Here is a 104,421-nt window from a genome sequence, read left to right on the forward strand (position 1 = left end):
GAGGGAGTGAATGGGGAGGGTGTGGGGAGGGAGTGAATGGGGAGGGTGTGGGGAGGGAGGGAATGGGGAGGGTGTGGGGAGGGAGGGAATGGGGAGGGTGTGGGGAGGCAGGGAATGGGGAGGGTGTGGGGAGGGAGGGAGTGAATGGGGAGGGTGTGGGGAGGGAGTGAATGGGGAGGGTGTGGGGAGGGAGGGAATGGGGAGGGTGTGGGGAGGGAGTGAACGGAGTGTGAGGAACGAGGGAATGTGAGGGAAAGTGGGTATACATCGCTCCTCAAGCCCTCAGGATATCCCGGACTTCCTTCCGGCCAATGAAGTGTTGGTGAAGTCACTGATGTCGATGCAGGCTAAGGTGGTAGCCAATTCAGGCACAGTAAGATCCCACAAGCAGCAATGTAATAAAGACACAGATCAGCTGTTTTGGTGACACAGAATAAGGGATAAATATTGGCCCCTGGACACCAAAGGAGGACGCGCCCCCCCCGCCCCCTGAGTTCCCACCACTCCCCCACAACTTCCTGACCCCCCCTCCCCACTTGTTGCTCATTCTTCAAAATGGCGGCTGTGGCATCTTTTAGGGCTAGCATTGAGCCAAGGCAGAGGGGACTGCTGTGAGTGTGGAGTGCCGGCACTGGGAGATGAGCCTGGGTCAAAGGTGAGCGCAGCAATTATCCGCTCGCTTTGTTATCCATTTGTTCGTCTCCCTCGACAATTTCATCCCTCGGGGCGTAGGGAGGGCTGCAGTTCCTCGAAAGGCAATTGACTATTTGCATCTTTGTCAAGAATCCATTACTCACTGGCGATGACAGCGGGAGGAAATATCTTAACTCGACCGCAATGAGGCGCAAGTCAAACCAGACGCCATCCTACTCGCTCAGAGTACTGGTCCAGGGGAGCGCAGGAGAAAGGGTATAATTCTCGAAGGGGTGGAGGAGCAGAGGGAACGGGGGTTACCTGGCACGCACAGTGGACAGCCGTGTGTACCGTCTACAAGATGCACCGCAGCAACTCACCAAGGCTCCTTAGGCAGCACCTTCCAAACCCACGGCCTCTACCATCTAGAAGGACAAGGGCAGCAGATACCTGGGAACCCCACCCACCTGGAGGCTCCCCTCCCAGTCACTCCCCACCCCGACTGGGAAATATATCGGCCGTTCCTTCACTGTCGCTGGGGGCAAAATCCTGGAACTCCCTCCCTAACAGCACAGTGGGTCTATCTACACTGCGCGAACCGCAGCGGCTCAAGGCGGCTCACCCACCACCTTCCCGAGGGGCAATTAGGGATGGGCAATAAATGCTGGCGTTACCAGCGACGCCCACATCTCGGGAGAGAATTATAAAGAAAAGAATTAAAGATGCATAGGACGGGTTGAGAGAGAGATTTAAAAATATGGTCCTCGGAGTTCCCTTAAAAGAAAAGCAAGGAGTCTGTGCTGAACCTTTACAAACCGAGGTTTTGTGTCCAAATTGTGTGCACCACATTCTTGGAGAAGGGAAAGATTCACGAGAATGATAATAATAATAATCTGTATTAGTGTCACAAGTCGGCTGACATCAACACTGCAATGAAGTTACTGTGAAAATCCCCTCGTCGCCACATTCCGGCGCCTGTTCGGGTCACAGAGGGAGAATTCAGAATGTCCAATTCACCTGACAGCACGTCTTTCGGGACTTGTGGGACGAAGCCGGAGCCCCCGGTTTAAATGAAATGAAAATCGCTTATTGTCACGAGTAGGCTTCAATGAAGTTACTGTGAAAAGCCCCTAGTCGCCACATTCCGGCGCCTGTCCGGGGAGGCTGGTACGGGAATTGAACCGTGCTGCTGGCCTGCCTTGGTCTGCTTTCAAAGCCAGCGATTTAGCCCAGTGTGCTAAACCAGCTCCTAAACCCACGCAGACACGGGGAGAACGTGCAGACTCCGCACAGACAGTGACCCAGAGCCGGGAATCGAACCCGGGACCCTGGTGTTGTGAAGCAGCCGTGCGAACCACTGTGCCGCCATGATCCCGGGGATGAGGGACTGGATGGATCGGGGAATTTGGGAATGCTCTTATTCGGGAAGAGAAGGTTTGAGGGGAGGTATGACCCAAGGCGCGTTTACTGATGAGGTGGTGACGGCAGATTCGAGCGAGGCGTTCGAAAGAGAGTTGGATCGGCAGCGGAAGAGAAAAAAGACGTGCCAGGACAAGAGGGGGAAAGGCGAGGGGGCGACGGGGGATTGGGACTCGCAGAGGGGCAGCACAGAAGCAGTGGGCCAAATGGCCTCCGCCCGCCCTTAAACCTTTTGGCGATTTGACCTAAATTCACTGAGGCAGCAAACCACACATCCTGATCTGCTCAGACGGTGCAGTCAACTTTCAGATTGCCAGGAGATTCTGTGCTTCAAACATCACGCCTTGCAGAAGACTTAACCAACACAAAGAGAAGATGGGGAGATATGAGCGAGATGCACGCGATACACTGTTCTCTTTCCAAATTACCGGCCGCTTTCTGTAATTTGTACAGCTTTGCAGACACCAGAAGCATCAAAGGCCTTCTCAAACGGAAATCGCTCTATTATTCCCGACCTCTCTCTCTCTCTCGCTCCCTCTCGAAGTCTCCAAATCGCTCGCCTCCAACCAGGCTGAATAAACCTTCCCTGCTGTAAACATTCATCCCAGCAGAGAATGAGGCCAACCAGCCCATCAAAGCCATGCTTGTAGTGATCTCTATATGTGCGTGTACACAAGGGGTTAATGTGTAATCAGTAGCACCACATGACCACTAGAGGGCCGGACCAACAAGGGTATAAAAGGCAACCACATTGGGTCTCTCTCTCTTGGGTGAACTGTGACTAGGGCAATAGCAGAGTAGTTCAGATGGCTAGTGGAGTTACGTATAGTTACCGTAGTTAGATCTTGGTAACCTTATCACTAGTACCAAAGTTAAAGTAAAGAACTCATGTAAATATTGTTGTAGTTACTCAATAAACCTTTTGTTACTACTGGATGAGTTTGAGTCTTCTTCATCGAGATTCAGAAGACCTCTTTATTAGCCAAGGATTGAGTAGCACATGTTACCTACTAGACAGGTAACAGAACATGGTACCAGGAGTGTTGGCTTTAACAGAACTAGTTAGATAAGGTAAGACAAAAAGAGAAGACTGGACATTAGACCGTGGAAGACTTCGCAGCAAATGGATCCTCAACGACTAACTGGAATGAAATGAAAATGGCTTATTGTCACGAGTAGGCTTCAAATGAAGTTACTGTGAAAACCCCTAGTCGCCACATTCCGGCGCCTGTTCGGGGAGGCTGGTACGGGAATCGAACCCGCGCTGCTGGCCTGCCTCGGTCTGCTTTCAAAGCCAGCGATTTAGCCCAGTGTGCTAAACCAGCCCCAGAAACCCACGCAGACAGGGGGAGAATGCGCAAACTCCACATGGACAGTGACCCAGAGTCGGGATCGAACCTGGAACCTGTGAGGCAGCAGGGCTAACCACTGTGTCACCGTGCTGCCCGATAGGTAGGTTAACTGTGGCACTCATTGGACCTCTAGGGCAGCTGGAAACAACCGATAATTTAAGTTATGCCTGAAAAAGATTTGAACAGACATTCCAAATATTTATCGCAGCTAATGATTTAAGCACAGTCTCTGACGCAACAAAAATAGCTACTACTACTCTCAATAGGGGGGCATGAAGCTAGAAAAATCTATAATTGCTTTCATTACTTAGAAGGTGAAGACAACACCAAATTAGAAGTAATACTCAAAAAATTTGATGAACACTGTAAGAGTCAGTCTGGAGGGATGCTGGAAAGATTTAACACTTGTCATAAATGTCAGAGAAACGGAGGGCCCATCACTGATTTTATTACAAATCTCAAGTTAATATCACAAGGCTGTGATTATGCTGATTTCAGAGACATTATGATAATGGATCAATTAAATTATGGACTATCTGACAAAAATTTGAAGGCAGATCTTTCACATGATAAGTATCAAACTCTAGAAACTGCTGTACAAAGATGCCTTGCTTATGAACAAAAACAAAATCAATCCTGTGAGTCTTTACAAACACAGAAGCGGTATCTAGAAAACAAAATCGGTAAAAATGGCGCAAACACGTCACCACGAGGCAGAGACAGGATCTCACTCGATGCAACAGCGTTTTTGATTGGCAGCCATCTTGAGCGCCAGCGTTCCGGCCAGTACGCACATGCGCACTTCTCAAAAATACACTCGAGAAGCCTCGCATGCGCAGATGATTAAAGAGCGCACAGTAAAGGAAAGTCGGGTTGCACATGCGCAATCGATTCTTACGCATGATGTCACGAGCGTCATGACGTCAGACGACCCAGACCACGCCCACTTAAAAGGGAAATGCACGGAAATGAGCATGAAGACATTTAAAGCTGCAAAACCCAATTTTCTTACCTCAAAAGAAAGAACAATGCCCGGACTCACACCAGCAGTTGCAAATAACTTTCACAACCCCCTGGAACAAGCAGTTAGCACCACCCAAAGTGAAGAGCATGATGACAAATCCGAAACCCAAGAAGGTGATTTGTTCATTGAACATGAAGAGAACGATAGCAACTCCGAAACAAAAAGAGATGATTTGTCCATCGAACAATACACACGATACTGCTCAGACATGGCTGAGTTATTCGGATATGCTGATCACAGCATCAGCAACACCGTTGCAAAGCTCAACACGACTCTACTCATGGTAGATGATTCCAATACCGTGATGCCATGGCTGATCGTCGATACATTGGATGACAGCAATACCCAAGAAGAAGACTACGCCACACACAGAGCACAGAACGACTCGACAGCGAGAACACTGCACGACTCCACAGAGAGAGCGATGACAGACTCCACAGAGAGAGCGATGACAGACTCCACAGAGAGAGCGATGACAGACTCCACAGAGAGAACGATGACAGACTCCACAGAGAGAGCGATGAAGGACTCCACAGAGAGAGTGATGAAAGACTCCACAGAGAGAGCGATGAAGGACTACACAGAGAGAGCGATGAAAGACTCCACAGAGAGAGCGATGACAGACTCCACAGAGAGAGCGATGACAGACTCCACAGAGAGAGCAATGAAGGACTCCACAGAGAGACTGATGAAAGACTCCACACAGAGAGCGATGAAAGACTCCACAGAGAGAACGATGAAAGACTCCACAGAGAGAGCGACACAAGCCTCCACAAAGGGAGCGATGCAAGCCTCCACAGGCAGCTCGTTGACGGACTCAAAAATGGAAGCAAGCAAATACTCCATAGCGAACGCCATGCATGAACAAGACTATGAAAGTCTACCCAGCTCATTTAACCAACAAGAAGACACTGAATGTCTACCCACTGTATGTGAGACAAGTGATGAAGAAATCACAATTCCCATACAGGAGGTGCAGGATCACAGCGAGATTGACAGATCTCAGCTCGTCTGCACAGAAGCACTCAACAATCAGCGGACGGCTACCCATGGGTCCAGAGAGACCATGTCAATTGAAATCTTGAAGATTTTGACTCCAGAATAGGAGCACAAAGAAACCAAAGGTGATTCAAATGAACCAGAAATAACTCCAGAAGAGGAGTAGTAAGGAAGCAAAGAAGAGGAATCAAATCCACCACAAATGCAGCATCAGATCATTCTTACAACTCTCAAGAAGAAACGCTCAATGTAACAGATACCACAAAGGACGCTGACACCAATTACTGCCATAATGACTCACATCATCCACACGGAACACTCATTGAGCACAACAGGAACAACAAAAACCGCAGGAAGCACAGCTGAAACAAGAACAACAACAGCAACATCAAAAACTACAAGCACAACAACAAAAACTACAAGAACAACAACAAAACCAACAAGAAGCATAACAAAAACAGAAACAACAAGCACGACAAAAACAACAATAAGAACGACAACAACACGAACGACAACGAAAACGACCAAGACAGAAACGACAAAAACAACGACAGCAAAATCAACAAAGACAGACACGACAGAAACAACGACAATGAAACAACGACCTGTACAACATGGTACAACTCTGCACATGAAGGACAATGCCACAGCAAAACAATGACAAGACTACAAACATGCCAAGGCATGACAAAAAATCTGACGAATTCACATCTGCTCCAGAACAAGCAAGCACGCCAACTTTCAAGGCAGGTGACACACTAGATCAATACCGCAAGCACACAAAAAAGTCCAGGTCAGACGACAAAGATGACATACAGAATCAATACCGTAAGCACAGGAAAAAGTCCAGGTCAGACAACGGTGTAACACAGAATCGCTACCACAAGTATAGAAAAAAAAGAAAGTCTAAATCAGACAACAAAGTGACTCGACCATTCGAACACCTCATGATGACTTGATAGTCACTTAAACGCAAGAACACTGACGACGTTCACAAAGAAATAACGACATCAACATCACCACTTCAACAACAGAAGACAAAAGCAATTCAACCGAACAAATTCATAAAGTTTGGACTTACAAATGTTTTTATTAAGATTGGACTCATAAATATTAATTGGCTTTGTATAATCATCAAGATCATCACAACTTGTACAGAACATCATTTGTCTACCTATTTCATGCGAGCAAAAAGAAAACCTAAGAGACTAAATGTATTCACATTTGATGGACTAACTCATTGATTTTATGTAATGCATTTGCAAACTGCATCCATTATGTTTGTTCAATTTTCTTTACAACACACAGAAAATATGTAACACAAAAAAAAGGGGGATGTAGTGATCTCTGTATGTGCATATACACAAGGGGTTAATGTGTAATCGGTAGCACCACATGATCACTAGAGGGCCGGACCAACAAGGGTATAAAAGGCAACCACATCGGGTCTCTCTCTCTTTCTTGGGTGAACTGTGACCAGGGCAATAGCAGAGTAGTTCAGATGGTGAGTGGAGTTACGTATAGTTACCGTAGTTAGATCTTGTTAACCTTATCACTAATATCAAAGTTAAGTAAAGAAATTATGCAATTATTGTCATAGTTACTCAATAAACCTTTTGTTACTACTGGACAAGTTTGAGTCTTCTTCATCGAAGACCTCATCACTAACCAAGGTTTGAGTAGCACATGTTACCTACCACACAGGTAACAAAACAGGGGGATGTGGTAATTGTCCTTTGGGTATCACAGGAGAAGAGGGTCACCTAGCTTGGGGAACCGATTGTGACCGAGTACTGGGGTAATCTCCCCCGGGGCAGGAGACCCCTCTTCAGCAGGCGATATCTCTAACAAATGCCTGGGACACGCAGTGAGCTGCTGGAACCTGTACAGTTTTTCAAAATAGATACCTTTCGTGTTTCTAATGAAGTCTGTGAATGTGCATCATTACAGAGAGAGAAAGAGAGAGTGACACAGAGAGCAACAGAGCGAGGAGGAGAGAGAGAGAGAGAGACAGAAAGAAAGGGAAGGAGACACATAGAGAGCAAAAGAGAGAGTGGGGGAGCCACCGAGAGAGGGGAGAGAGAGAGGGAGACAGAAAGAAAGAGAAGGAGACACACAGAGAGCAACAGAGGGAGTGGGGGAGCCACCGAGAGAGGGGAGAGAGAGAGAGAGACAGAAATAAAGAGAAGGAGACACACAGAGAGCAACAGAGGGAGTGGGGGAGCCACCGAGAGAGGGGAAAGAGAGAGAGAGAGAGACAGTGAATGAAAGAAAAAAAGAGGAGATAGAGAGAGAAATAGAGAGAGAGGGAGAGGCACAGAGAGAGAGGGAGACAGAAAGAGAGGGAGACGGAGATAGGGAAGAGAGGAAAGGGAGAGAGGGAGAGAGAGAGAGACAATGAATGAAAGAAAAAAAGAGGAGATAGAGAGAGAAATAGAGAGAGAGGGAGAGACACAGAGAGAGAGGGAGACAGAAAGTGAGGGAGACGGAGAGATAGGGAAGAGAGGAAAAAGAGAGAGGGAGAGAGAGACAATGAAAGAAAGAAAAAAGAGGAGGCAGAGAGAGAAAAATAGAGAGAGAGGGAGAGACACAGAGAGTGAAAGGGGAGAGAGGGAAAGACTGGGCGCGACCCTACGGCCACGCTGCGCCGGAACAGGAGTTCACCGCGGTACAGCGTGCCCGTTGAAATCTTGGAGACCCCCCTCCCGGGATCTGCCCGGCTAGCGACGCCTTGCGGGATGTTGCGAGGTGAACGTCGTCCACAATGGGCGACCCTCTCATATTGTGTTTAGGCTGTGGGGGGGGGGGGGGGGGGGCGAGATTGGGATTCTTTTGGGGGCCTCGGAGATCGCCATTTTAAAATGGCGTCCCAATCCCTCGCGACAGTGGGGCTTCCGGCGAGCGGTCCTCCCCGTTGTACAAAACGGGGGTATTTGCAGCCGCGGCCGAGTGCCCCCCTTATTTAGGCCCCTTTATTCAAAGCGAGCCGCGTTGAATAGCCGTGGGGTTCTGAGCGCTGCCAGTGCCGGGGTACACGCGGCTAAGCGCGCTTGCTCAGGATTCCGTTCCCTTTTTGGAAGATTGTGCCCAGTGTTCGGAAAATAAAGGTGATTTAAAAAAAATAAATTTAAGAGTACCCAATCCATTTTTTTTTTCAATTAAGGGCCAATTTAGCACGGCCAATCCACCTACCCTGCACGTCTTTGGGTTGTGGCGGCGAGACCCACGCAGACACGGGGAGAATGTGCAAACTCCACACGGGCAGTGACCCAGAGCCGGGATCGAACCTGGGACCTCGGTGCCGTGAGGCAGCTGTGCTAACCCACTGCGCCACAGTACCGCCCCTAAACAAAGGCAGTTTTAAGGGATTTAGGTTTGTATTTGCAAACATTAGGAATAGATAGAGCTTTAGCTGGGTTTAATTCAATGTTTCTGTGCCTGAAAGGGACTTACAGTTAGCTACATGCTGGACTTAGGTGTTGATGTCTGTGTGGGTTGGTTTAATTTCCAACTGGGATTCAATTGTGATAGAGATGAAATGAAAATGAAAATCGCTTATTGTCACGAGTAGGCTTCAATGAAGTTACTGTGAAAAGCCCCTAGTCGCCACATTCCAGCGCCTGTCCAGGGAGGCTGGTACGGGAATCGAACCGTGCTGCTGGCCTGCTTGGTCTGCTTTCAAAGCCAGCGATTTAGCCTGGTGAGCTAAACCAGCTACGGTGTGAAGAATGAATATAGTCGCTTAGTAACTACAGGCTCTTGTAAGGGAAAAAATATGCCTTTTAACTGAAAGGCTAGGGTGTTGTAGATAATAATAATAATCTTTTATTGTCACATGTGTGAAGTTACTGTGAAAAGCCCCTAGTCGCCACATTCTGGTGCCTGTTCAGGTAAGCCGGTGCGGGAATTGAACCCGTGCTGCTGGCCTAGTTCTGCATCACAAACCAGCTGTCTATCCCACTGAGCTATACCGGCCCATAATGGACAGCTGGAGGGGGAACAGCGTCCACAGCTGTGCTTAGAGCAGTGGTCTGAGGGAAGGAAGATGGCTCTCAGCTTTGCTATAAGAAAAACCATACAATGGAGGTTTTGGGAGTGGAGTTGAGAAACTCTCATCTTACAATTGCCATGTGAGAGTACCTTTAAGAAATGGGCATTTAAGAAATGTACCTTTAAGAAATGGGTGTTTATCAGTGATGTCAGAGTGTGGGTGGAGCTGGGCTGTCTGTCAGCTTTTTACTTTCGTTTTTGGCTTTTTGCTGCAGGGTGTGTTTTAATTTTATTTTCAGAGCTGGATAGCTGCAGTCACAGCCAGAAGGGGTATGAATCTCTCTCTGTAATCTAAGGACTGTAAATCGATCCCTTGGTGATTTAAAAGTAATAACTGCTCTCAGTAGTGACTTTAACCTGATGTGCTTCTGTTAAAAGTTAATTTATAACTCTTCTGGATATTAAACGGAAAGCTTAAATGATTACTTAGTGTTGTATTCTTTGGGGGGTGTTGAATTAATGGTTGCTAAGATGTTCACTGTATGTTTTAAAAAGGTTAACTTGAGTTCATAGAATAAACATTGTTTTGCTTTAAAAAATACTTTTCCATTTCTGCTGTCCCACACCTGTAGAGTGGGCCGTGTGCTCCCCATACCACAATCGAGTAAACGTTGTGGGTCAGGGGAACTCCATGGTACACTTTGGGGTTCTCTAAACCCTGGCCCATAACAAATTGGGGGCTGGAGGGGGATAGAAGTCGATCACCGTCAAGGCCTTGAAAATGCAAATCCAAGAGAATGGTACAATCAGGAAGCGCAGACTTTGGACAAGTTCTGTGTGCGTTGGCCAGCCAGGTTTTATTCCGCACTTAAAATAATGTCAAATATTTTACAATGTGTCGCGTTAGAGTATTGTCAGTGAAAGGTGTGTTGGCATTTCCTGTTGACGGTCGGCCCTTGGTGGTCCCGGACGTTCAGAGCAGCCCTGCTTATGTTGGATCCAAATGTGCGTTGATGGGACTGGAGGATCTCCCCAGGAACCGCCTCTCAAAGTGGCTGCCTTCTTGACTTCTAGCTCAGCGATTCCTCATCAACCTGCTTCTTCCAGTTATGCTTGCCACAAGCTGAAAGGAAAACATCGCACGTCACGGCCAAGATTTTCCAGTTCCACCCGGAGACAGTGGCCTGGTCCGTCGAACCTTCCCTCCCGCCTGCGATGGCTCCCCGCGGTGAGCAAGTCCCGAAAATCCCGGCCTGGTTTTCGACCCCCCAATTTTATTGACCGAATTTAGCTTCCGTCGGTGGGATTTGAACCCATGACTCCAGAGCATTAGGCCGGGCATCCGGATTACTAGTCCAGTTCGAACCCCAGCAAATGGCGATGAGGACCACAATTGTGTGCTAAATGTGGAGTGCGAAACAGGTTTGTCTCGTTAGCACAGCACCCAATCCAAGCCCATCTTCACTTTCTGCCAAAATTAATGCTAATTTGTTATACACGAGTGATAATTACACTGGCTGGAAACAACATATATCCATACTCAGGGAGCTGTCTCCTACTGACAAAGGAAACATGTCCAGGTATTGCGTTGTTTTTTTTGTAAAATAAACAAACGCCTGGCGCATTCCCCATGGCAACGCTCTGACCAGTCAGAGTCGACTTGGCAACCAATCAGCACCTTTTTCTCACGCAGTATAAATTGCTGCGCACTTTGAAATTTGCCATTCTTCCATCTGCCCTGGTGAGTGCAAGTTGAAAAACTTTGACAGCTTGTCTCTTTTTCCAGGTTTACTCAGGTCCCGGGTAACCGAGCGACTGTGAGTTCTACCGAGCGACGTGAGTTTAATTTTAGCTCGGAAGATATTCGACAGAAACAGGCCATTCGGCCCGTCTGGCCTCACCTCTCAGGTGAACCCCCCCCCCCCCACTCCTCCCACCTTGCTGGCTCGCTAAAATCTCACCTTTTCGCGTCAAGGTCAAATAAAGAGAGACCGTCATCAGTGTGATCACCAGTGCCACGAAACACACGGCCACGATGGTGTTGGTCCTTCCGTTTGCTGGTGAGAATCCAGGTGGGCCTCCTTTCCCGTGCGTTGAGTTCCCCTGGGAGATTCCAGCAGCCTCCGAGTACTTCAGAGGGGCCGCCGCATCGATGCCTAGAAAATGCAGGAATCAGACTGTCAGAATCAAACTTCCTTTCCGGGAACGTGGTACCCCCACGTGCTGCCCTTCCCCCCCCCCCCCCCCCCCCCCCCCCCACACCCCCCACCCCCCGGCCCAACCAGATTCAGAGCCCGGGAGAGTATCCGCTGCTCTCTGGAATCCACCGGCCTTCAAAAGAAGGCTTCACCACCCGTGAGTCGAGTTCACCGCATCGCGGGACAGCACAGAGGCCATTCCGCCCATCGGCTCAGCGAATGTCGCCCACCACGCCTCCCCCCCCCCCACCCCCCCACCCCTACGCGTATTTTTCTGTTCCGTTTACTGCCCAATTCCCTTTTGAAAGCCTCTTATTGAATCTGTCTCAACCAGGCTTTCCATTCCGAGTCGCTGAGCGATAAAGGATTTGCCCCTGGTGTTACCCAATCGCCTTAAATCCGCGGTCCTCTGCTCTTTCACCCTTCCACCCCCCTCTCCCTATCCAGAACCCTCCTGGTTTAGAACACCTCGAGTACATCTCCTCTTAATCTTCAACCCAGCTCTCGTCGCCACTCTATAGGAAGGATGTGGTTGCGCTGGAGAGGGCGCGGAGGAGATTCACCAGGATGCTGCCTGGGTTGGAGCGTCTCAGCTATGGGGAGAGGCTGGTTAGGCCGGGGTTGTTTTCCTTGGAGCAGAGAAGGCCGAGGGGGGGCCTGATCGAGGTGGACAATATTATGAGGGACATGGATAGGGTGGATTAAACATAGAACATAGAACAGTACAGCACAGAACAGGCCCTTCGGCCCTCAATGTTGCGCCGAGCCATGATCACCCTACTCAAACCCACGTATCTACCCTATACCCGTAACACAACAACCCCCCCTTAACCTTACTTTTATTAGGACACTACGGACAATTTAGCATGGCCAATCCACCTAACCCGCACATCTTTGGACTGTGGGGGGAAACCGGAGCACCCGGAGGAAACCCACGCACACAGGGGGAGGACGTGCAGACTCCACACAGACAGTGACCCAACTGGGAATCGAACCTGGGACCCTGGAGCTGTGAAGCATTTATGCTAACCACCATGCTACCCTGCTGCTGAAAAGGAACTTTTCCCCTTTAGTAGAGGGTCAATAACCAGGGGGCAGAGATTGAAGGTCAGGGGCAGGAGATTTGGAGGAGATTTGAGGAAAAACCTTTTCCCCCAGAGGATGCTGGGAATCTGGAACTCGCTGCCTGAAAGGGTGGGAGAGGCGGGAACAACATTTAAGAAGCATTTAGATGAGCGATTGAAACTCCAGCAAACAAGGCTACGGCCCAAGCGCTGGGAAACGGGATTAGAGTAGAGAGGGGCTTGATGGCCGGCACACACACGATGGGCCGAATGGCCTCTTCCTGTGCTGTAAAACTCTCCGAGTCGAATTGGGGATAAGTGGGCGGACAGTCCAGGGTGCGGGGGGGGGGGGGGCAGCTTCATTTGTTTCTTGGTGGGATCTGGGTGTTTACAGGCGAGGCCCAGCATTTGTTGCCCACCCCTAATTGCCCTTGGAGTGAACGCCTCCCTCGGACATTTCAGAGAGGGGCCGTTAAGAATCAACCCCATCGTCGTGGGCTCTGGAGTCACATGTCGGCCAGACCCGGGTAAGGACGGCAGATTTCCTTCCCTGAAGGAGCGATGGGTTTTTACCACAATCGACGATAGTTGTCACAATTTATGGCCAGCAGCGCGGGTTCAATTCCCGTTACAGCTTCCCCGAACAGGCGCCGGAATGTGGTGACTAGGGGCTTTTCACAATAAGTGACAATAAAAGGGTATTATCATTATTAATTGCGTTTACGGTTCCCCAGCGACCCAGGTGGGATTCGAACCCATGTCCTCAGTGTATTCACCTCTGGAATACGACCCCAATGGCTCTACCTCAGTACCACAGTCTCTCCCACCTGCAGTGCAGTCAAAACCGATTATCCGCTTCAGCCTCCATCAATAAGGGCAGCGAACTCTGGTTTCTGATTGTGGAAGGCCCTGACCTTGTTGGTGATCAGCTGACTGGAGGGTGTGGGACGCACGTGACCAAAGGAATAATTCATTACCTGCTCGATCGATCTCGTCGGTTGCAACATCCTCGCTGTCCTTTACTGGGGGAAAGAAAGCAAAAGGAAAGAGTTTTCAGAACCGTAGACCCCCGCGGACAGGGCCGATATTGTGGTCCAACCCCACAAATCAGGAGGGAGGGAATCCCACCTGACGGTCCTGGGAGATCATCTCTGTCTCTCTCGGCAATCCCAGCCGGCTGCTCCACAGGCCGAGCGATCGCCACCTCCCCCTGCCAGGCTCCGTCCGAGCCCGACGCCGGCCGCTGACCCAGCATTGGAAAGGCGGTGGCTAGTGCAATTCAGCGGAGCCGTTTGTGACCTCTGGCAGGGGATTCGAACCCACAACCTTCAAGAACACACAGGAAATAGGAGCAGATGTGGATCAGGGTCAGGGTCAGGGTCAGGGCTGGGTTAGGTTTACGGTTAGGGTCAGGGTCAGGATCAAGGTCAGGGTTGGGTTAGGGTTATGGTTAGGGTCAGGGTCAGGATCAAGGTCAGGGTTGGGTTAGGGTTATGGTTAGGGTCAGGGTCAGGATCAAGGTCAGGGTTGGGTTAGGGTTACGGTTAGGGTCAGGGTCAGGATCAAGGTCAGGGTTGGGTTAGGGTTATGGTTAGGGTCAGGGTCAGGATCAAGGTCAGGGTTGGGTTAGGGTTACGGTTAGGGTCAGGATCAGGATCAAGGTCAGGGTCAGGGTTACGGTCAGGCTCAGGGTCAGGGTTGGGTTAGGGATACGGTCAGGGTCAGGATCAAGGTCAGAGTCAGGGTTAGGGTCAGGCTCAGGGTTGGGTTAGGGTTACAGTTAGGATCAGGGTCCGGGTCACGGTTAGGGTCAGGCTCAGGGTCAGGCTTGGGTTAGGGTTACGGTTAGGGTCAGGATCAAGGTCAGGGTCGGGTTACAGTTAGGGTCAGGATCAAGGTCAGGGTCAAGGTCAGGGTCAGGCTCCTTAAGCAGCCCTGTCCAACCCCGTGACCTCTACCATCTAGAAGGACAAGAGCAGCAGATACCTGGGAACCCCACCACCTGGAGGTTCCCCTCCCAGTCACTCCCCACCCCGACTGGGAAATATATCGGCCGTTCCTTCACTGTCGCTGGGTCAAAATCCTGGAAGTCCATCCCTAACAGCACAGTGGGTGTACCTACTCTTCAGGGACTGCAGCGGCTCAAGAAGACTGCTCGCCCACCACCTTCTCAAGGGGCAACTAGGGATGGGCAACAGACGCTGGGTCCAGCCGGCGACGCCCACACCCCGTAAATTAATGAAAGATGAAATCCACCTGTAAAGTATTAAACATCTCTAAGGCAGTTCTGCATCTTAAATGGGCTTAAATCAATGGGCCTGCATTTACATAGCATCTTTACCGTCCTGAGACGATTTACAGGAGGAGCCTCAGCGGGAAAAACTGACCGAAAGAAAGGAGGGAAAACTGGGATGGCGGGCCGGAGGTTTCTGGAAGTGCTTCGAAGGAGGAGAGAGTGAGAGAAAGAGAGAGAGAGAGAGCACGAGAGAGAGAGAGAGAGAGGAGCAGAGACAGAGGGCGGGATTCTCCGGGTCGAAATCGGGGGGGGGGGGGGGGGGGGGGCGGAGAATGGGGCGTCAGACCCGCGATCGGGTCTCCGCGGACCGGTGAATAGCCGCCGTTCACGGGCGTGCGGTGGACACACCGTCGGCCAGGGGGCCATTGAAAGAGGCCACAATGGGCGGGGCCACCTTTTAGCAAATCTGTATATTAGAGCACGGCGGAGAGTTTCACTCGAATGTGCAGATACCCGAGGTACCGGAGACTTCGGGATTCAATCCCTTCGCCTCAGTTACCTTGGGTGAGTGCTGTTCAGCACTGGGGAGAGGCTGTGGGGGAAACGAGATGGTCACCCACTCCTTGCGGAATGTGCCTTTGCACAGAAGGACTGGAGAGAGATGGGGTGGTACTTGTCCAGGTTCATCCTGAGCAGCTCTGTGAGTCTGGGCTCTGGGCTCTGGGCTCTGGGCTCTGGGCTCTGGGCTCTGGGCTCTGGGCTGCTCTGGGCTCTGGGCTGCTCTGGGCTCTGGGCTCTGGGCTCTGGGCTCTGGGCTCTGGCACACACACCGAGACAAACATCAACTGCTGCTGGAAGGCCATCAACTGGGGCAGCACGGTAGCATGGTGGATAGCACAATCGCTTCACAGTTCCAGGTTCAATTTCAACTTGGGTCACTGTCTGTGCGGAGTCTGCACATCCTCCCCGTGTGTGCGTGGGTTTCCTCCGGGTACTCCGGTTTCCTCCCACAGTCACAAAGATGTGCAGGGGCTGGTTTAGCTCATTTGGCTAAATCGCTGGCTTTTAAAGCAGGCCAGCAGCACGGTTCGATTCCCGTACCGGCCTCCCCGGACAGGTGCCGGAATGTGGCGACTAGGGGCTTTTCACAGTAACTTCATTTGAAGCCTACTCGTGACAATAAGCCATTTTCATTTCGTTAGGTGGATTGGCCGTGCTAAATTGCCCTTAGTGTCCAAAATTGCCCTTAGTGTTGGGTGGGGTTACTGGGTTACGGGGATAGGGTGGAGTTGTTGACCTTGGGTAGGGTGCTCTTTCCAAGAGCCGGTGCAGACTCGATGGGCCGAATGGCCTCCTTCTGCACTGTAAATTCTATGCAAAAAAATCTATGTTAAAAAAAAAACTCGGTGAAAGATGCTCTTTGGCCTGCCCGTAACTTGCTGATCTTCCAGTGCAAAGAATTGTCCTCGACCGAGTGTTGCGGACTGGCACATTCCAAGGTCCAGGACTAAATGAAATGAAAATCGCTTATTGTCACGAGTAGGCTTCAATGAAGTTACTGTGAAAAGCCCCTAGTCGCCACATTCCGGCGCCTGTCCGGGGAGGCTGGTACGGGAATCGAACCGTGCTGCTGGCCTGCTTGATCTGCTTTAAAAGCCAGCGATTTAGCCAAGTGAGCTAAACCAGCCCCAGACTACGTGCTGAGGGACGCACGCAAGCCTGGGGCAGCTGCCAAGGTGCAATGGGGAAAGGCCTCTGTGTCAGGTCTCACCAGCAAATGTACTCCGAGGGGTGGGTAACAGTGTAGAACCCCTCGGTCCGGGTCGTTAACACTCCGATGTATAAAAGAAACACGACAATGTCAATATTTAAGAAAGAATAGTAACGTAAAGAAGGATATGTGTGTAATATCATCCCAACGGAATGGAAGAAAGCCAAGGGAATGTGTAACTTTGATGGATATGTACAGTCAAGACAATTCGAAATGTTCTGTAATGTCTATTAGAGATTTTATGAATAAAGTATTTTTTTTGAAAAAAAAATCTGGTCCCCAGGAGCACGGACCAGACAGAATGACATTCATGGGGGGGGGGGCTCCAATGGGATCGGAGGCTCCCAGCTGCGGGTAGGGTGGTGTCCTGGCACTGCTGATGCCACCTGGATACCTTGGCAGTGCCACCTGGGTGCCAGCCTGGCATTTCCAAGGTGGCACTGCCAGGTTGGCGTTTCCATGCGGGCATGCAGTTGTGCCAGGGGTGCCTGGCATGGGTGTTGGAGGTGGGCAGGGACCCTCTCATATTGCATTGGAAAGGGGGAGGGAAGAAGGCTGGAGATAGTTTTGGGGGGCTCGTTGTAACGTTCCACAATATATGGACAATCAGACTAATTGTGCCAATGCCAAAACATCGCCCTGGGCTCCGTTCTTCGGTCATCGTTATTGTCTGACGATAGTCGCCCGGCATTCCCCTGATACATAAATGCCTTTGCGCAGAATTGCTGGCCCCGTCTGTGGTTCCTAATCTACTCTGTTGCTATCTTATCCCTTCCAGGCACGTTTCCAGGTTTTATCTCTGTTGCTACAGCCCTTATCTCACTCAATGGTTTATTTGACTCTATCGCAGTGCAGCCACCTGGGTTGGCCGCTTCCCGACTTTAAAATGGAGCCCCGCTAAGAATGCTGGGAGAAATGGCCAAGGACAGGAAAACAAGCAGGTGCAGAACCCAGACAGAACCGAAACCAAAAACCGGCTACATATTAATGAGCAAATCCCCAGGAACAATTGGATGCATTAAAGTAATCGAGGCCAAACCAGACTCCCCGGCGCCAGCAGGAGTCAAGACAAAGGAAGGTCAACGGACACTTAGGAACCGTCCAGCGATCAGGGAACAGCTCCAGTATTGGGGAAATCAATTCAAATGATCAGAACTTAGTCCAATTGGAACCAGGTACGGGGTCTGTCCACAAGGGCACGAATACCCTGGGGACTATAAAATAGAGCCCCCAAGTTCAGTTCGTCCTTCTTGGCACTTCCCAGCGAGGAGAGACAGGCCTAACAGCTTCTGGGCAGCTCTCAAAGAACTCTTGACCGTGACTCTGAACTCGGAGAGACTTGCCTAGCAGCTGCACCAACCAAGTAAGTGCCCAGTCAACGCACGCTACGAGATAGGCGCTCCTAACCCTTAGTCCGTACCAGCTGGAAGTCCGTTCCAGACTCAGAAGCGAACGAAAGGCCATTTGCTCCCCTGACCTGGTGGCCAGTTTCCAAAGCTAAGTATTGGCCTATCAGTGTTAGTGATAGAACATAGAACAGTACAGCACAGAACAGGCCCTTCGGCCCTCGATGTTGTGCCGAGCAATGATCACCCTAACGCATCCACCCTATACCAGCAACCCCCCCCATTAACCTTATTTTTTAGGACACTACGGGCAATTTATCACGGCCAATCCACCTAAGCCGCACACCTTTGGACTGTGGGAGGAAACCGGAGCACCCGGAGGAAACCCACGCACACACGGGAAAGACGTGCAGACTCCGCACAGACAGTGACCCAGGCGGGAATCGAACCTGGGACCCTGGAGCTGTGAAGCATTTATGCTAACCACCATGCTACCGTGCTGCCCCACTCTAATGAATTGAATAGTATTTTATGCATGAGTAGCGATTGACTGTGTGTATAATAAATGTGTTTTGATTTGAACCTTACTAATTGGTGTATTGAGTTATTGATCAGCACTTGAACTTGAACCTCGTGGGGGTATCATAAAGATACCTGGCGACTCTAGAGCTAAGGTTATAAAACAGAGCCAATTAAGTGCCAAGCACACTTAGCACAACGAGCAACCGCAGGATGTGGGCGTCGCTGGGACAGGCCCAGCATTTGTTGCCCGTCCCTAACTGCCCTGGAACTGAGCGTCGGGCTCGGCCATTTCAGAGGGAGTGGTTAAGAGACAACCTCATCGCTGTGGGGGTCTGGAGCCACGAGTAGGGCAGACCGGGGTAAGCAGGAGCGATTTCCCCCCCCCTGAAGAGGACATGAGTGAACCAGATGGGGGTTTCACAACAATCGGTGTCACCTCATGACCGAGACTAGCTTCCAATCCCGCATATTCTTGCCAAGTAGTTCAATTTAAATTTCGCCTGCTTCCGTGGTGGGATTTGAACACCAGAACATTAACCAGGCCCCTTAGACCATAAGACCATAAGACATAGGAGCGGAAGTAAGGCCATTCGGCCCATCGAGTCCACTCCACCATTCAATCATGGTTGATTTCAACTCCATTTACCCGCTCTCTCCCCATAGCCCTTAATTCCTCGAGAAATCAGAATTTATCAATTTCTGTCTTAAAGACACTCCATGTCCCGGCCTCCACCGCCCTCTGTGGCAATGAATTCCACAGACCTACCACTCTCTGGCTGAAGAAATTTCTCCTAATCTCTGTTCTAAAGTGACTCCCTTTTATTCTAAGGCTGTGCCCCCGCGTCCTAGTCTCCCCTGCTAATGGAAACAACTTCCCTACGTCCATGCTATCCAAGCCATTCATTATCTTGTAAGTTTCTATTAGATCTCCCCTCAACCTCCTAAACTCCAATGAATATAATCCCACGATCCTCAGACGTTCATCGTATGTTAGGCCTACCATTCCTGGGATCATCCGTGTGAATCTCCGCTGGACCCGCTCCAGTGCCAGTATGTCCTTCCTGAGGTGTGGGGCCCAAAATTGCTCACAGTATTCTAAATGGGGCCTAACTAGTGCTTTATAAAGCCTCGGAAGTACATCCCTGCTTTTATATTCCAAGCCTCTTGAGATAAATGACATTACATTTGCTTTCTTAATTACGGACTCAACCTGCAAGTTTACCTTGAGAGAATCCTGGACTAGGACTCCCAAGTCCCTTTGCACTTTAGCATTATGAATTTTGTCACCGTTTAGAAAATAGTCCATGCCTCTATTCTTTTTTCCAAAGTGCAAGACCTCGCACTTGCCCACGTTGAATTTCATCAGCCACTTCTTGGACCATTCTCCTAAACTGTCTAAATCTTTCTGCAGCCTCCCCACCTCCTCAATACTACCTGCCCCTCCACCTATCTTTGTATCATCAGCAAACTTGGCCAGAATGCCTCCAGTCCCGTCATCTAGATCGTTAATATATAAAGAGAACAGCTGTGGCCCCAACACTGAACCCTGCGGGACACCACTTGTCACCGGTTGCCATTCCGAAAAAGAACCTTTTATCCCAACTCTCTGCCTTCTGTCTGACAGCCAATCGTCAATCCATGTTAGTACCTTGCCTCGAATACCATGGGCCCTTATTTTTCTCAGCAGTCTCCCGTGAGGCACCTTGTCAAAGGCCTTTTGGAAGTCAAGATAGATAACATCCATTGGCTCTCCTTGGTCTAACCTATTTGTTATCTCTTCAAAGAACTCTAACAGGTTTGTCAGGCACGACCTCCCCTTACTAAATCCATGCTGACTTGTCCTAATCCGACCCTGCACTTCCAAGAATTTAGAAATCTCATCCTTAACGATGGATTCTAGAATTTTGCCAACAACTGAGGTTAGGCTAATTGGCCTATAATTGGCCTTCATTTGCTTCATCCAGCGTTGTTACCAATGTCCCGGGCCGCGCGGTGGTTAGAACTGCTGCCTCACGGGGCCGAGGACCCGGGTTCGATCCTGGCCCTGGGTCACTGTCCGTGTGGTGTTTACACATTCTCCCCGTGTCTGCGTGGGTCTCACCCCCACAACCCAAAGAAATGTGCCGGGTAGGTGGATTGGCCAGGCTAAATTGCCCCTTAATTGGAAAATTAAAAAACAATATATATGTTAAGAAAGGTATTCCCAATGTACCACTGTCGCCTCAATTCTACTCCAACAAAATTGATGTCAAATCTTCGTCTAATTCCATCATGCCAGATTTTAAAAATTGTTTGCGTTTTATTCTTTACCACACGGACATCCTCTTGATGTGAATAAAACAGCTCCATTATTCCGTGTTGTTCCCGGTGCTTCACACAGAGGGCAGCTTTGCTGCTGGACTATAGAATTTACAGTGCAGAAGGAGGCCATTCGGCCCATCGAGTCTGCACCGGCCCTTAGAAAGAGCACCCTATCCAAGCCCGCACCTCCACCCTATCCCCATAACCCAGTAACCCCCACCCAACACTTAAGGGCAATTTTGTACACTTAAGAGGCAATTTAGCGCGACCAATCCACCCTAACCCGCACGTCTTTGGACTGTGGGAGGAAACCGGAGCACCCGGAGGAAACCCACGCACACACGGGGAGGACGTTCAGACTCCGCACAGACAGTGACCCAAGCCGGGAATCGAACCTGGGACCCTGGAGCTGTGAAACAACTGTGCTAACTACTGTGCTATGTGCTGCCCTGACGTAGACATAAGATCGATGCATTCCAATTGATCCAGGCCTGCGTGAATACCACACCGCTCCTCTAACCAATGTTTTGGAGCCTTTTCACTCGTCCTTCCAGTGTCTAGATTCCCGCTCGTCTTCTTCCGTCCTCTCCGCTTTTTTCCCCCCATTTTTTTGGAAACATTGCAGGCGTAACCAATTGGGCCTTAGTCCTTTTCAATTTTGAGAATGTAATATCTCCAAATTTGTAGATGACACCAAGTTGGGTGGGAGGGTGAGCTGTGAGGAGGAGGCAGAGATACTTGGGTGCGATTTGGACAAGTTGAGCGAGTGGGCGAATGAAAGGCAGATGCAGCATAATGTGGATAAATGTGAGGGTTATCCACTTTGGTATCAAAAACAGGAAGGCAGATTATTAACTGCATGGCTATGGATTGAGAGAGGGGAATGTGCAGTGAGACCTGGGTGTCCTCGTACTCCAGTCGCTGAAGGTAATCGTGCAGGTACAGCAGGCGGTAAAGAAGGCAAACGGTATGTTGGCCTTCATAGCGAGAGGATTTGAGTACAGAAGCAGAGAAGTGTTGCTGCAATTATACAGGGTCTTGGTGAGGCCACACCTGGAGTATTGTGGGCAGTTTTGGTCTCCTTCTCTGAGGAAGGATGTTCTTGCTCTCGAGGGAGTGCAGCGAAGGTTTACCAGACTGATTCCTGGGATGGCGGGACGGACGTGTGAGGAGAGATTGAGTTGGTTAGGGTTGTATTTACTGGAGTTCAGAAGAATGAGGGGGGGGGGGATCTCATAGAAACCTATAAAATTCTAACAGGACTGGGACAGGGTAGACGCAGGAAGGATGTTCCCGATGGTGGGGGGGGGGGGGGGGGGTGTCCAGAACCAGGGGACACAGGCTGAGGATACGGGGTAGACTATTTAGGACAGAGATGAGGAGACATTTCTTCACCCAGAGAGAGGGCGGCCTGTGGAATTTGTTACCACAGGAAGTGGTTGAGGCCAAAACATTGTATGTTTTCAAGAAGCAGTTAGATAGAGCAATAGGGGATCAAAGAATATGGGGGTAAAGCAGGATTAGGCTATTGAGTTGGATGATCAGCTATGATCAGAATGAACGGTGGAGCAGCATTGAAGGGCTGAATGGCCTCCTCCTAGTTTCTATGTTTCTATGAGTGGGGGGAAATCCCGGCCTTTGTCTTTTCTATATTTTGGCTTTGTTCACATTGCTTACAAATCCTTCGTTTACATCTCCCGGCCTCTCTGCCTCCAGCAAATAGGATATAGGAGCAGAATTAGGCCATTTGGCCCATCGCGTCTGCTCCGACATTCGCTCCTGGCTGATCCCATCCTGACCTCAACTCCACCGTCCTGCCCGTTCTCCATCACCCTTCAACCCGTTACCGATTAAACGTCTGTCAAACTCCGCCTGAACTTTACTCACTGTCCCAGCATGCACTGCACTCTGGGGTAGCGCACTCTGGGGTAGCGCACTCTGGGGTAGCGCACTCTGGGGTAGTGCACTCTGGGGTAGTGCACTCTGGGGTAGCGCACTCTGGGGTAGCGCACTCTGGGGTAGCACACTCTGGGGTAGCGCACTCTGGGGTAGCGCACTCTGGGGTAGCGAATTCCACAGAGTCACAACCCTTTGGGAGAAATGGTTTCTCCGCATGTCTGTTTTAAATCTGGTACCTCTTATCCTAAGATTATGACGTCTTGTTTTAGATTTTCATACAAGAGGCAGCATCCGCTCTGGGCCTACTTCATCCACACCTTTTACCACATTGACCACCTCAATTTAATCTCCCTTCGTTCTTCTAAACCAATGATTTTACAAAGCGGTGGATCGCGACCCACGGGATGTTGTGGAATGGGTCACCAAAAGGTCACAGAAATGGTGCCCAGAGATCGCCTGACCGTTTTCTCTCGGGGTAAATTCTCACTGCAGTACAGTGCATGGCCGCGCACGAGGCTGAAGTAGAAGCCGGTACCGGGGCCTTCCTTGCCTCTCTGGGCCAGAGTGTAGTTGGGCATTTCGCAGACCGGGACACGTCAAATTCTCCTTGGGCGGCATTTCCTGCGATCGTGTTCGACGTATGTGAAGCAACTGTGCTAATCACCGCTTTCCCGTGCAGAAATCACAAAACGCATGCGTGCAAGTTCAGCAGGTAACAGGGGCGGCAAATGGAATGTCGACCTTTATTTCAAAGGGAGTGGAGTATAACAATAGGGAAGTCTTGATAAAACTACACAAGGCCTTAGTTAGACCACACCTGGAATACTGTGAAGCTTGGTTCCTTCCTGAAGGAAAGATATTTTGTCATTGGAGGCCGTCCAGAGAAGGTTCACTCGGTTGATCCCGGGTAGGGAGGGGTTTTCCCATGAGGAGAGGTTGAGTAGGTCAGGCCTGTCCTCATTGGGAGTTGAGAAGAATGAGAGGCGGCCTTATTGAGACATCTCGGATTCTCAGGGGGTTTGGCAGGGTCGATGCTGAGAGGATGTTTCCCCGTGTGGGAGAGTCTGGGACCAGAGGGCAGAATCTCAGAGTGAGGGGAGATTCTGAGAGGATGTTTCCCCGTGTGGGAGAGTCTGGGAGCAGAGGGCAGAATCTCAGAGTGAGGGGAGATTCTGAGAGGATGTTTCCCCGTGTGGGAGAGTCTGGGACCGGAGGGCAGAATCTCAGAGTGAGGGGAGATTCTGAGAGGATGTTTCCCCGTGTGGGAGAGTCTGGGACCAGAGGGCAGAATCTCAGAGTGAGGGGAGATTCTGAGAGGATGTTTCCCCGTGTGGGAGAGTCTGGGACCAGAGGGCAGAATCTCAGAGTGAGGGGAGATTCTGAGAGGATGTTTCCCCGTGTGGGAGAGTCTGGGACCAGGGGGGCAGAATCTCAGAGTGAGGGGAGATTCTGAGAGGATGTTTCCCCGTGTGGGAGAGTCTGGGACCAGAGGGCAGAATCTCAGAGTGAGGGGAGATTCTGAGAGGATGTTTCCCCGTGTGGGAGAGTCTGGGACCAGAGGGCAGAATCTCAGAGTGAGGGGAGATTCTGAGAGGATGTTTCCCCGTGTGGGAGAGTCTGGGACCAGAGGGCAGAATCTCAGAGTGAGGGGAGATTCTGAGAGGATGTTTCCCCGTGTGGGAGAGTCTGGGACCAGAGGGCAGAATCTCAGAGTGAGGGGAGATTCTGAGAGGATGTTTCCCCGTGTGGGAGAGTCTGGGACCAGAGGGCAGAATCTCAGAGTGAGGGGAGATGCTGAGAGGCTGTTTCCCCGTGTGGGAGAGTCTGGGACCAGAGGGCAGAATCTCAGAGTGAGGAGGGAGGGGATGGCCCATTTCAGACAGAGATGAGGAGGAATTTCTTCTCTCAGAGGGGAGTGAATCTGTGGAATTCTTTACCGCAGAGAGCTGTAGAGGCCGGGACGTTAAGTATGTTCAAGACCGAGATAGATTGTTAATCAGTGAGGGGGTCGAGGGTTAAGGCGGGAAAGTGGAGTTGAGGATTGTCCCATCAGATGAGCCGTGATCTCATTGATTGGCAGAGCAGGCGCGATGGGCTGGGTGGTCCGATCCCACGTGGTGTGGTCTGATGGTACTGAAGACAATCGCGGGTTAGCGACGGTCCCACCTTGCTGTACACAGGCCTGAACAGACTTGATGTTCCTGGCTGTGACTACCATTCGATAGTGTGGGATTCTAAACCCCACCCACCCCTCCCCTTTCTCCCGAAGACAACACCGCAATTTGGACGTCGCAGTGGGAGGTACGTACACTTCCCATTAGAAGCTCATAGAATCATAGAATTTACAGTGCAGAAGGAGGCCATTCAGCCCATCGAGTCTGCACCGGCTCTTGGAAAGGTGCTTACCCAAGGTCAGCACCTCCACCCTATCCCCATAACCCAGTAACCCCACTCAACACTAAGGGCAATTTTGGACACTAAGGGGCAATTTAACACGGCCAATCCACCTAACCTGCCCATCTTTGGACTGTGGGAGGAGACCGGAGCACCCGGAGGAAACCCACGCACACACGGGGGAGGACGTGCAGACTCCGCACAGACCCAAGCCGGGAATCGAACCTGGGACCCCTGGAGCTGTGAAGTAATTGTGCTATCCACAATGCTACCGTGCCGCCCGAGGCTTGTGAGTTCAAGCATTGTGGGGGGGATGGGGGCTTTCCGACTCCCTCAGGCTGTGAAAGGCGCTAGAGAAACGCAAGTTCTTCCTTCGTTGCTGCCTTTTGTGTCGACCTCCCCCCCCCCCCCCCCCCCCAAGAGGCGGGAAGGTGCTTTCTTCGAAGCACTAACCGTCCTTTTTTTACTGACGCGAGACGTCCAGCCTGCGAGAAAGAAGTCGGTTACCGTGGAGACCGAACGGGGCCTACCTGTTTCTGTCAGCTGAAGCAAAACCCAAAGAGTTGGAAGCCACTTAAGAAGTTTCATTTGCCCGGCCGTTGGGGCAGTGAGGGTGGTTTTCGTTGGGATTTGTGCCGAGAATCGATTGTGCTTTCGCAAAAAGGGAGGGCCTCTTCCAGGTGGCTGGGGCAACTTCCGAGGGCGGAATCAGTCAAATTGGAGAGTTATATCCGTGTTGCCTTATTCCGTACGTGTCTGAGGCTCCCTTTGGGTCCTAGAGTTCACCATCTCCCTACCCTCAGGCTCCAAGTGAACTCATTTCTGTGCAAGCGACACTAAACACAGCTGGGGATGAAACAACAAACAGGATTAGCAGGCCCGGCAGGTTCTGTGGGAAGAGACACGGAGTCCGTCTTTCAGCTACGGGCGGACGGGGTTTTTCACCCCGAACTTCGAGGGAAGAAAGTTATGGATGTGGCTTAATCGCTCGTTAATCGAGACTCGACGAACCTCTGCCTTAAAAATATCCAAAGGTTCGGCTTCCGCCGCCTCTTGAGGGAGAGAGTTCCGGAGACTCTCCGTCCTCACGGAGAGCCCCCCCCTCACGGAGAGCCCCCCCCTCACGGAGACCACCACCCCTCACGGAGACCCCTCCCCCCGACACTCCTGACAATGTAGCACCACCACACAGAGACCCCCCCCCGACACCTCTGACAATGCAGCACCCCCTCACGGAGACCCCTCCCCTCGACACTCCTGACAATGTAGCACCCCCCCTCACGGAGACCCCCCTCCACCCCCACACCTCTGACAATGCAGCACCCCCTCACGGAGACCCCACTCCCCCCCGACACCTCTGACAATGCAGCACCCCCTCACGGAGACCCCCCTCCACCCCCACACCTCTGACAATGCAGCACCCCCTCACCACCCCCTCCCCCCGACACCTCTCACAATGCAGCACCCCCTCACCACCCCCTCCCCCCAACACCTCTGACAATGCAGCACCCCCTCACGGAGACCCCCTCCCCCCCGACACCTCTCACAATGCAGCACCCCCTCACGGAGACCCCCCTCCACCCCCACACCTCTGACAATACAGCACCCCCTCATGCACGGCGTGGGTGGGGGGAATGCCGGCCTGGAGTTTGGTGCCTCTCTGAGGTGGGGCTGAAGGTGGGGCAGCGCGGCAGCACAGTGGTTAGCACAATTGCTTCACAGCTCCAGGGTCCCAGGTTCGATTCCCGGCTTGGGTCACTGCCTGTGCGGAGTCTGCACGTCCTCCCCGTGTCTGCGTGGGTTTCCTCCGGGTGCTCCGGTTTCCTCCCACAGTCCAAAGATGTGCAGGTTAGGGTGGATTGGCCGTGATAAATTGCCCCTTAGTGTCCAAAATTGCCCTTAGTGTTGGGTGGGGTGACTGGGTTATGGGGATAGGGTGGAGGTGTTGACCTTGGGTAGGGTGATCTTGCCAAGAGCCGGTGCAGACTCGATGGGCCGAATGGCCTCCTTCTGCACTGTAACTTCTATGAATCCAGGACTTTCAGTCTCGGAGGGTAAAGGCTGGCATTGGGCGACAAGGAGGGCAGGAAGGGATTGACGGGCACACGCAGAGCGGTGGCAGGTTGGCAAAGAGACAAACCGTACCCTTCAGCCGCCTTTTTTAAAGAATCCAGTCGCGGGGATGAGGGCGTCGCTGGGCGAGGCCTGCATTGACTGCCCGTCCCGGACTGCCCTTGAATCGCGTGTCTCGCTCGCCCATTTCAGAGGGGCAGTTAATAGTCAACGCCATTGGCCGCGGGGTCTGGAGTCACATGTAGGCCAGGCTGGGGTAAGGGCGGCAGATTTCCCTTCCCCAAAGGGGACATCGATGAATGTCGCAACCGGCGACAGTTTCATGGGTCACCGTGACTGAGACTAGTTTTCAATTCGAGATTTCAATCATTGGATCGAGTCCCCTCCAGCTGCGGCTGTGGGAATCGAACCCGTCTGCCCCAGAACATTAGCTGTGCCGATCGGCGGAGAGTCCCCATCATTTGTGGATAGTCCCTAAATATCAATTTTCGCTTCTGAACTGCCTAGGCTTCATTCCCGGAAACCTCCTGAGTCACACTGTAAAAAAGAGGCTCAATTAAAGGCAGAGAGAGCCTTTTGTTAACCCTCTCCTCCCCCGCACACACACACACGCACACAGCTAGATTTCCAACACTTGCTCCTCGCAGACAGTCCCTTTAAGAAATAAAGGCACAGATTTAAATTCCGTCCGCAACCCCCTGTGTGTGGAAATCGCAATATTTCCTTCCGCAATGTGACAGCCCCGGCTGGGATTTTTTTCCCTCTCTCCGGAATCTCAGCCGTTATGTTCTGATCGGAGGTCGGAGGGTTCGAACCTGCGGGAGGATGGAGAGGATTGAGTGGCAGGTGGCAGCTTGCGCAGCCGTCTTATACCTGCTGGCCTTGGAGTCAGGTATGTCCCCTCTCATAGAACATAGAACGGTACAGCACAGAACAGGCCCTTCGGCCCTCGATGTTGTGCCGAGCCATGATCACCCTACTCAAACCCACGTATCCACCCTATACCCGTAACCCAACAACCCCCCCCCTAAACCTTACTCTTTAGGACACTACGGGCAATTTAGCATGGCCAATCCACCTAACCCGCACATCTTTGGACTGTGGGAGGAAACCGGAGCACCCGGAGGAAACCCACGCACACAGGGGGAGGACGTGCAGACTCCGCACAGACAGTGACCCAGCCGGGAATCGAACCTGGGACCCTGGAGCTGTGAAGCATTTATGCTAACCACCATGCTACCGATACACGGTCCTGGTGGCCAACAGAGGTTGGCACATCATGGCCACATCATGGCCGCCGTGGCAACTCTGATCGATTGTTACAAAAACCCATCCTGGTCACTAATGCCCCTTTAAGGGAGGAGGTCTGCCGCCCTTACCCGGTCTGTCCTACACGTGACTCCAGACCGTGATGTTAACCCCTAAATACCTCTCTGGCCCAGCAAGCCTCCCAGTTCCAGGGCAATTAGGGACAGCGACAAATGCCCATCGACACCCACACACCAGGGCAGAATAAAGAAAAGTCCCTCCATGGTGGATTGGGGGTTTTTAAACTTTTTATTAAATTGACAGCGATGTGGGTGAAGCTGTCGTGGTCAATATTGATCACCCAGCTTATTGTTTCAACTGTTACGCAGTGGCTAACACTCTCTGTTTCTCTCTCTCTCTCTCTCCCTCACGCACTCTCTCTGTCTAACCCACACATTCTCTTTCTCTCTCTTTCTTTTTCTCCCTTTTGCTCTGCCTCTCACTCTATCCATCTCTCTTTCTCTCGCCACATCTCTCTTTCTCTCTACCCTTCTCGCTCTCTCTCTCTCCCTCACGCACTCTCTCTATCTCACCCACACACTTTCTCTTCCTCTCTCTTTCTTTTTCTCCCTTTCGCTCTGCCTCTCACACTATCCATCTCTCTTTCTCTCGCCACATCTCTCTTTCTCTCTACCCTTCTCGCTCTCTCTCTCTCCCTCACGCACTCTCTCTATCTCTGTCTCACCCACACACTTTCTCTTCCTCTCTCCTTCTTTTTCTCCCTTTCGCTCTGCCTCTCACTCTATCCATCTCTCTTTCTCTCGCCACATCTCTCTTTCTCTCTACCCTTCTCGCTCTCTCTCTCTCCCTCACGCACTCTCTCTATCTCTGTCTCACCCACACACTTTCTCTTCCTCTCTCCTTCTTTTTCTCCCTTTCGCTCTGCCTCTCACTCTATCCATCTCTCTTTCTCTCGCCACATCTCTTTCTCTCTACCCTTCTCGCTCTCTCTCTCTCCCTCACGCACTCTCTCTATCTCTGTCTCACCCACACACTTTCTCTTCCTCTACCTCTCTCCTTCTTTTTCTCCCTTTCTCTTTGCCTCTCACTCTCTCCATCTCACTTTCTCTCTCCACGTCTCTCTTTCTCTCTAACCTTCTCGCTCTCTCTCTCTCCCTCACGCTCTCTATCTCTCTGTCTCACCCACACACTTTCTCTTTCTCTACCTCTCCTTTTTCTCCCTTTCTCTTTGCCTCTCACTCTCTCCATCTCGCTTTCTCTCTCCACGTCTCTCCTTCTCCCTACCCTTCTCTCTCTCTCTCTCTCCTGCGCTCTCTATCTCTCGCTCTATCGCCTCTATCTCTTCCCAACTCCCCCTCTCTCTTTCTCACGCCCCTTATTTCTCTCTCTTTATCTCCCTCTCTCACTCTATCTCTCGTTCTCTTTCTCCCCATCTCCCTCTCTCTCTCTCTACCTCTATCTTCCCATTCTCTTTCTCTATGTCTTCCTTTCTCTCTATCTCTCTCCCCCCCCCTCTCAGAATCAGAATCCATGGTCTCAGACTTCACTCTCGAAACTCTACCGTACAGCCAGCTTCCCCTTGCAGTGGAGCGTTGAGGGAGTGCTGGACTGTCGGTGGTGTTGCCTTTCACAGGAGATGTTAAACTGAGGTCCCGTCAGCCCTGGGAGGAGGGGGGGGGGAGGGGGGGGGGGGGAGGGGGGAGGGGGGGGGGCGTAACAGATCCCGTGACCATTATTTCAGAGGTGGGTCGGCGAGGAGTTCTCCCTGATATCCCAGTCAATAATTATCCCCCAATCGACGTCACTAAAAACAGAAGATCTACGTCGTTACCACGGCGCTGCCTGCGGGATCTTGCTGTGCGCACAACGGCTGCCGTTACGACATGACCAACGGTGGCCGCACCTCAGTAAGGGGCCGCCTGGGCCCGAAAGCACATTGGGGACGTTGCGAGAGGCGCTAGGGAAATGCAGGTTCGCCGTTGGTGGCGCCCCGTTTGGGGCCGCAGCGCTCGCTGGCTCAGGCGTCGCGGTCAAAAAGCGGAATGCGGTTCGTTCCTGGCCGGCGGCTGCTGAAGGTGCGGCCACTGGAGAGTGGGCGGCACAGGGGAGGGGCGACCTCTGACCCCCCCCCCCCCCCCAAATACCCCAACTCACTCCTCGAGCCCCCCTCATCCTACCTCATACGGGCAGGGCCCCTGTTGACTGTTATTTTTCCGCTAGATCGCGCCCCTCGTCTGAAAAGCGACATCGCCGACACTGCGCACTGCCTCATGTACGGCCGGTGTTAACCTGGACACCCTCAAGAACCAGTTCAAACTCGAAATAAACTTAACAAACAATAAGTTGGCGAGGAGAGATTGCTGATTCAACTTTTGTCTGCGAAAGCAGTTGCTTGTCGGGGCTCCATTCCGTGTTGGGAAATAGAAAGACATTCAGACACAATGTTCTCTGTGACAGTCCCAGTCACAGCTCAAAAACAGCCGTCAACAATGCAGACAATGGCCTGATTGACAACGGATCAGGGGAACTTTCTCTGAGCTAATAGACTTCAGAATAGAACTGTAGCAATCTAATCGAGTGAGATAATGGTCTGTAATCAGGGGATTTCAGTCTCTGGAATCCCTACAGTGCAGAAGCAGGCCATTCGGCCCATCGAGTTTGCACCGACCCTCTGAAAGAACACCCTACCTAGGCCCAATCCCCTGCCCTATCCCCGTAACCCCACCCAAGCTGCACATCACTGGGCACTAAGGGGCAATTTATATCCATTACGTCCCCCCCCTCCCCCTCCCCCAGAGGAGCTGGTTTAGCACAGTGAGCTAAACAGTTGGCTTGTAATGCAAAACAAGGCCAGCAGCACGGTTCAATTCCCCACCGGCCTCCCCGAACAGGCGGCGGAATGTGGCGACTAGGGGCTTTTCACAGTAACTTCATTTGAAGCCTACTCGTGACAATGAGCCATTTTCATTTTCATATCACGGCCAATCCACCCTAACCTGCACATCTTTGGGCTTGTGGGAGGAAACCGGAGCACCCGGAGGAAACCCACGCAGACACGGGGAGAGAACGTGCAGACTCCGCACAGGCAGTGACCCGAGGCCGGAATTGAACCCGGGTCCCTGGCGCCGTGAGGCAGCGGTGCTAACCGATTTGATCTGTCCCAATTGGCAGGGAAGGTGGTGTTAAGTTGCCTCAGGCTGCACTCCCCTTTGAGGGGGGGGGGGTGGGAGAGAGCTGACGGGTGGTGATTTAACCTCAGGGTCACCCCACCTCAGGCGAGGGGCAAGGTTGAGGAGGCGGGGCCTTCACGGGCAACCTCAGCCGGTACGGGAATCGAACCCACGCTGTTGGCCTACGCTCTTGATCACGAACCAGCCGTCCAGTCCAATTGAGCTAAACTAACCTCTCCGTGACATAGAGACGTCACTGGACTGGTAATGTGGAGGCCCAGTGGAATCTAAACCCAATAAATAAATCAGGAATTGAAAGCCAGTCCCAGTGATGGCGATATCATCGATTATCGTAAAAACCCATGTCCCCTTGAGGGAAGGAAATCTGCCATCTTTGCCTCGGTCAGGCCTACATGTGACTCCATGAAATGAAATGAAAATCGCTCATTGTCACAAATAGGCTTCAAATGAAGTTACTGTCAAAAGCCCCTAGTTGCCACATTCCGGCGCCTGTTCGGGGAGGCCGCTACGGGAATTGAACCCGCGTTTGATGGCCTGCCTCGGTCTGCTTTCAAAGCCAGCGATTTAGCCCAGTGTGCTAAACCAGACCCCACAGCCAATGGGGTTGACTCTTAACTGTCCTCCAAAATGGCCGACCGAGACGCTCAGTTCAAGGGGGCAATTAGGGACGGGCAATGAATGCCGCGCCTCGCCCGGGGATTCCCATATCCAGTGACAGGGTAAACAACAGCACGGTAGCATTGTGGATAGCACAATTGCTTCACAGCTCCAGGGACCCAGGTTCGATTCCCGGCTGGGTCACTGTCTGTGCGGAGTCTGCACGTCCTCCCCGTGTGTGTGCGTGGGTTTCCTCCGGGTGCTCCGGTTTCCTCCCACAGTCCAAAGATGTGCAGGTTAGGGTGGATTGGCCGTGCTAAATTGCCTTAGTGTCCAAAATTGCCCTTAGTGTTGGGTACTGGGTTATGGGGATAGGGTGGAGGTGTTGAGCTTGGGTGGGGTGCTCTTTCCAAGAGACGGTGCAGACTCGGTGGGCCGAATGGCCTCCTTCTGCTCTGTAAATTCTATGAAAACGTGATGTTACAAGATGCTATTGTTCAGGGGCTGGGGGGGGGGGGGGGGGAGTTACATCTCACTGTTTAGCAAAGTTAGGGAAGAAGAACTTCTGCTTTTTTTGGAGGGTTTCGAAGTGACTGGCCGTGTCGGTTCGCCGTCTACAGAGAGACAGCCTATCCCAGGCTGGGACAGTCTCGGACACATCTGCTTCTGAAGGCCAATCCCACACACATGCACAGAGCAGGGCTGTCCATTCTGAGTCACCGCCGTCGCAGTTTTCATCACATGTTGTAACCCTTCCCTCACCGACCCCACCCCACGCGCCCACCCGATATTTTGGGGGCGGGGAATGCATACTTGGCATCCCTCATCGACCCGGAGGTCACACCAGCTACCCCGTGCGTCACCTTTACGAACCGGGTTTTGTTGACGTGACTGCGCCCGTGCTTCCGACTCAGCTTCCAGTGTCCCCTGCATGTCTGCTCGGGCTTGGCTCCGTGTGCACACCCAGGCTTAACCAATCAAGCACAGTGAGCATCAAGAGTAAGCGGACGCACGTAATCAAATGCGGAACAATTGAACCCGGCAGGTCCAGAAGGAGGGGGAGCAGAGTGTTTCCCTGCGTCCCAATATTTCTCCTTCAGCCGACAACGATAAAACCAGGAGAGTTTTGATGGGATCTTGCTGTGCATGATTGTCTGTTTTTGAGAAGCAGTTAGATATCGTTCTTGGGGTGAAGGGGATCAAAGGATATGGGGCGGGACAGGCTATTGGTTTGGACCAGCCATGATTGTACTGAACGGCGGAGCAGGCTCGAAGGGCCGAATGGCCTCCTCCTCTTCTATTTTCGAAGTCTCGATGGGGGCAATTCTCTGATATGGAGCCCAAGTGTTCGCGCCGTCGTGAACGCCGTCACATTTCACGATGGCGCGAACCGGGCCCGGGTATGACCAATCCTGGCCCCCAGAGGGGGCCAGCACGGCGCTGGAGCGGTTCACGCCGCTCCAGCCTCCTTTCACGGTGCCAAATGGGCGCCGCCCCAACCCGCGCATGTGCGGGGGACTTCTGTGGCGCGCCGGCCCTGACCAACATGGCGTCGGTGTTCAGGGGCCGTCCGTGCCAGAAAGTAGGCCCCAGGGGGGGGGGGGGGGGGAAGAGGCCGGCCCACCGGTCGGTGGGCCCCGATCACGGGCCAGACACCATCGGAGGCCCCCCCCCGGTGAAGGAGCCCCACTCCCCCACCCACAGGCCCCCCCCCCTCCCGGTGAAGGAGCCCCACTCCCCCACCCACAGCCCCCCCCCCCCTCCCCCCCCCCCGGACCGTCCGCGAAGAGTTCCCGCCGGCAGCGACCAGGACGCGGCCGCTCGGCCCATCCGGACCGGAGAATCGGCAAATGGCGCCGATTCTCCGCACCTCGGAGAATCGCGCTCCGGCATCGGGGCGTCGTGGCACGGTCGCGACGATTCTCCGGCCCGGCGCGGGGATCGGAGAATCGCCCCCTACATGTCGCTCAAGACAGCAACTGAGAGGAAATAAAGCCTAAAATTGATAGGCCCGATTGCACCCCTGAGTGGTCCCAATTCCCGGCCAACGAGTTGCCTCAGGATCGATTACTCAGCTCCCCATCGCTTCGCCAAGTGACGCAGGCGGCTGAGGGCGGAGCTGCCTCGGACCGAAGCCAAAGATAATTTCTCCGCCCCTTCTGTCTCCCCCAGCAGTGACCGGTGATAAAGCATCGAATCTCCAGCACTTCTGCTGCTCACAGTACAACAGAGAAATTGGCAAGAAATACTTCTGCTTGATGAAGAGCTACAACAAGGGGTCAATGTGCGGGAGTGGCAAAGAGGCCATCATGTGAGTACCTTCAGGCTTCAGCTCAATACTGCCGGGGATTACTCAGAAAGGGGAAATTATTGGGAGCCCTCGGCTGCACTGTCAACCTCTCGAGACCAGCAACAGAGCTCCTGAGGGTATCAACGGGGCAGGAACCCATTTGGAGGCCAGAATTCGGACCCTTGTAATCATATGGAGGCCGTTCGACCCATCATACGGTCTGCCAGCCCTGTGAAAAAACTATGCAACTGATTCCCCGTTCCCGTACTCTTTGCGCCCCCCCCACCTCCACCTCCTCAACCGTTCCTCAACCGACAAGCTCTTCATTCCAGGGATCATTCTTGTGAACCTCCTCTGGACCCTTTCCAAGGCCCAGCACATCCTTCCTTAGATACGGGGCCCAAAACTGCTCACAATACTCCAAATGGGGTCTGACCAGAGCCTTACACAGCCTCAGAAGTACATCCCTGCTCTTGTATTCTGGCCTCCTCCACACGAACATTGCATTTGCCGTCCTAACTGCTGACTGAACCTGCATGTTAACCTTAAGAGCATCGTGAACAAGGACCCCCAAATCCCTTCGACAACTAAAACAGCAATAAGGGGGGAGAAGATGAAGTACGAGTGCAAGCTAGCTAGTAATATAAAGGAAGATAGGAAGAGATTTTTTTCAATATATAAAAGGTAAGAGAGAGGCAAAAATAGACATTGGACCACTGGAAAATGTGGCTGGAGAAGTAATAACAGGAAACAAAGAAATGGCAGAGGAACTGAGTAGTTACTTTGCATCAGTCTTCACGGTGGAAGATACCAGTGGGATGCCAGAGCTCCAGGAGAACCAGGGGGCAGAGGTGAGTGCAGTGACCATTACTAAGGAGAAGGTTCTGGGGAAACTGAAAGGTCTGAAGGTGGATAAGTCACCTGGACCGGATGGTCTACATCCCAGGGTTCTAAAAAAGATAGCTGAGGAGATTATGAAGGCATTAGTGATGATCTTTCAGGAATCACTAGAGGCAGGAAGGGCTCCAGAGGACTGGAAAGTGGCTAATGTAACACCCCTGTTTAAGAAGGGAGGGAGACAGAAGACGGGAAATTATAGGCCGGTTAGCCTGACTTCGGTCATTGGTAAGATTTTAGAGTCTGTTATTAAAGATGAGATTGCGAAGTACTTGGAAGTGCATGGTAAAATAGGGCTGAGTCAGCACGGCTTTGTCAAAGGGAGGTCGTGTCTGACAAATCTGTTAGAGCTCTTTGAGGAGGTAACAAGGAAGTTAGACAAAGGAGAACCAGTGGACGAGATTTATTTAGATTTCCAGAAGGCCTTTGACAAGGTGCCGCATAGGAGACTGTTAAATAGGTCAAGAGCTTATAGTGTTCAGGGTAAGATCCTGGCATGGATAGAGGATTGGCTGACTGGCAGAAGGCAGAGAGTGGGGGGATAAAGGGGTCTTTTTCAGGATGGCAGCCGGTGACTAGTGGTGTGCCTGAGGGGGTCTGTGCTGGGACCACAACTTTTCACAATATACATTAATGATCTGGAAGAAGGAACTGAAGGCACTGTTGCTAAGTTTGCAGATGATACAAAGATCTGTAGAGGGACAGGTAGTATTGAGGAAGCAAGGGGGCTGCAGAAGGATTTGGACAGGCTAGGAGAGTGGTCAATGAAGTGGCAGATGGAATACAATGTGGAAAAGTGTGAGGTTATGAACTTTGGAAGGAGGAATCTAGGCAGAGACTATTTTCTAATAGGGGAAATGCTTCGGAAATCAGAAGCACCAAGGGACTGGGGAGTCCTTGTTCACGATTCTCTTAAGGTTAATGTGCAGGTTCAGTCGGCAGTTAGGAAGGCAAATGCAATGTTAGCATTCATGTCGAGAGGGCTAGAATACAAGAGCAGGGATGTACTTCTGAGGCTGTATAAGGCTCTGGTCAGACCCCATTTGGAGTATTGTGAGCAGTTTTGGGCCCCGTATCTAAGGAAGGATGGGCCGGCCTTGGGAAAGGGTCCAGAGGGAGGTTCACAAGAATGATCCCTGGAATGAAGAACTTGTCGTATGAGGAACGGTTGAGGACTCTGGGTCTGTACTGGTTGGAGTTTAGAAGGATGAGGGGGGACCTTATTGAAACTTACAGGATACTGCGAGGCCTGGATAGAGTGGACGTGGAGAGGATGTTTCCACTTGTAGGAAAAACTAGAACCAGAGGACACCATCTCAGATTAAAGGGACGATCCTTTAAAACAGAGATGAGGAGGGATTTCTTCAGCCAGAGGGTGGTGAATCTGTGGAACTCTTTGCCGCAGAAGGCTGTGGAGGCCAAATCACTGAGTGTCTTTGAGACAGAGATAGATAGGCTCTTGATCAAGAAGGGGGTCGGGGGTTATGGGGAGAAGGCTGGGGAATGGGGAGGAGAGAAATATCAGCCATGATTGAATGGCGGAGCAGACTCGATGGGCCGAGTGGCCTAATTCTGCTCCTGTGTCTTATTGTCTTATGATTTCCTGAGCATTTCCCCATTTAGAAAATCGTCTATGCCTTAATTGACTTGGGAAGCATTTTCATTTCTGCTTATGAGGGAGAACCACATCCTCCAAGAGCCATCTGGGCCCTGAGCTGTTGATCGAATCCCTCTCCCGAATGACATGGCTTGGATTTGGAGGCAATGTCTCCTGGTTCAACACCCCCTCAGCCGCCAGCAGGAAAGGTTTTTTTCCTCAAGAACTAAATCACAACATTCCTGCGCCCACACCTCTCACCGTGATGAGCAAACGTCGTGTGGAATGCAATTGCCCAATTGGCCAAATTCAGAGAACTACGAGTTCAAAATTGAGAGCGAAAACGTTAACTCGTCACCTCCCAAACGTGTAATCATCGAATTTACAATGCAGAAGGAGGCCATTCGGCCCATCGAGTCTGCATCAGCCCCTTGGACAGAACACCCTACCCAAGCCCACACCCCCCACCCTATCCCTGTAACCCAGTAAACCCCACCCAACCTTTTTTTTGGTCACTGAGAGCAATTTATCACGGCCAATCCGCCCTAACCCGCACATCTTTGGACTGTGGGAGGAAACCAGAGCCCCCGGAGGAAACCCACGCAGACACGGGGAGAACGGGCAGACTCCGCACAGACAGTGACCCAGGCCGGGAATCGAACCTGGGACCCTGGTGCTGTGAGGCAACAGTGCTAACCACTGGTATTGTCGCTGGACTAGTAACCCGGAGAGCCAAGGCTCATGGGACCCGGGTTCAAATGCCGTCATGACAGATGGTGAAATTGTAATTCAATTTAAAAAAAACCTGGATTTGAAAATCTAATGATGACCAGAAAGCCTATTGTCGATTGTTGTAAAACCCCCAACGGGTTCAGGGGAGGAAATCTGCCGTCCTTACCCGGTCTGGCCTACATGTGACTCCAGACCCACAGCCAATGCGATTGACCCTTAAATACCCTCAGGAATGGGCAATAAATGCCGGCACAGCGACGCCCACAGCCCATGAACCAATAAAAAGAAAACTATTGCACTTCCATTCATCTTCTGCTCTTAGCTGGGAATATGAAGCCTGACATTGGGAATTACGAGGCCGTTCAGCCCATCGTATCTGTCCCGGCTCGCTCTTGCCCCCTGCCCCCACCCTTCCCAGGTAACCATTGTGCTCCCCTTGGGAACTCTTCCAATTCCCCCGTTGGAATCCTCGACTGGGCCAGCCCCCACCACACTCTCAGGGGCAGCCCGTTCCCGATCCGAACCTCCCCGTCGGGCGAAAAGCATTTCTCAGCTCCGTTTTATCTCCCAGTCGCCTTAAATCTGATCGACTCTCGTGCGTGACCCTTCGACCAGTTTCTCCAGATCGGCCCAGTCCGGATCCCTCCTGATGTTTGAAAACTTTGATCAAATCTCCCCTCGCCCCCCCTCCTGTTTCGGGAATGCGGTCCCAGGCTCCTCCAATCTTTCCGCTCAACCGAACTTCCTCATTCCTGGGCCCATTCTCGCGAATCCTCTCTGCACCCCCTCCAATGCCTTCTGTTAAGAGCACAGCCGATTTTTAAAAATTCGTGGGCACCGATGGCTCAGCCAGGATTTAGCGCCCTTCCATAGTTGCCCTTGGGAGGGTGGTGGCTAGCCGCCAAGGCATTCCAAATCCCCGATTGGAAGCTTTGAATGCCTGCCCCCAACTGTGTTTTGTAATTTGGGAGAATGTGAGGAAAAAATGGTAAACGACGTCCCGGACGTTTCGTGATGATTTTAAACACAATAAACGTTTATTTAAGAATAAAACACATACTGTCCAGAGTATATCTTTAAGCTTACCCAGTTCCAAATCCCTCTATGTTTCCAACTTCAGAGCTCAACCTCCCCAAACAACACCCCATATGCTTTAAAATAAATTGGCAAAATCCAGCAATAGTTACCACACACGGCACTTACATCGTTCTGGGTTAACTTACGACAGAACAACTGGTTTCTCAAACAAGTTTTTCTCCAGGCACAGCTTGTTGGGAGTTCACATAGCTGCCAGCTATGTAAATTCTCAAAACCAGCTCTGTTGAACTTGCCCCTCATATACTGGTTTCCCCCTTTGACCTTTCTGTATCTTAACTAACCTTTCATGAGCTCGCCTTTGAACCTTTAACACCTACACTCAAACTGCTGAGATTCCACCCCCTTTGTTACCAACTTGCCCAAGGTAAACATCTGTTTACAGTGTTTCTGGGCTTATTAACAAATCAAAACACTAGATCCATAAACGCAGCCAACCTATCTCTGCTACCGTTTCCATGATGACGTTTTTTTAAAAACATGCAACCACATGCGGACCACATTCCCAATTTCCTTGCTTTCCGTGGTTTCCTCATGCTTCACATCCTTCCCAAAGAGTGGTTCCCAGGACCGGATGCAATGCAGGTGGGAGGGGTCGAACGTCCCCACTCCAGCGCCGTTCAATTCTAGTTGTTTTTTCACCTGTCCATTTGACAATATTCTAGATTTCGTGGAAAAAAATCGGAGTCCTTCTGCGCCGATCCCACTGAGAAATGGGTAAAGAATCTTCAAAACTTCCTGGACCGTAAAGGTAAATCTATTACTCACCGTGCACAGCGTTACTAACCTGTCTAAGGCTGTATTCCTCCCCGTGTGGGTCAATGCATGACCTAAGCCTAGACAAGGGGAGGAGAGGGGGGGGAGATGGTAATTGATAATCTGCCGTCCTTACCCCACGCTCTGGCCTACATGTGACTCCAGGCTGACCACAATGTGACTGACTCTTAAATGCCCCCTCTACGAGGCTGAGAGCTACACTCACTTCAAGGGTACGAGGGATGGGCTTGTAGTTAGTCTACATTTATTGGTCGCACACAACGATCTGCAAAGGTGTGCAGGTTAGGTGGATTGGCTGTGCTAAATTACCCTCAGTGCCCAAAAAAAGGTTAAGTGGGGTTCCCGGTTTACGGGAATAGGGTGGTGGTGTGGGGCTTAATTAGGGTGCTCTTTCCAAGGGCCGGTGCAGACTCGATGGGCCGAATGGCCTCCTTCTGCACTGTAAATTCTATGATCTAACGGCCGGACTTGGAGCTACCTCTCTGCTGACCTCCACGCGGGTCTCTGCAAACTCTTAGGCTGACCCAGGCACCTTGAGAGAATTGAGAACAGTACAGCACAGAACAGGCCCTTCGGCCCTCGATGTTGTGCCGAGCAATGATCACCCCACTCAAACCCATGTATCCACCCTATTCCCGTAACCCAACAACTCCCCCTTAACCCTACTTTTTTGGACACCACGGGCAATTTAGCACGGCCAATCCACCTAACCCGCACATCTTTGGACTGTGGGAGGAAACCGGAGCACCCGGAGGAAACCCACGCACACACGGGGAGGACGTGCAGACTCCGCACAGACAGTGACCCAGCCGGGAACCGAACCTGGGACCCTGGAGCTGTGAAGCATTGATGCTAACCACCATGCTACCATGCTGCCCTTATCAGGTGACCCTTTGATAATAATAATCTTTATTACTGTCACATCGCATTAACACTGCAGTGAAGTTACTGTGAAAAGCCCCTAGTCGCCACATTCCGGCGCCTGTTCGGGTACACAGAGGGAGAATTCAGAATGTCCCATTCACCTAACGAGCACGCCTTTCGGGACTTGTGGGAGGAAACCGGAGCACCCGGAGGAAAGCCCACGCTAGACCTAGGGGCAATTCTCAGGTCTACAGGCCACTTGCTTTCCTAACCTAAATTGCAACTGCGACTACGTTGCATTGGCTGTGGAGCACCCTGGGAGGTCCTGAACCTGTAGGAACCTGGCGCTATATAGATGCAAATCTTTCCTTTTGCCTTACACAGGGTGACAGGCCTGGCTTCGAACTCCACTCTGTGTCACCATTTCGATTCCGACCGATAAGCTGGGCTGTGGGGAGATTTCCTGGGATTTCTCTGAAGCGGGGGGGGTTAGGGAGTGAGGGATGGAGAGTAGGGATCAACCGGGATGGGTTATAGAGAGCCGGCACGTCCTCCTCTTGTGCAATGCCTGTGGGCTGCGAGACAAGGCTGGAGGAGGAGGCGGGGATAACTAAGTGTGACACTGGGACAGCGTTGAGCTGCTGTCTGGGGCCGACTGGGACTGTCGTTCACACCACGAGACACAGGAGCACTGGCCTGGAGCGGCTGAGCGATCATGGTAACCCCATCTATTGCTGTGGCTGACATGGGTTCAATTCCCACCTAGGCTGTTGGATTCAGTTAATTAATAAAATCAGAGAGGCTGCCAGCTATTTAAAAAAATTAATTTGAGGGGTGTGGCCCTACATTTATTGCCCACCCCTAATTGCCCTTTGGAAAGGTGGTGGGTGAGCCGGCACCTTGAGCCGCTGCCAGTCCCTGTGGTGTAGGTACACCCACTGTGCTGTTGGGGAGGGAGTTCCAGGGTGTTGCCGCGGCGACAGTGAAGGAACGGCCGATATATTTCCCAGTCGGGGTGGTGAGTGACTGGGAGGGGAACCTCCAGGTGGTGGGGTTCCCAGGTATTTGCTGCCCTTGCCCTCCTAGATGGTAGAGGCCGTGGGTTTGGAAGGTGCTGCCTAAGGGGCCTTGATCAGTTCCTGCATCTTGTAGACGGTACACACGGCTGCCATTGTGCGCCGGTGGTGGAGGGAGTGAATGGTGGTGGACTATGATCAATTGTCGTAAAAAAAAAAATCCCAGCTGGTTCACTCACCTGCCAGCCTCGCCCATGTGACTCCAGACCCACATCAAAGTGACTGACTGTAGCTGCCCCCTGAAATGCCTGAATGAATCCGCCAGGTCAAGGGCAATGAGGGGTGGGGACAGATCGTGGCCGTGTGGCAGTGAATCTCTTTGAAGAATAATAAAAAATCTCTGCAGAGTGGATTTTACATTCATTGATGTCTTATTTCGTAGTTAAATGCGTTCGAAAGGGGAAGGGTCCTGCCAGGAAATTGCCCACAGTTGAAAAGCGGGTGGCCTCAGCGTTTGCCGGGAGCGTCGGTCCCACCCAAAGGACAGATGTGACTTGGACGTCGAACAGAGGATTCGGCTATTCGACCGGTGACCCCTTCAGCCCAGCTCTGACTAGGCCAAATGGACAACTGGACGCGGAGGATCCGAGTCTGACCCTAACACCAGGTGCGTGTCAAAGGGCAAAGGTTACAATTGACTGGTTGTGGAAGGGCAGGGCAGACAATAGATCTCCCACCACCCACAGAGACACCACCCACCCACAGAGACACCCACCCACCCACAGAGACACCCACCCACCCACAGAGACACACACCCACCCACAGAGACACCCACCCACCCACAGAGACACCCACCCACCCACAGAGACACACATATACCCACAGAGACACACACCCACCCACAGAGACACCCACCCACCCACAGAGACACCCACCCACCCACAGAGACACCCACCCACCCACAGAGACACACACCCACCCACAGAGACACCCACCAACCTGCAGAGACACAGACCCACCCACAGAGACACCCACCCACCCACAGAGACACACACCCACCCACAGAGACACACACCCACCCACAGAGACACAGGCCCACCCACAGAGACACAGACCCACCCGCAGAGACACCCACCCACCCGCAGAGACACAGACCCACCCACAGAGACACACACCCACCTACAGAGTCACAGACCCACACACAGAGCCACACACCCACCCACAGAGCCCACACCCACCCACAGAGCCACACACCCACCCACAGAGACACCCACCCACCCGCAGAGACACACACACACCCACAGAGTCACAGACCCACACACAGAGACACAGGCCCACCCACAGAGACACACCCACCCACCCGCAGAGACACACACTCACCCACAGAGACACACACCCACCCACAGAGACACCCACCCACCCGCAGAGACACACACCCACCCACAGAGACACCCACCAACCTGCAGAGACACAGGCCCACCCACAGAGAAACCCACCCACCCACAGAGACACAGACCCACCCACCCACATAGACACAGACCCACCCACCCACAGAGACACAGACCCACCCACAGAGACACAGACCCACCCACAAAGCCACCCACCCACCCACAGAGACACAGACCCACCCACAGAGACACACACCCACCCACAGAGTCACAGACCCACCCACAGAGCCACACACCCACCCACAGAGCCACACACCCACCCACAGAGGCACACACACATTCACCCCCACATGCATTCACACACAGACAGACTTGCACACACACAGTAACAAAGAGTTACACAGCCACACTCACACAGACACACACAAACAGACACACACAGTTAGCACAGTGGGCTAAATCGCTGGCTTGTAATGCAGAACAATGCCAGCAGCGCGGGTTCAATTCCCGTACCAGCCTCCCCGAACAGGCGCCGGAATGTGGCGACTAGGGGCTTTTCACAGTAACTTCATTGAAGCCCACGTGAAAATGTCACGAGTAGGCTTCACTGAAGTTACTGTGAAAAGCCCCTAGTCGCCACATTCCGGCGCCTGTTCGGGGAGGCTGGTACGGGAATCGAACCGTGCTGCTGGCCTGCTTTAAAAGCCAGCATTTAGCCCAGTGAGCTAAACCAGCCCCTGACTTGTGACAATAAGCGATTATTATTATTGTCACACACACATTAGTCTCTCTCACACATACAGTCACACACACACAGAAACACATGGTCACATACACACACAGTCACACACAGTCTCTCTCACACACACAGTCACACACTGACTCTCTCACACACACAGACTCTCTCACACACACAGTCACACACAGTCTCTCTCACACACACAGTCCCACACTGACTCTCTCACACACACAGACTCTCTCACACACACAGGCGTACACAGTCTCTCACACTTACAGTCAGATGCACACAATCACACACAGTCACACACAGTCTCTCTCATACACACAGGCACACACAGTCTCTCTCACACATACAGTCACAGTCAGATGCACACAGTCACACACAGACTCTCTCACACACAGTCACACACAGACTCTCACACATACAGTCACACACAATCACACACAGTCACACAGTCTCTCTCATACACATAGTCACACACACACAGTCACACACAGACTCTCTCACACACAGTCACACACAGACTCTCTCTCATACAGTCACACACAATCACACACAGTCACACAGTCTCTCTCATACACATAGTCACACACACACAGTCACACACAGACTCTCTCACACACAGTCACACACAGAATCTCTCACACACAGTCACACACAGACTCTCTCACACACAGTCACACACAGACTCTCTCACACACAGTCACACACACACACAGAGTCACACACACTCTCTCACACACAGTCACACACAGACTCTCTCACACACAGTCACACACAGACTCTCTCACACACAGTCACAGACAGTCACACGCACAGTCACACACAGACTCTCTCACACACACAGTCACACACAGACTCTCTCACACACACAGTCACACATAGACTCTCTCACACACACAGTCACACACAGACTCTCTCACACACAGTCACACACAGACTCTCTCACACACAGTCACACACAGACTCTCTCACACACACAGTCACACATAGACTCTCTCACACACAGTCACACACAGACTCTCTCACACACAGTCACACACAGACTCTCTCACACACAGTCACACACAGACTCTCTCACACACACAGTCACACATAGACTCTCTCACACACACAGTCACACACAGACTCTCTCTCATACAGTCACACACAATCACACACAGTCACACAGTCTCTCTCATACACATAGTCACACACACACAGTCACACACAGACTCTCTCACACACAGTCACACACAGACTCTCTCACACACAGTCACACACAGAATCTCTCACACACAGTCACAGACAGTCACACACACAGTCACACACAGACTCTCTCACACACACAGTCACACACAGACTCTCTCACACACACAGTCACACACAGACTCTCTCACACACACAGTCACACACAGACTCTCTCACACACACAGTCACACACAGAATCTCTCACACACAGTCACACACAGACTCTCTCACACACAGTCACAGACAGTCACACGCACAGTCACACACAGACTCTCTCACACACACAGTCACACACAGACTCTCTCACACACACAGTCACACACAGACTCTCTCACACACACAGTCACACACACAGTCACGCACAGACTCTCTCACACACACAGTCACACACAGACTCTCTCACACACACAGTCACACACAGACTCTCTCACACACACAGTCACACACAGACTCTCTCACACACACAGTCACACACAGACTCTCTCACACACAGTCACACACAGACTCTCTCACACACACAGTCACACACAGAATCTCTCACACACAGTCACACACAGACTCTCTCACACACAGTCACACACAGACTCTCTCACACACAGTCACACACAGACTCTCTCACACACAGTCACACACAGACAGTCACACACACAGCCACACACAGACTCTCTCACACACACAGTCACACACAGACTCTCTCACACACACAGTCACACACAGAATCTCTCACACACAGTCACACACAGACTCTCTCACACACACAGTCACACACAGAATCTCTCACACACAGTCACACACAGAATCTCTCACACACAGTCACACACAGACTCTCTCACACACACAGTCACACACAGACTCTCTCACACACACAGTCACACACAGACTCTCTCGCACACACAGTCACAAACAGACTCTCTCACACACACAGTCACACACAGAATCTCTCACACACAGTCACACACAGACTCTCTCACACACACAGTCACACACAGACTCTCTCACACACACAGTCACACACACACACACAGTCACACACAGACTCTCTCACACACAGTCACACACAGAATCTCTCCCACACAGTTACACACAGACTCTCTCACACACAGTCACACACAGACTCTCTCACACACAGTCACACACAGACTCTCTCACACACACAGTCACACACACAGACTCTCTCACACACAGTCACACACAGACTCTCTCACACACAGTCACACACAGACTCTCTCACACACAGTCACACACAGACTCTCTCACACACAGTCACACACAGACTCTCTCACACACACAGTCACACACACAGACTCTCTCACACACAGTCACACACAGACTCTCTCACACACAGTCACACACAGACTCTCTCACACACAGTCACACACAGACTCTCTCACACACAGTCACACACAGACTCTCTCACACACACAGTCACACACAGACTCTCTCACACACACAGTCACACACACAGTCACACACAGACTCTCTCACACACAGTCACACACAGACTCTCTCACACACAGTCACACACAGACTCTCTCACACACACAGTCACACACAGACTCTCTCACACACACAGTCACACACAGACTCTCTCACACACACAGTCACACACAGACTCTCTCACACACACAGTCACACACAGACTCTCTCACACACAGTCACACACAGACTCTCTCACACACACAGTCACACACAGACTCTCTCACACACACAGACTCTCTCACACACACAGTCACACACAGACTCTCTCAAACATACAGGGCGTGATTCTCCACTCCCCACGCCGGGCGGGAGAATCGCGGGAGGGCCCCCGACAAATTTCACGCCCCCCCGGGCACCCCCCGCGATTCTCCCCCCCCCCCCCCCCCCCCCCCCCCCCCCGCCGCTCGGAAGAATCGGCGCTCGCCGTTTTTCACGGCGAACGGTGATTCTCCGACCCGGATGGGCCGAGCGGCCTGCCGTTCGTGACCGTTTCACGACGGCGGCAAACACACCTGGTCGCTGCCGTCATGAAACGGGAGTGAGAAGCCCGTTTGGGGCTTGTATGTGGCCTAGCAAGGAGAGAGCACCACGACTGTGCTCGGGAGGGGACAGGCCCGCGATCGGTGCCCACCGATCGTCGGGCGGCGTCCCGCAAGACGTGGCGGCTTGATTTTGCGGGGCGGCTGAGGGGAAAGACGGCCACCGCGCATGCACGGGTTCCGTGCCGTCAGCGTCATGACGTCACCCGCGCATGGGCGGGTTGGAGCCGGCCAACCTGCGCATGCGTGGCTGACGTCATTAGGCGCGCCGGCCGCGTCATTCTTGGCGCAACGCCCCCGCGGCCGAGATTTATGGAGCTCCGCTCCTAGCCCTGCCGGGAGGGGAGACTAGGGGGCGAAGAGCGGCCTCCGAGGCCGTCGTGAAACTCGGCCGAGTTCACGACGGCCCTCCCGATTTTTCCCTGGAGCGGAGAATTCCGCCCACAGTCTTACACAGTCACACACAAACAGTCACACAGTCTCTCAGACATACAGTCGCAGACAGTCACATGCACACACACTCACACACAGTCTCTCTCACACACACAGACACACAGACACACACAGTCACACACAGTCACACACAAACAGTCACACAGTCTCTCAGACATACAGTCGCAGACAGTCACATGCACACACACTCACACACAGTCTCTCTCACACACACAGACACACAGACACACACAGTCACACACAGTCTCTCTCACACACACAGACACACACAGTCACACACACAGTCACACACAGTCTCTGTCACACACACAATCACACGCAGTCACACAGACAGTCACACAGTCTCTCTCACACACACAGTCACACACAGTCACACAGTCTCTCTCAGACATACAGTCGCAGACAGTCACACGCACACACAGTCACACACAGTCGCTCTCACACACAGGCACACACAGTCAAACACACACAATCGCTCTCACACAAACAGTCACATGCAGTCACACACACAGTCACACACAGCCTCTGTCACACACACAGTCACACATAGTCACACACAGTCTCTCTCACACACAGTCACACACACACACAGTCACACACAGTCACACACAGACTCTCTCACACACAGTAACACACACACACAGTCACACATAGTCACACACAGTCTCTCTCACACACAGTCACACACACACACAGTCACACACAGTCACACACAGACTCTCTCACACACAGTAACACACACACAGTCACACACACACACAGTCATACAGTCTCTCTCACGGACAGTCACACACAGTTACACAGTCTCTCTCACAAACATAGTCACACAGTCACACCGTCTCTCTCACACACACAGTCACACACAGTCTCTCTCACACATACAATCACACACAGTCGCACACACACAGTCTCTCACACACGCAGTCACACACAGACACAGTCACAGTCTCTCTCACACATAGAGTCACACACAGTCACACACCGTCTCTCTCACACACAGTCACACACAGTCTCTTTCACACAGACAGTCACACAGTCTCTCTCACACACACAGTCACACAGTCTCTCTCACACACACAGTCACACAGTCTCTCTCACACACACAGTCACACAGTCTCTCTCACACACACAGTCATACAGCGTCTCTCTAACACACACAGTCACACAGCGTCTCTCTCACACACACAGTCACACAGTCTTCTCTCACACACACAGTCATACACAGTCTCTCTCTCACACACACAGTCACACAGCATCTCTCACACACACACAGTCACACAGTCTCTCTCTCACACACACAGTCATACACAGTCTCTCTAACACACAGTCACACAGCGTCTCTCTCACACACAGTCACACACAGACTCTCTCACACACAGTCACACACAGACTCTCTCACACACACAGTCACACACAGACTCTCTCACACACACAGTCACACACAGACTCTCTCACACACACACTCTCTCACACACACAGTCACACACACACACACAGTCACACACAGACTCTCTCACACACACACACACACACACACACAGTTACACACAGACTCTCTCACACACAGTCACACACAGAATCTCTCCCACACAGTCACACACAGACTCTCTCACACACACAGTCACACACAGACTCTCTCACACACAGTCACACACAGACTCTCTCACACACAGTCACACACAGACTCTCTCACACACAGTCACACACAGACTCTCTCACACACAGTCACACACAGACTCTCTCACACACACAGTCACACACAGACTCTCTCACACACAGTCACACACAGACTCTCTCACACACAGTCACACACAGACTCTCTCACACACACAGTCACACACAGACTCTCTCACACACAGTCACACACAGACTCTCTCACACACACAGTCACACACAGACTCTCTCACACACACAGTCACACACAGACTCTCTCACACACACAGTCACACACAGACTCTCTCACACACACAGTCACACACACACACACACACACAGTCACACACAGACTCTCTCACACACACAGTCACACACAGACTCTCTCACACACAGTCACACACAGACTCTCTCACACACACAGTCACACACAGACTCTCTCACACACACAGTCACACACAGACTCTCTCACACACACAGACTCTCTCACACACACAGTCACACACAGACTCTCTCAAACATACAGGGCGTGATTCTCCACTCCCCACGCCGGGCGGGAGAATCGCGGGAGGGCCCCCGACAAATTTCACACCCCCCCGGGCACCCCCCGCGATTCTCCCCCCCGCCGCTCGGAAGAATCGGCGCTCGCCGTTTTTCACGGCGAACGGTGATTCTCCGACCCGGATGGGCCGAGCGGCCTGCCGTTCGTGACCGTTTCACGACGGCGGCAAACACACCTGGTCGCTGCCGTCATGAAACGGGAGTGAGAAGCCCGTTTGGGGCTTGTAGGTGGCCTAGCAAGGAGAGAGCACCACGACTGTGCTCGGGAGGGGACAGGCCCGCGATCGGTGCCCACCGATCGTCGGGCGGCGTCCCGCAAGACGTGGCGGCTTGATTTTGCGGGGCGGCTGAGGGGGAAAGACGGCCACCGCGCATGCACGGGTTCCGTGCCGTCAGCATCATGACGTCACCCGCGCATGGGCGGGTTGGAGCCGGCCAACCTGCGCATGCGTGGCTGACGTCATTAGGCGCGCCGGCCGCGTCATTCTTGGCGCAACGCCCCCGCGGCCGAGATTTATGGAGCTCCGCTCCTAGCCCTGCCGGGAGGGGAGACTAGGGGGCGAAGAGCGGCCTCCGAGGCCGTCGTGAAACTCGGCCGAGTTCACGACGGCCCTCCCGATTTTTCCCTGGAGCGGAGAATTCCGCCCACAGTCTTACACAGTCACACACAAACAGTCACACAGTCTCTCAGACATACAGTCGCAGACAGTCACATGCACACACACTCACACACAGTCTCTCTCACACACACAGACACACAGACACACACAGTCACACACAGTCACATGCAGTCACACACATGCTCTCTCACACATCCAGTCACATGCAGTCACACGCACACAGTCACACACACAGTCTCTCTCACTCACACAATCACACACAGTCACACACACAGTCACACACAGTCTCTGTCACACACACAGTCACACACAGTCTCTCTCACACACAGTCACACACAGACACACACAGACACACACAGTCACACACAGTCTCTCTCACACACAGACACACACAGTCACACACAGTCACATGCAGTCACACACACACAGTCACACACACAGTCTCTCTCACTCACACAATCACACACAGTCACACACACAGACACACACAGTCACACACAGTCACATCCAGTCACATGCAGTCACACACACACAGTCACACACACAGTCTCTCTCACTCACACAATCACACACAGTCACACACACAAACACACACAGTCACATACAGTCACACACACAGTCACACACAGCCTCTGTCACACACACAGTCACACATAGTCACACACAGTCTCTCTCACACACAGTCACAGACAGTCACACACACAGTCACACACACACACACAGTCACACAGTCACACACAGACTCTCTCACACACAGTAACACACATACAGTCATACAGTCTCTCTCACGGACAGTCACACACAGTTACACAGTCTCTCTCACAAACATAGTCACACAGTCACACAGTCACACCGTCTCTCTCACACACACAGTCACACACAGTCTCTCTCACACATACAATCACACACAGTCGCACACACACAGTCTCTCACACACGCAGTCACACACAGACACAGTCACAGTCTCTCTCACACATACAGTCACACACAGTCACACACCGTCTCTCTCACACACAGTCACACACAGTCTCTTTCACACAGACAGTCACACAGTCTCTCTCACACACACAGTCACACAGTCTCTCTCACACACACAGTCACACAGTCTCTCTCACACACACAGTCACACAGTCTCTCTCACACACACAGTCATACAGCGTCTCTCTAACACACACACAGTCACACAGTCTCTCTCACACACACACAGTCACACACAGTCTCTCTCACACACACAGTCACACACAGTCTCTCTCACACACACAGTCACACATAGTCACACACACACACAGACACAAACAAGCCTCCTGACTTAGCTGGACCATCCTCGGCGCCTGTGAATTCCCGAGGGGCGGAGAGGAGAGTGATTCAGGCCAAACTGTTCCCGATGGTGGGCAGAGGGGGTCAGTAACGAGGTGGGGGGGGGGGGGGGTGGATTTGGGATAGAATGACAACAGAAACCAAGGTAATGCAGGTGGAAAATTGCTTCTTGTTTAGTGAGTGGGTGGTTAGGATCTGGAAGGTTCTGTCTGAGGGTAAGCGGAGGCAGACTCAATCCTGGCTTCCCAAAGGAGCGTCCGAGGGGGGGGTAAATGATAACACCTGGGTCGGAGGGTGAAGGCAGGAGAGGCGGTGGGTGGGGCAGGACGGACATGTTGGGCCGAAAGGTCTCCTAATGTCTGTGACCACGCACTATTTGTGTTCCCTGCAGTTACAGAAAGCACAGGACAGGGTGTGGGTGCGGCCATGAATCATGTGAGAGGAGACTGCGGCATGGGGGTCTCCGAATCACAGCGGGAAAACTGCCCGAATCCCACAGAGTCCCAGAACGATGAAGGGACCGTTGTCAAGGAAACATACGGCAGTACGACAGCCGCCATTGCAGTGGGACTGATCATGGTCATCCTATTGGGGGTGGTATATTCCTGTACTCAACGGAGAAGAGGCAAGTGATGTATGAGAGTGTCGGTGACGTCATCAACAAGGCACTCACAGGGTCAGTGAGGCACATCCGAGATTGAAGAGTCCAAGTCAAGGCCCACCTCCTCTCCCCATCTCTCTCTCCCTCTCTCTCTTGCCCTTTCTATGTGTCTCCACCCCACTCTCTCCTATCTCTGTCGCACTCCTTCACCTTCACTCTTGTGAGCCTCCTTCCGTCCCTCCCCCCTCTCATCCTCTTCTCTCTCTCTCTCCCCCTTCCCTCCATCCAGCTCACCCCACACCATCTCTCACTCTGCTCCCAACTTCGCTCTCTCTCTCTCTTGCTCTGCCTCTCTCTCGCTCCGCCCCCTGTAAATACAGACACACTCCCCGGGGACCCCCTATAAATACTGACACACTCCCCGGGGACCCCCTATAAATACTGACACACTCCCCGGGGACCCCCTGTAAATACTGACACACTCCCCGGGGACCCCCTGTAAATACTGACACACTCCCCGGGACCCCCCTGTAAATACTGACACACTCCCCGGGACCCCCTGTAAATACTGACACACTCCCCGGGGACCCCCCTGTAAATACCGACACACTCCCCGGGGACCCCCTGTAAATACTGACACACTCCCCGGGGACCCCCTGTAAATACTGACACACTCCCCGGGGGCCCCTGTAAATACTGACACACTCCCCGGGGACCCCCCTGTAAATACCGACACACTCCCCGGGGACCCCCTGTAAATACTGACACACTCCCCGGGGACCCCCTGTAAATACTGACACACTCCTCGGGGACCCCCTGTAAATACTGACACACTCCCCGGGGAACCCCTGTAAATACTGACACACTCCCCGGGGACCCCCTGTAAATACTGACACACTCCCCGGGGACCCCCCTGTAAATACTGACACACTCCCCGGGGACCCCCTGTAATTACTGACACACTCCCCGGGGATCCTCTGTAAATACTGACACACTCCCCGGAGACCCCCTGTAAATACTGACACACTCCCCGGGGACTCCCTGTAAATACTGACACACTCCCCGGGGAACACCCTGTAAATACTGACACACTCCCCGGGGACCCCCCCTGTAAATACTGACACACTCCCCGGGGAACACCCTGTAAATACTGGCACACTCCCCCGGGGACCCCCCTGTAAATACTGACACACTCCCCGGGGACCCCCCTGTAAATACTGACACACTCCCCGGGGAACACCCTGTAAATACTGACACACTCCCCGGGGACCCCCTGTAAATACTGACACACTCCCCGGGGAACACCCTGTAAATACTGGCACACTCCCCCGGGGAACACCCTGCATACTCTGGCACACTCCCCGGGTCTGATAAGAATATTCTGTGGATTCCTGTTGATGTGGTCAACGCACATAGGGAGTGAAGGCAAACAGAACGTTTAAAACCTTGTTTTTTTTCTTTTAGGTCGGAAGAGAGCAGACGCTATCGGTAAAGATGGAACGGAGGGTGAAACTATGGCCCGGAATTGATACCCTCCCAAGGGGGCATCTGCTTGTAGTGTAGTTGACATTGTGCTATCTTAATAATGGAGCGGAAAGGTTTTGGCCAGCACCTTCACCGAGTTGAAAGGTCACGCAGAACCGCCACATATTCTGGGGCCTGCTGGTATTCGTGCAGTTATATATCTGGGTTATTGCTGCTGTGCGCGATATCTCTTTAAGAGCCGAGTCACGTGACATGTGAGACGTGACATGGCAACTTTGCGAGCTTTTGCCCTTTCTCTAGTCCCAACCCTTGTACATAGAAGACCGAATGTGGATGCACAAGACCGCGAGACAGAGGAGCAGGATTAGGCCATTCGGCCCATCGAGTCTGCTCCGCCATTCAATCACGGCTGATATTTTCCCCATCCCCGTTCTCCTGCCTTCTCCCCGTAACCCCTGACTATCTCGGTCTTACAGACCAGCCACGTCTGCCTCCGCCAGCTGGTCAGACAGCATCGCCCATTCCTGGCTTCTCCCCCCCGCGGGATCCTCCGTTTCGCCGGCGCTCACGCCCGCGGAGATTTCCCAACGGCGACGGCATGCCCGCAATGGGAAACCCCATTGGCCGGCTGGCGGGAGGGAAAATCCCGCTGCCGGGAGAGGGGGGGGGGGGGGGGAGGGGCCACGCCTCCCGATATCAGAACCCCTCCCGATATCTTTCATTGCGCCCAGATCTGGAAGGTTCCAGTGGCTGCGGCTCAGGGCAGAAAGGCAGACCAGGAACGATCCCGTGACGGGGAAGGGAATTGTATTGAAGGGGGTGTGGTGATCACAAGTTAACTAGATGCAATACAACTGAGCAAACACTAGAGGGAGCACGGGAGAGCCATATAAATAGACGGGGACAGGAAGTGAGGACACACTTCACAGAGGGCAGAACTTGGAGCAGGACACAGATACACACCAGCAAGTAGCACTGAAGGTAGCCGTAGGTAACAGCTCTGAAGAGAGAACGAATTCACAATAAAGCATCTTCTCCACATTTGAGACTACGAGCTTTATTAAGACACGAGTAACAACACATGGTCTCAGTTGTATTGCATCTAGTTAACTTGTGATCACCACAGGGGGCAGGTCGAAGGAAATTTTCCGGAATTAGAATCGGACATTTCCAGGGGGGACTTGAAGGGGGAGCACAGGGCGGTTGTCCGTTGTGGGGGGGGATGAGGGTAATTATTCATCCACATCCGCGAGAAAAATGATTGGAACAGTCACACGAAGGACTCCCAGATGTATTCCGAATGTAGGAAGGAGCACGGAGCTACTTTTGGTAGCCGGGAATTGAAGGCCAGATAGAGGGAATAAGTAGGATTGTGCCTGGCATGTGCGTGGATGAGGAATGTGCACATTCCCCATTGCGTCCCTGGGAGAGGTGTAAGATACCGTGGCAATGTCGGAACTTTGACAGCGTTGGTCCATTCGAGGGGCACATAGAACATAGAACAGTACAGCACAGAACAGGCCCTTCGGCCCTCAATGTTGTGCCGAGCAATGATCACCCTACTCAAACCCACGTATCCACCCTATACCCGTAACCCAACAACCCCCCCCCCTTAACCTTACTTTTATTAGGACACTACGGGCAATTTATCACGGCCGATCCACCCTAACCCGCACATCTTTGGACTGTGGGAGGAAACCGGAGCACCCGGAGGAAACCCACGCACACACGGGGAGGACGTGCAGACTCCGCACAGACAGTGACCCAGCCGGGAATCGAACCTGGGACCCTGGAGCTGTGAAGCATTTATGCTAACCACCATGCTACCCTGCTGCCCCTATGACCGATGACATGTTGATGGTCGTCTCTCCGAGTGGCTTGACGCGGTTTGAATAAAGTCACCAACCGAGGCACATTGACAAACTCCACGAGATCGTCGCGAGGTTTAGAAAACGAGAGCAGAACACGCTTTCAGCAACATATCCAAATATGTGCAACTGCCCAAGGTTCTCCCACACATTTAACGCCCGCTTTGCTCCTGATGAAAAGGGAAGTGAGGACGACCTTTGACCTCCTCTTGCCGGACGAGACATCGTTGGGTCGTAGGTCTTGAGACGGGAAAGTGAGTCGAGGAGACAGTCGTTTCAACAGCGAGAACAAGCGTCGGCGGACAGTCGCCCCACCCGTGAGAAGTCCCTACGCCGGCATTGGCTCAGGCTCGCCCAATACCCGACACGATGCCAATGACAATGGAGACACCGCACCGATCAATGTGTGGTCAATGGGCGTCAAGCGTTCCCGTGCCCCGGGCTACCTCAGAAGGCAACCATCCCTGTTCCATCTGACCGCGTGGCCGCTCGTCTGTCGGCAGAAGACGAGAATGCAGCAGAAGTATCGGCGATTACCCATCCTGCTTTTGAAAAAGACGTCTCCCGAGGTAGAGACGTCTATTGGAGACCCTGAAAATACATCTATGGTCGAGACGATCAAAGCCCCCCGAGGTTCGCAGGAACCCAGCGAGAAACAGACGTCCACTCGATCATCTACCTTACTGACCGTGTTAGTACAATACAATAATCCGATGCCTGCACATGGGTAAGGATGTCGATGATTATGTTAAAATAGTAGTTGTGTTGGGCCTTGGTAGTAAAGGGAGAGGGATTGATATATGAGTGTTATTGTAATTGTGTGCAATGTCTCTTTAAGAATCGAGTCACGTGACATGTGCATCGCCATTGGCTGCTTCGCGAGCTTTTGTCCCAAGCATACTGGCAACCCTTGCACATGAAGACCTATCCAATAAACCTGTTGATCTTACTTTAAACCCACTACATCAGCAATCTATTTCTTTTGATTCAAAGATACAACGCAACCCCTTTATATGCCTTCCCCCCCCCCGCGCTTCATTACCCACCCAGGGCACTTTGACCTTCTCGACCGAGCTGATTGGGTGATTCCACCCTTGAACAAAGAACAGTACAGCACAGCAACAGGCCCTTCGGCCCTACAAGCCTGCGCCGATCACCTAAAACCTTCCACACTTCTGGGCTCCGTATCCCTCTATTCCCATCCTATTCATGTATTTGTCAAGACGCCCCTTAAACGTCACTATCGTCCCTGCTTCCACCACCTCCTCTGGCAGCGAGTTCCAGGCACCCACTACCCTCTGTGTAAACAAACTTGCCTCGTACATCTCCTCTAAACCTTGCCCCTCGCACCTTAAACCTATGCCCCCTAGTAATTGACCCCTCTACCCTGGGGAAAAGCCTCTGACGATCCACTCTGTCTATGCCCCTCATAATTTTGTAGACCTCTATCAGGTCGCCCCTCAACCTCCATCGTTCCAGTGAGAACAAACCGAGTTTATTCAACCTTTCCTCACAGCTAATGCCCTCCATACCAGGCAACACCCTGGTAAACCTCTTCTGTCCCCTCTTCAAAGCCTCCACATCCTTCTGGTAGTGAGGCGACCAGAATTGAACACTATACTCCAAGCGCGGCCTAACTAAGGTTCTACACAGCTGTAGCATGACTTGCCAATTCTTATACCCAATGCCCCGTTTTTATACTCACGGCTGAGGTTGCCTCGAATGTGGCGATGTCTGTTCATTTCTTTATCATTCGCCCTGGAGGATGTGACAAAGACTCCCACGTTCCCAGTTACCCCTTGAGGAGATGTCTGTGGCCTTTTTCCTGAAGCCACTGTACGCCATGCGGGTAAAAAGTGTTTCCAGGAATTTAACCCAATTTGACAATGGAAAAGCGGCCATTTTGTGTGTCCATAGATACGGATAGTTTTACCTCACTTGCCTCTTCCTCAATGTTTTGCTTCCGATGCGCGATCAATAACCACAGAAATGAAGGAGTAGTCCGAATCGATGGCTTTAATCTACAAGAAGCGTGCCCAGCAGCTTGAGTACTGAAAGAACGATGGCTGCTGGGAAACACGGGTTCTTATACTCCGCCTCGTGGGCGGAGCTACCTTCATCTCGGCCAATGGGAAGACAACACTCGGGCCAATGGGCAGTGAGCCTTCTCCACCAATAGCAGCTCACACTCCCAGGTGCCGCATTCATAGAGTAGCCAAACGGGTTGAGCATCAAACCTGTGACTGTCGGTGAGAATCCCTCTCGGCCAGGGAGAGTTTGAGCCACGGCCATCACTATCCACAGCCCCAGACTACAACAGGCCCGTTGCCCCGGCAACGCGGTCCCCCTGAGTGAACTACGACACCATCCGCCCCACCTGAACCCCTCATGACTTCACACACTTCAACGGCCACGGGGAGCCGGTGATCGGAAGGATAAAGATTTATTTTAATCGGCAATAAATCTGTCCATGGCAGTAACGATGCGCACATGATGGCTCGCGTTAGGGCAAACCAACAGGCCCGTCCCTTAAAGGGCCGGCTTCGACGCTCGGATTGGAGTCCCCAGCTGGGTGGGCCTTCGCGCACCGACCTGGGAAGCTCGCACGCCACAAGCCGAACGGAAATGGAGGTCTCTCCGTGGGCCACAGGAGGGAGATAACACACACAAATGCTGCAAATTGAGAAAATGTCCTCCTACACCCTCATTCCATATTTTTGCGAAACTTATTGTACGGGATTCTTCGCCGGCGCCATCCTGCGCTCCCCATTGGCCGGGACGGAGGGAATCCCGCGCCGATAGAGGGTTCTGGCATGACGGAGAATCTCACAGTGCACAGCTAAAGATGAACTCGGTGAAAGATTAGAATTATACATCAACAATAATTTCGCAATAATAATCTTTATTCGTGTCACAAGTGGGCTTACATTAACACTGCAATGAAGTTACTGTGAAAAGCCCCTAGTCGCCACATTCCGACCCCTGTTCGGGTAACACGGAGGGAGAATTCAGAATGTCCAATTCGCCCAACAAGCACGTCTTTCGGGACTCGTGGGAGGAAAGCGGAGGAAACCCACGCAGACACGGGGAGAACGTGCAGACTCCGCGCAGACAGTGACCCCAAGCCGGGAATCGAACCGGGGTCCCTGCCGCTGTGGAGCAACAGTGCTAACCACTGTGCTACCCTGCCGCCCAACGCTTTTTGTTTTACCAAATCTCCATTCGTGTCACACGTCGGCTTACATTAACACTGCAATGAATTTACCGTGAAAATCTCCTCGTCGCCACATTCCGGCGTCTGTTCACCGAGGGAGAATGCAGAATTTGACAGAAATATAAAATAAACAATGTTACAAAGGCAGTTTGTTGTTTCAGCAATCAACATGTACAGACAAGCGTTGATGTAGCAGCGAAGAATTTGATAACTGTTTCTATAAAAGTTGCTTTCTTACATAAGGTACCAGCGTACATAAAACGTGAACCAGCTATACATAAAGAGTGGTGTTGGGTGGGGAACGCACTCCATGGTTTAGTTCAGGGGGAACCCTCATTCTGACCTCCAGTTGAACGGACGCCTACGACCTCACATGACTGGGACGTGCCGAGGTCAGGGGAACATTTCCTTATTTGGCTTTCCAATGTCGGAGAACGGTTAATCCCTCACTGTGCGTTTGTCCACCTCGCCATGGCGATCTGCCAGACCATCAACAAACAGGAAGGCCCCACATCCTCGGGGCGTCCGTTCCTCTCTCCGTCGGTCAGCTTTACAAACACAAGCTGGGTGCCATCACATCAGAACTGCCCCTGTTGACCTTGACCTTATCCCTGGTGAGACGTGCCTGCTCGCCCTCTGACCTTTAACCTTAGTTTCCTCATGATAGGAACACAAGTGCCCAAAAGACTGCATTGCAAGCAGCTGGTCCCCTTTGTTGAAGGGTCAATAATGAGGGGGCATCATTTTAAGGCGAAGGGCAGGACAGGTACAGCACGGGGTTAGATACAGAGTAAAGCTCCCTCTACACTGTCCCCATCAAACACTCCCAGGACAGGTACAGCACGGGGTGAGATACAGAGTAAAGCTCCCTCTACACTGTCCCCATCAAACACTCCCAGGACAGGTACAGCACGGGGTTAGATACAGAGTAAAGCTCCCTCTACACTGTCCCCATCAAACGCTCCCAGGACAGTTACAGCATGGGGTTAGATACAGAGTAAAGCTCCCTCTACACTGTCCCCATCAAACAATCCCAGGACAGGTACAGCACGGGGTTAGATACAGAGTAAAGCTGCCTCTACACTGTCCCCATCAAACACTCCCAGGACAGGTACAGCACGGGGTTAGATACAGAGTAAAGTTCCCTCTGCACTGTCCCCATCAAACACTCCCAGGACAGGTACAGCACGGGGTTAGATACAGAGTAAAGCTCCCTCTACACTATCCCCATCAAACACTCCCAGGACAGGTACAGCACGGGGTTAGATACAGAGTAAAGCTGCCGTTTTCGAAGGTGTCACGTTGGATGAACTATGACTGAGAATCACCTTCCTTTAGGGAATAGACAGCAAGGTGACCGGGGGCAGGGTAGAAAATATGGACACAAGTTGTGTGTGAATTTTAATAAACCCTCCTTCGTACTCCTGCGAGACGATCCAATCAGCTGCGAGATTTAGTTTCTGGACGAATATTGGCCAAGACGGGGAAGTTTTGAGAAGACTTGCATTTATATAGCGCCCTTTTCGTTCAACAGCTTCACAGCCGACGAATTACCTTTTGACGCTCCGTCCCTGTTGGACGTTTGGAAGTGCAGCAGCCGATTGCCGCACAGCATGATCCCACAATCAGCGAGGGTGGGAGCGCGCAGAATCTGTTTCTGGGACGTCGGCGGAGGGGCGTACGTTGGCTCCTCGTTCCCAACGTTGGCTGTGGGATCCGAGAGGGCGGGCGGGGCCTCCGGTTAAGGTCTCATCGATCGCCAACTGCGCGGCACACGCCCTCGGCGCAGTCTCGGAACAGGAACCCAGGAGGCGCAACGGGTCGGAATGTTGAGTTCGTGACTGCAGATTCCAAAAGATCTGCTGTTTGTATAGCATTCGATGGGAAGAATGGCCTTTGTTTAGTCTACACTGCCTTAAAACTGATCAATCACCAGCCGATTGGAAAATTAAATCTATTTCTTTTAATGCGTGTCAAAAATGAGATAAATTAGTCCAATTTAATCCAAACGAATGATTTAGAAATAAAGGAAATTTCGATTGACGCGAGAACTGGTCAGAGATTGCCGAAAGTCTTTCGTTTCCAATTGGATTACTCCCGTGTCGATATGTTCCGGAAACTTCCGCCTCCCCTCCCCGCACACCCGGTAGCGACAACGGCGCTTGCGCACGTCTGAGGTAAGAACGGAAGGTTCCGGAAATGCCCGGCAGGCCTGGCAGGGCCCGTGGAGAACGGGGCAGCCCGGGGCTCCTCAATGAGCTCAAAGCTTCGACTGGAAAAACCAGGCTAGGCCAGCGGCCAGGCCGATCCCGCCAAAACGCAGGAGGGCGTCGATCGAGGGCAACGCGCCTGGAAGCCAGGAACGGTCTGCGGACGCGGGCGGGGCGGCAGCGGGCGACGGCAGCTCTTGCTCAATCGGGTCCGTCTTCCCGAGCCTGTGCAATACCTGTGAAGGAACAAAGACGCTATTCCATTGCTGAGAGAAATTCGCAGGCCTGTCACCCCCCTATTGGCTGTGGGTCGGAGTCACATGTCGGCCAGACCTGGGTAAGGGCGGCAGGTTTACTTCCCTGAAGGGCATCAGTGAATCCGATGGGATTTTACGACAATCGATGTTGCCACGGTCGTCGTCGAGACTTATTTTCAATTCCGGATTTGTAAATAAATTTAAGTTCCTCCAGATGCCGTGGTGGGATTTGAACCCACGTTCCCCCACACCCCGCCCTCTCGATCGTTAGTTCAGTGACATTACCGCCACGCAATCGTCCCCCCCCCCCCCCCCCCCCCCCCCCCCCCCCCCGCCCCCTTGGATGCGTCAAGTTCAATTGCCAATTGATGCCCAGTTTTCCATGCACCCAGGCAACATTTTACCTCAGGATCTCTTGATTCGACAGGGTTGGCAATCCAAAAAGGAAGACTCTGCAAGGGCTGTGGGGGTGGGTGGGGGTGGGGGGGGGGGGGGGGGGAGGAGAAGAGGGGGGAGTGGTACTCGGGCATTGCTCCGGCCTCCTATTCGATATGAGACTGAGTGAGGACCCCGACAGTCACACCTCATCCCTATCCCACCAGGGATTGGACAGTCACGCGCCATCCATCTCAAACCATCAGTGATTGGACAGTCATCCGCCTTCCCAATTTGCAGCCCCCCCCCCCCCCCCCCCACCGACCCCCTTCGCCTCTGGAGGTCCCACTCACCTCGCGAGCTGCCCTCTCGCCCGCCTGAACCGCACCATCCATGTACCCGGTCCACTCAGTGGCAAGTTCGGTGCCAGCGAAATGGATTCTGCCAACAGGTTGGAGCAGCGCCCTGGAGAGTGAGCGACAGAGTGGGTGTGAGTCAAGCTGCAAAAGACACGGGAACACGACTCAACAAACTGACCGGTCGGTGTGAGTCCGCTCAACCCGACGTGTGGCGAACAACGCAGAGCCTCACGTCAGGTCGCCCTTTGACCGGCCTGTGACCCCCCCCCCCACCTCCAACAGCGCCCCCACCCCCTGACAAAGTCCCCCCTGCCCGTGGATCGGACTGAGTCCACCACAGCCACGCCCGCATCCCTAACTTCTCTTGAGGGGGCATTTAAACAGTCAAGCACAAGGCTTGGCCTTATCCCTTTTGTTTGCAGACAGTGGCTTCCTGCGAATGAGGGTACATCACGAGAGCGAGTATAAATGAGCCCCGTTTTGAACTTGACAAATTATCTTAAACTGGTTGTTAGTGCTGCGAGCGCACTCAGGATTGTTCAGTGAGTGCTTCCCAGTCAGATATATGCGAGTAAGGGTATATTTTAGAGGTGAATCGGTTGGGATTTGAGGACATTGGGTCTTGTCTTGGCTGAACTCACTCTCCAAAGGATGTGAGGACGCCCGGACCGAAAGTATTTGAAAATCCTCCTCCTGAGTAAGCCTCCTCCATCCAGTTCTTCTCGATATAGTCTTTAGGCTGAATGGAATAGAAGAGATTGAGGTGAATGAGGATGAATTTGTTATGGAGTCATCCATGAGGCAGCTTCAAATCACTGAGACAATCGATTATACAACTATTCATCCAATTTCCCTTGCTCCATCTCCCTCTACATTTCCTCCTTTCCATCACCCCTCTCCGTCGCCACCCTCTCTGTCTCCATTTCCCTCCCTCCATCACCCCTCCTCTTCATCTCCCTATCCATCTCCCTTTCTCCCGTCACCATCTCTCTCTCCATCTCCCCCATCCATCTCTCGCTCTCTCTCCATCTCCTCCCTCCATCTCACACTTTCTATCTATCTCCCCCTCTCTCTATCTCCCCATCACCCCCTCTCTCTCCCTCTCTCTCTATCTCCCCATCACCTCCCTCTCTCTCCCTCTCTCTCTATCTCCCCATCACCCCCTCTCTCTCTCTCTCTCTATCTCCCCATCACCCCCCCTCTCTCTCTCTCTCTATCTCCCCATCACCCCCCTCTCTCTCTCTCTCTCTATCTCCCCATCACCCCCTCTCTCTCTCTCTCTCTATCTCCCCATCACCCCCCCTCTCTCTCTCTCTCTCTATCTCCCCATCACCCCCTCTCTCTCTCTCTCTATCTCCCGATCACCCTCTCTCTCTCTCTCTATCTCCCATCACTCTCTGTCTCTATCTCCCGATCACCCTCTCTCTCTCTCTCTCTATCTCCCCGTCACCCCCTCTCTCTCTCTCTCTATCTCCCCATCACCCCCTCTCTCTCTATCTCTCTCTCTCTATCTCCTCATCACCCCCTCTCTCTCTCTCTATCTCCCCATCACCCCCCCCTCTCTCTCTCTCTATCTCCCCATCACCCCCTCTCTCTCTCTATCTCCCCATCACCCCCCTCTCTCTCTCTCTCTATCTCCCCATCACCCTCTCTCTCTCTCTCTATCTCCCCATCACCCCCTCTCTCTCTCTCACTTTCTTATCTCCCTCTCTCTCTATCTCACTTTATCTCCCCTCCCTTTCTACCTCCCCCCTCTCTATCTCACACTTTCTATCACCCCTCTATCTATCTCCCCATCTCTCTACCCCTCCCCTCTCTCCCACACTTTCTACCTCCCCCTCTCTATCTACCTCCCCCCCTCTATCTCACACTTTCTTATCTCCCCCTCTCCTTCCCCATTTCTCAAACCTAATTTCTTTGTCCAAACGTTCTCTCGTTCTCCTGCCTCTCCTTTCACCATCATCCACACCCCCCTCCACTCCCTTCAGTTCCCCCCCTTCCCTCTCTCCCCATCTCAGCCCCTCCATTCCCAGTTGCCCCCCCCCTCTCCCCCCCCCCCCCCCACCCACCCCCACCCCCACCCCCAGCTTTGCCAGCTAGTCTCATGGGATCATAGATCATAGAATTTACAGTGCAGAAGGAGGCCATTCAGCCCATCGAGTCTGCACCGGCTCCTGGAAAGAGCACCCTACCCAAGGTTAACACCTCCACCCTATCCCCATAACCCAGTAACCCCACCCAACACTAAGGGCAATTTTGGACACTACGGGCAATTTAGCACGGCCAATCCACCCTAACCTGCACATCTTTGGACTGTGGGAGGAAACCGGAGCACCCGGAGGGAACCCACGCACACACGGGGAGGATGTGCAGACTCCACACAGACAGTGACCCAAGCCGGGAATCGAACCTGGGACCCTGGAGCTGTGAAGCGATTGTGCTAACCACAATGCTACCGTGCTGCCCAACTCGCTTATTGTCACGAGTCGGCTTCAAATGAAGTTACCGTGAAAAGCCCCTAGTCGCCACATTCCGGCGCCTGTCCGGGGAGGCTGGTACGGGAATCGAACCCTCGCTGCTGGCCTGCCTTGGCCTGCTTTCAAAGCCAGCGATTTAGCCCAGGTGTACAATATCAGCTCGGTTCTGGTTTCAGTCGGCTTGGCGCTTCTTCAAGATCTTGCCAATCCTGTTTGGGAGTCCGTTCTGGGTGGGGGTTGGGGCTTTGGGGGGTGAGGGAGGGGTGGGGGTTGGGGCTTCGGGGGGTGAGGGAGGGGTGGGGGTTGGGGCTTTGGGGTGGGGGTGGGGGGGGGGGGGCGGTGTTGGGGATCCGCGCTACTCACATCCAAAAACTCCTTCATCTTAAAGATTTTGGCATAATGTTTGCAGACACTTTCCTTCCTGGCAATAGAGAAATAGAAAATTGTGAGTAAGCTCAGATAAGGGAGTAGAAAGCCCTACCAATAATGCAACACTGACCTTTCCGCTCAAATTATACCAGCTCCCTCACTTCCTGGCTAGCCCAATCATCGGGGAGATATTCCCATCACCATCTCATCTCTCCGTCTCTCCCTCCGTCATCACTTTTTCTATCGGTGCTTTCTCTGGCCTTCCTCCTGAGCTCCAACCAACCCCTTGCTTCCCTGTCCCTACCAGATTCTTCACACCACGGGCGTCACCGTGGTTGGCACCGCTGCCTCACAGCGCCAGGGACCCAGGTTCAATTCCGGCTTCGGCCTGTGCGGAGTCTGCACGTTCCCCCCCCCCCCCCCCCCCCCCCCCCCGTGTGTGCGTGGGTTTCCTCCGGGTGCTCCGGTTTCCCCCACAAGTCCAAAGATGTGCAGGTTAGGGTGGGGTTATGGGGATAGGGCGGGGGAGTGGGCCTGGGTTGGTGCGGACCCGATAGGCCGAATGGCCTCCTTCTCCACTGTAGGAATTCTATGATTCTATGCCCGCCCTGACCTCACCACTTCCTAAGAAACAGGAGACAAAGCCCCTTTAGGCCGGCTAACCCAATCACAGACTCAACTCCATAAGCCTGCACCATCCCCGTATCTCCCAGTAACCCCTAACCCCCCTTGTGTGGCCTTTGACCCCTCACCTCTACAATGACCAACGTGCTTACAAGTGCAACCAACTACCTCTTCCGATTGGGGTATAATCCCACACCCGTGTCCCCTCCCATCGGCCATATTGGTCTGGAGCCCAATGTAGGCCAGACCAGGTAAGGGTGACAGATTTCCTTCCCCCACCCCCTCCCCGCAATCCAGTTGCATAACTACTCTGCTACTGATGGTGACCCCCCCCCGCCGCCCCCCCCCCCCCCGCCCCCCCCACCACCAGAAAGTGGAGGATCCCAACATCTGTCGGTTCCTGCCAATGACCCTTCGTTGCTCCCGGTTGATCTGACCTCTGCTCAGGGGTGTCCAGACTCATTCTCCGCGCCTTGTCCGACACGATGAATCCCATGATGGCCGGGTGACTCCCATCGGGCTTTGTGTCGTCGATGCTGCAGTCAACGGTTCCGGTATCCGACACGGAGCAGCCACTGAACCCTGGGTGGGGGGGGGGGGGGGGGGGTGGACAAGGGAAGGTCAAGACAACTTCAACATCCTCTTGCACTGTGCTCGAACTGGAAGTTCATTCGTGGGGTCGCTCATCGCGACAGAAGTAGGCCATTCAGCCCTTCGAGTCTGCTCTGCCATCAATCAACACACAGGTGATTCACCTCGGTTCCTCTCTTGATCCCCCCTTGGTGTTGGTGGGGGGGGTGGGGGGTTACAGTTCACTCGGGGGTCAGAGTTGCCGTGGCAACGTAAACCGTTCACCGCATTTTGCGGCCAGGAGTTATGATGGAGGCTCGAACGTTCTTCACATCACACAGCTGACCAGCAGTCTTTCCCGCTCTTACCGTTAGCAGTTGGCTTCCTTGGCCACCAAGTCCCGGGGTGGGACTCGAACCTGGCACTAACCCACTGCGCCACAAGGCCTACTCCCTTCCTCAGCCCAAAACAAGCTGTCAGTCTTTAAGATGCTCAATGATGGGGGAAGCCTCAATTCACTGTGGTAGTGTCTTGTGAGAGTACCTTTAAGAAATGGGTGTTTAAGAAATGTACCTTGATGAAATGGGTGTTAATCAGTGATGTCAGAGTGTGGGTGGAGCTGGGCTCTCTGTCAGCTTTTTACTTTTGTTTTAGGCTGTTTGCTGCAGGGTGTGTTTTAGTTTCGTTTTCAGAGCTGGATAGCTGCAGTCACAGGCATTAGGTGTATGAATCTCTCTCTGTAATCTAAAGACTGTAAATAGATCCCTTGGTGATTGGATTGGATTGGATTGGATTTGTTTATTGTCACGTGTACCGAGGTACAGTGAAAAGTATTTTTCTGCAAGCAGCTCAACAGATCATTCAGTACATGGGAAGTAAAGGGAATTGAACAGAATTCAAGAAAATACATGAGAATACATAATAGGGCAACACAATATATACAATGTACTACATAAGCATTGGCATCGGATGAAGCAGACAGGGTGTAGTGTTAATGAGGACAGTCCATAAAAGGGTCATTTAGGAGTCTGGTGACAGTGGGGAAGAAGCTGTTTTTGAGTCTGTTCGTCCGTGTTCTCAGACTTCTGTATCTCCCGCCCGATGGAAGAAGTTGGAAGAGTGAGTAAGCCGGGTGGGAGGGGTCTTTGATTATGCTGCCCGCTTTCCCCAGACAGCGGGAGGTGTAGATGGAATCAATGGATGGGAGGCAGGTTTGTGTGATGGACTGGGCGGTATTCACGACTCTCTGAAGTTCCTTGCGGTCCTGGGCCGAGCAGTTGCCATACCAGGCTGTGATGCAGCCCGAGAGGATGCTCTCTATAGTGCATCTGTAAAAGTTGGTAAGGGTTAATGCGGACATGCCAAATTTCCTTAGTTTCCTGAGGAAGTAAAGGCGCTGTTGTGCTTTCTTGGTGATAGCGTTGACGTGGGTGGACCAGGACAGATTTTCGGTGATGTTCACCCCTAGGAATTTGAAACTGCTAAACATCACTACCTCGGCTCCGTTGATGCTGACAGGGGTGTGTACAGTACTTTGCTTCCTGAAGTCGATGACCAGCTCTTTAGTTTTGCTGGCATTAAGGGAGAGATTGTTGTCGTTACACCACTCCACTAAGTTCTCTATCTCCCTCCTGTATTCAGACTCGTCGTTGTTCGAGATCCGGCGATTTAAAACTAATAACAGTAGTGACTTTAACCTGATGTACTTCTGTTAAAAGTTATTTTTTTTAACTCTTCTGGATATTAAACGGAAAGCTTAAAGGATTACTTAGTGTTGTAGTCGTTGGGGGTTGTATTTGAATTGATGGTTGCTAATATGTTCACTGTATGTTTTAAAAAGGTTAACTTGAGTTCATGGAATAAACATTGTTTTGCTTTAAAAAACACTTTTCCATTTCTGCCGCCCCACACCTGTAGGGTGGGCCGTGTGCTCCCCATACCACTATCTAGTAAACATTGGGGGGTCAGGGGAACTCCATGATACACTTTGGGGTTCTCTAAACCCTGGCCCATAACAAATCGGGGGCTCGAGGGGAATAGAGGTCTGTCCATCGGATTGGCTTAGTGACCTTAACTCTCTCAGACTGTTAACCCCCGGCAGTTTTTAACCGTTTCAACAAAACCACCTCCCATTCTTTGAAACTCCAGGGACGATGGGGTGGCTCCACTCAATCTCCCCGCATCGCAGGATTCGGTGGAGCGCAACCTTTCACCCGACCTTCTCTGAGGCACATCCTGCGGGGAGGCCGAACCCTGTGAACAACGCCAACCTTCCCCCGCCCCCGCCACCCTCCTCCGCTAAATGGGCTTACCTCTCTCTTTCCAGAAAGCTGTCTGGTAAAAGACGACAGTCTTGATGACTGAGCCCATGGGCATCCGTTGGATGAGCTGACTCTTCATGGCCGGCAGAGGCGGGAGGAAACTAATCTTCTGCAGGATGGCGTGCGGCACGGCTGAGATGGCAAACATACCCTGGGGGGGGCGGGGGGGGGGGGGGGTGGCAGGAAGGGGGGGGAGGAGGGGGTCGAAGGGCAGGATAGGGTGAGGGGCGGAACAAGGAGCGGAGACACAAATAGGAGGTGAGCTCCACGTTTAGGGCGGACCATTTATCAGCAAAATCTCGAAACTGCACCACAAACAAACTCATTCATTACGAGAGGCGGCCAGCGAATGGGCCCCACCACGAAGGGTCTTGGAAAGAAATAATGAAAAGATAGCCTCACGCATAGAAACATCTTTTATCACCTCCCAAACCACGGGCAGAAAGTAAGGCCTCTGTAATATCTCCTTTCACACCACAAATAATCCGCCCCAGCACCCTGTGTTACTGACTGTATCTCTACTGATGTTAATCCAGCTCCCTCACACTGTCAGTAACCCCTCACCCCCAGCATCCTGTGTTACTGACTGTATCCCTACTGATGTTAATCCAGCTCCCTCACACTGTCACTCAGTAACCCCTCTCCCCCAGCACCCTGTGTTACTGACTGTATCTCTACTGATGTTAATCCAGCTCCCTCACACTGTCACTCAGTAACCCCTCTCCCCCAGCACCCTGTGTTACTGACTGTATCTCTACTGATGTTAATCCAGCTCCCTCACACTGTCACTCAGTAACCCCTCTCCCCCAGCTCCCTCACACTGTCACTCAGTAACCCCTCTCCCCCAGCACCCTGTGTTACTGACTGTATCTCTACTGATGTTAATCCAGCTCCCTCACACTGTCACTCAGTAACCCCTCTCCCCCAGCACCCTGTGTTACTGACTGTATCTCTACTGATGTTAATCCAGCTCCCTCACACTGTCACTCAGTAACCTCTCTCTCCCAGCACCCTGTGTTACTGACTGTATCTCTTCTGATGTTAATCCAGCTCCCTCACACTGTCACTCAGTAACCCCTCTCCCCCAGCACCCTGTGTTACTGACTGTATCTCTACTGATGTTAATCCAGCTCCCTCACACTGTCACTCAGTAACCCCTCTCCCCCAGCACCCTGTGTTACTGACTGTATCTCTACTGATGTTAATGCAGCTCCCTCACGCTGTCACTCAGTAACCCCTCTCTCCCCAGCACCCTGTGTTACTGACTGTATCTCTACTGATGTTAATCCAGCTCCCTCACACTGTCACTCAGTAACCCCTCTCCCCCAGCACCCTGTGTTACTGACTGTATCTCTACTGATGTTAATCCAGCTCCCTCACACTGTCACTCAGTAACTCCTCTCCCCCAGCACCCTGTGTTACTGACTGTATCTCTACTGATGTTAATCCAGCTCCCTCACAGTCACTCAGTAACCCCTCTCCCCCCAGCACCCTGTGTTACTGACTGTATCCCTACTGATGTTAATCCAGCTCCCTCACACTGTCACTCAGCAACCCCTCTCCCCCAGCACCCTGTGTTACTGACTGTATCTCTGCTGATGTTAATCCAGCTCCCTCACACTGTCACTCAGTAACCCCTCTCCCCCAGCACCCTGTGTTACTGACTGTATCTCTACTGATGTTAATCCAGCTCCCTCACACTGTCACTCAGTAACCCCTGTCCCCCCAGCACCCAGTGTTACTGACTGTATCTCTACTGATGTTAATCCAGCTCCCTCACACTGTCACTCAGTAACCCCTCTCCCCCAGCACCCTGTGTTACTGACTGTATCTCTACTGATGTTAATCCAGCTCCCTCACACTGTCACTCAGTAACCCCTCTCCCCCAGCACCCAGTGTTACTGACTGTATCTCTACTGATGTTAATCCAGCTCCCTCACAGTCACTCAGTAACCCCTCTCCCCAGCACCCTGTGTTACTGACTGTATCCCTACTGATGTTAATCCAGCTCCCTCACACTGTCACTCAGTAACCCCTCTCCCCAGCACCCTGTGTTACTGACTGTATCTCTACTGATGTTAATCCAGCTCCCTCACACTGTCACTCAGTAACCCCTCTCCCTCAGCACCCAGTGTTACTGACTGTATCTCTGCTGATGTTAATCCAGCTCCCTCACACTGTCACTCAGTAACCCCTCTCCCCCAGCACCCTGTGTTACTGACTGTATCTCTACTGATGTTAATCCAGCTCCCTCACACTGTCACTCAGTAACCCCTCTCCCCCGGCACCCTGTGTTACTGACTGTATCTCTACTGATGTTAATCCAGCTCCCTCACACTGTCACTCAGTAACTCCTCTCCCCCAGCACCCAGTGTTACTGACTGTATCTCTACTGATGTTAATCCAGCTCCCTCACAGTCACTCAGTAACCCCTCTCCCTCAGCACCCAGTGTTACTGACTGTATCTCTGCTGATGTTAATCCAGCTCCCTCACACTGTCACTCAGTAACCCCTCTCCCTCAGCACCCAGTGTTACTGACTGTATCTCTGCTGATGTTAATCCAGCTCCCTCACACTGTCACTCAGTAACCCCTCTCCCCCAGCACCCTGTGTTACTGACTGTATCTCTACTGATGTTAATCCAGCTCCCTCACACTGTCACTCAGTAACCCCTCTCCCCCGGCACCCTGTGTTACTGACTGTATCTCTACTGATGTTAATCCAGCTCCCTCACACTGTCACTCAGTAACCCCTCTCCCCCAGCACCCTGTGTTACTGACTGTATCTCTACTGATGTTAATCCAGCTCCCTCACACTGTCACACCGTAACCCCTCTCTCCCAGCACCCTGTGTTACTGACTGTATCTCTACTGATGTTAATCCAGCTCCCTCACACTGTCACTCAGTAACCCCTCTCCCCCAGCTCCCTGTGTTACTGACTGTATCTCTACTGATGTTAATCCAGCTCCCTCACACTGTCACTCAGTAACCCCTCTCCCCCCAGCACCCTGTGTTACTGACTGTATCTCTACTGATGTTAATCCAGCTCCCTCACGCTGTCACTCAGTAACCCCTCTCCCCCAGCACCCTGTGTTACTGACTGTATCTCTACTGATGTTAATCCAGCTCCCTCACACCGTCACTCAGTAACCCCTCTCCCCCACTTCACTTTCTTCCTTCCCCCACTCTCTTCCTCTATTCCCATCCTCCTTCATACCCTCCCACGCCCCCTCCCCTCCCCCTGACCTCAGAACACGTCTTGCTGAGTTGGACTTGCTCGAAGGGCTTTGGCGGGGAAGGGGAGTTTGCGATTTTTCCACCTTCCTCGCCCCCCCTCCCCCTCGACCTCTCCGATCTCTTCTTACCTCGAACGACTCGCCCCCCTCGCAGGTGACGCTCACGCCGTCGGCCTCCTCCTCCACCCTCACCACCGGCGACCCCAGTCGGACCCTGTCCCTCCCGATCCGGTCGGCCAGACGCTCGCTGATCGTCTGCGCTCCGCCAATAAACTTCCGCTCCTGCAGGGCCAAAAGGGAGCAGGTGGGGCGGTCACTGCCAAGGCATCACCAGTCACCGAGCGACAGAGAAGCAGGAGGAGGCCATTCGCCCATCCAGCCTCTTCCTGCTATCCAATGAGATTTGGGCTAACTCCTTCAAAGCGGCTCCAAATTCCTCAATCTCCCTTCCCCAAACCCTCTCAATTGAGAAAGTCGTCATCGATGACACAGACGTGATTGGAAAAGGGCTAATAAACACTTTTGCACAGGCAGGGTGGTACGGATCGGGAACGCGCTGCCGAAGGGTGTAGTGTGGGCAAATTCAATCGGAGCTTTCAAAAGGTAATCAAATAATCCTCCAATGAGGTACACAATCGGGGGTTTACTGGGAATATCGGCTTTGGGACTCGCTGAGATAGGGCGGGATTCTCCCGGACCCGGGGGGGGGGGAGGTCCCGGTGGGACGGAGTGGCGGGAACCACTCCGGCGTCGGCCCGCCCCAAAGGTGCGGAATCGTCCGTCCACTTCAGGGGCTAGGCCGGCGGCGGAGTGGTTTGCGCCCCGTCGGCCGGCGTGGAAGGCCTTTGGCGCCACACCAGCCCGGGCCGTAGGGACTCCGTCGGCTGGCGCGAGTCCGCGGCTGCTGATGTTATCCCGGCGCATGGGGGAGGTGGGTTTACCTACGTGTCGGCCATCGCGGAGGCTGACACGGCCGACACGTAGGAAAAGAGTGCCCCCACGGCACAGGCCCGCCCGCGGATCGGTGGGCCCCGATCGCGGGCCAGGCCACCGTGGGGGAACCCCCCCCAGGGCCAGATCACTCTGCGACATGGCAGTAAGTTTGTACGCGGCAAACTCTCACAAACAGCAACGAATGTCCTGACAATCAATGTCCACTGAGGGATAAATGGACAAAGAAGAAATGAAATGAAAAAGGCTTAGTGTCACGAGTAGGCCTCAAATGAGGTTACTGTGAAAAGCCCCTAGTCGCCACATTCCGGCGCCTGTTCGGGGGGAGGCTGGTACGGGAATCGAACCCGTGCTGCTGGCCTGCTTTAAAAGCCAGCCATTTAGCCCAGTGTGCTAAACCAGCCCCTATTAGGGCTGGGTAACAAAGGCTGGCCTCTCCAGCGAAGCCCACATCCCTTGAACGAATAATACAAAAAAAAAATCACAATGCTTTAAAATGTCTGCTCCATGCGTCGAGCTCTTTGCTTCCCGGTCTTTCGAAATGCTTTCTTTGCTGTTCTCTGTGTGCACATCCTGACTGGGAAATGTCAGCCTTGGATGTCCCAGCTACAGACTCAAAATAAGTCGCTCCAAATAAATGTCCTACCTGAGCCCCTCCAGCGATATTGCTGATCCGTTCAATCCCATATCCGCATTTTATCATGCACAGGAGGGAAAGCGCCGAGATCTCGTGAGCTTCCACGCAGAACACCATCCTGACAAAGATATTGAAGGTATTCCTCGTGGATCTGCTCAGAGGGGGATCAGAAGACGGGGGATTAGCAATGCGCAAAAGCACAGAGGAAGTCACTGTGGTGGTATGATTAGCATAGCTCTCTGCCATTGGTGCAGAACACCGGCTTACCATTGGCCCTGGTCGGTCATGCGCCTCTCGACCGGTTGGTTGAGACCAGTCATGTGACGGCTCCCCGATTGGTCGAGAGGCTGAGTTAACCCCGCCTCCAGGGCGGGGTATAAATACCCAGTACTCCCGGCGGTCGTCCTTATACTGTAGTCAACCGCAGGGCTAACATCTAACTGATTAAAGCCATACTTTTGTCCAGCAACTCATCTCGCGTTCAATTGATGGTACATCAGTCACAAAACCCAGCGAGGTTACCGGTCGATCTCACGGTCACACATAATCAGGGACACACTGGCCAACTCTGGAGGTGGTCAGGGTCCAACGCATTGAACGGCATGTCGGGGTCGCTCCGAGCGTCACTGGGAAACACTTCGGTTCCTCCAGTGAGGGGAGCACTTAGAATCCGGATTGGTTAATCCCGCCCGGAGAGAGAAAAGATAAGAGAGAGAGAAAGAGAGAAACGCCGGAGGTAGAACAGAGAACAGTAATCGAGCCCCCCCACCCCCCCCCCCCCCCCCCCCCGCCCCCCTCCTCCTCCCACGCATTCACGAGAAGCAAGGTTCAGGTTGAGGATTTCCTGCCTATTCCCAGGATTGTCAATCCCAAGGTGATAAATTGAAGGGCTGGTGTTCCGTACTCAGCCCAAGCCATCCGCTCGATCAACTCCTTGGCCGTCATGGAGTCCAGCTGCTCGGCGCTGGAATGTTTCCAGGGAGCTTCCCGAGGGATCTGCAAGACAGGGAAGTCGTTGTTATTCCCATCTCCTGACAACACGACCTCTGGCTGATCCCACACCAACATCCCCTCCCCCGCTCTCCCCCCCCCCCCTCCCCCACCACCACCCATCTCCCAATTGGTCTTTGAAATGATGCCCAGGGTGTGGGTTTCGTGGGCACGTTCGGCCTGTACTGCCCACCACCACCACCAGCTGCTGGCACCCCCAGTCTCACAGATTGTCACTGAGATATTTGCAGTATTGGGTGCACGTTTCTGGTCACCTCACTATAGGAAGGATGTGGAAGCATTGGAGAGGGCGCAAAGGAGATTTACCAGGATGCTGCCTGGATTGGAGAGTAGGTCTTATGAGGAAAGGTTGAGGGAGCGAGGGCTTTTCTCTTTGGAGCGAAGGAGGATGAGAGGCGACTTAATAGAGGTGTATAAGATGATGAGGGGGATAGATAGAGTGGACGCTCAGAGACTATTTCCTCAGGTGGATGTAGCTGTTACAAGGGGGCATAACTATAAGGTTCAGGGTGGGAGATACAGGAGGGATGTCCGAGGTAGGTTCTTTACTCAGAGAGTGGTTAGGGTGTGGAATGGACTGCCTGCTGTGATAGTGGGAGTCGGACACTTTAGGAACCTTCAAGCGGTTATTGGATAGGCACATGGAGCACACCAGAATGACAGGGAGTGGGATAGCTTGATCTTGGTTTCGGACAAAGCTCGGCACAGCATCGAGGGCCGAAGGGCCTGTTCTGTGCTGTACTGTTCGATGTTCTATGTGATACTGTCAGCAATCCTGGGCATAATAATAATCTTTAATGTAGGCTGACATTAACATGGCAACAAAATTGGGGGCCACACGGTAGCATGGTGGTTAGCATCAATGCTTCACAGCTCCAGGGTCCCAGGTTCGATTCCCGGCTGGGTCACTGTCTGTGCGGAGTCTGCACGTCCTCACCGTGTGTGCGTGGGTTTCCTCCGGGTGCTCCGGTTTCCTCCCACAGTCCAAAGATGTGCGGGTTAGGTGGATTGGCCATGCTAAATTGCCCGTAGTGTAAGGTTAATGGGGGGGATTGTTGGGTTACGGGTATACGGGTTACATGGGTTTAAGTAGGGTGATCATTGCTCGGCACAACATCGAGGGCCGAAGGGCCTGTTCTGTGCTGTACTGTTCTATGTTCTAAAGGTACTGTGAAAATCCCCCAGTCGCCACATTCCGGCCGCAATGAATAAAGCAGGGAGTATTCCGGGATTTATTAATAGGGGCGTCGAGTACAAGAACGAGGAGGTTACACTGAACTTATACAAGACATGAGTATACCCTCAGCTGGAATATTGTGCACCGTTCTGGGCCACACTTTAGGAAGGAAATGAACACATTGGAGAGAGCGCAGAAGAGGCTGGTTGAGCACACTGGGCTAAATCGCTGGCTTTGACCAAGCAGACCAAGGCAGGCCAGCAGCACGGTTCAATTCCCGTACCAGCCTCCCCGAACAGGCGCCGGAATGTGGCGACTAGGGGGCTTTTCACAGTAACTTCATTTGAAGCCAACTCGCGACAATAAGCCATTTTCATTTTTCATTTCAGTTTCATTTCAGAGGTTCCCAAGAACGGTTCCGTGGATGAGAAACTTCAGCGATGGGGATCGATTGGGAGAGGTCGGGACTGTTCCTCTCGGAGAGAAGAAGACTGAGGAGATTTGACAGAGATGTTTAAAATCACGAGGGGGGCTGGACAGAGTAGATCGGGAGAAACTGTAACCCCTCCCCCCTCGTAACAGGATCGAGAGCGAGAGGGGGCACAGATTTAAAGTGATTTGCAAAAGAAGCAAACGCGATTTGAGAAAAGCCTTTTGCCCCCAGCGAGTGGTTGGGGTCTGAGATTAGAATTAGAATTAGAATTAGAACAGTACAGCACAGAACAGGCCATTCGGCCCTCGATGTTGTGCCGAGCAATGATCACCCTACTCAAGCCCACGTATCCACCCTATACCCGTAACCCAACAACCCCCATTAACCTTATATTTTTAGGACACTACGGGCAATTTATCATGGCCAATCCACCTAACCCGCACATCTTTGGACTGTGGGAGGAAACTGGAGCACCCGGAGGAAACCCACGCACACACGGGGAGGACGTGCAGACTCCACACAGACAATGACCCAAGCCGGGAATCGAACCTGGGACCCTGGAGCTGTGAAGCATTTATGCTAACCACCATGCTACCGTGCTGCCCTGCGCTGCCTCGGAGTGTGGGGGAGGCCGGTTCACTCGAGGCGTCTGAAAGGGAATGGGAGATGAATACTTGAATAGAAAGAAGGTGCAGGGGGGGGGTTTACGGGGCAACGGCAGGGGAGCGGGACTGAGCCACGATGCTCGTACAGAGAGACGGTACAGAGACGACGGGCCGAATGGCCTCAGTCTGCACCGCAATGATTCTGATGAACCTGCCTGTAGCGAGCGAGAAGCTACAGTTCACCACATCCTGTGACTGTGTCAGCACAGGATGTCTGTAGTGATCAGAGTCTCTGATAGACCGACAGCAGCACTCCAAACCGTGCCCAACACGCTTTGTAAATTACTGAGCGAACTGCAGGAGCCGACTCCAGCTCAACTGTGCCAGGCCGGGTAGGTGTGAAGGAAATGAGGCAGCTAACCCAACACACACAGGGCAATAACGATTCTGATTGCAGTATAGGTATGGACACAGCACTCTGGGCAGAAACGTTGCTGTCAAATAGTGATCACGGCTTCCTTAATAATAATCAGAATCTTTATTGTTGTCACAAGTAGTCGTACATTAACACTGCAATGAAGTTACTGTGAAAAGCCCCTAGTCTCCACATTCCGGCGCCTGTTCGGGTACACAGAGGGAGAATTCAGAATGTCCAATTCACCCAACAGCACGTCTTTTGGGACTTGTGGGAGGAAACCGGAGCACCCGGAGGAAACTCACGCAGACACGGGGAGGACGTGCAGACTCCGCACAGACAGTGACCCAGCCACGAATCGAACCCGAGACCTGGGAGCTGTGAAGCAGCAATGCTAAACACTGTGCAACCGTGCTGCCCAACCTGTGAGAGCTGGCAGGCTCCGTTTTAAACTCTCTCTCTCATTACAGACGATCTGACAGTGCGGCCCTCCCTCAGTACTGACCCTCTGACAGTGCAGCACTCCCTCAGTACTGACCCTCTGACAGTGCGGCACTCCCTCAGTACTGACCCTCTGACAGTGCAGCACTCCCTCAGTACTGACCCTCTGACAGTGCAGCACTCCCCTCAGTACTGACCCTCTGACAGAGCGGCACTCCCTCAGTACTGACCCTCTGACAGTGCGGCGCTCCCTCAGTACTGACCCTCTGATAGTGCGACTCTCCCTCAGTACTGACCCTCTGACAGTGCGGCGCTCCCTCAGTACTGACCCTCTGACAGTGCAGCACTCCCTCAGTACTGACCCTCTGACAGTGCGGCACTCCCTCAGTATTGACCCTCTGACAGTGCGGCACTCCCTCAGTACTGACCCTCTGACAGTGCGGCACTCCCTCAGTATTGACCCTCTGACAGTGCAGCACTCCCTCAGTACTGACCCTCTGACAGTGCGGCACTCCCTCAGTACTGACCCTCTGACAGTGCGGCACTCCCTCAGTACTGACCCTCTGACAGTGCGGCACTCCCTCAGTACTGACCCTCTGACAGTGCGGCACTCCCTCAGTACTGACCCTCTGACAGTGCGGCACTCCCTCAGTACTGACCCTCTGACAGTGCAGCACTCCCTCAGTACTGACCTTCTGACAGTGCGGCACTCCCTCAGTACTGACCCTCTGACAGTGCAGCACTCCCTCAGTACTGACCCTCTGACAGTGCGGCACTCCCTCAGTACTGACCCTCTGACAGTGCAGCACTCCCTCAGTACTGACCCTCTGACAGTGCGGCACTCCCTCAGTACTGACCCTCTGACAGTGCGACACTCCCTCAGTACTGACCCTCTGACAGTGCGGCACTCCCTCAGTGCCGCACCGGTACTTGAACCCACAACCTTTTACCTCAGAGAGCTTCCCACTACATGAGCCACTGCTCGACCTAAACTGACAAAGTCCCCTTTGGGTTTAGGGTGAAGTTATGTAGCCACCACCGACGCACAGTGGCAGCCGTGTGTACCGTCTACAAGATGCACTGCAGCAATTCACCAAGGCTCCTTAGGCAGCACCTTCCAAACCCACGGCCTCTACCATCTAGAAGGATAAGAGCAGCAGATCCCTGGGAACCCCACCACCTGGAGGCTCCCCTCCCAGTCACTCCCCGCCCCGACTGGGAAATATATCGGCCGTTCCTTCACTGTCGCTGGGGCCAAAATCCTGGAACTCCCTCCCTAACAGCACAGTGGGTGTACCTACACCACAGGGACTGCAGCGGGTTCAAGATGGCGGCTCACCCACCACCTTCCCGAGGGGTAACTAGGGATGGGCGACAAATGCTGGACCCGGCTAGGGTCGCTCACATCTCATGAAGGAATATTTGAAAAAGTTCCCGGCGTCTGCTGTTTGCGAAGTGACTTGACCATAAATCTAAAGGTCCGTTGATGTTGAGTTTTGATGGGGCGGGTAGCCTCCTCCTCCTCCCCCCCCCCCCCCCAACACTCCCAGGCCGGCACTGGGCTACCCCTCAATCAACATCACCGAACCGGTCATTATCGCCCCGTGGGATCTTGCTGTGCACGAATTAGCGGCCTCATTTTCTCCCTTGACTCAGTGACCGGGCTTCACAATGGAACGGGATCGGCTGCGAAGGGCAGTGGGACGTCTCACGGCCCAGAAAGGCGCTGGGTGAATGCAAACCGTTGCCGCGCAACGAGGCGAGCGGTCGCCCGCCAGGCGGGCGCTACGCACCTCGTCCGCCATCTTGTCGAGCGTCCGGAAGGCGTTGTTGAGGTCCAGGAAGCCAATCGGGTTGTAGACGGGCGGGACCGTGCCGTGGAACCTCCGCACCGACCCCTGAAAGGTTAAGGGTCACAATAAAGAGGAGCGGGTCGAGTCCCGTTCTTTCCGCCTCACTTTCCAGCTCCTGGGGCAGAGACACATTGCGACGGCCGCTGCCCGGATTAAAACAACGGAGGGGAAAGGCGCAAATCCAATCAGGAGCTTGGTGTCCGAAGGGAAGACCAAAACAGACTTAATAACGAGTTTCAATAAGCAATTGCTGAGGAAATGTCATTTTTAGGGAAGAGCGGGGAGGGAGGAGTCGGACTGTTTGAATACTTCTTTCAAAGGGGCTAGTGTGCATGATGGGCTGAATGGCCTCCAGGTATTGATTCTGGGATCTCATTAATGTGAATGCCCCTCAATGCAAGGGGAGTGTCTCCAGTCGGATGCTCTACCTGACCATGACCAGCAAGTGTGGGGAAGGCAATCAACCGTGGAAGCCATCACAGCCCACATTCTCCCGGCTAGGATTGGGGGCGAGTCCACGTTCCCGATGGCCCGCCCAGCTGTAACCAGGCAGTGGGAATGAGTCAGGGTTGTCTTCGGAGCGTCCCTGACGAGGGAGCCCTCACACCCAAGGGATCACCCTCAGGCAGGAGGGACAGGGAAATGAGCAGCGATGGACGCGCCCAATCTGCACCTGGCTTATTTCCTCCTAACTGAGGTCTTTACAATTCAGGAAGGTTTCTGCGCAATGGGTACGGGGAGACTGTTTCCTCGTGTGGGGAAGAACGCAACTCGACCCGCTAATATCAAAGTGTCAACGAGGAGTTCGGTGGGAAACTCCGGAGAAACTTCTTCACCCAGAAGGTGGGGAGAATGTGGGACTCGCTCCCACGGGGAGTGGGGAGAATGTGGGACTCGCTCCCACAGGGAGTGGGGAGAATGTGGGACTCGCTCCCACGGGGAGTGGGGAGGAATGTGCGACTCGCTCCCACAGGGGAGTGGGGAGAATGTGGGACTCGCTCCCACAGGGAGTGGGGAGAATGTGGACTCGCTCCCACGGGGAGTGGGGAGAATGTGGGACTCGCTCCCGGAGGGAGTGGGGAGAATGTGGGACTCGCTCCCACGGGGAGTGGGGGGAATGTGGGACTCGCTCCCACAGGGAGTGGGGAGAATGTGGGACTCGCTCCCACGGGGAGTGGGGAGAATGTGGGACTCGCTCCCACGGGGAGTGGGGAGAATGTGGGACTCGCTCCCACAGGGAGTGGGGAGAATGTGGGACTCGCTCCCACGGGGAGTGGGGAGAATGTGGGACTCGCTCCCACAGGGAGTGGGGGGAATGTGGGACTCGCTCCCACAGGGAGTGGGGAGAATGTGCGACTCGTTCCCACAGGGAGTGGGGAGAATGTGCGACTCGTTCCCACAGGGAGTGGGGAGAATGTGGGACTGGCTCCCAGGGGGTGTGGGGAGAATGAGGGACTCGCTCCCACAGGGGAGTGGGGGGAATGTGGGACTCGCTCCCATGGGGAGTGGGGAGAATGTGGGACTCGCTCCCACGGGGAGTGGGGAGAATGTGGACTCGCTCCCACGGGGAGTGGGGAGAATGTGGGACTCACTCCCGGAGGGAGTGGGGGGAATGTGGGACTCGCTCCCACAGGGGAGTGGGGAGAATGTGGGACTCGCTCCCACAGGGGAGTGGGGAGAATGTGGGACTCGCTCCCACAGGGGAGTGGGGAGAATGTGGGACTCGCTCCCACGGGGACTGGGGAGAATGTGGGACTTGCTCCCACGGGGGGAGTGGGGAGAATGTGGGACTCGCTCCCACGGGGAGTGGGGAGAATGTGGGACTCGCTCCCGGAGGGAGTGGGGAGAATGTGGGACTCGCTCCCACAGGGGAGTGGGGAGAATGTGGGACTCGCTCCCATGGGGAGTGGGGAGAATGTGGGACTCGCTCCCACGAGGAGTGGGGAGAATGTGGGACTCGCTCCCACGGGGAGTGGAGAGATTGTGGGACTCGCTCCCACGGGGAGTGCGGGGAATGTGGGACTCGCTCCTAAGGGGAGTGGGGGGAATGTGGGACTCGCCGCCACGGGGAGTGGGGAGAATGTGGGACTCGCTCCCACAGGGAATGGGGGGAATGTGGGACTCGCTCCCACAGGGAATGGTGGAGGCGAATAGTGTGGAGACATTGAAGGGGAAGGCAAGGAAGTAAATGAGGGAGAAGTGAATCGAGGGTTACACTGGGAGATTTCGATGAGTAAAAATGGGATGAGGTTGGTGTGGTGCATTAACAGCATGGACTAGTTGGGCCGAATGGCCTGTTTCTGTAATGATATCCTGTGTAACCCAAGGTGGGTTGGAGTGAATGGTGAAGGGAACGGGGTAAGGATTGAGGGAAGTTGTTAAAACGACAGAAGGAGGTTTCCCAAATTACCTGGGTCTCTGCGAGGCTGTACAGATTGTCATCCACCAGGTACGTCTCCACGCCCAACTCCGCGGCCAGGCCCAGGATGCGGTTTTGCATAGGCCCCACGTAGGCCCCGCCCACATCTGAGTAGCCGAAGTGTGGGTCCTGCCAGAGACAAAGGTCACAGCAGGTCACGGCGTGGAGAGGGAGGAGCAGCAACAACACTGGCCCTCCCTCAGTACTGACCCTCTGACAGTGCGGCACTCCCTCAGTACTGACCCTCTGACAGTGCGGCCCTCCCTCAGTACTGACCCTCTGACAGTGCGGCACTCCCTCAGTACTGACCCTCTGACAGTGCGGCACTCCCTCAGTACTGACCCTCTGACAGTGCGGCGCTCCCTCAGTACTGACCCTCTGACAGTGCTTCACTCCCTCAGTACTGACCCTCTGACAGTGCGGCACTCCCTCAGTACTGACCCTCTGACAGTGCGGCACTCCCTCAGTACTGACCCTCTGACAGTGCAGCACTCCCTCAGTACTGACCCTCTGACAGGGCTGCACTCCCTCAGTACCGACCCTCTGACAGTGCGGCGCTCCCTCAGTACTGACCCTCTGACAGTGCAGCACTCCCTCAGTACTGACCCTCTGACAGTGCGGCTCTCCCTCAGTACTGACCCTCTGACAGTGCGGCGCTCCCTCAGTACTGACCCTCTGACAGTGCGGCACTCCCTCAGTACTGACCCTCTGACAGTGCAGCGCTCCCTCAGTACTGACCCTCTGACAGTGCAGCACTCCCTCAGTACTGACCCTCTGACAGTGCGGCACTCCCTCAGTACTGACCCTCTGACAGTGCGGCGCTCCCTCAGTACTGTCCCTCTGACAGTGCAGCACTCCCTCAGTACTGACCCTCTGACAGTGCGGCACTCCCCCAGTACTGACCCTCTGACAGTGCAGCACTCCCTCAGTACTGACCCTCTGACAGTGCGGCACTCCCTCAGTACTGACCCTCTGACAGTGCGGCGCTCCCTCAGTACTGTCCCTCTGACAGTGCAGCACTCCCTCAGTACTGACCCTCTGACAGTGCGGCACTCCCTCAGTACTGACCCTCTGACAGTGCAGCACTCCCTCAGTACTGACCCTCTGACAGTGCAGCACTCCCTCAGTACTGACCCTCTGACAGTGCGGCACTCCCTCAGTACTGACCCTCTGACAGTGCGGCACTCCCTCAGTACTGACCCTCTGACAGTGCGGCACTCCCTCAGTACTGACCCTCTGACAGTGCGGCACTCCCTCAGTACTGACCCTCTGACAGTGCGGCACTCCCTCAGTACTGACCCTCTGACAGTGCGGCACTTCCCTCAGTACTGACCCTCTGACAGTGTGGCACTCCCTCAGTACTGACCCTCTGACAGTGCGGCACTCCCTCAGTACTGACCCTCTGACAGTGCAGCACTCCCTCAGTACTGACCCTCTGACAGTGCGGCACTCTCTCAGTACTGACCCTCTGACAGTGCGGCACTCCCTCAGTCCTGACCCTCTGACAGTGCGGCACTCTCTCAGTACTGACCCTCTGACAGTGCGGCACTCCCTCAGTACTGACCCTCTGACAGTGCAGCACTCCCTCAGTACTGACCCTCTGACAGTGCGGCACTCCCTCAATACTGACCCTCTGACAGTGTGGCACTCCCTCAGTACTGACCCTCTGACAGTGCGGCACTCCCTCAGTACTGACCCTCTGACAGTGCAGCACTCCCTCAGTACTGACCCTCTGACAGTGCGGCACTCCCTCGGTACTGACCCTCTGACAGTGCGGCACTCCCTCAGTACTGACCCTCTGACAGTGCGGCACTCCCTCACTACTGACCCTCTGACAGTGCGGCACTCCCTCAGTACTGACCCTATGACAGTGCGGCTCCCCTCAGTACTGACCCTCTGACAGTGCGGCACTCCCTCAGTACTGACCCTCTGACAGTGCGGCACTCCCTCAGTACTGACCCTCTGACAGTGCGGCACTCCCTCAGTACTGACCCTCTGACAGTTCAGCCCCTCCCTCAGTACTGGACCCTCTGACAGTGCGGCACTCCCTCAGTACTGACCTCTGACAGTGCAGCACTCCCTCAGTACTGACCCTCTGACAGTGCAGCACTCCCTCAGCACTGACCCTCTGACAGTGCGGCACTCCCTCAGTACTGACCCTCTGACAGTGCAGCACTCCCTCAGTACTGACCCTCTGACAGTGCGACACTCCCTCAGTACTGACCCTCTGACAGTGCGGCACTCCCTCATTACTGACCCTCTGACAGTGCGGCACTCCCTCAGTACTGACCCTCTGACAGTGCGGCTCCCTCAGTACTGACCCTCTGACAGTGCGGCACTCCCTCAGTACTGACCCTCTGACAGTGCGGCACTCCCTCTGTACTGACCCTCTGACAGTGCGGCACTCCCTCAGTACTGACCCTCTGACAGTGCAGCACTCCCTCAGTACTGACCCTCTGACAGTGCGGCACTCCCTCAGTACTGACCCTCTGACAGGTGCGGCACTCCCTCAGTACTGACCTCTGACAGTTCAGCACTCCCTCAGTACTGACCCTCTGACAGTGCGGCACTCCCTCAGTACTGACCCTCTGACAGTGCGGCACTCCCTCAGTACTGACCCTCTGACAGTTCAGCACTACCTCAGTACTGACCCTCTGACAGTGCGGCACTCCCTCAGTACTGACCCATCTGACAGTGCAGCACTCCCTCAGTACTGACCCTCTGACAGTGCAGCACTCCCTCAGCACTGACCCTCTGACAGTGCGGCACTCCCTCAGTACTGACCCTCTGACAGTGCAGCACTCCCTCAGTACTGACCCTCTGACAGTGCAGCACTCCCTCAGTACTGACCCTCTGACAGTGCAGCACCCCCTCAGTACTGACCCTCTGACAGTGCGGCTCTCCCTCAGTACTGACCCTCAGACAGTGCGGCCCTCCCTCAGTACTGACCCTCTGACAGTGCGGCTCTCCCTCAGTACTGACCCTCAGACAGTGCGGCCCTCCCTCAGTACTGACCCTCTGACAGTGCGGCACTCCCTCAGTACTGACCCTCTGACAGTGCAGCACCCCCTCAGTACTGACCCTCTGACAGTGCGGCTCTCCCTCAGTACTGACCCTCAGACAGTGCGGCCCTCCCTCAGTACTGACCCTCTGACAGTGCGGCTCTCCCTCAGTACTGACCCTCAGACAGTGCGGCCCTCCCTCAGCACTGACCCTCTGACAGTGCGGAGCTCCCTCAGCACTGACCCTCGTGTCTCAGCCGAGACTGTCTCTGGTGTGGGAATCCTCACAGCAAACACTGAGTGAGGGGTCAGGCACCGCTGAGGTTAAACGTTGAACAAGGAACATGCAAAGGAACAAAAATAATTATTTGGCGGCAAGTGACTGAGCAAAGGCAGGATTGAGTTGAATTGGAGACAAAACAACACTTATGATTTCGAGCGCAAATCACTCCCATGTGCTGTGGTGAAAATAAAGTCTTGTTTGAAATGCCAGGAGATGTGAGATGATTACCCCGCTCGGGCCGTGTGGATATTTCCTGTCTTTAATCTTTCTGCCCGATTTGAGATCATTCTGTGGCTTGGCCAGATTTCAATCTTGCTCATTCAGACACGTCAGGGTTCTAACCGTCTGTAAGGTCACATCTCCCATGTCTGTCGTTTCGAGTGAACATTTCACAATTACCCCAAGAGCTTTCCAGCCAATGACAAACAGTCACCGTTGTTTTGCATTAAACGCAGCAGCCAATTGGCACAGAGCTCAAACACACAACAATATGGTCATGAGCCAGATCATCCATTTGTTGTTGTGTTGCGTGAATATTGGATAAACAGCGAAGCTTTACTCTGTATCTAACCCCGTGCTGTACCTGTCCTGGGAGTGTTTGATGGGGACAGTGTAGAGGGAGCTTTACTCTGTATCTAACCCCGTGCTGTACCTGTCCTGGGAGTGTTTGATGGGGACAGTGTAGAGGGAGCTTTACTCTGTATCTAACCCCGTGCTGTACCTGCCCTGGGAGTGTTTGATGGGGACAGTGTAGAGGGAGCTATACTCTGTATCTAACCCCGTGCTGTACCTGTCCTGGGAGTGTTTGATGGGGACAGTGTAGAGGGAGCTTTACTCTGTATCTAACCCCATGCTGTCCCTGTCCTGGGAGTGTTTGATGGGGACAGTGTAGAGGGAGCTTTACTCCGTATCTAACCCCGTGCTGTACCTGTCCTGGGAGTGTTTGATGGGGACAGTGTAGAGGGAGCTTTACTCTGTATCTAACCCCATGCTGTCCCTGTCCTGGGAGTGTTTGATGGGGACAGTGTAGAGGGAGCTTTACTCTGTATCTAACCCCATGCTGTACCTATCCTGGGAGTGTTTGGATGGGGACAGTGTAGAGGGAGCTTTACTCTGTATCTAACCCCGTACTGTACCTGTCCTGGGAGTGTTTGATGGGGACAGTGTAGAGGGAGCTTTACTCTGTATCTAACCCCGTGCTGTACCTGTCCTGGAGTGTTTGATGGGGACAGTGTAGAGGGAGCTTCACTCTGTATCTAACCCCGTGCTGTACCTGTCCTGGGAGTGTTTGATGGGGACAGTGTAGAGGGAGCTTTACTCTGTATCTAACCCCGTGCTGTACCTGTCCTGGGAGTGTTTGATGGGGACAGTGTAGAGGGAGCTTTACTCTGTATCTAACCCCGTGCTGTACCTGCCCTGGGAGTGTTTGATGGGGACAGTGTAGAGGGAATTTTACTCTGTATCTAACCCCGTGCTGTACCTGTCCTGGGAGTGTTTGATGGGGACAGTGTAGAGGGAGCTTTACTCTGTATCTAACCCCGTGCTGTACCTGTCCTGGGAGTGTTTGATGGGGGACAGTGTAGAGGGAGCTTACTCTGTATCTAACCCCGTGCTGTACCTGTCCTGGGAGTGTTTGATGGGGACAGTGTAGAGGGAGCTTTACTCTGTATCTAAGCCCGTGCTGTACCTGTCCTGGGAGTGTTTGATGGGGACAGTGTCGAGGGAGCTTTACTCTGTATCTAACCCCGTGATGCACCTGTCCTGGGAGTGATTGGTGGCCCAGAATAAAAATCGGTTCGGACCAATATTCATTTTCTCTGTTTTGCTCTTACTTCCTTCTGGGGGTATCACAGGGTGCCTACCCTAATGCGAATACTGACCCCCCACCCTCCCCCCCCCACTCCCCCCTCCCCCCACTCCCCCCCCACCCCCCCACTCCCCCCCCCCCCCTCCCCCGCCCCACTGCCTCCCGCGCTGTATGTTAAACACCGTCCTTACGTGCAGGGTGTGTGTGCGCCCTCCCACACGGTCCCTGGCTTCCAGCACCAGGACATTGAGTCCCGCCTGACGGAGGAGCCTCGCAGCCGAGAGTCCTGGAAAAGACAGGGCCAAAGGTCAAAGGCCGACCGGGGACAACAGAAACATTAATCCAGAGGACGCGAAGGCCGACGGAGCGAATGGGTACAGATTCCCGAATCCTTCACGAGCTGCGCCAGTTGATGAGGCCCTTGACATTGCAAATCCCAGTCCACAGAGGGATTAATTTCGGGACGTGGGCAGCGCTGGACAAGGCCCAACACCTGTCGGCCGTCCCTCATTGACCCTTGAACTGAGCGGCCATTTTGGAGAACGGTTAAGGCCCAACCCCATTGGCTGTGGGCCTGGAGTCACATGTAGGGTAAGGACGGCAGATTTCCTTCCCCTAAAGGGGACATTAGTCAAGCAGATACTTTTTTAACCACAATCCTCTCATCCTCATTGTTAGACTTTTAATATTTTTCTTAAAAATGTTGAATTTATTCTGGGCATTATTCTGTGTGTCTGGGCCCAGCGATTATACCACCACCATAGCAGGGCGCTCACCTTAAACATCGATTCAACACAGAGCCCACTTAACGAGAAACCGTATGAGTAGGTTCTTCCCGGAGGTGGAGGATAGATGTGAACGGTGCCAAAGAGGCCCGGCCAACCACGCCCACATGTTCTGGTCTTGCCCCAGACTTGTGGAGTACTGGACAGCCTTCTTCGAGGCTATGTCCAAAGTGGTGGGGGTGAGGGTGGAGCCATGCCCGAAAGTGGCGGTCTTCGGGGTTTCAGACCAGCCAGATCTATTCCTGGGGAGGAGGGCGGACGCCCTTGCCTTTGCCTACCCTGATTGCCCGCCGTAGAATCCTGTTTGGCTGGCGGTCAGCAGCACCGCCCAGAGCTGCAGATTGGCTGTCCGACCTCTCGGAATCTCTCCAAATGGAGAAAATCAAATTCGCCATCCGAGGGTCGGACGACGGCTTCCACAGAACGTGGGAGCCGTTCATGCAACTGTTCCGGGACCTGTTTGTGGCCAACGTACAAGAGGAAGAATAGTCGGGTGGCCAAGAATCAGGGGAAAATGGACGGGAATCGGGGGAAGGTTGCCTGGGGGGGGAGCTACGGGTTCGTTACGGGGGTTTGATGGCTAGCTAAGGCCCAAAACCAAACTGTAAATAAATGCCAATAAACATGTGCCTCGGCCATATTGGGGAATGGAAAATATGGGCCTCACGGGAGCATGGTGGTTAGCATCAATGCTTCACAGCTCCAGGGTCCCAGGTTCGATTCCCGGCTGGGTCACTGTCTGTGCGGAGTCTGCACGTCCTCCCCGTGTGTGCGTGGGTTTCCTCCGGGTGCTCCGGTTTCCTCCCACAGTCCAAAGATGTGCGGGTTAGGTGGATTGGCCGTGCTAAATTGCCCGTAGTGTAAGGTTAATGGGGGGATTGTTGGGTTACGGGTATACGGGTTACGTGGGTTTAAGTAGGGTGATCATTGCTCGGCACAACATCGAGGGGCGAAGGGCCTGTTCTGTGCTGTACTGTTCTAAAAAAAAAAAAATGTATGCCGGCTAAAGGGGGCGGCCACAGTTGTTGTTATGAAGATGCTTACCTGTAAATATACATGTTAAATTTTTGTGTTTTCTTTTTTTTTTTCTCTCTCTAACAATTTGTAATTTGTTCAATATAAAACATGAAAACTGAATAAAAAACATTTATAAAAAAAACCCATCGATTCAAGATTCACCAGGCCACATTTGGGGCCCTGTGTGCATGTCTGTCCTGTGCAATATCGAAAGAATACACCAGAGAATTCACTCAAATGATAACAGAAATGAGATGATAGCAGGGTACGATTGATCAAACTGTGGCTCTATTCTCTGGGGGAGAGAGGGGGGGGGGGGGGGGGGGTGGAACCTGTTCGAAACCTTTAAACTCGCAAAGGGGTTTGACAGGCGAACAGAGGCAGAATTATCTCCAGGTGAGGGGGCAGCAGGGGGCGCAGTAGTTCACCTTCGCTCCAACACAGGCAGGAATAATCGCTGCCCGCAGTCCCGCCTCCTGCCAGGAGATGGGGGCGACGCACCGTGTGGACCGGCAGCAGGCTCGTCCAATCACCTGCCGTGGGGCCCGTTTTTAAAGGGGAAATGGCATCTTTGAAGTGGCCGGGGGCCCACCCTGGCTGGGCCCAGAGGGGCGGGATGTTAACCCCCCCCCCCCCGCCCCCGCCCCCACAACCACGTGCTGACTGCAGAACTTAGAATCAAGACACATTTAGGATCCGAACAGTGGCTTTAATCAGCTAGTTGTTAGCCCGGTGGTCGACTACAGAGAATGGCCGACCGCCGGGAACTCTGGGTACTTATACCCCGCCTCGGAGGCGGGGCCTACTTGCCTCTCGACCAATTGGAGAGCAGTCACATGACTAGTCCCAACCAATCGGACGGGAGGCACATGACCAGCCAGAAAGCAGGTTTCCCTTGTTGCCGCTGGTTCTTCACCTTTGAATCTACGGCCGCCTTGTTACTGGCTGCCGACGTCGGAGGGTGTTTCGCTCATTGAATTGACCCAATCCCTTCGTGATTTCAAAGCCACCAAGTCATCTCCACCTGTACGTTCCCTGCTCGAAGGAGAATCCCGGCTCGTCCACTCTCAATAACGTTTCAGACAAAGATTTGCACGTTGATCACACAAATGCCGTGTTTGTGTCGTGTGTGCGTGTCTGTGCGTTGTCTGTGTGTGCACGTGTCTGAGTGTGTGTCTGTGTGCATCTGTGTACGTGTCTGTGTGTACGTGTCTGTGTGTGCGTGTCTGTATGTGTGTGTCTGTGTGTACGTGTCTGTGTGTACGTGTCTGTGTGTACGTGTCTGTGTGTACGTGTCTGTATGTGTGTGTCTGTGTGTACATGTCTGTGTGTACGTGTCTGTGTGTGTGTGTCTGTCTGTGTTGTCTGTGTGTGTGTGTCTGTGTGTGCGTGTCTGTATGTGTGTGTCTGAGTGCGTGTCTTTGTGCCTGCCTGTCTGTGTGCTGACTGTGTGTGTGTGTCTGAGTGCATCTGCTTGCATGTGTGAGTGTGCATGTCTGTGTGTACGTGTCTGTGTGTGCATGTGTGTGTGTGTTGACTGTGTATGTCTGTGTATGCGTGTCTGTGTGTGCATCCACGGGTTTGTCTGTGTTCACATGTCAGTGGGTGCGTGTCTGTGTCTGCGTGTCTGTGTGTGCATGTCTGTGCGTGCGTTGTCTGTGCGTGCGTTGTCTGTGTGTGCGTGTCTGTGTGTGTGCTGTCTGTGTGTGCGTGTCTGTGTGTGCTGTCTGTGTGTGCGTGTCTGTGTGTGCTGTCTTGTGTGCGTGTCTGTGTGCGTGTCTGTGTGTGCTGTCTGTGTGTGCGTGTCTGTGTGTGCTGTCTGTGTGTGCATGTCTGTGTGTGCTGTCTGTGTGCGTGTGTGTGTGCGTGTCTGTGTGCGCGTGTCTGTGTGTGCATCCACGGGTTCGTCTGTGTGTACATGTCAGTGTGTGCATGCCTGTGGGTGTGTGTCTGTGTGTGTGTGTCTGTGTGTGCATCCATGTGTTTGTGTGTGCATGTATGTGCATGTGTTGTCTGTGTGTGCATCCACATGTTGGTGTGTTTGTGTTGGAGTGTGTACGTGAGAGTATATCTTGTACGTGTGTAATTATACAAAGAGAATCATTTGCATATTGATCACAAAAATTGTGCGTGAGCACCTATGTGTTTGCGCATGTGTATGTCTGTCTCTGTACGTGTCTCTGTTTGCATGGGCACGCGTGTGTTTCTGTGTGCGCGTTTATATGCTTGTCTGTGAAAGAGTGCGTTTGTTTGTCTACGTGAAAGAGTGTGTGTCTGTGTGTGTATAAGAGTGCATGTGTGTGCTGCACGGTCAGAGGGTCAGTACTGAGGGAGTGCCGCACAGTCAGAGGGTCAGTACTGAGGGAGTGCCGCACTGTCAGAGGGTCAGTACTGAGGGAGTGCTGCACTGTCAGAGGGTCAGTACTGAGGGAGTGCCGCACTGTCAGAGGGTCAGTACTGAGGGAGTGCTGCACTGTCAGAGGGTCAGTGCTGAGGGAGTGCCGCACTGTCAGAGGGTCAGTACTGAGGGAGTGCTGCACTGTCAGAGGGTCAGTACTGAGGGAGTACTGCGCTGTCAGATGGTCAGTACTGAGGGAGTGCCGCACTGTCAGAGGGTCAGTACTGAGGGAGTGCCGCACTGTCAGAGGGTCAGTACTGAGGGAGTGCTGCACTGTCAGAGGGTCAGTACTGAGGGAGTGCCGCACTGTCAGAGGGTCAGTACTGAGGGAGTGCTGCACTGTCAGAGGGTCAGTGCTGAGGGAGTGCCGCACTGTCAGAGGGTCAGTACTGAGGGAGTGCTGCACTGTCAGAGGGTCAGTACTGAGGGAGTACTGCGCTGTCAGATGGTCAGTACTGAGGGAGTGCCGCACTGTCAGAGGGTCAGTACTGAGGGAGTGCCCCACTGTCAGAGGGTCAGTACTGAGGGAGTGCCGCACTGTCAGAGGGTCAGTACTGAGGGAGTGCTGCACTGTCAGAGGGTCAGTACTGAGGGAGTGCCGCACTGTCAGAGGGTCAGTACTGAGGGAGTGCCGCACTGTCAGAGGGTCAGTACTGAGGGAGTGCTACACTGTCAGAGGGTCAGTACTGAGGGAGTGCCGCACTGTCAGAGGGTCAGTACTGAGAGAGTGCCGCACTGTCAGAGGGTCAGTACTGAGGGAGTGCCGCACTGTCAAAGGGTCAGTACTGAGGGAGTACTGCGCTGTCAGATGGTCAGTACTGAGGGAGTGCCGCACTGTCAGAGGGTCAGTACTGAGGGAGTGCCGCACTGTCAGAGGGTCAGTACTGAGGGAGCCGCACTGTCAGAGGGTCAGTACTGAGGGAGTGCCGCACTGTCAGAGGGTCAGTACTGAGGGAGCGCTGCACTGTCAGAGGGTCAGTACTGAGGGAGCGCCGCACTGTCAGAGGGTCAGTACTGAGGGAGTGCCGCACTGTCAGAGGGTCAGTAATGAGGGAGTGCTGCACTGTCAGAGGGTCAGTACTGAGGGAGTGCCGCACTGTCAGAGGGTCAGTACTGAGGGAGTGCTGCACTGAGGGTCAGTACTGAGGGAGTGCCGTACTGTCAGAGGGTCAGCACTGAGGGAGTGCTGCACTGTCAGAGGGTCAGTACTGAGGGAGTGCCGCACTGTCAGAGGGTCAGTTATGAGGGAGTGCCGCACTGTCAGAGGGTCAGTACTGAGGGAGAGCCGCACTGTCAGAGGGTCAGTACTGAGGGAGTGCCGCACTGTCAGAGGGTCAGTACTGAGGGAGTGCCGCACTGTCAGAGGGTCAGTACTGAGGGAGTGCCGCACTGTCAGAGGGTCAGTACTGAGTGAGTGCCGCACTGTCAGAGGGTCAGTACTGAGGGAGTGCTGCACTGTCAGAGGGTCAGCACTGAGGGAGTGCCGCACTGTCAGAGGGTCAGTACTGAGGGAGAGCCGCACTGTCAGAGGGTCAGTACTGAGGGAGTGCCGCACTGTCAGAGGGTCAGTACTGAGGGAGTGCCGCACTGTCAGAGGGTCAGTACTGAGGGAGTGCCGCACTGTCAGAGGGTCAGTACTGAGGGAGTGCTGCACTGTCAGAGGGTCAGTACTGAGGGAGTGCTACACTGTCAGAGGGTCAGTACTGAGGGAGTGCCGCACTGTCAGAGGGTCAGTACTGAGGGAGTGCCGCACTGTCAGAGGGTCAGTACTGAGGGAGTGCCGCACTGTCAGAGGGTCAGTACTGAGGGAGTGCCACACTGTCAGAGGGTCAGTACTGAGGGAATGCCGCACTGTCAGAGGGTCAGTACTGAGGGAGTGCCGCACTGTCAGAGGGTCAGTACTGAGGGAGTGCTGCACTGTCAGAGGGTCAGTACTGAGGGAGTGACGCACTGTCAGAGGGTCAGTACTGAGGGAGTGCCGCACTGTCAGAGGGTCAGTACTGAGGGAGTGCCGCACTGTCAGAGGGTCAGTACTGAGGGAGTGCCGCACTGTCAGAGGGTCAGTACTGAGGGAGTGCTGCACTGTCAGAGGGTCAGTACTGAGGGTGTGCCGCACTGTCAGAGGGTCAGTACTGAGGGAGTGCCGCACTGTCAGAGGGTCAGTACTGAGGGAGTGCCGCACTGTCAGAGGGTCAGTACTGAGGGAGTGCCGCACTGTCAGAGGGTCAGTACTGAGGGAGTGCCGCACTGTCAGAGGGTCAGTACTGAGGGAGTGCCGCACTGTCAGAGGGTCTGTACTGAGGGAGTGCCGCACTGTCAGAGGGTCAGTACTGAGGGAGTGCCGCACTGTCAGAGGGTCAGTACTGAGGGAGTGCCGCACTGTCAGAGGGTCAGTACTGAGGGAGTGCCACACTGTCAGAGGGTCAGTACTGAGGGAGTGCCGCACTGTCAGAGGGTCAGTACTGAGGGAGTGCCGCACTGTCAGAGGGTCAGTACTGAGGGAGTGCCGCACTGTCAGAGGGTCAGTACTGAGGGAGTGCCGCACTGTCAGAGGGTCAGTACTGAGGGAGTGCCGCACTGTCAGAGGGTCAGTACTGAGGGAGTGCTGCACTGTCAGAGGGTCAGTACTGAGGGAGTGCCGCACTGTCAGAGGGTCAGTACTGAGGGAGTGCCGCACTGTCAGAGGGTCAGTACTGAGGGAGTGCTACACTGTCAGAGGGTCAGTACTGAGGGAGTGCCGCACTGTCAGAGGGTCAGTACTGAGAGAGTGCCGCACTGTCAGAGGGTCAGTACTGAGGGAGTGCCGCACTGTCAAAGGGTCAGTACTGAGGGAGTACTGCGCTGTCAGATGGTCAGTACTGAGGGAGTGCCGCACTGTCAGAGGGTCAGTACTGAGGGAGTGCCGCACTGTCAGAGGGTCAGTACTGAGGGAGCCGCACTGTCAGAGGGTCAGTACTGAGGGAGTGCCGCACTGTCAGAGGGTCAGTACTGAGGGAGCGCTGCACTGTCAGAGGGTCAGTACTGAGGGAGCGCCGCACTGTCAGAGGGTCAGTACTGAAGGAGTGCCGCACTGTCAGAGGGTCAGTAATGAGAGAGTGCCGCACTGTCAGAGGGTCAGTACTGAGGGAGTGCCGCACTGTCAGAGGGTCAGTACTGAGGGAGTGCTGCACTGAGGGTCAGTACTGAGGGAGTGCCGTACTGTCAGAGGGTCAGCACTGAGGGAGTGCTGCACTGTCAGAGGGTCAGTACTGAGGGAGTGCCGCACTGTCAGAGGGTCAGTTATGAGGGAGTGCCGCACTGTCAGAGGGTCAGTACTGAGGGAGAGCCGCACTGTCAGAGGGTCAGTACTGAGGGAGTGCCGCACTGTCAGAGGGTCAGTACTGAGGGAGTGCCGCACTGTCAGAGGGTCAGTACTGAGGGAGTGCCGCACTGTCAGAGGGTCAGTACTGAGTGAGTGCCGCACTGTCAGAGGGTCAGTACTGAGGGAGTGCTGCACTGTCAGAGGGTCAGCACTGAGGGAGTGCCGCACTGTCAGAGGGTCAGTACTGAGGGAGAGCCGCACTGTCAGAGGGTCAGTACTGAGGGAGTGCCGCACTGTCAGAGGGTCAGTACTGAGGGAGTGCCGCACTGTCAGAGGGTCAGTACTGAGGGAGTGCCGCACTGTCAGAGGGTCAGTACTGAGGGAGTGCTGCACTGTCAGAGGGTCAGTACTGAGGGGAGTGCTACACTGTCAGAGGGTCAGTACTGAGGGAGTGCCGCACTGTCAGAGGGTCAGTACTGAGGGAGTGCCGCACTGTCAGAGGGTCAGTACTGAGGAGTGCCGCACTGTCAGAGGGTCAGTACTGAGGGAGTGCCACACTGTCAGAGGGTCAGTACTGAGGGAATGCCGCACTGTCAGAGGGTCAGTACTGAGGGAGTGCCGCACTGTCAGAGGGTCAGTACTGAGGGAGTGCTGCACTGTCAGAGGGTCAGTACTGAGGGAGTGACGCACTGTCAGAGGGTCAGTACTGAGGGAGTGCCGCACTGTCAGAGGGTCAGTACTGAGGGAGTGCCGCACTGTCAGAGGGTCAGTACTGAGGGAGTGCCGCACTGTCAGAGGGTCAGTACTGAGGGAGTGCTGCACTGTCAGAGGGTCAGTACTGAGGGTGTGCCGCACTGTCAGAGGGTCAGTACTGAGGGAGTGCCGCACTGTCAGAGGGTCAGTACTGAGGGAGTGCCGCACTGTCAGAGGGTCAGTACTGAGGGAGTGCCGCACTGTCAGAGGGTCAGTACTGAGGGAGTGCCGCACTGTCAGAGGGTCAGTACTGAGGGAGTGCCGCACTGTCAGAGGGTCTGTACTGAGGGAGTGCCGCACTGTCAGAGGGTCAGTACTGAGGGAGTGCCGCACTGTCAGAGGGTCAGTACTGAGGGAGTGCCGCACTGTCAGAGGGTCAGTACTGAGGGAGTGCCACACTGTCAGAGGGTCAGTACTGAGGGAGTGCCGCACTGTCAGAGGGTCAGTACTGAGGGAGTGCCGCACTGTCAGAGGGTCAGTACTGAGGGAGTGCCGCACTGTCAGAGGGTCAGTACTGAGGGAGTGCCGCACTGTCAGAGGGTCAGTACTGAGGGAGTGCCGCACTGTCAGAGGGTCAGTACTGAGGGAGTGCTGCACTGTCAGAGGGTCAGTGTGTTTGGATACTGAGGCAGTGCACAGCTGGAGAAGAGCAGGAGACGTTTTAAACTTGGGGCGGTTTATCGGACAGCCAGGTTCGGTGGGGGAACTGATTACAATCTCTCCTCGGCCTCGGCTGAACATTGCACTCGTCTCCTTCCCTGGGGCTGTGCACCTGGCGAGAGTTAACATCGTGGCCTGGCCAAGGAAGAAAGCCTTAAAGGGATAGTGCCTTGCCTCCCCTTTAACCCCCGCGTCGTCGCTGAGCGTAACAAAAGACCCCTGACGAGGATTCACGTTGGGCTGGAGACAACACAAACGAGTTAACCTGCCCCTCACTGCTGCAAACCGACTGCTCGAAACTCACCACTGATCCCAGCTCCCAGGACAATCGCCTCATACATTTGAAGAGTGGGGGGAGGATTCCTTCGGGGGCCTGGAATCGAATTACCAGCCCTGCGACTGTCTACGTGATCACTCGACACCCTGGGCCTCGGAGCCTCTGATCCGTTGCCTGGTTATTTTCAGAATTCTCTCCCTCAATTCTGCTCCGAGTCAAACTCCCGTTTACCCAGTAAATCAGATAAGCTTTAAAGGGGCGATGGACAGCCAAAGTTAATCCCTGGGGCGTTTTGTTTTAAAAGGGACAGGCTTGTCGCCGATCCTCTGAAGGAGAAATGAGTGCGGATAAATTAGAAGGGCGGAAGGAATAGGAGCAGGAAGAGGCCATTCGGCCCCTCGAGCCTGCTCTGCTGCTCAGTAAGATTGAGGCGGGGGTTAGGTTTTGGCCTTTCCACTTCCCAGCCTGTCTGACGTTAACCTTTCGAACCCCCCTCGTCAATCAACGCGGCCTTGGATATTGTGGTGAATGTGATTCACACCGGATTATAATCTGTATATACATGTGTCTGTATTATCAGTGCAGTTGCACTACCTGTCCTCCAGGGGAGTAGCTCTGGGAATGCTCGAGTTGTACGGGGCTTCTCCCTTGGCTCTGCCCAGGACTCCTCCCCCGGAAGCTGCTGTATAAAGATCAGTGCCACATGGTCAGCCGGCCAGTTCACCGAAAGTTCAATGGCTAACAGGCTGGCTCTGTTGTGAGTATATTAAAACCGCTATTCTAATCGTACAAGCTTGTGTCCGTAGAATTGTTGGTTATAACAATTTAATATACTCAGGAAACAGTCGAAGTAAATCATGGAAGCAGCCCTCAAGCCCGGACGCCTAGAACTCGACCACAGGATGCAGAGGCTAAGGAAATGTTTTCCCACTGGCTGAGATGTTTTAAAGCCTACCTGGCAGAAGCCAGCACTTGTTGGTTCCAACAGATATCATCGCATCCCTCAGTCGCTACTGCTCCTTGGCGGAGAGTATTACGAACATTAATGACCCTCTGACGGACAAAGGGGCTGGATTCTCCTATCGCCGACGCTGAAATCGTGTTCGGCAATCGGCCGGAGAATCCGAGTTCCCGACCAATCGGGGGGGTGACGCCTCGCAATGCTCCGCCCCCTCCAAAGCGGTGGACTCGATGGGCGTTAGAATTTGCCAATAGATTTTGACGCACCGATCTTAAATTGAGAGATGGCCCCTTTTCACTTTCATTCCATCTCTCTCAGTTTGCTTTGCCGTTTCCCGCTTTCGTTCAGTTTGTATCTCCCTCCTTCCCCGCCCTGGCGGGATCTTCTGATGTGTCGATTCTGACTGTTTCTGGCTCCGAACCGTCACAGCTCACCTTCGTCGGTGAGTTTGTCACCTCTCGGCTCGACTATTCCGATGGTCCCCTGCCCAGCCCCTCATTGCCCCTCATTCTCCGCCCTCAGTAAACATCAGCACGCCCGACACGTCTCTGCCTGACCCAGGCCTGTATCCCGCGGAGCCTGCTTTCCCACATTGGCTCCCATTCCGACAACACCCCATTCCGACAATTCCAACCCTCATTTCCCAATCCCTCCACGTCCTCTGCTCCCCCACCTCCCGATCTCCGTAACCCTCCTCCAGCCCCTACCAGCCTCCGCGATCTCTCCGGCCTCCTGCCTTAGAATTTACAGAGCCGAAGGGGGCCGTTCGGCCCATCGAGTCTGCGTCGGCCCTTGGAAAGGGCACCCTACTGAAGCCCGGACCTCCACCCAATCCCCGTAACCCAGTAACCCTACCTTATCTCAGGGGCAATTTAGCACGGCCGATCCACCTAACCTGCACGTCTTTCGGGACTTGTGGGAGGAAACCGGAGCACCCGGAGGAAGCCCACGCAGACACGGGGGGTGGGGGGGGGGGGGACGTGCAGATTCCGCAAAGACAGTGACCCAAGCCGGGAATCGAACCTGGGACCCTGGAGCTGTGAGGCAACAGTGCTAACCACTGTGCTACGGTGCCGCCTTCTTTAGCATCCACGATTCCCATCGCTCCGCCATTGCCTTCAATTGCCAGGGGCTCAAATCTCTTGAATCCCCTCCCTCAACCCGTGAGCCCTCTCTCTTTCCCACTCTTTCGCTCTCTGTCCTCCTTTTAAGAGTCCTTGAAGCCCACTCTTTGACCGAGATTTCAGTCTCCATGCCTCCCCATGTGGCTTGTTCTAAAATTCTCTTTGTTCACACTACCGTGGAGCACCTTGCGTTATTTTAATATCTTAAAGACGCCGCGTACGAGCAGATTGTTTTTGACGCTGATTTGAGAGGAGCAGTGTGCAGCACAGTCACCTTGAGAGTCACATTGGTTTTCCACAAAATTTATTGCGAAAGCATTTCCCAAGTAGAAATTTGTTTAAGCGGGAAGATTTTTCTTTCCCCGACATGTCCGTGAGCCGGAAGAATTGTCTGCCTGAAAGTTGGTGGGGGGGTGATGGGGGGGGGGAATGGGAAGAGGGGGGGGGGGGGGGGAGGGTAGAGACAGAGAGAAGGAAAGCGACAGGGAGGGGTGGTAAAGAGAGGGAATGAGAAAGAGAGTTGGTCGAGGGAGAAGAAAATAGGGCGGGGCGGGAGAGTGAGGGAGGGGCGAAATCTCCAAACAAATCTTCAAACAAATCATTGCGTAGATAAGGAATGCCGTGCTGAAACCTAATTTTGGCTCATTTTCTGAGGCAGTGTAAATTGAATAAATTAAATAAATAAATAAAAGGCGGGACCCGCCGTCGCCTCGGGAATAAAGTGCAAAATGCGACACAAAGTTCGACAATGGAAGTTGAGTGCATTCCTGGCGTCCATTGCCACAAGACTGATCATCGCCGTCATCTCCACACCTGTCACCGTGTTTGGCAACATCTTGGCCAATCAGAGCTGACCCGTCGTCCAATCAGAAAGCTTTCCCTGGCGCAGTGCAAATTATTGCCCCCCTTTGAAGTTTGGTGTTCTTGCCTCTGTCCAAGATGCAATGGGAAAATTTCCCGTTCATCCCTGTGGCAGGCGTTGCTCGCTCCGACGAGATGCCCTCAGTCACCGTTCATCGCCGATCGCTCTCGTCTCCAGAAACCCGGGATTAGCAGCCGTTGGGGATGAGGAACAGGAGGATCAGAAGTTGGGACAGGATCAGGCGAGTGGGGGATGGGGTCCTGCTGCTCACGTTCCTGGCCCTGGGTTTTTCCCCATGACCCGGGTTGCGTCCCGTTGTCGAACTCCCCAGGTGTTGCTGCTGTCCGCTGACATCGTGGCCATCCCTGCGGACCCCCGTGCCTGTAACGGTCAAGAATTGTGTCAGGTTTCCCGTGGAAGGGGCAGAACAAGAATACATTGGAATAGGAGCAGGCCATTCAGCCCCTCAAGCCTCCTCCCTGCCCCTTCGACTCCATCTACCCACACCATCCCCATTGTTTTTTCCCAACAAATTTAGAGTCCCCAATTATTTTTCTTTTCCAATTAAGGGGCAATTTAGCGTGGCCAATCCACCTACCCTGCACATCTTTGGGGGTGAAACTCACGCAGACACGGGGAGAATGTGCAAACTCCACACAGACGGTGACCCAGAGCCAGGATTCGAACCCGGATCCTCAGCGCCGCAGTTCTATCCACTGGGCCACGTGCCACCCTACTATCCCCATTGTTAATGCTGTGGAGATTGATTGCGAGATCTAATTGTGATTAAGAGCAGCTGATGCTAATTGGGGAGAGGCGAAGGCAAATATGTTAGAACCAGAGGCCGTCCCGCCCGACTCTCTGCCCCTCTACCAGGTTTATGTTCAGGATTATAAGACTTAGGATCAGAATTAGGCCACTCGGCCCATCGAGTCTGCTCCGCCATTCGATCATGGCTGATATTTTTCTCATCCTCTTTCTCCTGACTTCTCCCCATAACCCCTGACCCCCTTATTGATCAAGAACCTATCTATCTCTGTCTTAAAGACACTCAGTGATTTGCCCTCCACAGCCTTCTGCGGCAAAGAGTTCCACAGATTCACCACCCTCTGGCTGATGAATTTCTCCTCATTGCAGTTTTAAGAACCAGTACACCTCGAGGGGGAACATGCAACCAATAGGTTCTGTAGAGGCTGACGTGCAGCAACACCCCCAGCAATTATATTTCAGTTTAGTTAGCTCTGTTTCTTCTGATGTTTTGTTTTAGTTACAGCTCCCCATCAGGGGCTCTCACCCCCCCCCCCCCCTTTAGTTTTATTTATTGATCTATGAGTTTTATTGAAAGTGTATGGGGGGGCGAGGCTGTGTGGAAGGGAAAAATAGCTTGCACTTAATAATAATAATCTTTATTATTATCACAGGTAGGCTGACATTAACACCGCAATGAAGTTACTGTGAAAAGCACCTAGTCGCCACATTCCGGCGCCTGTTCGGGTACACGGAGGGAGAATTCAGAATGTCCAATTCATCTAACAACACGTCTTTCGGGGCTTGTGGGAGGAAACCGGAGCACCCGGAGGAAATCCACGCAGACACGGGGAGAACGTGCAGACTCCGCACAGAGAGTGGCCCGGCGGGGAATCGAACCCGGGACCCTGGTGCTGTGAAGCAACAGTGCTAACCACTGTGCGCCCATATGTTATACTGAATAGAAACTGTGTAGATATGAGAGGTAATCTGGGTGAGAAAGTTTCCCTCTCTCCATTAATTTCAGTTTCACCTCTCTAAGATTTAGAATTTGGACTGTGTCTGTTCAATAGGGCTGCTCGCTGGGAGATCTCCTGACGAAAGGTTTTACTCACCTTCCTGGACAGACAAAGTCACTTTGGTGCACACTTCGCCCCTGTGAGGGTTTAAGGTGGTGACCTTGCAGGTGTATAATCCCCCGTCGCTCGGCGTGAGCTCGCTGAGGCTCAGGGTGGCGTCTCCCTCCGCGAACCAGTCCCGCCCCACTCCCGTCCTGTTCCTGAACCGGGAAACCAACTCTCCATTTTCTGACTGACTCTCCCCGTACACCAGCAGGTCCTGCTCTCGCCCAATCAGCTTCCACACCACCATGTACTCCGCGGGGTGCCTGCCGTGCCAGCGGAACAGACAGGGTAAACGGACGGTCTCGCCAGAACGGACCTCGATCCTGCCCTTCTTCCTCCTGCAGGTGAGACGCGCTGTAACACATACACAGTGATGGCACGTGAGAAGGATTTTTCACCATTGTTAAGAAGCTCTCAGAGTTAATGCAAATTACAGGACGCCCCATATTAGAGACAGAGCCCTCCCATCAGAGATAAAGACTTGCATTTATATGGAGCCTTTCATTCCCACCATCCTTTGACAGGCAATAAAATACTTTTTTAAGTGTAGTCACGTTTCAGTGTCGAAAATGGCGCCAACCAATTTGTGCACAGCAAGTTCTCAATCTGGTTTTCGGATTGATTGAGGGAGGACTACTGATCTGAGGCAGTTTTTAGTGGTATGTTAGGTATATGAGCCGGAATTCTCTGGGTTCCCGCCTGTGGGAAAATGGGCATCAAATCCAGCCGAGTGCTCTAATGGTGGGCAAATCCAGCGATGTCCACATCCCATAAACAAAGACATTACAGAGGAAAATCTGCCGTTCATTCCTCTTTATTCTGGTCTCCCCTAGATGTGGGACCATCTCCCCCCCCCCCCCCCCCAATCGAACTGTTTGATAATCTTAAAAACGTCTTTTAAAAAAAAAAACCCTTTGGCTTTGTCTTTTCGAGAGAAGATGGTGGCTGGGCCAAGAGGTTTAATTGTGGGCCACAAACGTTCTCCCATTCGAGGGCCAAGAGCCTGAACCTGTCCAAACGTTCCCCGAGAGCCACAATCTCGCATCGTTCTCGCGAATCGCTCCCTGCGCTTTCCCGCGCCCTGTTGATAAATTCTTGATTGCGACACTTGGCATCTCCCCGTGTCTGCGTGGGTCTCGCCCCCCCCCCAAACCCAGAGGTGGATTGGCCGTGCTAAATTGCCCCTTGAAATGAAAATGAAAATGGCTTATTGTCACGAGTAGGCTTCAAATGAAGTTACTGTGAAAAGCCCCTAGTCGCCACATTCCGGCGCCTGTTCGGGGAGGCTGTTATGGGATTGGGAAAGATAAAGAATTGGGTACTCTGGAGTTGATAATAAAAACAAGCACCGATTTAGGGGCAGCACGGTAGCATAGTGGTTAGCATCAATGCTTCACAGCTCCAGGGTCCCAGGTTCGATTCCCGGCTGGGTCACTGTCTGTGCGGAGTCTGCACGTCCTCCCCGTGTGTGCGTGGGTTTCCTCCGGGTGCTCCGGTTTCCTCCCACAGTCCAAAGATGTGCGGGTTAGGTGGATTGGCCACGCTAAATTGCCCGTAGTGTCCTAAAAAGTAAGGTTAAGGGGGGGTTGTTGGGTTACGGGTATAGGGTGGATACGTGGGTTTGAGTAGGGTGATCATTGCTCGGCACAACATCGAGGGCCGAAGGGCCTGTTCTGTGCTGTACTGTTCAAAATCAAAAATTCTTTGTGCTGTGGACGAGGGGGGATTTCCAAGTCATACTCCCTCTGGTGGCCTCAGACAGAACAGGAAAGTCCCCAAGATGTGTATGTGGGTGTGTGTGTGTGTGTGGGTGTGTGTGAGACCCCCCTCAGCTCAGATCACTGCCCCAGCTGGTTTGGGCGGGGATTTCTCAACAGGAACAAAAGTGATTTTTGTTTTGTTTTGTTTTTACCTTTCACGTGAAGACGGGGAACTGCAGGCGCATCTGCCCGGGGAAATTGTTTGCAAACTGTTCCCAGTTTCCCTGTGTGTGGTGGGCAGCACTGCCCCCTGGAGTTTGGGGATTTCCCGCAGTTTCGGTGTGGAAAGCAATCAGGGGTTGTCGATGTCGACGGCTCCTCGCTCCGCAATTGCCCCCCCCCCCCCCCCCCCCTACCTGCCTGCCCCCTCCAAGAGACCGCGACGTTGTCCAGTCGATGTCGCTGGGTCATCCGGTTGCTGGATCCCCCCCCCCCCCCCACTTCGCCAAAAGTAGGTCGTCTTGAAGAGAGAGACACAAGAAAGAGTGGAACGCTCTGAGGTGTTCCCAAATTCTCTCCCCCCCCCCCCCGCTTTTCCTCCGTAAACTCTCTCAGGATTTATCACGCCTTCGTCTTAAAGGGGCTTGCTTCTCAAGATGGCTTCGTCCCTCTCCCTTCCTCACCCCCCCCCCACCTTTCCAAACAACCCGGCCCACCCCACTCCCGACCGCCCTCCAGCGAGGGTCTGGTGTCTTCGAGGTGGGGTCTCCGGCCCTGCGGGAAGCGGGAATGGAAACATAGAAACAGGGGGAGGCAATGGCACAGAAGGAGGCCATTTTGGCCAATTGAGTCTGTGTTGGCCACAGAGGGGTGAGCTGAAGTTTATCCTCAATCCGCAAACCCCCCCCCCCCCCCCCCTCCTCTGATCCTTCTCCCAATTATTTCAATCAATGATCTTCTCGTTTATTGACCACGAGTTCTTGTGGCACAGGGGAGGGGATTGGCCCATCGTGCTCATACCAGCTCTCAATCCAGCCAATCCCATCCCCCAATACACCCCCCTCACCCCCCCACCCCACATCACATCTGCCCTATGTAACCCCTCACCCCCCACCCCACATCCCATCTCCCAATACACCCCCCCTCACCCCCCACCCCACATCCCATCTCCCAATACACCCCCACCCCATATCACATCTCCCAATTCAGCCCCCTCACCCCCCACCCCACATCACATCTCCCAATACACCCCCCCACCCCACATCACATCTCCCAATACAACCCCCCACCCCACATCACATCCCCAATACACCCCTTCACCTCCCCACCGCACCTAACTCTCTTCTCTCTCTCTCTTGCTCGCTCTCTCTCTCTCTCTCTCGCTCCCTCTCTCTCATCTCTTCTCTCTCTCTCCCCCTCTCTCTTCTCTTTCTCTCTCTCTCACTCTCCTCCCTTCTCTCTCTCTCCTCATTATCTTCTCTCTCTCTCTCCCCCCCCCCTCTCTCTTCTCTCTCTCTCTTGCTCACTCTCTCTCTCCTCCCTTCTCTCTCTCTCCTCATTATCTTCTCTCTCTCTCTCCCCCCCCCCCCCCCCCTCTCTCTTCTCTCTCTCTCTCGCTCACTCTCTCTCTCACTCCCTCTCCCTCTCTTCTCTCTCGCTCTTTCTCTTTCTCGGGCTCTCACATCCTTCCTTCCTGGACACGTTCATCGATCAACAATGCAACGATCATTGGTATGAATGCACCCTCTGGATAATATAGCGGTTGAGAGCCACTTACCTGCCCTTGACATCACAGTGAATAACATCAGGATGAGAGCCAGCCTGGCCATCTCCATGCCGCTCTGATATCACAGCAACTGAGCTGCTGCAGGTTGACTGAATGATTTTATTCAGCTTCAATGGAATTCCCTCCGAATCTCCCAAAGTTTCCCCATATCTCCTGAGGGAGTAACTCCCCGAAACGTTTCTGAGTCAGTCTAATCATGTTTATTATTGTCACAATCAGGCTGACATTAACACTGCAATGAAGTCACTGTGAAAATCCCCTAGTCGCCTGTTGGGGTACACAGAGGGGGAATTCAGAATGTCCAATTCACCCAACAAGCACGTCTTTCGGGACTTGTGGGAGGAAACCGGAGCACCCGGAGGAAACCTCTCCTCTCTCTCTTTTCTCTCTCTCTCTCT

General features: G+C 53.4%; 2 protein-coding genes across 5 annotated transcripts; one reads left to right on the top strand and one right to left on the bottom strand.

Annotated features, from left to right (window-relative positions):
- The first annotated feature begins 27,960 nt into the window (after window positions 1-27,960).
- Window positions 27,961-54,553, top strand: LOC119958420. 3 transcript variants are annotated; one of them, XM_038786941.1, is made up of 6 exons: window positions 27,961-28,113; window positions 34,451-34,589; window positions 39,555-39,640; window positions 41,989-42,213; window positions 51,920-52,153; window positions 53,594-54,553. In XM_038786941.1, the coding sequence occupies exons 1-6, from the start codon at window positions 28,047-28,049 to the stop codon at window positions 53,656-53,658; spliced, it is 816 nt and encodes a 271-aa protein (XP_038642869.1). In that variant the 5' UTR covers window positions 27,961-28,046; the 3' UTR covers window positions 53,659-54,553. The 3 variants fall into 3 exon arrangements, with proteins under 3 accessions (XP_038642869.1, XP_038642870.1, XP_038642872.1); XM_038786942.1 differs by having other exon boundaries at window positions 34,454-34,589; XM_038786944.1 differs by lacking the exon at window positions 51,920-52,153.
- A 5,303-nt stretch (window positions 54,554-59,856) lies between these two features.
- LOC119958431 (amine oxidase [flavin-containing] A-like) lies at window positions 59,857-96,159 on the bottom strand. Of its 2 annotated transcripts, XM_038786971.1 has the most exons (14): window positions 95,747-96,157; window positions 86,720-86,814; window positions 81,428-81,565; window positions 78,958-79,062; window positions 73,987-74,078; window positions 73,092-73,233; window positions 71,624-71,776; window positions 68,250-68,409; window positions 65,805-65,949; window positions 64,738-64,795; window positions 62,539-62,636; window positions 61,892-62,003; window positions 60,869-61,142; window positions 59,857-60,731 (listed from the first exon to the last, which is right to left on the bottom strand). In XM_038786971.1, the coding sequence occupies exons 1-13, from the start codon at window positions 95,781-95,783 to the stop codon at window positions 60,957-60,959; spliced, it is 1,521 nt and encodes a 506-aa protein (XP_038642899.1). In that variant the 5' UTR covers window positions 95,784-96,157; the 3' UTR covers window positions 59,857-60,731; window positions 60,869-60,956. The 2 variants fall into 2 exon arrangements, with proteins under 2 accessions (XP_038642899.1, XP_038642900.1); XM_038786972.1 differs by lacking the exon at window positions 64,738-64,795 and having other exon boundaries at window positions 95,747-96,159.
- Between the last annotated feature and the right edge of the window lie 8,262 nt (window positions 96,160-104,421).

This window comes from Scyliorhinus canicula, chromosome 29 (genome assembly GCF_902713615.1).
Source record: "Scyliorhinus canicula chromosome 29, sScyCan1.1, whole genome shotgun sequence".
NCBI classification, from domain to species: Eukaryota; Metazoa; Chordata; class Chondrichthyes; order Carcharhiniformes; family Scyliorhinidae; genus Scyliorhinus; species Scyliorhinus canicula.

Bases quoted from the DNA above. Each gene is read 5' to 3' on its own strand.
- LOC119958431 (XM_038786971.1), bottom strand. From the start codon at position 95,783: ATGTATGAGGCGATTGTCCTGGGAGCTGGGATCAGTG. The intron at 86,815-95,746 runs GTGAGTTTCGAG...TGTCTTTTCCAG, and splicing joins CCTGGGAGCTGGGATCAGTG to GACTCTCGGCTGCGAGGCTC. The intron at 62,637-64,737 runs GTGAGTAGCGCG...TATTCCATTCAG, and splicing joins AGATGAAGGAGTTTTTGGAT to CCTAAAGACTATATCGAGAA.
- LOC119958420 (XM_038786941.1), top strand. From the start codon at position 28,047: ATGGAGAGGATTGAGTGGCAGGTGGCAGCTTGCGCAGCCGTCTTATAC. The intron at 28,114-34,450 runs GTATGTCCCCTC...TGTCTCCCCCAG, and splicing joins CCTGCTGGCCTTGGAGTCAG to CAGTGACCGGTGATAAAGCA. The intron at 34,590-39,554 runs GTGAGTACCTTC...ACAATATTCTAG, and splicing joins AGTGGCAAAGAGGCCATCAT to ATTTCGTGGAAAAAAATCGG.